We start from the raw sequence: 144,179 nt of genomic DNA, 5'->3' as shown, positions 1-144,179 counted from the left end.
TGACTAACATGTGATTAGACTTTGCCATGGCACACTTGCTGCAAGATTTAAAGACAGGAGAAAGGTAAAAATAAATTCTATTTGAAACTTAATCAGGCTGAAAAATACCCTGAAGAAAAAAGAGTTAAAAATAATCATTCTAAACTTGAGATTCTAGTTAGGTTCAGGTTGGGCAAGTATGGGAAGTGACCGTTAGTTCCACCTCACCTTTCAGAAACTACTGTATCTGTGAGCAGGGAAGTGATTGCAGCTTTCAACACAGATACGGCCACGGGTAGAGTTGCAGCGGTAGGGTTGCAGCACTTGCCGCGCCGGATACCCGGGTTCGACCCCGACTACGGGTGCTGTCTGTACGGAGTTTGTACATTCTCCCAATGACCGCATGGGTTTGCTCCGAGATCTTCGGTTTCCTCCCACACTGCAAAGACGTACAGGTATGTAGGTTAATTGGGTTGGTGTATGGGCAAAATGGCCCTTGTGCGTGTAGGACGGTGATAATGTGCAGGGATCGCTGGTAGGTGCAGACTTGGTAGGCCAAAGGGCCTGTTTCTGCGCTGTATATCTAAACTAAACGGAATTAAAATATTATTTAAATACATTCTATTGCAAGCATGTGTTTCTAGCTGAGGATTGGGGTTTTTGAAGGGAATTAGGCTAAGTACGAGGATGTTGCCAGAACCTGAGGGGCTGAGCTATTGAGAGAAGTTGGGCTGACCAAGACTATATTCCTTGGAGCACAGGAGGCCAAGGGGTGATCTTATAGAGGTGTATGAAATCATGCGGGGAATGGACATGCTGAATGCACAGAGTCTTTGACCTAGATTAGGAGAAGCAAAAACAAGAGGGCATATGCTTAACGTGAGAGGGGCAAGATTTAATACTAGTGGGAGAGACTGGGACCAGAGGGCACAGCCTCAGAATGAAAGGATGTACTTTTAGAAAGGAGATGAGGAGGAATTTCTTTAGCCAGAGGGTGGTGAATCTGGGATTCATTGGTGGTCAAGTCTTAGGTATTTTTAACGGGAGATTTAGAGGTACTTGATTAATAAGAGTGTCAAAGGTTACGGGGAGAATTCAGGAGAATGGGGTTCAGAGTGAAAGATAGATCTGCCATGATTGATGGCAGAGTAGACTCGTTGAGCCGAATAGCCTAAAGATACATGAACTTATGAATGTAAACCTAAGGGGCAACTTTTTCACTCAGAGGTTGGTGGGTATAAGGAACGACCTGCCAGAGGAGATAGTTACGGCAAATACTGTAACAACATTTAAAAGACATTTGGATAGGAAAGGTTTAGAGGAATAGGGGCCAATCGCGGGCAAATGGAATTAACGTTGATGAGACATCTTGGTCGGAATGGACAAGTTGAACTAAAGGGCCTTTTTCTGTGCTGTATGACTCTCTGTCTCTATGCAATGTTATCACTTTTCCCTGACAACGCAAATATCTGATGACACGTTGATCAACGCCTCCAGCTGCCAATCGACATACTAATTTGTGTTTTCTCAGCAAGAATGCAATTATGCCAGACAAGACGAACAAAAGTTTCTCTTTCCTTAACCTGCCTTCATGAGTATGTCAAATTGGCAAAGATCCAATATAAATCACGGCACTTTCCAGATTTAATCGCTCTCCAACAGTGAAAAAAGGTTAAAATTGAGTGACTTCAAACAATTTCTTAAATCACGTAACTTTATTGTTTCTTTGGTTATCTTTAGAGTACCAGCGGGGATTTTTTTACATGTTATTGCATTTGCATACACTGATAGGATTCTAAATTGATAGGACATTACTTGAATTTGAAACGTAATTTTGTTTTGGCAAATTAAATATTACAATTCTGCAAAAATAAAACAATTGCTCATTTCCAAGTCTTCAAAATTCACACTGCCTGCAACTGAGGTGAACCTAATTTATTCAATATTACAACAAACAGAAGAACAGAGCAGTTGAATAAAGATGCTAATAACCAGAATACGAGCTAGGATATATTAAAAAAAATGAGAAGTGGTGACTACTTTGAATCATATAGGGCAGCACGTTGGCGCAATGTTAGAGTTTCCGCCTTACAATGCTAGAGACCAAGGTTTGATCCTGACTACGGGTGCTGTCTGTGGAGAGTTTGCACGTTCTCCCTGTGACTGCGTGGTTTTTGCACGGGTGCTCCGGTTTCCTCCCAAACTCCAAAGACGTGCAGGTTTGTAGGTTAATTGGCTTCAGTAAAGTGGTAAATTGTCCCTAGTGTGTAGAATAGTGCTAGTGTATGAAGTTCGTTGTTTGACATGAACTTGATGGGCCGAAGGGCCTGTTTCCGTGCTGTATCTCTAAACTAAACTAAACTAAACTAAACTAGAAAAAAGTCCAGTTTTCAAAGTAAACCCTACAATTGAGAGAGCTTAAAAAGAAAGATTACCCCTACTTAATATTAAAAAATGCACTTTTTAGTTTCGCTGGCACTGTAAGGCAGCAACCATACCACTGCGCCACTGTGCCGCCCTTAAATGTGGAAATGAAATATTTTACTTAGATGAACGATTAAAATTATATGAATCAGATGTAGAAAAATGTTGGCTTGCCAGGAGATAATGAAGGCTGTGTGAACATAGAGTGGTGTTCAGGAATGAAACCTGAACAAATTCTGCATCTGGCACCTTCATTAAAGAATGTTACACGACACACGGGCGCTGTCCTGTGCGCGGCTGCCCTGCCAGCAGATGTCTGTCTTTTCACCGTTTTATTTTTATTTTTAGTTAGTTAAAGTGTTTTGTTTGGAGGTCTAGACTTTTTTGTGTGGGGGGTGGGGGGGCGGGGGGTGGGGGGAAAGGGGGAAAACTGCCTTTCAGGGTCCCTACCTGGTCGGAGAGGCAGCTTTTCTCTGGGCTGCAGCTACGACCCGTCCTCGCGGCCTACCAGCGGACCTGGAGCGGCGTTTCCTCTCGCGGACCGCCCAGAACCTCGGCTTCGGCGGTGGCACAGCGCTGGAGCGCTATCGTGGAGCGGGCTATGCCTTGCCTGGGTCGCCGCACTGGAGCTCCGGTGTGCTGAGGCCGCCGGGAACAACATCGCGGAGCTGCGGGACTGTGGAGCGGCCAGCTGCGGGCGGCGGCGCCGAACTTTACACCGGGAGCCTGGGATCTCGCGACGAGATCGCCGGTTGTGGAGCTCCATCCGGCGCGGCCTTGTCGGCTTCGGAAGCCGCGGCCTCCAGTACGGAGGCGGCCGTTCCAGGGTTCCCATGCCGCTGTGAGGACTCTCCCGACGCCGGAGCACCACCACCCGGCGAGAACGGCCAGGAACATCAGGCCTCCATAGAGGCAACTGTGGAGGCCTCAATAGGCCCGACTATGGGTGAACTGGGGTTGGGGACTGGACTTTGTGCCTTCCCTCATGGTGGGAGCCATTGTGGGGGGATGTTCTTTGTGTTTAAGACTCTCATTGGTGTTATGTCTGTATTCTTTTTTTGTGTGCTGCAAAATGGCAAAAAGCATTTCACTTCATTACACCTCGGTGTATGTGAATGTGACCAATAAAATACCTTTGAATACTTTAAATACCTGCAGGGGTTGTTAAAACATTTGTTCTGTATTTACTCCTGAAACAAGAGCTCATATTTTCCTCTTTAAGCGGTTAATTGCCCGTCTACATTTTTTATGTTCAAATCAAATGGTGGGATTGGCCAATGCTCCAGATGGTGACACTGCATTGTACAGAACATTAATGTTTCCATGAACCTGTCACAGCTAACTAAATTGAATAAAAGGAAAGCAAAACACCTGGTTTCCAAAAGAAATAGGTTCTGTGTGCATATTTTAAAGAAATGGTGTTAGAAGCTGTATGGAGCATGAAGAAAATGGTAATGAATGTTATACCGGAGACGGGGACACTATAACACAGGGACACAGAATTAACTCAAGGTTAGTTCCCTGTGCTATTTCAGCTTAGTTTAGATTAGTTTAGAGATACAGCATGGAAATAGACCCTTTGGCCCACCGAGTCCCTGCCGACCAGCGATCCTCACACACTTCCACTATCCTACACAAATTATACCAAGCCAATTAACCTACACACCTGTACGTCTTTGGAGTGTGGGAGGAAACCAAAGATCTCGGAGAAATCCCATGCAGGTCACGGGGAGAACGTGCAAACTCCGTACAGATGGACCTTTGACTTGGAAATAAATCGTTCCTTTGATCCCAACACGAGTGTGACATGAGCCATTGTTAACCGTCTAATATGTGCAAGTTTTACCAGTATCATAAGCAGACACATATCACAGCATGATGGCAGTGGTGAAAATGAAATTTGTGGATCAAATGGACGCTGTGGTGATTAGCAAAATGTTTTGAAAGGTCTTCAGGAATCAGTTTTTCATCGCTTATCGGCCAGACTCGCCAACTGGTTTAGTCGCGTGCATGAGATGGACTCTATGCAGGTCAGCACGCACACGCAGAGTGTAAATCAGTGCCGTGGTGGTCGATGGTTGGAAGAACGTGTTGTGTGAGACTGCTTGAAGATCGCGCATGCTGTGTGTTTCCAGGGACAGAAAGAAAGAAAAACATTTTTAAAAATTATGTTTTGCTTTTGAAAGTATTTTCGATATTATTAGACGCTATTAATGAATATTATGCAGTCGCGCGTTGGGCGTATAGATGAACGTGACATAATCTATTAAGAGCAATGGGATACGCTGATATTTCAGAATGGCGCAGGCCAAACCCTCTTACCACGTGGCTCCAGCACCCAATCTAAAGCTCAAAGAGAACCGGGTAGAAGATTGGAAAATGTTTAAACAGATGTATGAAAATAATGCAGTGATAGCAGAACTGGATAACAAGGAGAAACAGTATCAAAAAGCAGTATTCCTGCACACTGTTGGACCGGAAGGACTGCAAATCTTCAATATCCTGACGTTCGAAAGGGTAGCAGATGAGTCGGATGTGAAAGCCATCATTGACAAGATGTCTACCGGAGAGACAAATGAAATGTATGAATGATTCATTTTCAATAAACGGGGCCAGAAACCAGCTGAAAGCATTGACTCGTATGTGGCAGAGCTGAAAGAGCTTGCTAAGACATGCAAGTTCAGCGATTGCCTGAAAAAAGGCCTCGTCCTTGGTATTGCAGACCAGTCAACTAGGAAGACACTCCTTCAGAAGAGTAATCTGAAACTGCAGGAGACTGTGGACATATGCAGATCCTCGGAAGTACCAGCGACAAGAATGCAGGTCATCAGCGAAGAGCCAAGAATAGATAAGGTGGAATGATTCAAACCGAGGGAAAATAAGGTTTATTTTCCTTCGCAGAAGACGAATCAGGGACCAGTCAAGTGCAAGTTCTGTGCGAGGATGCACAAGCGCAGGAAGGAGGACTGCCCAGCATATGGGAAGGACTGCAACCAATCGGACGACAGAATCACTTTGCCTGCTGCTGCAAGCAGAAGAAGGAGAGCACGCAGAAACGGGATCTGCACAAGGTCGTAGAGTCATCTGACACACCGTCCATTTCCGATGCAGAGTTTGTGAGTTGCATTGAGGTCAATGCTGCCAGAAGCAAATCATCCTCTTCAGGCCTATTTGCTGTGATGCAGGTCGACCCAGAAGATATCACGTTTCAGGTTGACTCTGGTGGCAGTTAATGTGATTCCCATGGATCTTGCCCCCAACAAAGGAGACATTTGACGAGAGAAAATCATTTCAAGATGTACAATGGATCCAACCTAGTGGCAGAAGGTAGGACGAAAGTCATACTCCGGAACAAGATGAACAACAAGAAGTGCAGTGTTCACTTCATAGTGGCAAAGGAAGGCTGGCTCACACCGCTACTGAGTGGCAAACCTGCACAACAGATGAAACTCATCATGGTTCACTACGAGAACTTCAAGAGACTGAATGCTGTTAGCGAGGCTGACACATTACTCAAGAGCTACAAAGATGTTTTTGACGACAAAAGACCGGGAAGACTTCCAGGTAAGGTCAAGTTGGTAACGCAGACAGAGGGTGTGACCCCCATCACAGTGTTCTGCAAAGCCAGTACCTGTAGCCATGAAAGGGAAGGACAATAATGGTCTCATGAAGCTGGTCGAGCAGGACATCTTGACTCAAGTCGAAGAACCAACTGAGTGGTGCAGCAGGCTGGTCATTACAGAGAAAAAGGACAGCACAGAGTTGAGGTTCTGCTTAGATCCTAGACCCCTCATCAAAGTCCTACAAAGGGAGATCCACAGATTACCAGTCATAGAGGACGTACTCCCTGAGCTGTCCAAGGTGAAGGTTTTCTCCAAATTCGATCTGAATTCAGGATACGTTCACTGCGAACTAGATGAGGAGAGCAGTTTCCTAAGAACCATGAACACCCCCTTTGGGAGATATCGCTGGAAGAGGTTGCCATTTGGAGTGAAGGTAAGATCTTCCAGAAGAAGCTGCTACAAACCCTAGAAGGATTAAATGGAGTGGAATGTGTTGCAGACGACATCATCCTATTCGGAGTAGGAGACACCAGAGAAGATGCAGAAAGGAATCACGATGCGAGACTGGAAGATCTTCTTCAGCGATGCAGAGACACAGGCATCAAGTTGAACTGGAAGAAGTCGGTAGTGAAAACTAATATCACATTTCTAGGACATGTAGTTACAGATCGTGGCCTGAAACTGGACCCGAAGAAGATCCAAGCTATCCTAGAGATGCTCAACCTAACCAATCCAACAGAAATCCAAAAATTACAAGGCAGTGTAAACTACTTGACAAGATTCCTGCCAATATTGTCGGACACATTCGAACCTTTGAGGAGATTAACCCACAATGATGCAGAGTGCAAATGGTCATCTGAACATTACACCACAATGTCAAAGATCAAGGAGCTGTTGACAATGGCATACTACAAACCAGATGAACAGCTGACCATACAATGTGATGCAAGCAAGGCAGGTCTAGGTGCAACACTTCTGCAGAAAGGACATCCGCTGTCCTATGTGAGTTGAGCATTGATGTCAACCAAGCAGTGATATGCTCAGATTGAGAAGGAGGCACTAGCAATAGTGTTTGCCCTCGAGCGCTTTCATCAGTACACCTACGGACAGAGAGTGATCGTTGAGAGTGACCAAAAGCCATTGGGGGTCTTCATCAAAAGATCTCTGCATAAAGCACCAAGACGTCTTCAGGTCATGATGATGAGGATGCTACACTATGACCAAGATCAAATGGGTAAATGGAAAAGACATGCATCTAGCAGATATGCTCTCCCGAGCATACCTCCGGTACACCACAGGATCGACCAGATTCACTGATGTCAATGTAGTTGAGTCCTTGAGCATGGGAGAGGACAAGGTCAAATGCATCCAAGCCCATACCAGGGAAGACGAAACACTACAGACCATTTAGACAGTAACCCAACGTGGATGGCCAGATCACAAATCAGGTCCCAGAGGCAGCACAACTGTACTTCAACATCAGAGACGAGTTGAGTGTGCAAGACAGCCTAGTGTTCAGAGGAGAGAGATTTGTAATCCCTAACTCCACGCAAAGATATGAAGGAGACACTCCACACCTCTCACCTAGGAGTAGAAGGAACCCTCATACATGCTAGAGAGTGCATTTTCTGGCCCGGAATGAACTCTGATGTGAAGCAGTTAATTTCAACCTGTGAACCCTGCAGGAAGTACGAACAACAGAATCAGAAAGAAACTCTGATGGGAGAAAGTGGGAACTGATATGTTCAAACTTGAGGGAAAGCATTATTTAGTCACAGTTGACGATCTATCTAATTTCTGGGAAATAGACAGACCGTACGACCTGAGCAGCAGGACATTCATTGTGAAACTCAAGAACCACTTCGCAAGATATGGAATTCCCAGCACTGTGGTAAGTGACAACGGTACACAGTTCTCATCAGAGGACTTCGCCAAATTTGCCATGAAATGCGAATTTGACCACTACATACTTTCTCCAAGATATAGCCAAGCTAACGGCAAGGTAGAATCGGCAGTCAAGGCAGCTAAGCGAGTGCTGCAGAAAACCACTTACTCCAAGAAAGATGTCTACTTGGGAATACTGGAATTGTGCAACACCCCTGCACAAGGAGTGAACAGTAGTCCTGCACAAAGACTACATGGAAAGAGAACAGGAATGACACTTCCAACTACATCAAATCTCCTCAACTCGCGTGGTGCTGAGATACTCACTGAAGAGAGGAAAAAGATGAAGGATTTGCAAGGAAAGCAGTCAAAGATCTACAACCGACATGCCAAGGATCTGCCAATCCTGGAAGAAGGTGATGTCATAAGACTCAAACCTTATAAACTAGGTGATACCAGATGGCAGAGAGCAACAGTTCAGAAACGGCTGAATGAGAGATCATACGAAGACGAGTCAGAGTCAGGACTTCTAATCCGAAGTAATCGAGTGGATCTGAAGAAGACCGGAGAACTACCCCCACACATAACTCCAGAGAAACCACCAGGTGCGGCAAAAAATGAGAAACCTTTGCAACCTTTGCAACCTCAGCTGACACAGAAAAAAAAACCCAACAACATGCATCACCAGAAAAAGATGCAACTCGTGAAACCCATTACACAGAGAAAACTAAACAAAAACAAAAAGACACAAAAAATGAAATGATGCACAGAATGTACACACTGAAAAGAAAGACACTTCTGAAAGAAACACCATCACAAAGACTAGGGCAGGAAGAGTTGTCAGACCGCCACAAAGATACGGCAAGTATGTCAAGAAGTAAGGTGTTTTGTTGTGGTGTACATATGGTGCATACAAACTCAAAAGATATGAAGTACACATGTATGTTTTAAGTTTCTTTGTAAGTCAAACATTCCATGTGTTATTGAGATATTTGGGTGACTGGGTGTTAAAGTAAACATATTTGTAGACATATCTCGTGTAAAATATCTCGTATTTTAATCGATAAGTTGCATGCTTATGAGAAGAAAGCATTTGAACATTATTTTGTGTTATTGAAACAAGTCACAAGTATGGCTATGAGTTGAAATTGTGAAATAAGACAGAACAGTTGTTTTATTCAGTTAAGTTAAACCATATTGCTACTGTGTATTATTATGAAATGCCATAACACAAAAGATGAAACAGCGAAACCAAGTTGTATACAAGCATTCGAGGTCAGGATTTAATTATACAACCCATGATTACAAGATGCAGTAGATATTGGTTATGGGTCAAGTACATAATAGGTATTTTAAAGAGAAAAAATGATTTGTGAAAATATGACATATTTATGAAACAGATTGAATCGACAACTTGTTCATAAGCAACGGCGACATGCCAAGGTTTATTGTGGCATGGTGTATAAGTTGATACTTCTTGGTAAACACAGAGTATCAATGTGTTTAATTTTGCTTTGTTTTGGATTTTAGGAAATGTAATCCCAAAATGTCAAAAAGGAAAGGATGTGTCAATATCCATGTAATTTATGCATATGAGCTGTACTCATACTCACGCATATAATTATGTAAATCAGGTAAGTGACCTTTGAATTGGAAATAAATCGTTCCTGACTTTGATCCCAACACGAGTGTGACATGAGCCATTTTTCACCGTCCAATATGTAAAAGTTTTACCTATATCGTAAGCAGACACTTATCAAAACACACCCATAGTCTGAATCGAACCCGGGACCCGGGGCTCTGGCGCTGTAAGGCAGCAACTCTACCGTGGCGTCACTGTGCCGCCCTTAAATATGGAGATGAAAGTTTTTATCTGTGGAATTAATTTAATTGCGAACATAATGCCTACATTTTGTCTGTTTTTGATGTTCTAAAATATGACTGTGGTTTAGCAGTAATGCCAAATCAGGTTAAATAAAAAAATTGCACCATTGGCTGCAATCCTGTGTGAAACAGAATTATGGCTGTTTAAACAGCTCATAAACAAGCACTAAAAAGGGCTAAGCCAAATTGTTGGCTGGATCAACATTTAATTTTCTGCCTGACATTCGGAGAGACATTGCCGGATAGCAACAAAATACATTGTGGCTGGCACGGAGGACAAAGAGGTTGCAGATGAGGGGGATAGAGCTTCACTCAAGCCGGAGGGAAGGTCCACGAGTGAAATTATTTCACTAATGGGCCTGTCACACTTAGGCGATTTTTCAGGCGACTGTCAAGTTGCCGGCAGTCGCCTGAAAAACTGGCAACTGGAATCAGACGAACACACACACATCGCTTCCTTCACCAGCCTGTTATGCAGGCGGGGGACAGGGCAAGTATGGGACGCTCTGTCTGAGTGAAATTCACAAGGAGCAAAGCCAAGGTGATACAGACACACACCGCGATGAAAAGGAAGGTTAGCGCTGTAATTAAGATGGCTAAAGCACAGTGTACAGTAAGTCCTTTAAAAGAGGCAGAGAGAGGGAAGAGAGAGGGGGGAGAAGAGGAGAGAAGAAGTGGTGACAACTTTTAAGAAGCCAGAGATACACGGCTGTGAAGCTTGATGAACATTTAACATTACCGGTCAGTTATCCTTTCTTCTGAAAACTACCGCTTACGTTCTTTTTCCCAATGAGCCAATGAAATTCACTGGTCAGCACCGGCTACAACCTAGAAGAACCTAAGAGAACTTTCGACCTCCTGGCGACCCATCAGGACCTCCTGGCGACCCACCTATAGCACGAGTAATCTTGCTACTCTTCATGGCGTTTCATTATAGTCGCTGCTAATTTTTCAACATGTTCTCGGCGACCATAATGACCATAATGAGGCAGCGACTAGTTCCCAGAATGCGGGAACTCCTCACGACCATGAAGGCGACTCCCCGGCAATCAGCCGTGAACATGTGGAGACCTTATGGCGACTGCATAGTCTCCTGCAGTTGCCTGTGGGACAGGCCCATAAGTCCACCAGCTCACTGGAAGAAGACCATGGCATAGGGTGGTTCCAGTAATAAAATTCAGATTAGATTCAGATGAGTTCATTGCCATATACACTAGGTTGAAATGAAATAACTTGTATGTAAGAAGTAAAAGATATTTGGTCATAATAAATACACCATTAAATACAACGATCAATGCAATACAGCAAAATGGTGCAAGGATTCTTGTGCAATCTGAATTAGTACAAAAACCTCCAAAATGCAATAATGGATTAACCAAATGTGGTGGAGGTAAAAGTAAACGTAGGTGGCAGCACCTCTGGGAAAGAAGTGATAGGTTCAGGAATCATTTGTGTGTCACGCAGGTGGCGCGCAAAGATTTTGTGAATCCCAAAATCTTGGGGCACCGCACGCGAACGCGCGTCACTGCCTACGTCACCATGCAGCATGCACACGTAATGCATGCCATGCGCACGTAATGCATGCCATGCACGCATCACGTGCATCATGACGTGTAAATGATGTTGCGGTAAATGACGCGCAAATGACTCCCAAGTGGGACAGACCCTTTAGAGGCATTGGGGAAGAAGTTGCTCTTAAGTCTGGATGTCCAGGCTCTTCCCAGAATGTAGATGAGAGAAAGGGGAATGGCCAGGGTGGCAGGCCATCTCCGTGTTGAAAATCTCTTTACTTCAGAGCAATCCAGAAAGGAATGTAGTCATCACAAAATAAATGTCCTATATATCTGAACACAATGCTTTACGCCTACACAATGATCCTCTCAGGAAGTGCATTTTATTCAGAGATCTGAATTCCTTAAACAAGTGCCAACTTTTGATGTTACAGCACAGTAATTGAAACAGAGGTTTATTCATCCATATGTTAGAAATTATGCAGGTGAGACTACAAAGAATGGTGCAAGGGATTTGTATTCATTACCTTGGCTTCTCTGTTTGATTTAATGCGTATGCATTGTTGGTAACAACTGGATAAAGTCAGGCTCTAGATGTCCTTTGTTATTCTTCCTTTGGCATGTGGCGCTCTCTTTGACTTGCAAGCCTGTGCCACATCCCTTATCATATCTATACACTGTAAATAGACGATTGTAATCATGTATTGTCTTTCTGTTGACTGGTTAGCAGGCAACAAAAGCGTTTCACTGTACCTCAGTACACGTGACAATAAACTAAACTAAACTGGACATACAGCATATAGTGAAGTCTCTGCATCTGCTTAACTTGTTCTTCAGAAGCATATCTGACAGCAAAATCTAATCTCGAGGACACGAACTACTATCCCTTACTAAGGGTGCTGTCTGTACGGAGTTGTTACATTCTCCTGTGACCGCTTGCGTTTTCTCCGTGTGCTCCGGTTTCTTCCCACATTCCAAAGACATGCTAGTTTGTAGGTTAATTTGCTTCAGGAAAAATTGCCGCTAGTGTGAGGATTCGAAAGTGGGATGATATAGAACTAGTGTACGTGTGATTAATGGCCAGCATGAACTTGGTGGGCTGAAGGGCCTCTTTCCACATTGTATCTCCAAACATAGACATACCTACCAATCACCACTTGTATCTTCGGAGTCCACTACAGGCAGAGGTGTGTGAGATTCATAACTTTATTGATGTTTTAACAGATGTATTGCTTTAACTTTACACTGTTGAAGTGCTCTTTCCCCATCATTGATCTGTATCCTCAAAGCTTGCTTGTCCCATTACAACCTGACATTAAGGAAAGGTCAGGCATGCTAAGTCACTTCTCACTCAGGGAAACTTCCAGACAATTTCACAAACATAATTTCACCTGGAAATATTTGCCAAAATGGGTAAACCTGAATTTTGCACATCAATATCTGAAACAAAACAGATAATCTGTGACCTTCTTCTGATACTTCTGTTACCACAGAAATAGTAAGTAGTATCAAAGCATGTAATACAATATAAAATGATATGTATTCAGAATGTATTCTCCATGCCAAATCAGGAAAAAGAACATATTGCAAAATGATGAATGATAGAGATTTCATTGACACCTATTGATGGGTAATTTTCTGAACATTAAAGCACAAAGGTAATATTCCCATGTACTCCTGCAGCAGAATTTATTAAAGGAGGAAAGGTTGACTATAGAATTAACAGTTAACTTGAAAACCAACAAACGTTAAAAGTTCAACAGTTTTCCTTTACACAAAAGAAAATTACTCCAAAATAAATAAAAAGGATTAGATTTGGAATTGCAGGATGTACCTTTAGGAATTGACTGTAGAATGTGACATGAACTTTAATAATTTCTTCACCAACCGCAATTGTTAGTTGCATTGGTTGATAGCATCAAGGATACTTGGTGAGTGGTTCCACTTCTGTTAATGTTTTCAGTAGCCAAGGAGTCTGCAGAATCCCTTGGTGATACCACCGGGTGGCGCCACAATTGCTGCCTCGCCAACAGTCTGTCTTGTCCTTTTCTTTCTTTGTTGTTTTATAGTTTGTGTTAAATGTATGTTTTAATGCCCTTTAGCTTTGTTTTATGTATGGGGTGGGGGAGGGGGGGGGTGGAAACTTTTTTAAATCTCTTATCTCGACGGTGATGCAATTTTCTTCTGTATCGTATCTCCGTCCGCGCTAACATTAAGGAGATGGCGGCCTCTTGCTGGGGATCAACTTTGAAAGCTCCAACCGCGGGGGCCTGCAGACTTAACATCGTGGAGCTGGTGGTCCTTGTCAGGGATTGACCTTGTGAGGGACCGACTTTGGGAGCTCCAGGCCGCAGGAGTTTCGTCCACCCCAATCGCGGAAGCTTCGACTACTCCGACGTGGGGGCTTCAATCGCCCGCTGCGGGATACTCGATTAGAATTTATTCCCTTCCATTACAGTGAAGAATGTGGGAATCCGCTGTGGTGGATGTTTATGTTAACTTTTATGTAGTTGTGTGTCTTGTTGTTTAATCTCGTATGACTGTATGGTAAATCGAGTTGCATTGTACCTTAATTGGTACACGTGACAATGAAATACCTTTAAACCTTTGTAATATTCTAGGAAAGAAATGGAGAAATATTTATTGTGATAAGGGAAATCTGCAAATAAGGAATTTATAAGTAAGGACTGAAGAATAACAAACATATTGAACCATAAACTCAAAAACCATGAACAGTGAACATCTGCCGTAGGAAAAAAAGGAAGCAAAGTGCTGGAGTAACTCAGCGGCACAGGTAGCATCAATGGAAAACATGGATAGACAATGTGTCAGGTCAGGAGCCTTCTTCAGACTCCTGTCTTTGAGAAGTCATCAATATATATTCAAGAATCAAGAGTGTTTTATTGTCATATGTCCCAGATAGAATTCTTACTTGAAATTCAGAAGCAATAGTTATGTTTCAAATATCTATAAGATGGCATTATTAAATTAGTAGGCAGATTTTACTTCGGAGTCACGTGAGTGACTACGTGAAGAACCCGTCCAGCACGCATGCGCGACATGAGCGTTCACGCAGTGCAACAGCGACGAACGGGAGTACAGGCGCTCCCGCTACAAGCTTTAAAAAGACGGACCGTCAGGTAAGTACTTACTCTGAGGTCGTTATTGGAAAACTTTGTTTTGCTTTGTGCTCTCCAGACTGAGAAAATGAGCAAGGCACGACAAGGGAAAAAGACCGCCCCCCGTTCGACTCCAACAGAACAGGAGCATTCCATCAGTGGGGGGCGAGAGGTGGCACCTGGACCGCACACGCTGCGGTCCACAATCAGTGATACCGAGCCGATCCCAGTACCGCTAGCGCAGCCTGACCAACAGCCGCGGTCTGGAAGCAAATCAAAACGGAAAACTAACCGGCCGGTAATCACTGATGACTCTGACCAGGAAGACTCTCCACCCGAGAGCGGCAGAGGCAGCCGCATGAGCCGCATGGAAAGGCTCATGGAGCTGGAGCAGTCTCGCCAAGGGAGTTCAGGCACTCTCCCAGTGCCTTACAATGCACTGCCCACCGATACCCCCTCAGCCGAGGGCAGCATTGGCGACCAGGACGGTGCTGGTCAGGAACAGGGGTCACTGGCCGAAGATGTCGGGTACGCATGGGGTACAGGACCAGGAAGAGCTGCTGGGTGTGGTGAATCGCTACGTGGCTACACCACGAGCATGGCGGCCATTGCAGTCAAAATTGGCGGCCAGCATTGACTACCTGTCCTTCAAACCCCTACAAGAACAGGTAGTCAATGAGGCACTAGAACTATATTCACCTCCGGAAAACTGCATTTCGCTCAACGTACCGGCCGTCAACAACCAAATCTGGGGGTACGTTGGGCAGAGTATCTGAAACCAGGAACTGAAATTGCAGCGTATCCTCAAGCTCCTGACGTCAGCTATTACATCCTATGCTCGTTCCGTGGATGGGGTGGACATGGCCACCAACCAGCAAGACACTCTAGCTCTGCTGTGCAACACCCAATACGAAATAAACAACATCTGTAAGGAGATAAATAAGACCTGCCCTCAACCCCAAATTTGCAGGACTGTGCAAAACACCGGCCTCAGAGCCACAGATCCTGCTGTTTGGCAAGGACTTGTCCAAACAAGTAAAAGACCTCGAGGAAGAGTCCAAAGCATTCGGCCTCATGATGGCAGGCCCTGGAACGATCATACCCACACAACCCAGAAGGCAGTACCCCACCGCGTCCACCAGTCGACGTCAAACCCATGGGACTGGTGAAAGCTCGGGGTCCGCATACCATCCCCGAAAGCCTTTTTTAGGCCAGGGCCCAGAGAAGACCCCATGGAAAATGCGCCACCCCCAACCAGCAGTACATCCAGCAGCACAATGTTGGATGAAGAAACCGAAGAAAGGCACACACCCATAACTATTGAGGTAGGTGGGTCTGGTTCCTACCAGCATATGAAAAGTGGGGGAACTGTACTAACAGGGGGGAGATTATACCTGTTCATGGAAGCATGGAGGTCTATCACAAATGATAGTTATATACTTAACAGTATTCGTGGATATAAAATAGAATTCATCCAAGAAAACATGCCACCAGTTCAGCATGCACCCCAAAGGGTCTTTACCCTCTCAGTCAAAGAAAAACTAGAGAGTCAAGCAGAACTGGTGAGGTTACTCACAAAAGATATCATTGAGAAATCCAAACGTGAACCTTTGGAATTTGTCTCAAATATATTTACCAAAAACATAAAAGATGGTAGATGTCGCATCATCATTGACTTAACCTCAATAAATACCTTTGTTAAGTATATACATTTCAAAATGGAACCATTTGTAACTGCCAAACAGCTGATTTCCAAAGGATACTTTATGGCAAACATCGATTTAAAAGATGCCTACTATTCAGTACCCATTCAAAAGGATCATCGCAGATAACTGAAATTTACCTGGATGGGGCAACAATGGCAGTTTAAAGCGTTGCCTAATAGTTTAACATCAGCCCCAAGATATTAAAACCAGCCTTGGCAACATTAAGAAAACAGAGACATATTGTCATGGCATATCTTGATGATATTCTAATAGTAGGCAAAACCATGGAATTGGCTAAATCAGCTGTATTAGCTACCAAACAATTGTTTGAAACCCTGGGATTTGTCATACATCCAGATAAATCTAAGTTGACGCCATCCACAACTATGGACTATCTGGGATTCACAATGAACTCAGTCCACATGTCTGTAACATTGCCAAAAGATAAAGCAACAGAATTGGCACAGACATGTAACAATTTAATGGTTAGCGATCGACCAACCATCCGGCAAGTGGCAAGAGTAATTGGCAAAATAGTAGCAGCATTTCCAGCTACACAATTTGGACCTCTGCACTATCAAAACCTACAAAGGGCAAAAGAGCAGGCGTTAAAACGACATGCAGGTCACTTTGACCGAACCATGAAATTACCCATTGAAGCGATATCAGAGTTACAATGGTGGATAGAGAACATTTGGCATAGTTCCAGCCCTATCATCATCAATAACCCAACGTTAACTAGACAAAGAGATGCCAGTGCTCAAGGCTGGGGAGCAACTAATACCATATCCAGCACAGGTGGTAGATGGACTAACCTAGAATCATCTTTACTACAGACACTGGGCATAAATTATTTGGAAATGTTGGGGTGCGTTTTATGGTTTAAAAGCATATTCTACGAATATGCACCACTTGCATGTTCGTTTGCAGATTGATAATACCACGGTGATGGCCTATATTAACCATATGGGCGGAATAAAATCGATATCATGTGACAATTTGGTCAACACAATCTGGCAATGGTGTGTCGATAGACATATTTGGCTATCAGCAACTTACCTACCAGGTAAGCTAAATACAGTGGCAGACACCAGGTCACGCAAATTCAATGATAACACCGAATGGATGTTAAATCCTAAAGCATTTGCTAAAATTACAAAGCAATATGGCACACCAGATATTGATCTCTTTGCATCCAGACTAAATCACCAGGTACCAATGTATGTCGCTTGGGAACCAGACCCTGAGGCAGCAGCGATAGATGAATTCGCGCTGGACTGGGGAAAATATTTATTTTATGCCTTTTCCCCCTTCTGCCTCATCAGTCGGGTATTACGCAAAATACAGATGGACTCTGCTTCAGGTATTTTGATAGTACCCAACTGGCCTACACAGCCATGGTTCCCAGTGGTCCTCGACATGGTCATCGAAACCCCAATGACTTTTCCCAGTAGCCCAGACCTATTGACTCACCCGGTATCAGGCATAAGCCATCCATGCCATGATAAAATTAAACTACTGGGTTGCAGATTATGAAAAGACAACTGCTGGGCCTGGGATTGTCTGACAGGACCATCAACACGATGACAGCGTCCCACCGTATGTCCACAAGAAAACAATACCTATCGAGCATCAGGAAGTGGGAAAGATACTGCTCGAATATTGGAACTACATACTCATCTACAACCATAACCAATGTACTGGAGTTCCTGGCAGGCCTTCACCACAATGAAGGACTGAGCTACAGAGCCATCAATACTGCCAGAAGTGCTCTGTCAGCCTACTTAAATCAGGCACCAGGACAACAGGCCATAGAGTCTCACCCGATGGTGATCAAACTCATGAGAGGTATATTCAACTCCAATCCCCCTAGACCTAGGTACACCCAAATCTGGGATGTCAGTGTGGTCCTGACATACCTAAGGGGATGGTTACCAGCCAGGTCTCTCACCCTGGAAAATCTAACCCTGAAGACGGTCATGCTGATGTCACAAGTCTCAGCACAGAGAGTCCAGTCCCTCCACTTACTGCGATTGGACAACATGGTTATAACACCAGACCGTGTCTCATTCACCATTCAGGAGCTGGTAAAGCAGAGCAGGCCAGGAACATCAGGCCTAGTTATGGATTTCCGGGCATACCCACCTGAACCACGGTTATGTGTCATGACCCACTTACTAAATTACATCAACACAACAAGAGATCCCCGAGGGAGAGAAAAAGCCTTATGGGTCAGCCACAAGAAACCTCATGGTCGGGTGACGAGCCAAACTATCTCAAGATGGCTCAAGCAAGTACTGGGAGCTGATGGAGTAAATACTGATGTATATACATCTCACTCCACCCGAGCAGCATCCACATCGGCGGCTAAGAGGATGGACGTGCCAATGGACCACATCCTGGCTACAGCGGGGTGGTCCATGGAGAAAACGTTCCAAACGTTCTACAATAAGCCACTGGCAGAATCTGTATTGTTTGCAGAAAGAGTTTTAGAATCTGCAAATATATAATTTAAGCCCGGGAGAGCATTTTAATTTTTGTTATTGTTTAATAATACCATTATTGTTTTACAAACAGATTCATGGTTGATTACGATAACATACTTCCTCCCTTGAATGACTTCGGCAGCGAGTGAAGTATGAACTGTTACACGGTTTGAAATCACAGAGCTTTAAAATCTTCACGTAGTCACTCACGTGACTCCGAAGTAAAATAGTAAGATTAAACGAGAACTTACCAGTTCGAAGTTTGATCTGTATTTTATGAGGAGTTACAATGAGGGATTACGTGCCCCCCGCTCCTGCCCTCAATTATAGAGATCAACTGGTAACTTAGTTCTCCTTGTCTTTACTATGTTTATTTCAATTATTGTGTTTCCTGTGATTCCACACGGCTGCTTTGAAGTATGTCGCGCATGCGTGCTGGACGGGTTCTTCGAGTAATCCCTCATCATAATTCCTCATAAAATACAGATCAAACATCGAACTGGTAAGTTCTCGTTTAATCTTACTGGTTTAACCAGTGAATGAACCCATCATCATATCCAAAAGCACAGTTTAAAGTTCCATCTAATTAAAGGTAAATTACTAGTTGGGATCTGAATTAAATTAGAAATTTAAATATTACTGGGATTTATTTTTAATACCCTGGTGTTCAGTGCAAATGATATGGAAAAGATTGCTTCCAGCTGCCTCATCAAATTTGCATGCAAGTTGATCGTCAATGTTTTTATATTTTGTCGATGGTTCAGCAGAAAGTTGCCTGCGAGGTCCTCTTACGATACGGTATGATACGATACGATAGAACTTTATTCTTCCCTGGAGGGAAATTAGTCTGCCAACAGTCACAACACCCAACAAGGTACACGAAAACCTGTAATTAAAATTAAATTAAAAGTGAATAATAGTAAAAGACAAGCAAGTGTTGGCTGGCTGCCGTGTGCACAGCGCCATCACCGGAACGAACAAACAAATAAACAAACACACACACACTTATTTCCCAGACAGAGGATTCTGAACTAGAGCCCCCCATCCCCACACTGGGTCCCCCTTTGTTCTCCAACTGTCCCTCATGGCGGTCACCCCACGCCGGGTCCCCATTGTCTTCCCTGCCCCCCCCCCCCGCCCCCCCACATGCACATCGACCGCTGATCACGGGTTAATCGCGAGTCCCCACCGCCGCTGAGGCTTCTGCTGCCGCCGAGACTCTTGCTCCCGCTGAGGCTCCCGCAGTCGCCGAGGCTCCCATCGCCGCTGTCACTGAGGCTCCTTCGGCCCAGACAGGCCTTGCCGCCCAGCTTCTCCGCAGTCCCCTGGGAGGCCTGTGGGGCGACTGGGGTCTACAGGAGCGTGTTCCGGTTGGCGGCACGATTGTTGGTCAGCATGCTGCTGTCATATTGTAGATCACATCCCAGTATATCAGATATCTTTCTCTGCCATTGGACTCCCCACTGGTGGAGTTCAGCTGTACTAAGGGGTTCTATCTTATCTTTTTATCTTACGCCAGCCGAGGCCAGTGTATCTAAAACAACCCTCGTTCATTTGAACGGAATCACCATTAAGGATAGAAAGTGCCAGTGAAGATATATTTTTAAGCAATTAATGTCAATTATATGCATTTATTTAATTTTAGTTATATTTTAAAAAATTGGTAATTTATATATTTTTAATTAGTTGGAACCATTATTTAAATGTTTATTATCAGACACTTGGAAACAGATTACACCAGCATGAACAGCCCAGAGAAGGGTCCTCATGTGGTGGATCTTACATGTGGACCTTTGTGGGAAGACCACAGTACTGAGAAATGTGAGTTATTACATTTTGGGAAGACTAATATGGGCACCGTGATGGGAAGGGCTGTGGGAAGTGTTGTAGAGCAGAGGAATCTAGGAGTGCAGGTACATTGTTTGTTGAAAGTGGCACCATAGGAAGATAGGGTGGTCTGAATGGCCTTTGGCACATTGATCTTTATCAGACAGATTGCTGAATATAGAAGTTGGGTGGTCATGTTCAGATTCAGATTCAGATTCAATTTTAATTGTCATTGTCAGTGTACAGTACAGAGACAACAAAATGCATTTAGCATCTCCCTGGAAGAGCGACATAGCAAATGATTTGAATAAATAATAATAAGTGTCCGGGGGGGGGGGGGTGATTGGCAGTCACCAAGGTACGTTGTTGAGTAGAGTGACAGCCGCCGGGAAGAAGCTGTTCCTGGACCTGCTGGTTCGGCAACGGAGAGACCTGTAGCGCCTCCCGGATGGTAGGAGGGTAAACAGTCCATGGTTGGGGTGAGAGCAGTCCTTGGCGATGCTGAGCGCCCTCCGCAGACAACGCTTGCTTTGGACAGACTCAATGGAGGGGAGCGAGGAACCGGTGATGCGTTGGGCAATTTTCACCACCCTCTGCAATGCCTTCCGGACATACCATACTGTGATGCAGTTGGTAAGGATGCTCTCGATGGTGCAGCGGTGTTGCAGTTGTATAAGACATTGGTGAGGCCGCATTTGGAGTATTATATTCACTTCTGGGCACCATGTAGGAAGGATGTTGTCAAGCTGGAAAAGGTGCAAAGAAGATTTACGAAGATGCTGCCAGGACTCGAGGCCCTGAGCTAGAGTGAGAGGCTGAGCAGGCTCTATTCCTCAGAGCGCAGGAAGATGAGGGGTGATCTTATAGAGGTGTACAAAATCATGAGAGGAATAGATCGGGTAGACGCAGGGAAACTCTTGCCCAGAGTAATGGAATCAGAGGACATAGTTTAAGGTGAGGGGGGAAAGATTTAATAGGAACCTGAAGGTTAATGTGGTGGGTTAATGGAATGAGCAGCCAGAGGTGTTATTTGAGGAAGATATTATCCCAACGTTTAAGAAATATTTAGACAGGTACATGGATAGGATAAGTTTAGAGTGATATGAGCATAGCACAGGCAGGATGGGACTAGTGTAGATGGGGCATGTTGGCTGATGTGTGCAAGTTGTGCTGAAGGGCCTGTTTCCACGCTATGATTCTATTATGAGTACTTTGGCCCATGAAAGGTTAATGCAATCACTGGAGAACAAGCACAAGCGGAAGCTGTGCAGTCCAATAAATATTACTGAAACAGTTGATCGAGCTCCACCTGTGTAACAGGAACTTAATATATTTGGCTGACCCAGCACGCGGTTTTTGTATCGGCAAATATGAAGGCCTCAAGGCGCTGCGGCTCCGCACTTTCGGTTTCAGTCGCCGCAATCGCGCTGCCCGCCTTCTCCATATGGAGAGCCTCGGTGATCATAAGCAGTCTGCCCTGTGGATGGCCACCAGCTCTGCCTGCTTTTTAAACAGGCTTTCCTGGAGCAGATGCCCGATGACATCCACCTGCTCCTCGCTGGTTCGGATTTTGCCGACCCCCTGCAGCTCGCTGAAAGGACGGATGAGCTGTGGCTCGCCAAGCAGCAGCTCGGTGGATCCATTAGCCAGGTATTCACAGGGACGACCAGCCCTCTACTGCCATCGAGGCACCGCAGCCGCCCGCCGGAGACCGCGGTAAGCGGCAGTGGTGTAACTAACACCGACGCTGGGGTTCAGAGGCTCGTCGATGCTGCGCCCCCTGATCATTTCCGGTAAATGCCTCGGCCGATCGCCAGTAGAGGCTATCGCGGTCGGCCAAAATCATCGTCTCAACGTCCGGGATCGCTGTTCTGGGCTTCGCTTCCTCGTTGATGCCGGGGCTGTGCTGAGCATCCTCCCCCCGACTGGACTCATCACCCGTGCAGGTAAGCATGGCCCCGTCCTGACCGCCATCAACAGTAGCCACATTCGCACTTACGGCACTCGGACTCTTTCGCTCATTCTCGACTCCCACCCGTACTTGTGGACTTTCATCGTCATGGATGTTTCCCAGCAGTTACTGGGCGCCGATTTCCTGCGGGCTTTCTCGTTAATGGTGGACGTGCGGCGCCGGCGCCTCGTGCCTCCGGAGTCCCCTAAGCCCACGGACCCTTTTAGCCTGCAGCTGGGATCGGTGGCAGATGGGGACGGGCTATATACCTCCCTACTCGCTGAATTCCCGGAACTTCTGACCCCCCGTTTTTGTGCAGCTGCTCTTAAGCACGGGGTGGTACATCACATCCCTACTGCCGGTCCCCCACTGCATGCACGGGCGAGCAAGTTCCCGCCCGACAAGCTGTGGATCGCGAAGGAGGAGTTCCGCCAAATGGAGGTCATGGGGATTGTGCAGCGCTCTGACAGCCCATGGGCATCCCCGTTGCACATGGTCCCCTAATCATCTGGGGGGTGGAGACCGTGTGGGGATTACCAACGGCTGAACGCTGTCACGACAACGGACCGCTACCCGCTCCCGCATATTCAGGACTTTACGGCCCACCTGGAGAGTGCTACCTTCCTTTCCAAGGTGAACCTGGTGCGCGCCTACCTCCAGATTCCCGTCCACCCCGATGATGTGCCCAATACCGCTATCATCACCCCATTCGGTCTTTTTGAATGGCTGCACATGCCGTTTGGTTTAATGAACGCTGTGCAGGCTTTTCCGCAGCTCATGGATATGGTGGGTTGCCAGCCGTTCCCACCAGGAACACTGCGCGCACCTACGGGTGTTGTTCCAGTGGCTTCAGGATCACGGGCTTGTAATCGATTTCCTGCCTGGGGCACCACGTCACCTCACAGGGTGCCGCCCCGCTGCCCACTGAGGTGCCAATTCGGCAGTTCCCTCGGCCGCTCACTGTCAAGGGGCTGCAGGAGTTTGTCGGCATGGTAAATTTTTATTACCGCTTCGTGCCAGCAGTGGCCCTATTTATGCAGCCTTTGTTTCAGTGCCTAGCCGGGACTTCATGTGGGATGATGAGGCCGCGGCTGCTTTCGACAGAGTGAAGGAGGAGTTTGCCAAGGCCACCATGCTGGTGCACCCGTGAGCTGCTGCCCCAACCTCCCTCACCATGGACGCCTCAGATACGGCTGTCGGTGGGGTTCTGGAGCAGTTCATCGCCGGCCGCTTGCATTTTTCATCCGTCACCTGCAATCCCCGGAACGAAGCTACAGCGCTTTCGACCGGGAGCTCCTGGCCCTTTATTTGGTTGTCCTCCATTTCCATTATTTCCTCGAGGGACCACAAGCCCCTGACGTTCGTCTTTACCAAGGTGTCCGACCCCTGGTCAGCTCGGCAACAACAGCACTTCATGTCGGAATTCACCACCGACGTTCAGCATGTGGTGGGCAAGCTGAACCTGGTCGCAGATGCCATGTCTCATCCTGCGGTCCTGACTGTGGTGCCTGTGGACCCCGGTGTGGATTATTCGGGGCTGTCAGCCGTGCAACGCGAGGGTGGCGAAATGGACGTTTACTGGGCGGCTGCCTTGGGGTTGACGTTGGCTGATGTCCCTTTCGGTCTGGCTGGTGTGTCGGTCCTCTGCGATGTGTCCACCGGGAGACCACACCCTATCGTCCCCATGGGTTGGCAGCGACGTGTTTTCGATGCTATGGCACATCCTTCTGGCACATCCTTCCATCCGGGCAACTACTGCGTTGGTGGTGGACAAGTTTGTCTGACAGACCCTTCATAAGCATGTTACGCCCTGGGCCATGGCCTGTATTCCCTGCCAGACGTCGAAGATCCAGCAGCATGTGCGGGCGCCAGTGTATGATTTTGTGGTTCCCTCCTGCCATTTACAGCACGTTCATGTCAATTTGGTGTGACCGCTGCCGCCGTCTTACGGTGCTACCCTCCTGCTGACTGTCGTGAGGTGGCCAGTGGCAATTCCACTTGCTGACACCTCCGCCGCGTCTTGTGCTCGAGCTCTCGTGTCCCACTGAATTTTTCATTTTGGCGTGCCTGCGGACATCTCCACTGACCGGGAGGCTCAGTTTACTTCAGTTTTGTGGTCGGCATTGGTGCAAATGTATGGGGCGGAGCTACATCACACCACGGCCTATCGCCCTCAGGCCAACGGGTTGGTGAGGCGCTTCCATCGGCATTTGACGTCGGCACTGAAGACACGGCTCACAGGCCTGGACTGGGTCGGCCAGTTGCCTTGGGTGTTGCTGGGTATTGAAGGCGGATTTGGACACTTCGTCCGCTGAACTCCTGTACGGCTCCCCGCTGCGGGTACCTGGGGATTTCCTTCCTGCAGCTCGAGGGCAGCAGGAGCCCACTTCGTCTGTGTTGGCGAATATCCGGAGAAAGTGGGCAGCCTGGCTCCTATCCTATCCCGACCTCTCGGCATGGGACGGCTCCGGTATATGTACCGCCGGAGCTTAAGAACTGTTTATTTGTGTTTCACCGTAGGGACTCACACCGGACTCCGCTGCAGCGGACTTATGAAGGTCCTTTCCGGGTGTTGCGCCCCAGCATCGCAACTTTTCTTTTGGATGTCGGGGGTCGGGGAGGAGATCGTTTTGGACGCTTGTCTCAAGCCCGCCCACGTGGATATTGATAGCCCAGTTGTGGTGGCTCAATCCCGGCGTAGAGGTTGTCCACTGGTTGTCCCAGTTGCTGGTTCTGTTCCACCGGTTCTGCTTGTACTGCCGGTTGTGCCCCTCGTTTCCACTCAGTCCGGTCGTCTCATTCGCGGCCTCCCACTCGGTTCCTTACCTCGGGGTCTGGGGGGCGTCCTGTAACGGCACCTAGTGGTGGCTTGGGGGAATGCGAACCCTCGCTATTGGCTGGCTCCATCGCGTGGTCGCAGGTGTGTTTTCGCGGGCTTTTGGTTCCTTAGTTGATCGAGCTCCACCGGTGTAACAGGACCTTAAATATATATTCTGACCCAACACGCAGTTTTAGTATACTTCTTTTGTTTGTCGTTTACAAATAAAGATTTATTTTACTCAACCTGCTCATCTCGCCAAAGGAGTCACTTTAATGGGAAATAGTAGAGATTTTAACACAGTTAACTATAATGAAATGTGCACTGGTAAAAAAGACAAGCACAGTAAAACATTTACTTTTCTTCCAAAATAAAGGAAATTCAATGACCTGTTACCATTAATTGGTAATGTTGCAGAATCATTGTACAATTTCTTCCAAGATTTTAAATATAACACATTTTAGTCAGTGGAAAATAACTGATTAATCACAATAAACTTGTATTTATTGCACCTTCAGTAAAGTCACCAATGTAACCGGCATAAATGTCATAAAGTTAATGCCATGTTTTAGATAAATAAGTTCACACAACTTTCTGCTTTCTCTTCATTGCCCACTTAAACCATAGAAACATTTCTTGTTGCAGTCTTAGACCCTTATAATGCCCACAATAAGAATAAAAATCATATTCACATGTGCAACATTATGTCCTTTTAAAAGAAATGTAATAAACCCATGGAAACTACCAGCCATCTGCAAGTATTAAATTATACACCAGTTAATGATTTACATGTGTGATTTTATATAATTAACATAATTATTCGATATTTACAAATACATGTCTTAAACTTAACTGACCATTTTACTCCTTTTAAATGTTATTTCCACCCCCAAAGCTTAATTTAACGTCTCTGTGATTTCCAGAGACACTGTAAATCCGATAAGATTACATCTCCTAAAAACTGCACAGCTATCTAAATCCATCTCCTAGACTAGTTGTTAGCTCAATTATGCTTAACCATTAATGCATTCTTTAAATATCTTCCAAACATTGTCAGCAATTTTCATATAATAGAGACTAATAACAGTTATTAACTTTATTAACAATGACAGCAGTTACAATTACACAGTGTGTTCAGAATATTATTAAATCCCATAAACCCACCAGGATCATTATGCTGATTCTACCTTAAAGTTCCGCATGGGCGGTACAGTGGCGCAGCAGTAGAGTTGCCGTGCTTACAGCGCTTGCAGCCCGGGAGACCCGGGTTCGATCCTTACCACGGGTGCTGTCTGTACGGAGTTTGTATGTTCTCCCGTCCGAGGTCTTTAGTTTCACCCCACATTCCAAAGACGTACAGGTTTGTAGGTAAATTGGCTTGGTATAAGTGTAAATTGTCTCTAGAGTGTGTAGGATAGTGTTAATGTGCGGGGATCGCTGGTCGGTGTAGACTCATATAACCATATAACCATATAACAATTACAGCACGGAAACAGGCCATCTCGAACCTTCTAGTCCGTGCCGAACACATAATCTCCCCTAGTCCCATATACCTGCGCTCAGACCATAACCCTCCATTCCTTTCCCATCCATATAACTATCCAATTTATTTTTAAATTATAAAAACGAACCTGCCTCCACCACCTTCACTGGAAGCTCATTCCACACAGCTACCACTATCTGAGTAAAGAAGTTCCCCCTCATGTTACCCCTAAACTTCAGTCCCTTAATTCTCAAGTCATGTCCCCTTGTTTGAACCTTCCCTACTCTCAGTGGGAAAAGCTTTTCCACGTCAACTCTGTCTATCCCTCTCATCATTTTAAAAACCTCTACCAAGTCCCCCCTTAACCTTCTGCGCTCCAAAGAATAAAGCCCTAACTTGTGCAACCTTTCTCTGTAACTTAGTTGCTGAAAATCCAGGCAACATTCTAGTAAATCTCCTCTGTACTCTCTCTATTTTGTTGACATCCTTCCTATAATTAGGCGACCAAAATTGTACACTCGGTGGGACTGTTTCTAGAACCACAGTTTAAGATTAAGGGATAGGCCATCCATTTAGGACTGAGATGAGGAAAACTTTTTCACCTGGAGAGTTGTGAATCTGTGGAATTCTCTGTCACAGAAGGCAGTGGAGGCCAATTCACTGGATGTTTTTAAGAAAGAGTTAGATAAGGGCCTGTACCACTTACTCAACATTTTCAGCGACTGCCGGCACCCGTCATAGGTCGCCGAAAAATTTCCACACGGTGAAAATTCAACGCCGACCAGAAAGACACTACGATTCTTTGTGTGACTAGGAGACCTCGCACGACCGTACAGGCAATCCCTGGCAACATGTCGCGGGTGTCGCGGGGAGTCACCAGCGGGTTGCCTGTATGGTCATAAGAGGTCGTCAGAGGTCGCCTGTATGGTCGTGAGACATCTCCTTGTCACCCAAAGAGTCGTAGCGTCTTTCTGGTTGCAGGTGAATTTTCAACATGTTGAAAATTTTCGGCGGCCTATGACGGGAGCCGGCTGTCACCGAAAAGGTCATGTAAGTGGGACAGGACCTTTAGGGCTAACGGAATCGGGGGATAAGGGGATTAAGCAGGAACGGGGTGCTGATTTAGGATGATCAGCCATGATCATATTGAATGGCAGTGCTGGCTCGAAGGGCCAAAGGGCTGAAAGGCCTACTCCTGCACCTATTTTCTATATTTCAATGTTACTGCGCTGTATCTCTAAATTATAAGCTAAACATCTGTTTGTTTGTGGTTGCACTATGACTTGCATTTTGACTCCCTTAAAGGGCTTTCTCACGGTGCGACCTGACGCAAGACTTAACAAGAGTTTATCATCGTGGGAACCTCCTGCGATAACAGTACAGCATTCGTAGACCACCGAGGACCTCCGTGGCGCTAACGGCAGGTAGTCGTGTAACTTTGTACGGTCGGGAGAAAATTCAAACATTTTTTAATTTCTCCAAGAGTGACTTGAGCACTTTTTGGTGAGCATTGCAACATTGTATGAACGCAGATGCCAGTGCGATATCCGTGCGATATCCGTAATGACTCTTGCGGGTACCGTGGGAACTCCTGTGAACGGTAAACCCGGAAGCTTGACAGAGGGGACATAAGGTGAGTAAAAAAGGTGGTCTCAATATCGCCAATGGACCATGTGTTCATCGAGGACGTCCCACCTAATTGTCATTGTTTGAGAATCTTTTTCACAGTAAGACTTGCAGAGATGCCTCTCAGAAAAGCGCAAAGAAAGAGGTCAAAGAAAGTCCGAAAGTTTTTAGCCATGCAGGTAAATGAGGAGGAGACTCAGCAAGAGGGACAGGTGGAGAGGCAAGAGGAGATGCCAGAGATACCACTGCCTGTGGGGTCCTTGGAGCAGGGAGAGGGTGATCAAGGTGGATTTGAGATTGCCTCCCCAGTAGCTGTTGCCTCCCCAATAGCCTCAGCAGACGATAAGAAAGTTGTAAGATAGACTTTTATAAGAATCGCCTGAGGCCAAGTAGCGGAGGGTGATTGCTATGCGCAACCCTGGTTCCAGTGCCTTTCTCATTACAGTGTCAGTCTTCTTCAGCAGAGGTCCCAAATTATTCTTTAACTCATTAAAGAGCTCGGGTGAAATTCTGACAAAGTTTTTGAATGCACTTTTATCCTCTTCGCACAGCACATTAAGCAGTTGCTCATATTGTCCAAATTGAGGTCTCCATTGAAACATGGGCTTAACCCAGTGAGACTTCCTCTTAATTCTCTTTTTAATTAATCTCACCCTTCTGCCTTCACGCAAGCGTTTTCGATGCACATGTTGCGCTAATGTATACAGCGCGTCAATGAAAATAACAACCAGCCTGTACTCGAACCAACTTTGTATAGGCATGTCTGCAAATGAGCCAATTCTACGAACGGAGGATATTTATATAGTGTGTGAAAAAAAGTGACATCATTTGTGCCACGTGATTAACTACACTACAGTCCACGATGTTCATTCACGATTAACGGGAAAGATCGGGTGACGGACAAGTCACTCGCACAAATGACAGAATTGCCAAGTACCGTGGGAACTCTTTATCTACCCCCCGTTATATCATGCGGAACTCGTGCTGGACCACGACCACTTCACTCTGGTGACATCTTGCGTCAGGTCGCACCGTGAGAACCGGCCAAAAGGCACTGGGCTATTCTCTTTCTCTGTGTTCCTGTTCGTTATTAAGAAATTACTTTGGATCCTCTGTCTAAATTGTTTCCAATGCTCAGAATGTGGCCATACATATCTTCAGCCTCCTGAAACATCTGGTGTATTTTAGCTACACTGCACTAATCTGACATCAGTAAGCCCAGGCCGAGCAAAACATCACTTCGAGGATCTTCTGAGCTTTTAAATTGTCTCCACATTGTAATACCTTCCTCCCTCAAGGCATTTATCACAATCTGATCTTGATTCACACCACTCAATCAATTTGTAAACAACAGAAGCCCCGTAGACATCAAATTCTATCCCAGAATGTGGTCAGTCTTTATCCAGCACAACATCATCATCTGACTTGAAATGATCTGATTACAGCACATGCATCAGATCTCTTGCTTTCCATCTTATCTGTAAGTCCTTGCACAGCTGCTATCCTGGCACTCTTATATCTCACACTGTCCAAACGGATTACAGGCTCCCTCTCTGAACTGCTTGCTGTTGAGGAACATTAATATTCCCAGTGCTCCGAGAATGGCAAATCACTTTTCAAATGTTACTCTGAACAAGGGTTGCTCATAATAGACTGTCCTTCGCTTGGAATATCTCACGCAGTCTATTATTTTGGCTCGCTTGATGTTTCGGTCCAGATTTCTTTTGTTCCCATTGGCATTTCAAGATTTGAGAAGAAATGTCTTCACTCAGTGTGTGGTGCACCCTCTGCTTTTCTCGACTCATAAAGGCTCTGGAGGCTAATGTCTGGGTATTTTCAACACAGCAATCTCTACAATCAAGAGACATACAGCTGGTATAGGATAAAAATTGTTACTGGAACAAAACAGTGCCCAAGAGCCTAATGGCCTTTCACACAGAGGGGAACTAAGGCTGTGAAAATGCCTCTTTGTTCCTATGTTAGGTTAGAACTGGCATGGAATCCGAAACGCCACACTGAGCTGAACTTTATAAGGCAAAGACTTACGGCAATACCAAAATGATTTCCTCTGCTCATCCCTGGAGTAAAATGGAGTTGTAGATCTGGTTCGGAGATCCCTGGTAGTCTGTGGTCAGGGACGTTCAGGATGGGAGTGAAAAGGTCCAGTCTTGGGCATGGCCACACCCTCTAGGGTCAGGCTGGTGCATTGGCTGGAATGGCGGGTGCTGTGAGTATTTGTGATTAGCTTCCAAGGTATGTAGGGTCAGGATCATGACTGGATCAAGCAGGTAGGATTGTGATCGGGGAAGAAAAGTTTGAAGGTCCCTAGGGATACCAACCACAATGGGCAGAGGAGACAAAAGGAACTGTAGATGCTGGAATCTTGAGCAACACAAGGTGCTGGAGTAACAGCAGATCTGCAGGTTAGCGGGAAACATGTTCCCGATGTTGTGGGAGTCCAGAACCAGGGTCAACAGTTTAAGAATAAGGGGTAAGCCATTTAGAACTGAGATGAGGAAAAACTTTTTCACACAGAGAGTTGTGAATTTGTGGAATTCTCTGCCGCAGAAGGCAGTGGAGGCCGATTCACTGGATGTTTTCAAAAGAGAGTTAGATGGAGCTCTTGGGGCAAGCTGAGAAGGGAGAAGGCAGGAACGGTGTACTGATTGTGGATGATCAGCCATAATCACATTGAATGGTGGTGCTGGCTCGAAGGGCCAAATAACCTGCTCCTGCACCTGTTGTCTATGTGTCTGTGTCTACGACTGAAGAAGGGTCCTGACTTGAAATGTCGCCTATCCATTCCCTCCACAGATGCTGCCTCACCCGTTGAGTTATTCCAGCATGGTGTTTTGCAGAATGGGTAGAATTTTTGGTTGAAGTACCAACCTAGAACCAGATCTTATGATGGGACTGAGCAGCTCGGGCAAGTCCCCTTTGAGTAACGATGCAGTTAGTTGTTTCTGCATGGTGACGGTACATGCCAATGGTATTTATTGAATCGATTACTCTCGTTCCATTAGAACCTAATGCATTAATTAATGTCACAATGCATTAATGCTTCACATGCACGGAGGACTTGGAGCAGATACTTCACTGCGGCCGACAATGAGTTCTGCAAGAAACTTCTATCACATTGTGCACACAAATTATTTTCTAGGACATGGAGTTTTATAAAACAAAACTCTGTAAGTATGAAGTCGAATGGGTTAAATACTGATTTGAAATCACTCGATATTTGTAAATCTATGAAAAATTATCCTCTCTGGGCGATACAGTGGCACAGTGGTAAAGTTGTTGCCTTACAGTGCCAGAGTGGGGTTGATCCTGACTGCGGATGCTGTCTTTATGGAGTTTATCTGTTCTCCCCATGACTGCATGGGTTTTCTCTGGGTGATCTGGTTTCCTCCCACACTCCAAAGACGTACAGGTTGGCAGGTTAATTGGCCTCTGTAAATTATACATTTTCCCTAGTGTGGTGCTAGTGTATGAGGTGATTGCTGTCACTGTGGACTCGATGAGCTGAAGGGCCCGTTTCCACGCTGTATCTCTGAAGTCTAAAGTCTAAAGTTCTGAGGGCCATGACAGTGAACCTTTGCAAATCTGCTCCATTTCTGAATGAATAATAAAACAACCAGGGATGTTGATGAAATACCCGAGGCAGGGTTGGGACAGTGGCAGTGGTGGGGAGGGTGCTCGAGGTGAAAGAAAGGTCATGAACGGTAGTAATAACAATAGTGAAAAGTCAATGATAACTCATCTAGATAACATAACTATGTGTTATGGATCTTCTGCTCCTTCAAGCATACAAGGAGGTACATGGCCCTTAAAATGATCATTTTCAGGCTTGTACTACTGCTTATTGGTTGACTAATAGTTTAAAAAATCTACCTTTGATCCGTTTGTCACCACCTTAGGAAATGGAGATGTGTTAGTGATTCTTTAGCTATGGTATCAAACTTATTTCTTCCATTACACCATTTGCATAGTCATACCAAGAGCTTATATTTAGAATGTAATACTTCGATTCATTACTACACTCTACTTAAGATGACTGCCAAGGTGACACTCAATTACCTAGATGCTCAGCCTGCACACCCTATGAATAATATTGATCTCCTCCATAAATCTTATTTTCCCCAGACAATTTAGTATCAACAGCAGACTTAGACATTCTGCTCACCATGGCTTCTTAGAGGTTGTTAATAAATATAAATAGCAGAGGTTCCAGGTCTAATCCCTATGGGAATCTAGCAGTCACAACTATCCAGCTTGAACTATTTCCACTTAGAACTATTCTCTGCTTTTATTATCAAGCCAATTTTCTATCCAATTTCCCCCTTCACTCTTGATTCATCAGCTTTCGTGTTTACTATAAATCTTTTGTGAGCAAACTTCTTTAATCTGGTGAGGCATATCCAAACTCTGCACACTTAGTGAGAGATATAAATCGTTGTCTGTTGGCTTCAGGTACAGACACAAAACTGTGGTTGAGCTGCAGCACTGTGATCTGCTCCATTTGTGGTAGAGCCGGGTTCCTGAGCAAATCGTGAAAAGTAGTGGGGATTAACTGCACCCAGAGTGAAACATCTGACCCCAGAGATCAATTGTTTCCATGCTTATCACATTGGAAGTAGTCACAAAATGCTGGAGTAACTCAGTGGGACAGACAGTATCTCTGGATAGAAGCTAATGGGTGACGTTCCGGGTTAAGACCCTTCTTCAGACTAGAAACGTCCCGAAACGTCACCCATTCGTTCTATCCAGAGATGCTGCCGACTCATCTGGTTAGTTCCTGGAAAGTTACTGAATTACTGGGTTAATCCAACATTTTGTGTCTATCTATGGTGTAAACCAGCATCTGCAGTTCCTTCCTACAGATTGAAAGTAGTGTTCTCCCAGTGTAATGACCATCTTTGCCCACCTCAGTAAAATGAGATTACCTCATCATTCCTTCTGTTTTTATTTGCACCCTTTATTCATATAACAAATACATAGTTCCGAGACATGTATGCTATTTCAGCATTTAATTTGGCCTGATGCTTCCTATATGTAAGAAGATTGTAATGCCCAAAGTTAGAAGGTATTGTTCCTCATGCTTACAATAGATATTCCTGGAACAGTGTAGATCGAAGATTGACACTGATTATTCATCCATAGCAACGTTAGCAGTAATTTGGTATGGGTGAATTGGTTCCTGCACGTCTTTATATTATATAAGTCAAGTCAAGTTTATTTGTCACATACACATACAAGATGTGCAATGAAATGAAAGTGGCAATGCCTGCGGATTGTGCAAAAAACTACAGAACAGAATCAGTATTTACATATTAGAAAAAAAAACAGCAATTTTAAAAAGACACAACACAACAGTAAGTTGGTACAGTAAATTAGTCTCTGGTGAGATAAAAGTTTTCAGTCCGAATGGCCTGAGGGAAGAAACTCCGTCTCATCCTCTCTGTTTTCACAGCATGACAGCAGAGGCGTTTGCCTGACTGTAGCAGCTGGAACAGTCCATTGCTGGGGTGGTAGGGGCCCCCCATAATTTTGCTGGCTCTGGATCTACACCTTCTGATGTATAGTTCCTGCAGGGGATCGAGTGTAGTTCCCATAGTGCATTCGGCTGAATGTACCACTCTCTGCAGAGCCTTCTTGTCCTGGGCAGAGCAGTTCCCAAACCAGATTGTGATGTTGCCGGACAAGATGCTTTCTACAGCCCCTGAGTAGAAGCACTGAAGGATCCTCAGAGAGACTCTGAATTTCCTCAGCTGCCTGAGGTGGTAAAGGCATTGCCTTACCTTACTCACCAGTGCGGCAGCGTGTGATGTCCATGACACTGATTATATGTTAGTGGGACTTTATTAAAATCTGATCATTTTGTAAACTTCTAAACGATGCAATGCACAATATTTCTATAACGAGGGTCAATGCAGTCAACTTAATTTATTGAATAATCGTCGAGTCTATGTCCAGTCTGCTTGGATCAGGATCTGTCCCAGGTTTAGTGGGGAGTGGAAGGACGTATGTATTTTCCTTACATGAAAGAAGAGGGAATTAGAACAAAGGATCAAATTTGACAGCACCAAATATTTCAGATTTTAGTGGTGGTTGTTAAATAGTCTTATATTTCTAAATATTGATTATGTTTTCCTTTACAAATGAAGATGTACAACTTAAGATGTATGTTTACCAACCTATTACTGTAATTATTTTGAAATATAGTTTAACTCTGACTAAATACATTTGCTTTGGAGTTTTTCCAATTGTTTTGCCTTTCTGGGATTTTAATGTCGCTGCCAATGGGAGGCAAGCACTTGAATTGCCAAGGCATTGAAGGCTGTGGGCCAAGTGCTACTGAATGGGATAAGATGGATAATTGAAGGTTGGCATAGACATGATGGGCAAAGATTGGTATGGACACATGAGCCTCGTGACTCTGCTGCATGACTCTATTTACTGTTTATCTCAGGGACAGCAATTCCACAAATTAGTCAATAATTTCTTACTACACTTTCCCAAACTTGATTTCTTCATTTTATTTACTTGGCTTCCAGATGACCCATACATTTGAAGCAGCTCCATTTATTCCACTCTCTTTAGTAGCTTTTCATCGAAAAGCAATTTCAGTCAAAGTCGATAAAAGATTGTCTGATAAGTTTATCATGAAGAATTTTCCAAGCTTGGAAATTCACAATCAATCTATGAGTACAAGGACACAGTCTGTGTCGTACACTGCTTTGACTAGACTGCATCTTAGATATCATCCAAGATTGTATATCTTTTCTGGTTCAAGTTCAGCTGAATCCACCACTTAAACCTCAGGGGATTCTACAATGACCTATTTCTTGTGTTACATGCAAAGATACTGTTGGTCAACACTAAGCCTTGGACAATTTAGAGCTGAAAAAATATGTCCATTGCTGTCCATCGTTTTTCTCAATCCCAGGTCATACCAGCCTTTGCTTTACACTTTTGCTGGTCCAACTACACTGCTAAACCTTGTCAAATCCGTGGGTGATGGCATGACGTATGCATGAAAATTATGATCTGATACCTTGCACATAAGTATTGCAGTATTGTATGACTAAATACTTCCACATTGTTTATTTACCTATTACAACACAGAAGGAGGCCTTTCATATATATATCTGATATATCTGACCGGGCCCAGGAGATGTATCTAGCTTCATATGCCTTAGGACATCCAGCCCCTCCTCAACCATAATATGGACTGTCCTCAAAACATTTCCATTAACTGTCCCAAGTTCCCTTGTCTTCATATCTTTCTCTATGGTTAAAACAGACGATAAATACCCATTGAGGACCTTGGCCATTTCCTACGGCTTCATGCATAGATCTCCGCTTTGGATTCTGAGGGTTTCTATACTCTATTTAGTTATCCTCTTTATTTTAATGTACTTGTAAAATCTCTTTAGATTCTCCTTAATCCTATCTGAGAGAGCCATTTCCTAGTTCCTTTATGTCCCCCTGATTTCCTTCTTAAATATATGAAAATATACTGTGCATCATACAAACGCATGAACACATACACGCTTGTTTGGACACTCAGCCTCTCCCCCTCCTCCCCTGACCCAAGTCTGCTGCTTTGTTCAATGAATCACAGTTAAGATGATTGTAACTTCATTTTCCAATTTACTCGTAATGTGGGTAACCTTTCACCCACTTCCTTAACAAGAATCAATCTAACCATGCCTTCAAATATTTAGTCTGCTTCCATTACTCTTTGAGAACAAGCATTCATGATCTGAGAGAGAACAATCATCTTAATGGGAGCCATGCTATTTTATCAAAGCTTTGTAAGGATTGATGATGCCACTGTGCTCTGCCAGTGGTATAGAGGGATCTTGGGAACCAAGTCCATAGCTTTCCGAAAGTAGCTATATAAGTAGATAGAGTTGTAAGGAAGATGTATGGAGTGCTTGCCTTCATTGATCAGGGGATTGAAGATAAGATTCAGGAAGCCACGTTGCAGTTTTTGGAGTTGAGAAGGGTCTTGAGCTTTGAGCTTTGAGCTTGAGCTTTTATTGACATAATTTCACTTTTATTCCAATTTATTCTATAACCTGAAAAGGCACCAAATTGTTCTATAAGGTTTAACACATTTCGGATACTAACTTGGGAGTTGGTGATGTATAAAAGTATATCGTCTGCATATAACAAAATCTTGTTATTGGTATGTTTAGTGTTATATCCATGAATACCCGAATGTACTCTAATGCTCTCTGCGAGAGGTTCTATGGCTAAGGCAAATAACATTGGTGAAAGGGCGCATCCTTGTCTATTACCCCTGGATAAATGAAATTTAGGTGAAAGAATTTAGTTTGTCAGTATTTTGGCTGTCGGATTATTATATAACAGCTTCACCCATGAAATGAAATTTTCTCCTAATTTGAATTTTTCCAACACTGTAAAGAGATAGGCCCATTCCACTTGGTCAAAAGCTTTTTCTGTGTCTAGGGAAATAATTGTTAAATCTTCGTTTATCATTCTGTGTGAGTAAATTATATTAAACACACGCCTCAATTTATAAAACGAATGTCGCTTAAGTATAAACCTAGTTTGATCTGAGTGTATTAATTAACTAATATACAGACTGAGTCTGCTTGCTTGGCTAATATCTTCTGATCTGTATTTAAAAGAGCTATTGCCCTATATGATCCAGGCTCTTCAAGGTTTTTGTCTTTTTTAGGTATCAGTGTAATGGTTGATTCAGCAAGGGTTTGTGGTAAGGTCTGTTCTTTAAAAGAGTGAATATAAAGGGCTCGTAAACGTGGGGAAATTGAATCATTGAATTTTTTGTAAAATTCAGTAATAAACCCATCCGGACCTGCCGTTTTCCCACTTTTCAGTGATTTAATAGTCTCTTCAATGTCTTTTATTGTTATCTCAGCACCTAATTCTTCTCGTTCCTCCTCATTAAGGGATGGGAGGTTGCAATTTTCAAGAATATTTTAAATCTTTGCAGGGTCGGCTGTTATTTTTTGATTATAGTTTTTGATAGAATTTTAAGAATCTTTCATTAATATATTTGGGGAGTGTAAGAAACTCTCCTTTTTCTGATCTAATTTTTTGAATAGAATGATCTTTCTCCATTTTTCTGAGTTGGCGTGCAAGAAATTTGTGTGCTTTGTCACCAAATTCAAAGTATTTTTGCTTAGTATATTGAAATATCTTAATAACTTTTGCAGAGAGGATCTGATTTAATTTAAATTTTAATACGGCTATCTTATTATGTTTTGCAGTAGTTGAATCGATCGCATTTTCTAAGTCAAGCTGTTTAATCTGTTTTTCTAATTCCGATTGTTCCGTCCTGTTTTTCTTATTTTGAAAAGCTTGGTATGAGATAATGCAGTCTCTGATAGAGGCCTTGAAAGATTCCCACAATAATGTTGCAGAGATACCGGGTGTATCGTTTGGCTCAAAGAATATTTTCATCTGTAGCTTCAGATAGTCACAACAACTTGGCTCAGTTAGTATTTGTGAGTTGAATCTCCAGAACGCATTTTTATTGTACATTCCTTCTAATTTTAAGGAGAAGGTTAATGGACAGTAGTCAGAAATTATGTTACTATGGTATTTGGGATTATAGGTAAAAGGGATAAGTTTTGCATCCACCAGAAAATAATCAATTCGTGTATACGTTTTGTGAACACCTGGATAAAAAGAGTATTCTCTTCCGGATGGGTTGGCAATCCTCCATACATCGGTTATGTTTGTATTATTTATGTAGGTATTTAAAAGTTTACTGGATTTTGATTTTGAAGTATTTTTCCTTTGCTGTGAAGATTTATCCAAATATTGATCTAGTACACAATTTAGGTCTCCTCCAATTATCAGATTCTGAATTGTAGGTTATCGAAATTATGAGCATAAATGTTCACCACAGTCTGTGGGGTTGAGTGTAGTTCCCTGGATATTATAATGTACCTAACTTCCTTATCGGCTATAGTGGATTTGTGTTTAAATGGTATACCTTTGCGAATTAGGATTGCAGTTCCTCTTGCTTTGGAAGAAAAAGTAGAATGATATAATTGACCAATCCAGCTACCCTTCAGCCTGTTATGAGCTCCATTTTTGAGATGCATCTCCTGCAAAAATATTATTAATAGATTTTAAATGGGCTAGTACCTTGCCCCTTTTAATTGGCTCGTTAATGCCCCTAACGTTCCAACTACAAAATTTAATTCCTCCAATTTTCCTAGCAGTGTCTTCTTGCGTTTTAAAGCTTCATGGTTTCCTTTGATTCAAATGGTTCAACACAATATTTGAAATGATTCTTTTAGTTGCTGGGTGGGTGAGCCCTATCCCATTTCCCCCTATCCCCTGGAGATGTCTCCCAGAACAAAAGTGCATTAATAAGAATAGTTAGGCTATTTAGTCGAAAAGATAGAAAGTGAAAAAGAAAAACAATGGAAATTGCAGCATAAAGAAATGCTGCTAGTGAATACCACCCACTGGTGGAGTGGTTCATGATAACCTCCATAGATGATGTTGATAACAAGTAACTCCGCTCCTTAAGGAGTTAATAAACACTAAGCAGAACAGATCACAAAAATATATAAATCCGTCAAGGGATCAGCATTCCCAAGAGGTTGAGTATCTTATTGTACTCTAATTAAGTAGTTAATTATTGGATAATTAGACTAATATATGGTACTTATTAGATAACTTTCTAATAGTACTGTGTTAAGCTATTAACCGATTCAAAGTCGGTGAACCTATGGCAACTTGTTGAATACAAATGAAGTTTACATAGACAAAGCACCCTCTATCTCTTTCCCTCCCTCTCTGCCTCCCTCTGCCTCCCACAACCTTTCCAACGCATTCCGATTCAATCTCTAAACTTCCCCAAAACTTACCAAAACTTGCTCAACACTTCCCAACACTTGCCCAACCCGTCTCTCTCTCTTTCCCTCTCCCTGCCCCTCTCGCTTTCCCCCATCCCTCCCTGCTCTCCCAAAGCTTTCCACAACTTCCTCTAACTAGCTCTCACTTACATTAACTCTCTCTGGCACTCCCTCGTTCCCTCTCCCTCCCTCTCCTGATCTCTCTCTACTACTCTACCCTTACCCCTCCCCTTCTCTACCTTACTCCCTCTCTATCTGTCACTCGATCCTCTCAAGTTCTCTGTTTGACGTATTAACCGACTCTGTGACGGCAACTTTATAACAACGAATTAATTATAAGCACAACATAAATGCATACAATATAGATGAATTATAAACACGGTATAAACCCTAACCCTAATTATAACCACAGTATAACTGGATACAGCATAACTGCATAAGTGAATTAAAGACACAGTATGAATTCAGTGTAAATACAGTGTAACTCTCTTGGTTGGCATCACGACATAAACTTGGTAGCACAGTTACTTATCCTTGACGGAACCCGCAGTGTCTTGGGCAAATTTGAATGCTTTATCCGGATCGGTGAAGAGGTATTCAGTCGCATTATATGTAACTCGCAGTTTGGCTGGATAAAGTAGACTGAATCTGAGATCTGGTATGTCCCTCAGAATGGCTCTTGACTTGGTAAAGAGTGCTCTTTTCTTGACGACTTCGGCTGGATAGTCTCTGAAGATTCATATGTTTTCCTCTTCAAAGGTTAGGTTTCTGTTGTTGGCAACTTTCTTCATGATGTCTTCTAAAACATAGCAGTGATTTACCTTCAGCTGCCTTGGTTGAGGTGTGAGTCCTGGCCGGGCTCTCAGAGCTCTGCACGCCCGGTCCAGTTTAAGTTTTTCATCCAGACTAAGTGCATCTTGTAGTACTTGAGCCGCAAAATCTCAAAGGTTTTTACTATGTTCCTTTCCTTCTTTCACACCAACAGTCCTTAGGTTCTGGCGTTTAGAACGCATTTCCAAATCAAGACATTTTTCAGTTCACTTTGGCAAGTAGCCCAGAAATACGCTCCAGTTCAGTCATCAGCCTGTGTGTAGTCTGAGCATTTTCAGCAGTAGCAGATTCCAATTCCCGAATAGCTTCACTTTGTTTTTTTGAAGTAGCAAGAATACGGCTCCAACTTACTGCTGATATCAGTTTCGAGCCTGTGAATTTCCCCCATCACAGAGGAATTCACCTCCTCTATGTGTGCATCTATCTTATCGATCTTATGACAGATTTCTGCTCTCCCAGCTGTAATTTCCGACTTTACAACCGCAAGTTACTCACCCAATAAAGCTTTGATATCTTCCACCAGAGGTTGTCTTGCTGCTTTCTCTGTGGGGTGCTCCATACTCGAAGTCGAGGCTTCTTCAGGGCCTTCCTTTCTTTCTGCAGGGCGTTTCTTCCGTGGTACTTTAGGTACTTTAGGCAATCTACCGGTCATTTAAAATACCAATGTCGATTTATGATGACGTCACTTACGCGACATTGAGCGTCTGCTGGTAAGCGATTTTTCTGGATTTCTGCGATTTTCGGCTGTTGTCCAGGTTTTAGCGGAGCGGTACTAAATGGCGCACATAGTGCCACCAAAAATTTTGAGAGGAATAAGTAGGGTAGACAGTCAAAACCTTTCCCACATGATGGAAATGTCAAATAGTTGAGGGCACAGGTTTATGGTGAGAGGGGCAAAGTTTAAAGAGGATGTGGGGTGCACATTTTTTACATAGAGAGTGATGTCTGTAATTCACTGCCAGGAGTAGTGGTGGAAGCAGGTATGGTAGTGGGATTTAAGAGGTTTTTAGATAGGTATGCTAATAGGCAAAGAATGGAGGGGTATGAATCACATGTAGGCAGACAAGATGAGTTTAATTGGGCATCATGATCAGCACAACGATCATGATCTATGTTGTATTGCACAAAAATATTACTCCGGTAGTAAATTACACCACTCTGTGAGGTTCTTGAAGGCTATGAGACCCCATCAGATTATCAACTCTCTGAAATGGCTGCTTAAAAGCAGTTCAAATGGCACTTGTAATTTGCTTAGTCAATCCAAATAAGACTCAGTGTTATTGAGCATTCCAGTAATAACTAATTGGATATCTGACTTACCTATCCTTCAACACCCAAAAACAAAAGCATTTCACTGTACCTCGGTACACGTGACAATAAACTAAATTAAACTGAAACTGAAACATCCAATGCACTTCTGCAGAAATATTAGTCCTAAGTTTTACCAGTTTCTGTGGTGCATCTTTGCAGTGTAAATTTCTACTTCCAATTTCTGTTTCACAGTTACATTTTAGAGGATGTTTCCACTAGTGGAAGAGTCTAGGACCAGAGGTCATAACCTCCGAAATAAAGGACGTTCCTTTTGGAAGGAGATGAGGAGGAATTTCTTTAGTCAGAGGGTGGTGAATATGTGGAATTCATTGCCAGATAAGTCTGTGGAGGCCAGGCCAATGGATATTTTTAAGAGATGGATAGATTCTTGATTAGTACGGGTGTCAGAGGTTATGGGAAGAAGGCAGAAGAATGGGTTGAAGAAGGAGAGATAGATCAGCCATGATTGAATGGCAGAGGAGACTTGATGGGCTGAATGGCCTAATTCTGCTCCTATGACATGTACTTATGAACATTTTGTGTGTGGAGTTATCCTTTTCACATTCTGTCACAGCTCCTTGTGCGAGGACAATTATTAAAACTTGCTCAACTTAATTCCTCTGCGTTTTTGAACCAATACCAATTTGTTATTTTTTCAACTACCAAATAACAAACTGCTATGGTCTGTTGGGGCAATTGAACAAGTTACAGAGTTGGAAGAGGAGCATGACATAACAAAGTAATGAAGTACATGAATTGGAAGACCATAAATTTAATTAATTTAACTGACAAGGGGAATCAGTTTGAATGCTAAATTCACCAAAGCACAAGAAACACAACCACTTTGGTCGCTGATATTCAGGCATTAATTTAGTCTATAAAATCATTAAATATATATGTTCTTGATGCTGAAGGCACTTTTGAAAAACTGCACCATGGGCATTTTGTGTATCCATCAGGGTACTTTTAAGATTTTGTGAATGCTGAGTCCAATTCTATCTTTGGCACTATAGACTGAAATAATGTCCTTAATCAGCCATTCTATATTTGGAAGACCGTGACCTAAATGAAGAATACAGATATCTCTGCTCTACTGACATAATTGGGAGTGGAATTGGTCCAATTCCTGTCGCATGTGACTGAGGGGGCGCTGCTCTGGCAGCAGCCATGTCATGCAGCTCGTCAGTTTTTCAACTTTAAAAAAAAATGTTTTAGTATGTTTTAAAGTGTGTATTTAATGTTTCTTCGTGTGTTTTGTGTGGGGGGTGGTGTGGGGGGGTAAGGGGGAAACCGCTTTGGTCGCCTCCTCCACGGAGAGGCGAGTTTTTCCAGGTCGCCTCCCCCGTGGCCTAACATCAAGGATCGGGCGGCCTTTCCCGGAGACGCGCCCGGGACTTCAGCGGCGGGCGCAGCGTAAACTCTCGGCGTGGAGCGGGCGACCCTCGCTGGGGCTCGCTGGAGGGGAGCGCTCCGTTTCGCTGGCCCGGGGCAGCCGGCAGCCTGAAGTCGCAGCCTGAAGCCGCGGTCTGCAGAGCTCCAGCTGGTGCGGCGTCTACAGCCCGGGATCTCACGTTGGGGACCCGGGGGAAGAAGAAGCCATCACTGCCGGCCCGCGGCCGACTTCTACCGCGGGGCCGGCATGGACTTACCATCACCCCTGGAGGGGAGCTTCGACCGCCGGCCCTGCAGTCTACGGTGCTTCTGGCTGCAGCGGGGACTTAAATCTTGACCGCCGGTCTGCGGCCTACAACAACTTAAAGCCGCGGTCTCCGGTAAGGAAGAGCCAATCCTGGACTGACTCTGGACTCTGGTCCTGACCACGGGGGGGAAATGGAGGAGGACTGGCCAAATTTTGTGCCTTCCACCACAGTGATGAATGCTGTGGTGGATGTTTGTGTTACAGTTTTATTGTGGTAGTGTGTTCTTTATTATTGTATCGCTGCAGACAACCCACATTTCCACCAGCCTGGCTGTGTGGCAATAAATTATATCTAATCTAATCGAATCTAATGTGACCATTGTCTCAAATTACTAGCCTTTTCTGTACCACAAATATAATCTCTTTCAAGGGAAGGCAGCCTCGCCAACGGTCTATCTGTCTTTTCGTCTTTTTTGTTATTTTTAGTGTGTGTTTGTGTTAATGTACTCTGGTTTGTTTTATGTGAGGGGTGAGGGTTCAGGGGAAACCTTTTTCTCAATCTCTGCGGCCTAACATCATAGAGCTGTAGGCCCTGCTCAAGACTGACTTTGAGCCCCACTGTGGGGCCGTGGATTTGCCTGGGATCGACACTCCAGCCGTAGCCTGCGGATGTCACCATCGAGGAGATTGCAGTCTCGGGTAGAGGCTGATGTTGGGAAGCTCCAAAGTCGCAAGAGGATGGACTAGCCCCGACCCGGGATCCGATCGCCCGGCGCGGGGAGCTGAGATCCTCCCGATGCGGGAGCTTGATCATCCCGATGCGGAGGGCCTGACCGCTTCTTGGCAGGAGCCAAGATCGCCATGACAATGGAAGGCTCAAGCCCCCCGACCGTGGGAGAACAAAGTATGGAAGAGATTGAACTTTTTCTTTTTGCCTTCCATCACAGTGAGGAATGTGGAGGAGTCACTGTGGTGGATGTTTATGTTAAAATGTATTTTATGTGTTTTTTGCTTTTATTTGTATGACTGTAGGGTGTCAAATTCCTCGTATGTTGCTTGGCTAATATGATTATGATAATTATGATTATGGAAGGAAGATTGAGCCCCATAGGTGCAATAGTCTAGGTAGAAGAATTGCTGCCTCCTAGCTCCAGCAACATTGGATCAATCCTGACTTTTTGTGCTGTTTGTAGCTTGCACGTTCTCCCTGTGACTGCACAGATTTTGCTCCAGATGCTCTGTTTTCCCCAACCTTTTAAATACATGTTGTTTGGTAGGTTAATTGCCAGTGAAAATTACTCCTGGTACATTGGTGGGTGGTAGGATTAACAAGAAGTTGATAGAAATGTGTGGAGAATATAGTGCATGGAAAAATAGTGGGTTAACCATATTTGATAGGAAGTAACTGCAGATGCTGGTTTACACCGAAGATAGACTCAAAATGCTGGAGTAACTCCCGAGTCGGGCAGCAGCTCTGGAGAAAAAGAATAGATGATGTTTCGGGTCAGAACCCTTCTTCAGACTCAAGAAGAAGTCTGAAAGTTTCCAACCTGAAACATCACTTATGCTTTTCTCCAGAGGTGCTTCCTAACCTGCTGAGTGACTCCAGCATTTTGAATCTATCCTCAGGCTAACCACATTTGTTTATGAGCCAGCATACCCCTGAGAGGTCAATATGGTCTCTTTATCTGTGGATGGCAGTATAGACTTAGGGATGTTCTGCACGGGGATAGGCTCTTCGGCACACCCACCATTGATCACCCTTTCAGACTGCTGCTATGTTATCTCACTTTCTCATCCAATTCCTACACACTACAGGCAATTTTCAGAGGCCATTTAACCTACAAACTCATGAGTCTTTGCAAGGGAACCCACACAGTCACAGGGAAACTGCGCAAACTCCACACAGACAGCACCTGGTCAGGATCGAACCCGGGTCTCTGGCATTGTGAGGCAGCGGCTCTAGCAGTTGTGCCACTGTGCTGTCCCCCTGCCACTGTGTAAGAGGTACAACATTTTCACTATATACTCAAACACTGCTTCTCGAACCAAAAGTACTATATTTCCTATTTCTATTCCTTATATCAATGATCTTTTTGGATTTGCTGAGTATAATTGCCAAAGCAATTGTAATTTCCATTATGAATCCAGGTTGCTATTATTCAGACTATTTGCACAAAGAACTGACAGAGACATCAGAGAGAATGCAGTTCCAATGAATCAGCCGAGATTATATTCAAACCTAGCAACCAAATGGTGAAGGAAATAATTTCCAGTCTTTGCTACCCATAGCAAAATTGTAAAGGACAAATTTCCATTTAATTCTAAACAATGCAAAGGAAGCATTTCTCTAATAGTCCTTTTTTTTTTAACGTAACTTGGTAAATTCAGCAAGCAAGAGAGCCAATTCAACGTATTAGCATTACAATTTCAGCAAACATCACATTAGCCTTCATAAAATCTTGAAAGAGCAGAAATAGATTACACAACAATTTACTACTACTAAACCAGCAATAGTCTACTAAATGTGTAAAATAAAGAAGAAAAATCAGACAGTGAAGTTCAACAGTGTCAGGATATATATAACTAGTTAATTTTCTTTGTGACTTCAATTATCATCACCTTGAGTTGCTGGAGGAAGACATTTGATAAATGTACTACCTTCAAAAGAAATAGAAGTATAATTGCAATAAGGCTGTTACTCTAAATAGGTTATCCACTAATAGGAGTGCCAATTATATTTGCCCCAGAGATAAAATTAAACTGAACTTAATACTTTCTCATATACATAGAGGTCTTTAAAAAAATATCTTGCATTAATTGAATTATTCCTCACTGGCAATGAAACACAATGTTTAAGTCTTTGTTAGCCTGCATTGAAGCTCTCCCCGTTGAAATGAAAAACATACAAGTAATATTAGAAGTATGCCTGAGCCTTTACTGGTATACTGAAATGTAGATGTAGATGGATCCAAATCTCAGAACAATGTATAAAAGAACATATGAAAAAAAGACAACAAAGTGTTTATTTTTCAATATACCCCCCCCCCCCCCCTCCAAATAGGGTAACAGGAACGAGGGAGCATTGGTTTAAGTTAAGAAGTTGAGAAGGGAAACATTTAATAGGAACCTGAGGGGCACCATTTTCACTCAGAGGTGGTAGGTACATGCAACGAGCTGCCAGAGAAAGTAGTTTAGTTTAGTTTAGTTTAGAAATGCAGCACAGAAACAGGCCCTTCAGTCTGCACAACCAGTGATCCCCTCACACTAACACTAGGCACAATTTACAATTATACCAAGCCGATTAACTTGCAAACCTGTGCATCTTTAGAATGTGGGAGGAAACTGGAGATCCCACAGAAAACCCACACAGGTCACGGGAAGAACGTACAGAACTCTGTACAGACAAGCACTCTTAGTCAGGATCAAACCTGGGTGTCTGACTCTGCAAGGCAGCAACTCTACTGCTGCGCCACCGTGCCGCTCTGTTGTTGAGGTAGGTACAATAGCAACATTTAAAACACATTTGGACAGGTACATAGATAAGAAAGATTTAGACTTGATATGGTCCAAAGATGGGCAAATGGGACTATCTTAGATGAGGCATGTTGGTTGATGCATTTTGAAGAGATAATTGCAAACTACCATTATCTTCAAACTATTACATTTTTCGAAGTTATTTCAATAATCCAATACATTTGTACCACACATTATTCTGTTAAAGTAGCTGTTTTAATAATGATTTCAATCTTTAATAAGGCATGACTAAAACTATACTTATAGAGATTACTTCCTCAATCTTCAATGTAGATAGTGCTTCAATGATATTGACAGTACAAGAACTGACTAAAAAGTGGGTGGTACAGTTGTGAATGGTGGAGTTGTTGCCATACAGCACCAGAGACACAGGTTCAATCCTGTCTCTGGGTGCTGTCTGTATGGAGTTTCTACGTTCTCCCTGGGACTACATGGGCTTTCTCCGGATGTTCTGATTTGCTCCCACCCTCCAAATATGTGCAGTATTGTAGGTTAATTGGTTTCTGTAAATTATAAATTGTCCCTCGTAAGTAGATAGTGCAAGTGTATGTGGTTACTGCTGGTCGGCACGGACTCGGTGGCCTGAAGTGTCTGTTTCCACGCTGTATCTCTAAAGGCTGAAGATGTAATATGTAATAATATAGTACTCCTGATATTCTTCTCCGAACTTCATCGCTATACTTTTTAATCTTTAACCTGTATATTTATATAACTTGCTTTTAAATGTACCTTTGATATTTGCTTCAGCTATTCATTCTGGTGGTATGTTCCACACTCTAACCACTCTCTGAGGAGGGAAGTTTCATGTAATTTCATTGAATTGTTAATTATGGAAATAAGCACTAAAATAGCAAAATAAAGTGATGTGTGAATGTATAGAAATGTTTCCATTGTGTCACATGTTCAGGGTATGCTATAACGAATTTCAACCCACTTACATTGTATTATAATGTACCAAAATCAACATTATTTTTACTAGACCAAATATAATGCTCCAGAATTTGTTGCCAGTGGTAAAGATAAGGCTCGAAAGAAAAGGATCTAACAATCTTCGAGATGAGAGCTTCTTCTTTTCCAAAGCTTGCTCATATCTTTATTACCATTTTGTTAAGCAGTGTTTAGTTTAGTTTAGTTTAGAGTTTAGTTTAGAGATAAGCAGGCCCTTTGGCCCATTGAGTCCACGCATACCAGTGACCCCAGCACACTAACACTATCCTACACACACTAGGGCCAATTTTACCAAGCCAATTAGCCTACAAACCTGTACGTCTTTGGAGTGTGGGAGGAAACCGGAGCTCCTGGAGAAAACCCATGCAGGTCACGGGAAAAACATCCATACAAACTCCATACAGACAGCACCCTTGGTCAGGATTGAACCAGGGTGTCTGGAGCTGTAAGGCAGCAACTCCAACGCTGCTGCACCATGCCATGCTAACCTGTGGTTATGGCTTAGTATACCATTAACAACAAAATCGCATAACCTCATTGTAATTTTACTTAAAACTTTAGTGAAATCAGTTTGTATGATGGAGCTGAGAAATTTGTGTCGTAAAGATGTAATTATTTAAATCCAAGACATTTCAGGTTGGTTAAGTTAGTGAAAGCTACAAGCAGAACAGCTAACAAACTAATCAACATTAAATGTATAAAATAACATCTTCACCCACTTACTAAGTATTATCAATTAACGAGATCATGAATTCCTGCAAAGAAACATCACAAGGTGCTGGAGTAACTCAGCGGGTCAGACTATTCATGTTCTCCAGAGATGCTGGCTGACCTGCTGAGTTTCTTGTGTTTCTATGAATACTCACAAGTTCGATACTGGTTTATTTCTTCTTGTTGGTAATATAACTGTATTGGCTTTTGAAAGTTCCCTATATTTGGATTCATCTTAAATCTAACTAATCGGCAATTCTTTTTCCGTTACTTAACATGAGGCTAAAATAAGTTGTTCTGCAGACACAAGAGACCTGGTAGCATTGTATCTGGGAAGTGAACATTAGTGGGGAAATGAAAAGAGCAAATGCAGAGCGAGATAGGAGGAGACTCAACAGGAGAACACACTTGTATGATCTTTAAGAAGCAATTTTCTTCACTGGCCTTTAGTAATGATAAATGTATGAAACATCTTCACAGAAGAGGTGGGAGTGAAATCTATCAAGCAATATAGCTGCAACTGCAATTACAAAAAGGAAAGGGCTACAGTATGTGCAGATATCAAGATGACCTTGCTTTAAACTCCATCATGGTGGCAGCTCTGGATGTAAGCTATATCCGTGAAGGAAGGAACAGCAGATGCTGGTTTAAACTGAAGATAGACACAAAAAGCTGGAGTAACTCAGCGGGACAGGTAGCATAATTAGAGTGAAGGAACGGGTGATGTTTCGGGATGAGAAAGTGTCTCGACCCGAAACGTCACCCATTCCTTCTCTCCAGAGATGCTACCTGTCCCGCTGAGATACTCCAGCTTTTTGGTCCATCTTCTGTTTGCTATATCCTGTGGGTTCAGGTGCACTACTGCACATGGAAGATCACTGAATGAAGCATGCAAAACATAGACGTCGTTTTCTGTTGCCACACATAAGCGGTAAAACAAACACAAGATTTTGCAAGGATTATCAGCTTTCCCATGCAGCCTCTTCAAAATGTGGTCTAAGTTATCAACAGATAATAGAGCTGATGCCTCAGACCCAGGTTCATTCCTGATCTTGGGTGTTGCCCGTGTAGAGTTTGCACATTCTCCCTGTGACCAAATGAGTTTCCTTTGGGTGCTATGGTTTCCACCCACATCCCAAGGATGTGCAGGTTTGTAGATTAATTTGACTCTGTAAGATCGCCATGGTATAGGTAATAGATACATAGAAACATAGAAACATAGAAAATATGTGCACGAGTAGGCCATTCGGCCCTTCGAGCCTGCACCGCCATTCAATATGATCATGGCTGATCATCCAACTCAGTATCCTGTACCTGCCTTCTCTCCATACCCCCTGATCCCTTTAGCCACAAGGGCCACATCTAACTCTCTCTTAAATATAGCCAATGAACTGGCCTCAACTACCTTCTGTGGCAGAGAGTTCCAGAGACTCACCACTCTCTGTGTGAAAAATGTTTTTCTCATCTCGGTCCTAAAGGATTTCCCCTTTATCCTTAAACTGTGACACCTTGTCCTGGACTTCCCCAACATCGGGAACACTCTTCCTGCGTCTAGCCTGTCCAACCCCTTAAGAATTTTGTAAGTCTCTATAAGATCCCCCCTCAATCTTCTAAATTCTAGCGAGTACAAGCCGAGTCTACCCAGTCTTTCTTCATATGAAAGTCCTGACATCCCAGGAATCAGTCTGGTGAACCTTCTCTGTACTCCCTCTAAGGCAAGAATGTCTTTCCTCCGATTTGGAGACCAAAACTGTACACAATACTCCAGGTGTGGTCTCACCAATACCCTGTACAATTGCAGTAGAACCTTTCTGCTCCTATACTCAAATCCTTTTGGATGTGAAAGTGGGATAACATAGAACTAGTGTGAATGTGTGAACAATCATCGGCATGGACTCGGCGGAATGAAGGGCCTGTTTCCATGCTGTATTTTTCAATCAAGGGATTACAGTCCTTTAAAGTGGCCACAGGAAAGTTATCTCTACTGCCGTGACACTGTGCTGCCTAATATAATTAAAAATTAAAACTGAAAATGTGTTAAAATTCTACTATTATTTAAAAACATAAGTATAGAGTGAAATAAAGAACTATAAACCAAATCAAAACTAACCTTCCTCATTTAATGAAAGGGGGAGACACCACCAAAGTCATTGAAGGTCTCCACCTCAAGGTGAGAAAATTGGGTGCACTGTGTAGCCAGACTTTCATCCCTGTTATTGCATGAATTACTAGTAAGCGCAGCAATGAGGAGTCAAGTCAGATGCCCTGGTATCTGCCGATTTCCAATATTTACATGAGGATGAACACTGGATGTATCTCACTCCTTTCCCTGACTCGCCTCTCCCCGCCAACAAAGTATATTAGTAAAATTAAACGAGAACTTACCAGTTCGAAGTTTGATCGTTATTTTATGAGGAGTACGTTGAAGGAATACGTGAAGAACCCCGCCAGGACGCATGCGTGTCATTCTTCAAAGCAGCGGTGTGAAATCACAGATAACTGTAATGACTGAATATAGTAAGATTAGAGAAGAAATACCAGTTGAGTATATGATCATGGGTGGGAGCGGAGGGCACGTATTCCCTCAACGTACTCCTCATAAAATAACGATCAAACTTCGAACTGGTAAGTTCTCGTTTAATCTTACTATTTTACTTTGGAGTCACGTGAGTGACTATGTGAAGATTTCAAAGCTCTGTGATTTCATGCCATGGAAACGAGTCCATGCATCACATCTGCCTTAATGACTGTGGGAGGAATTGTGTCAACATAATTTAGACATGAATCCGACATTGAAATCCATGAAACATTTATTAACATCAAATTATAGCCCCTATTTATGGGGTAAATTAAATGACAGAACTTAAAATTGTTTCTGCAAACGTTCCAGGTTTAATGACTGGTTTATGATAAAATAGTTGGAATGTTTTTTCCCCTGACCATCCTGCTGTCTTGAGGATTTGGTCCATTGGTACATCCAACTGCATAGCTGCCGATGTAGCTGCTGCCCTGGTGGGATGAGATTTTAAAATATTAGTATCTACCCCAGTCTGTGTTAGAACCTGTTTCAGCCATCTTGAGATGGTCCGGACCGTCACTTTTGTGTGTGGTTGCTTGTGGCTGATTAAAAGTGCCTTCTCATTGCCTCTGATGATTTCCGTGTTCTCCATGTATAACAACAAATGTCTTACTATACAGAGACGATCATCTATTGGGTAAGACCTAAATTCTATATTGAGGCCTGCTGCCATTCGGTGTCTGTTCTGCTTAACTAATTCATAAATATGAAACGTAATATTTCCAGATGAAGAAGTCATGTTGTCCAGTCTTAATTCATGTAACGACTGTACCCTTTGTGCCGTGACCAAAGCCATTAGCATGACTGTTTTCAGTGTCAGTCTATGTAGGGACAGAGCTGTTGCTGGAGACCAATTCCTTAGCATCGTCAGGACAATACTCACATCCCATATTTGAGAGTACCTGGTTCTTGGGGGATTGGTATTAGAAATTCCCCTCATAAGTTTTGTTACCAGGGGGTGAGTCCCAACAGAATGACGCTCTGTTCCTTGCCATAGATAAGTTGATAGGGCACTTCTGGCGCAGTTGATGGCACTATAACTGAGCCCCTCATCATAATGGAGGCCTGCCAGGAATTCCAGAACAGACGGGATGTTCATTGATCTGTAGGTGATGCTGTTTCTGTGACAATACATCTCCCATTTCCTGATATAGACCAGATACTGTTTTTTGGTGGACTGTCTGTGGGCCGCCGAAATTATGTTCACTGTTCGGTCTGTCAGTCCCAGCTGTAGTAGAGGTATTTATAGACTCTACAAATTAATAAATTCATATAGTTATGACATGGGTGGCTATCCCTTGTTACGGGATGAACCAATAAATCTGGTCTATTCGGGATGGTGATACATGGTTCTAATACCATGTTGAGTATCACAGGGAACCATGGTTGAGTAGGCCAATTGGGTACTACCAAAATACCAGACGCAGTCTTGCTGTATTTTCCTTAATACCCGACTGATGAGGCAGAAAGGAGGGAATGCATAAATAAACAATTTCCCCCAATGCAGCAAAAATGCATTAGTCGCCGCTGCCCCAGGGTCTGGTTCCCACGAAACATAGTTTGATAACTGGTGATTAAGTCTGGATGCGAATAGATCGATATCTGGTGTTCCATACCGTGCCGTAATATCAGCAAATACTTTTTTATTCAACATCCATTCGGTGTTTTCATTAAATTTACGTGACCTGGTGTCTGCCACTAAATTTAGTTTACCTGGTAGGTAAGTAGCTGATATCCAAATATGTCTCTGGATACACCATTGCCAAATTGTATTAGCCAGATTGTCACATGATGTCGATTTGTTTCCACCCATGTGGTTGATATATGCTACCACGGTGGTATTGTCAATCTGTAGTCTAACATGCTGGTGATATAACCCAGAACAATAAGACTTTAGGGCATGGAATGCACCCAACATTTCCAGGTAGTTTATGCCCAGTGTTTGTAATAATGATGCTTCCTGTGCAGTCCATCTACCTCCACAGCTGGAGATGGAATTGGTGGCACCCCAACCAAGTTCACTGGCATCAGTTTGTAGCACCATAGAAGGGTTGCTGATAATGATTGGATTGAAACAAAGCCGAATGTTATCTTTCCACCATTTTAGTTCCATTATAGCTTTGATTGGTAGCTTCATTGGTCTGTCAAAATGACCAGCATTAATTTTGAGTGCTCGTATTTTTGCTCTCTGTAAATTTTGGTAATGTAAAGGTCCGAATTGTGTGGCTGGAAAAGCAGCCACCATTTTGCCAATTACTTTTGCTACCAATCTGATGGACGGTTTACTGATGTCAATGAGGTTATTGCAAGCCTCTATTAAGTCTATAGCCTTTCCCTTTGGCAAAGTCACCGACATGTGAACTGAGTCAATGGTGAACCCCAAATAGTCCATAGTAGTGGCAGGCGTTAATTTAGATTTAACTAGATGGATAATAAACCCCAGTTTTTCAAATAACTGTTTTGTGGCTGTTACGGTTTGTTTGGCCAATTCCAAAGTTTTGCCCACAATAAGTATGTCATCTAGAAATGCCATGACCATGTGTTTTTGTTTCCGTAGAAACGCTAGGGCTGGTTTCAAAATGTTTGTGAGCAGCCTGGGGGCTGATGTTAAACCATTTGGCAGTGCTCTATACTGCCACCTCTGTCCCATCCAGTTGAATTTTAAGTAACATCTGTGGGCACCTTGTATAGGCACTGAATAGCAAGCATCTTTTAAATCAATGCTAGCCATGAAGTAACCTTTCGAATTCAATTGTTTTGCAGTAGCAAAGGTTTCCATTTTTAAATGAATATATTGTACAAATGTATTCAATTTGGTCAAATCTATGATGATGCGACAACCACAATCTTTTTTGCTTTTGGTAAAGATATTGGACACGAATTCTAGCGATTCATGTTGGGATTTTTCAATTACCCCTTTTGCGTAAAGCCGTTCCAGTTCAGCATGCGCTTCTGATTTAATTTACCTGAAAGTACAAACATTCGGTTCGGTACATGCTGAACTGGAGGGCTGTATTTGTGTATAAATTCTATGGTATATCCCTGGATACTGCTTAAAATATAAGTGTTGGTAGTTAACATACTCCATGCATCCAGAAAGAAGTGTAATCTCCCCCCAACCTCCATGCTCCCTGCAATTTGTAGGGAACCAGACCCACCTACCTCCATAGTTACCAGTGGCAGGTTTACTTCTTTTTGTAAATCCTTCGTTGACGTTGAGGTGCCATGTCTGGGTTTGTGGTTGGGTTGGTGTTGGAGGTTTGCGTATTTTCCAAAAATGCCGGCCTGGGCCATGGCCTGAAAAAGACTCATGTTCGGTGTACCGGACCTTTGAGCTTTCACCAGTTTGTCTTGTTCTACTGGTGGGTGCGTAAGGGTGCTGTTTATGGCCATAGTAGGTTTTTGATGAAGTCGCTTTTATGAGCCCCAGGGTTTTTGCCTCCTCATCGAGCTCCTTGACTTGCTTCGATAGGTTACCTCCAAATAGTAAAATTGGTGGATTTACGTTTCCAGGTTTGCACAGACCTGCGAATTTTGGGTTTAGAGCAGGTCGGATGGCACTCTTCCTGATGCTGTTTATTTCATATTGTGTGTTGCAAAGCAGTGCCAGTGCATCCTGTTGGTCCTGCGACATGTCCTTCTCATCTACTGTGTGGGCGAAAGCTGTTATTCCCGCTGTTAAGAGCTTTAGTACCTTTTGGAGTTTGACATCCATGCCTCTAACTCCTGCTCCGATATGTTTCCATATGCAATTATTTACAACAGGAACATTCAGGGATATACAGTTACCCGGTGCCAAGTGTCTTGCCGTGGTGTCCAATACAGCCTGCTCCTGTAGCTGGTTAAAGGACATATAATCTATACTGGCAGCTAGTTTTTGTTCCAGGTTTTGGCCAGTCTGGTCTGGCTGTATGAAGTTGGACACCATGTCCAGTAGATTTTCATGTTCCTGCACCCCTTGCACACTTGATTTCTCTTCTGCAAACCCCTCTTCAGGATCAGCCCAGAACTGACCCCCAGTACTCCCCTCTGACGAGGGAGATGCACTGTGCAGCCCTACAAGAGGTGCTGCTGTGGGTTTAACATAGTGCCCACAGTGACTAGACTCCATCTCCTGGAGCCTGTCATGTTGGAGCAACTGCTCCACACACTGCTACATCCGGGTCCAGCGCTCACGGTCGCTGGCCGCTCGCGGCTGCTCTAAATCGGACACATCTGAGTCAACGACTTTGTTGGTTTTTTGTTTTGCCTTACCGCCCAGCCGCGGAGTGGATCTGGCCGGTGCGGAGGCGAAGTCGGGCACAGCTGTTCCCATTATGGGTGATTCATGTGCCGCTGGCCGCTGCTGGCTGCCCGCAACTCCGCGGTCCTCCCCCACCAGCTTTGTCGCAGCCCTCGTTGTTTTCTTGGACTTGTCCATTGACTCCCCACCTGTAAATCAGTATGGGAACAACACAAAAGACCGCAGAGTATCTCTTACCTGCAGGTTCCAGCTTTTAAAACTGCCGCTGCAGGGGAACGTCGTTCCACCCCGCCTGACTGTTTCGCAATGCGTGTAGCGATATGACACGCATGCGCCCTGGCGGGGTTCTTCACGTAGTCACTCACGTGACTCCGAAGTAAAATCCAGCTCATAACACTGAAATGACCTATTTTCTATAAGCAAGTTGCCCACCCAACACCTCATCCATCAAAACCTGCAATAGACTCGTAAGTACATGGGCTTGAGGATTGGTTGAATTGACTGAAAGTTACATTATGGAAATAGGCCTTATGGCACACCTTGTCCCTACTGACTGTCAGTCACCCTTTAATACTAGTTCTATGTTATCCCACTTTGTCATCTATGCTTACACATTCTGTACAAAGTTTGTATGATCACCCTTTGACCGCATAGGTTTTCTCCAGTGCTCTGGTTTCCTCCCACATTTGAAAGACATACAAGTTTGTAGGTTAAATGTGTAGGAAGGAACTGCAGATGCTGGTTCAAACCGAAGATAGGGTCTCGACCCGAAATGTCACCCATTCCTTTACTCCAGAGATACTGCCTGTCCCGCTGAGTTACTCCAGCATTTTGTGTCTATCCATGTTTGTAGGTTAAATGGCTTTGTAAATTGTCCCATGGTTACGGGTGATCACTGGTTGGCGTGGACTTGATGGGCTGTTTTTCTAATTTCAACTAAATTAAACTAAGCTAACCATTCAGGGCAAATTTCAGAAGTCGATTAACTTACAAACCCATATGTCTTTAGGAAATGGGAGGAAACTGGAGCATCGGGTGGAAACCCACGCGGGCACATGGATAACATGCAAATTCCACAAAAACAGGATTGAGCCCAGGCCTCTGGTGCAGTCCGGCAGCAACTCGATCAACTGTGCCACTGTACCACACTGGAGAGTTTGCTCACTGTTTTAGAGGTTCTGTATTTTGACATAGCCCCATTCTCCACCTTTTATTAGTTAGAATGCAGCCATTGTTTTCAGGACATTAGATGAAATGAATTTTTTTAATTCCCTATCAAAGTTGGAGTTACATTAACGGTTTACAATTCTCTGTGCTGCTTGTGGAAAATTTTATCTTTTGTGTTAGTTTTCTTGATTTAGCTGAAGATCAACGTTCCCTGAAAAAAAAAGCTATTCTGGGGGATTATGCATAATACTCAGTATATACAGGCACACAGCAGCAATATGCACCACCAATTACCTGTGAATGTATTGTGAGATTAAAAGATCAAGCACAATTCTGGATTTGGCCTCGCATATTATGGGCTAGATTTACCAATTTGTCCTTGTTATTAGCCTTCATTGATTCTACGTGATGTCCTGGTTGTCGGCTTCAATTACGTTTCACGGTTGAACTCCCTTGTCTTGGTGAGCTTGGTATTGGGAGCTTGCCATATGAGTTTTCTGGCAAATGAATGTAAGAAGCTCCAAAAGGACGCTGAGTAAATTAAATGGGGGCATCCCCTCCAAGATAGGTAGCTGAACAAGAAGGAAAATTGTTAGCAGTATTTCGAAAGCTTGCTAATTTATTTGGTGCATATTTTAGCTTCTGCAAAGATACTCAGAAATTCACACAAAGGGTGGTGGGTGTATGGAACTGTTAGTCCTGGCTAAATTGGAGTTTCCATAACATTAAAATTGAGTAAGGGCTTCTGCACTGCTAGGCCATTTTGGTCAAGCTAAATGTGCCTTTGCAGAACTGAGACAAGCTGCTGAATGGTGCCAGTTTGTCTGTGGCCCAAATAGGAGCTGTAGAAAAAGAATGGGACATCTGCAGAGTCTTACAATAAGGTGTAAATTGCATGGAACTGATTGGGTCAATGCAAACCAGATATACATAGTGTAAATAATGTTGCGAAGCCTTATTTGGATAGTTTTTGATTGGTTGAAATGTTAAGCTTTGTCTGAATCCCAAGGCACATGTTGCATTATTCATCTATGTTAACTTCCATCTCAAAGCCTTGCCAGATACAATGTATTAGTTACTATATTATTGGGAACTGTCTATCATGAACTGTGTTAATCGATATAGAGACCACCACCGTATGGTTCGGCCCCTCACGGTTCGGGTACCTATAAAAGGTAGCTCCCACAAGGTCCGATGTCGATCTTCTGGAAGAACACTTTGGACTGCGTGACCTTTTGGAGTGTCTCTGCTTGCACGAGGCTAGAAGGGCTTGGCCAAGCAGATACAAGGATCGAACCATGGTGGTTAGGTATTGTATAGGGGAACTGTTGTGTATTATCCAAAATAAAGTTTAGTTGCTCAAGTGTTTGATTCAGTATTTTATTGACTGAAACTAGACTGGGGGAGCTTAGAATGAGCAATTTACAGAATGAGCTGCTGGAGGAGATAGTTGAGGCAGCTATTACCGTGATGTTTAACAAACATTTAGATGGACACATGGATAGCTCAGGTTTGGAGGGATATGGGCCAAAGTCAGGATGGTGGAAATAGTTGACCATATTGGGCCAAAGGGTCGTTTCCACGCTGTAAGACTCTATGACTCAATGGCTCAATGACTCAATGTGCTTGGCCATTCTGCGAGAGGCAGGAAATAAAGATGTAACAAAATAATAACTTAATTATTAGGAGTATGCCATAAGGTTCTTTATGCCTGCTGTGCCACTTATCAAGATATAGACATTTAGACTTTAGTTACAGTTACAAGTTAAAAGTTACAGCATAGAAACAGGCCTTTCAACCCACCGAGCCCACGTCGACCAGCGATCACCCCATACACTGACACAATCCTACAAACTAGGGACAATTTTTTTTTTCAAAAGCATATTAACCTACAAACCTGTACCTCTTAGGAGTGTGGGTGGAAACCAGAGCACCCGGAGAAAACCCATGTGGTAATAGGGAGGACGTATAAACTCCATACAGTCAGCACCTATGGTCAGGATTGAACCAGGGAATCTGGCGCTGTAAGGCAGCAAATCTACCGCTGCGCCACTATGCCGTTCCTCATGGCTGATCTTCTAACTTAGTGCCAGTATTTTCCCCGGATCATTTGATTCTACTAATGTCCAGAAATTTATTGATCCCCTGTCTGAAATAAACAGCTGCCTGAAATAGAGATTTCCAAAGATTCAACACCCTCTTAGTGTGGACATTTATCCTCAACTTAGTGCTAAGCTGTCTATATCTTATTCTCAGACTGTGTCCCTTGCCCAAGACTCCCAGTTAGGGAGCCTCTCTGCATCTAGCCTAAAAGATCATTAACAATTCTCGAGATTTCATTAACAGGATTGTAAAGGCTTGGCGGTCCACAATGATGGTGAAGTTCATGTCATAATGATAGGAGCAGAATTAGGTCTTTCGGCCCATCAAGTCTACTCCGCCATTCAATCATGGCTGATCTAGCTCTCCCTCTTAACCCCATTCTCCTGCCTTCTCCCCATAACCTCTGGCACCCAGTGTGGGTCCATTTTGTGCTCCATGTTTCCTCTGTTGAGACCACCCATCACAGAACATAACATTATTACATGCTTCTGTTTTCTGAGTATTCTGTTCCATTCTGGTCATGGAAAATAAAAGAGAAAAGTTTAAGTGCTGTGCACAACAAAAGGCTCAGAATTGATTTCTAGTGCTACAGCAAGGAGATATTAGGAAGGATTTTTAACATTAATACAATGATCTTCTTTCAGAGGGCAACCTATGAAATGAAAATTCAGACAAAACTGTACAGGGTAAAATCCTACAATCATTTAAGAAACACTCGATGGCTCAAAATAGAACGTATCAGGTCATTGTGGACTGAGACCCAAGAGTTGCACTTACCACCATCCTTACCTGCAGTTAGTTTACATCTTTGGTGTTGTTTCAATTTTTGTATTCTGTTTTGTACAAATCCTCTCAAGATTAGAAAAATATATATTTACATTGATGAATTAAATATTAAGAAGTAATATGAGGCTGTATTTGCTGGATTGTTAGATTTTATCCGTGGAATAGTGTTGAATTGGAGAAGTCAATTGGAATGCAATGAGTCAAAAATTAGTGCTGTGAAAACTATTTCTTTCAATTTTGATCACAGATGCCTTTTTGACCAGTGTTGTTAAGATACTTCCAAAGGAGAAATCAGATGAATAAAAATCATGATTGGCAAAATCAGTAAACCACTTCCATAACGTTGGGCTCTTTTGAAAGCAGCACATTTTGATGAACGACAGACCATCCCAACCCTGAGTATTTATAAAGGCTGGATGGATAAAGTGGCATAAAGCTAGATGAGCTTACATTTAGGCGAGCATGAACTTAGAGCCTGAAAGTACTCAGCAGGTCAGGCAGCATTATGTGGAGAGAGAGACAGTTAATGTTTCAAGCAGACTGAGCGTCAGTAACTAACACACCTTCACCACCCTCTTTCAGCAGGGCAAACTTTTTACACCGGGTATGGCGGGTGCCTAGAACGCATGTTGGGGTGGTGGGGGAAAGATGGCAGGGGAGTCAGATATGATTTAAGAGGCTTTTAGACATTCTAGCTCGAAGGGCCGAATGGCCTACTCCTGCACCTATTGTCTATTGTCTATTGTCTATTGTCACATGGATATGCAGGGAATAGAGGGATATGGGGAGTGGAACCTTCACTTGGTCCACCCTGTTTCGACGAATGCAATCAACCTGGCATGTACAAACAGAAGATCAAACAGAACAAGTTGTCTTACAACTTTAGGCTGTGCATGCCATATGCAAGATGAAATGGGATATGGCAGGCAGGCAGATTAATTAATTTACCTTTGCATGATATTCAGCAAAGACATTTTGGGCTGAAAAAGCCTTTTCCCATGATGTGCTTTCCGAAATTCTATGGTACCAGCCCCTTTTATATCACTGTCTCACTCGGTCTCCATCCTACTGAAGACATTCTCTTAGTTGCTTACATTCGTCACCTTCTCTGCAATTAAATGCATGCTTGTTTTCTCATTTTCTTGCCCGAAAACTGGGCATGGGCATGAAACACTTTTCTGTTTCCATCCCCTGATCTTCTGAGTATCACTCATATTTTCTGTTATTTCAGCTCGTCAGCAACAATTATATTTTGCTCTTCTAATAAATGAACTGCAGAGAATCAGTTGGTTTACCTGAGAGATGAAGGCATTGATCTTCAAGATTCTGGTTGATCAAACCACCAGGCTTAGCCTGCAATAAGCCCCTCTCACTGGGCTCAGTTGACTTTTATATCTTACGAGAGTATGTTTGGAAATAAAACTGCAGATGATGGAAATCTTAAAATAAAATAAAACATGCTGGAAGTAGTCAATGGATTAGGCAGATCCTACAGAAAGAGAACCAACAGTAATATTTCAGTGCTGAAGAACTCATACAGAGAGTTTGCAGGCACTATCGCAATATTTAATAAACATTTCGACAGGTATATGGATAGGACTGGTTTAGAGGGATATGGGGCAAACACAGGCTGGTGGGACTAGTGTTGATGGGACGTGTTGGTTGCAGCAAGTTGTGCTGCAGCAAGTAAGAATTTATTTGTCCTATCTGGGACACATGACAATAAAACTCTCTTGACCCTTGACTGTTTCTACACTAAATAACTCCATGACTATGGGTGAGTCTGTCTAAATATGTATCCGTTCATGTAGTGGTCAATAGATTGCAGTGGAAGTCCATTCCTTTGGCCAGGGAGGATTTGGCTGATCTGATGCTATGTCACACTTCTAGACCACTGAATGGGCCATTAGCATTTCAAAAAGAATACCTTCATCCTGTTGAAGGCTTAGTTTAGTTTAGAAATACAGCACGAAAAAAAAGGCCCTTTGGACCACCGAGTGCACACCAACCTGCGATCCCTGCATACCAACACTATCCTACACACACTAGGACCAATGTACGTTTATACCAAGCCAAATAATCTACAAACCTGTATATCTTTGGAGCGTGGGAGGAAACCGAAGATCTCTGAGAAAACCCATGCAGGTCACGTGGAGAACGTACGAACTCTGTACAGACAGCACCTGTAGTCAGGATTGAACCCGGGTCTCTGGCGCTGTAAGGCAGCAACTCTACCTCTGCACCGGCGTGCCATCAAATGGCTATTACTGTGAAATGGCTACATTGATGATCTGATGTTGAAGAGTTTCAGGCTATCTGTTATTCTGAATAATTGCTAAATGGTTTTCATTCAAATAAGACTTTGATATTAGCATTTCCAGGAGATGGCTGACCAGGTTCTGACTTTGCAGGGGCATGGTTGCTACCTGCTGTGCCATTTGCAAATCTCATTAACAGCTTTACCCCGGGGGCTCAGCAGACAGGAAAGTCAGTGAGTTTTTTGAAATCTAGATGTTGCTCTGTGTTCTAATAATAAAGGAAACATTAGTTTGAGGTTCACAGTACAAGTACAATTTGGAGCATTACAAGATTGTGCAGGAAAATGAAATTCAGGGCATATGCATGAGATCAGATGATGATTCTGATGCCCAGAGCAACAGACTTTGTTGCTTCTAACTCCATTAGTTTGCTTATCTCACCGCAGCCATCTCCACTTTCTACTCTTCCTATCGTCGTCTTTCCTTCAGATCTGCATTTTCTCCCACTCCCATTCTCCCCCTAAATCATCATGCATCACCAGCTCAGTGATGTCTCCTTCTCCAACCACCAGAAATCTCCATCCCATTGCCAAGCTCAATTTCTCCTTCTGGTCCCACCTCCTTCCAGTCTACTGATTACACTGTGTGTCAGGCAGGAGCTGAAGGAAAAGTTTCTAAGACACCCAGGACTTTCCATATAAAGGCCACCTCAAAAGCTTCCTGATATTTTCTCATGAACTTCTCCACTGCATCTCCCCTCTTTAGGAACAATGACAAGATTATATTATTTTTCTGACTGCTCTGTGGTACAATGGAAAATTTGCACAAAGGCCACCCTGGAAAGACTCGTCTCAGCAGTTGTAAAACTATACTCTGCACCCTGTTGCCTTTCTCGTTTTGCACTACCCATTGTTCTTGTGCATGGTTTGATTGTAATCATGTATGGATAATTTACCTTGATAGCATGAAAAACAGTGCCTCTGTACACGTGACAATAATAAATGAATGTCAATAGTCCTTCAATAGCTCTTCTATTCTCCTCCTTTGACAGCTGGTTCTATCTATACTATTACTAAAAGTCTCATCTTGACCACTTTCTATCTATGTTTTAAATACATTTTAGAAAAAACGCTACCGTGTATCACTATGAATTTTTCACCATCTTACTCAGCGTTCTCCTCTCCTCCAAGCGCCCCAAGGTTTGTTCCGACCGGTGAAATAATAAAAAAAATTATGAATGTTTAAAAAATCGTGAGATCAGCAGATTGGTCTTCCCGCCTGTCAGTCACCATGATGAAGGTAACACCCCTTCCGGGGGGGAGGGTGGAGAATAAAGCCCCGGAGGCCGTACATGAGTCAGTCACCCCGGAAGACCGTGAGTGAGAGTTGAGTAGAGAACTGAGAGTCTACGCCGTGAGTGAACTGAATTGTTGGTCTGCACTGTGGTTGCTAGAACTGAATTATTGGTCTGCACTATGCTTGCTTGAAGTGAATTGTTGGTCAGCACTGTGCTTGCTTGAACTGAATTGTTCGTCTGCATTGTGCTTGCTTGAACTGAATTCTTAGTCTGCACTGTGCTTGCTTGAACTGAATTGTTGGTCTGGACTGTGCTTAGTCCAACGGTCCCGCTCACTCCGGAGGTCCCGCTCAGTGGAGAGGTTGTGCTAATTCTGGAAGTCCCACTCACTGCAGAGGTCCGGGGAGTAGATTCAAGAGAGTTTTACTGTCATACATATGGTGTGTGTGTGTGTGTGTGCACGGGTGCGTGTGCGTGTGTGTGTGTGTGTGTGTGTGTGTGTGTGTGTGTGTGTGTGTGTGTGAGATGGAGGGTGTCTGTTTGGCTGTGATTGTGTGTGTGGTGTGTGTGTGGGATGGAAGGTGTCTGTGTGGCTGTGAATGTGTGCGTGTGTGAGTGTGTGAGATGGAGGGTGTCTGTGTGTGTGTGTGTGGCTGTGTGTGTGTGATAGAGTGTGTGTGTGTGGGTGTGTGTGAGTGAGACGGAGGGTGTCTGTCTGTGTGGCTGAGAGTGTGTGTGATGGATTGTGCGTGTGTGTGAGATGAAGGGTGTGTGTGTGGGTGCGAGTGTATGTGTGTGATGAAGGGTCTCTCTCTCATCCCTCTGGTACATTTGGAGGAGGAGCCATCTTGGGGAACGGCTGCTAACCAGCCGCCGTCCGTTTAATCCATTTTTTTCCAGTTTTTAGTAAGTCTTGTCTTTCGTTTGTAGGAGAAATGGACTTCTTAATGTGGGGGGAAGGAGGTAATCTTACTTCTAGGTCCCTATCTGGTCGGTGAGGCAGCTTTTTCTCCGGGCTGCCCGTCGACCCGTCCTCGTGGCCTACCTGCGGGGACCGCCCAGCACCTCGGCTTCGGTGGCGGCACAGCGCTGGAGCGCTATCGTGGTGCGGAGCGGGCGATGCCTTGCCTAGGTCGCCGCGCTGGATTGACGCGCTGGAGCTCCGGTGAGATGTGACCGCCGAGATCAACACATCCAGGCTGCGGGTCTGCGGAGCGGAGCGGGCGGTGCCGTCTTTAACATCGGGAGCCTGGGAGCTCCAACCCGGTGCGTCCCTGTAGGCTTCGGAAGCCGACAATCCCCTGCTAGGAAGTGGCCAGTGGTAACCATTGTGGGGGGATGATTTTTCTGTGTGTAGTTACTATGTTAGTCTGTGTCCAAGATGGCTGTCGGAAGAGAGAGTGGGCGCTGGCGCGCTTTAGCTGCTGCTGCTCTCTCTTCACATTGTGTTTTTTGATTTTTTTTGATTTTGTGTCTTTGGAGCGATTTCTATTTTTAAATTGTATATTGATGATGTCCTTATTATTTATTTTTCTCCGACTATAGGTTTTTTTCTCTTCTGTTAATCTTTGTAAGGTGTCCTTGAGATTTGAAAGGCGCCCGAAAATAAAATTTATTATTATTATTATTATTATTATTAAGGGTGTATGGGATGGAGAGTGTGTGTGTGTTATGGAGGGTGTGTGTGTGAGCCCACCAGCCGTGACTGAACTGCCAGCCCACCGGCCGTGAGTGAGTGAACTGACAACCCACCAGCCCTGATTGAGTGAACTGCCAGCCCACATGAAGCCATTCATTTCGGCCCCACAAGGCCACTATTAGACCAGAAACCAGTCCCTTTTGCTCAAAATGCTCGTATTAGCCCAGGAAGAGCATGTTGGCCCAAAAGGCCCGTGCCAGGCTAGGAAAAGTAGAGAAAAGGTGCCTTTCACTGAGATTTCACTCAGATTCTTTTAAAAGGATCCTTTCAGCCCATCAGTCCTGTACTAGCCCAGGAGGAGTCCCTTCGGCCTATCAGTAAGTATTACCCCATAAGTATTATACCTCACCCCAGTATGTTTCTCCCTCCCTTCATTGGCTCCCTGTGAGATCCAGGCCAGGATAGAATTTCCTTCTTCATTGGTGTGATCTGTACAAAAAGATGAAAAATGTCTAAAATTGATTCTCGAACATCTCCCTCTTCTCTCTCACACTCTCACCTGTTTTTGGCAGTATTTCTGGCAGTGTCTGAGCTGCCAGCCCACCAGCCCTGAGTGACTGATCTGCCAGCCCACCAGCCCTGAGTGACTGAGCTGCCAGCCCACCATCCCTGAGTAAATGATCTGCCAGCCCACCAGCCTTGAGTCACTGAGCTGCCAGCCCACCAGGCCTGGGTGACTGAGCTGCCAGCCCACCAGCCCTCAGTGACTGATCTGCCAGCCCACCAGGCCTGAGTGACTGAGCTGCCAGCCCACCAGGCCTGAGTGACTGAGCTGCCAGCCCACCAGGCCTGAGTGACTGAGCCAACAGCCCACCAGGCCTGAGTGACTGAGCTGCCAGCCCAAGAATTCATTTGGCCCATAATTTCCATACTAGCCCTTCAGCACACACCCATACTAGCGCTCCAGAAACCCCCACTGACCACCAATATTGGAATTGGTGAAGATGTGGAATATTGCGTTGGGAGACCAGCCCTCCTGTGTGAACATGAGACCCAATGGGTCTCACTTAGTATAGTATCATGTAGAATTATGGACAATCTCCATCACTGGAGCAACAATGCATTTAAAAATACCTCCATTGCTTAATGCAAATTGGTTCTAATGTCTGGCTATACCAATCAACAAAAAGGAAATGCAGATCTCCTTTTGCAGAAACAAATATTTCTCTTAGTAATCAAAAGAGAGTTCAATTTCTACAACACTGAATGCACTTTCAAAAGTAATCTGCCGGAGGAACTCAGCGGACCAAGCAGGACTCTGAAGGATAAGGGATAGCAGGCATTTTGTGTCAAGATCAAGGTCTGGCCTGCATCAAACGTCACCCATCCCTTATCCAAGTGCTGTTTGATCCACTGAGTTCCTCCAGTAGTTTGTTTGTTTTCTGGATTCCAGTATTTGCACTCTCATGTGTTTCCACTGAATATGATTTGATGTGTTTTTGTTTGGGTATTTACGGAATTTTTAATGTTATTTAGTTATCCAGTTAATCCAGAACCGGACAATGTCTCCCCCTCTACCCTCAAGCTTTGTACCGAACAACTGGCACCGGTCTACTCAGACATTTTCATCCAGTCCCTGCAAACCTACACTGTCCCTGCCTGCTTCAAAGTCTCCACTATTGTCCCTGTACCCAAAATGACATTGATTACTGGTCTTGATGACTACAGGTCTGTCGCACTGACCTCTGTAGTCATGAAGCCACTTGAAAGACTTGTGCTGGCCCAGCTGAAAAATATCACAATATACCACTTGTGCTGGACCATCTGCAGTTTGCATACCAGGCAATAGATCAGTAGAGGATGCAGTCAACCAAGGCCTGCACTTCATCCTCCAGTACCTAGACCACCAGTGGACCTATGCAAGGATTTTATTTGTGGATTTTAGCTCTGCTTTCAACACCGTTGTGCCAGAGCTACTACACTCCAAACTCTCCCAGTTGACTGTGCCTGAACCCCTCTGTCAGTGGATCACCAACTTCCTGACAGACATGAAGCAGCATGTGATGCTGGGAAAGCGCATCTCGGATCCGCAGACCCTCAGCAAAGGAGCACCGCAAGGCTGTGAACTCCCCCCTCTTCTTTACTCTCTCTACACCAATGACAGCACCTCCACACACTCCTCTGTCATTCTTCTCAACCCTAATTGGACTAATCCAGGGTTGGTAGAGTCTGTCCTCACCTTCTCCATCATGGTCTGGTTTGGCTCAGCCACCAAGCATAAGATCCGGAGGCTGCAGATAATCGTTCGATCAGCTGAGAAGGTTATTGGCTGCAACCCTCCCCCCATTGACGAACTGTACACTGCAAGGGCCAGGAAGCGAGCTGGTAAGATAATCTCTGAGCCCTCTCACCCTGGCCACAAACTCTTTGAGTCACTTCCCTCTGGATGGTGAATCCAGACCATCAAATGCCACAGCCAGCCATAAAAACAGCTTTTCTTCCATGACCAATGCTAATTTAAATGCTCTATGTCCAGTTGTGATGCCTTTAGCTTCCATGGGTTTGTAAATCCCTTTGTAAATCTCTCTGTCCCTCTTTCTTGCAAGCTGCACCTTAAATCAAGGTCTTGACTAAACCTTCAGCTGTCTGTTTCTACAGAGCTTAAGCACCAGTAAAAAGATTGAGATGCTCCTGTGTAGCATTTCAGAATGTTTCTTGTAATACTTAAGGCACTGTACAAATAGAATTTATTTTCTTTCATTTGTTTGATAATCAGCAGTTTCAATAAATAAACATTTGTGCGGATTTTAATTGATGACTAACAAGATAGCAGTTACTGCAAGCCACTTGTAAAGTTCTTAATTCTTAATTCAATCACCTGCCCATTGAAATAAATTGTTGTCAAATATTCAGTAAGTAACTACTTTGCTTTCCCAGCAATGAACTAATGATTAGATAAATATAAGTAAAGAACGTATGCTCTGATTTGATATGAGTTAGTAGCTGTAGACTTAAACCCCTAGAGTATCTGTCAACGTGTCTCACTATTCCTATTAATAAAAGGAGAATCCTTTGGTGTGGTGGCTCCACTTGCTTTTGATTTCCATTTTGTCTGAAATGGAAATAGTCTGCAGCATGTTCAAACGGGAGCTGATTAAATTACGAACTTCATTTCATTTTATCAGCTTGAAATGTTGCGATTCGGTTCTGCTTATAGCTTGGTTGCTTATAAAATCTGTGGTTCAAGTGGTGAGATGCACTGATCATTAGCTGTAAGGGTATAACATAAAGAAATCTTGTTCATTTGAAAGAGGCGGTTTGAGAATTAATGTTTGTAATTGGCTTTATAACAAAACCAATGACATAAAATTTGTCTGAAATGAGTTTTTATGTATTCTGACATTATTTTTCCGAGCTCAAAGGAGAAAGTTACTGTCATTCATGAAAATAAAATTATCAGAATAAACAGCTTAAAAGTTAAGAGAGCTTCTACTTTGTTCAACAATGCAACATCTGCTAGAGCACTACTGCACAGGAACAGGCTGACGTCAGTGCTGAACATTATGACAAATTAAACTAACCCATATCCCTCCTATCCCTAAATATTCATGTACATATTCAAAAGCCTTTTTTAACATTACCATTGTATCTGCATCCACCACAAGCCCTGCTAGCATGTTCCAGACATCTACCACTCTGTTTAAAAAACTTGCCCTGCACATGTCTATATTTATAAAACTCTAATCTTGTATGTGGATGTGTGTGTGTGTGTGTGTGTGTGTGTGTGTGTGTGTGTGTTTATTTGTTTGTGTGTTGTCACATCTTCGTGAAAAAATGACGCGGTAACGGTAAGTTTTTTTACATATTCCGGTAGAGATTTTTCCCCTGCAGTGCAAAATCGCCATATCTGAAAATGTCATGCTTTATTTCTCGAGATTACTGAAAATGTTCAAAAATCTGAAAAAACGTTGAATTTAAATACCACTACCTTTAGCTGATAACGTCATAATGGGTCTGCTCCGTGCGCCCTTCTTCCACGCGCTGCGAGTGACGTACCACCCCTCCCCCCCCGACCACTCTCCCCCCCCCCCCTCTCGGTTATTCAAAAGACTCGGTTGGCTCGCTTGACTGGCTCGCTCAGCTGGTTCGCTCGACTGGCTTGCTCGGCTGGCTCGGCTCGTCGGCTGGTTTGCTCAGCTCACTCGGAGCCCTTCTTTCAGGCGTTACGAGTGATGTCACCCCTCCCCCCCCCCCCCCCGACTGCTCCCCCCCTGCCTGTTATTCAAAAGACTCAGCTGGCTCGCTTGACTGGCTCGCTCGACTGCTCGGCTTTGCTCGGCTGATCGGCTCGGCTGGTCGGCTCAGCTCAGCTGCTTGGCTTGGCTTGCCTCAGCTCGGCCTAGGTCCAGTCCTCGGCTTGGGCCAGGCCTCCCCTCCCCCTCTCTCCCCCTCTCTCTCTCCCCTTCTCTCTTTCGACCCCCCCTCTCTCTCTCCACCTTCTCTCTCCCCACCCATCTCTCCCCTTTCTCTCTCCCCAACCCATCTCTCTCCCTTCTCTCTCCCCACACCTCTCTCACCACCCTCTCTCCCCTCCCTCCCCCCCTCTTTCCCCCACAACACAGTTCTTTAAGGGCATGGACTACAGCTCTTTCAATACCATTATCCCATCCAACATCTCAAAAATCATGGAACTTTGAGTTAGCACTCACCTCTGAAATGGATCCATGACTTCCAGAACAGCAAGACCACAATCAGTGAGAATAGGTCATAAATCATTCTCTACGATCATCTTTAGCACTGGTTCCCTCATTCCCAGCCCACTTCTATACTCCTTATACACTTATGACTGCAGCCAAATATAATTCCAACTAAATTTACAAATTTGCAGACAATTTGCAGTGGGCCGGATATCAAGTAATGACGAGTTGGAGTACAGGAAGTAGAAAGTAAAACTCCCAACTTGGTGCCGTCACCAACCTCTCCCTCAATGTCAGCATGACAAAGGAGATTGCTATTGACTTCAGGAAGCGAAGGGGACACAAAACCTGGTATATATTGATGGAACCAAAGTAGAAAAGTTTGGGAACAGCTTCATCCAAGACCGCCAGTAAATTGCAGAGTGTTGTGGATCCAGTCCAGTCCATCACGCAAACCAACCTCCCTTCTATTGACTCCATCTGCACTTCATGCTGCTTTGGCAAGGCCAGCAGCATAATCAAGAACCAGTCTCATCTGTTCTTCCTCTGCCTGAAGGTATTATTGTGTTCCTGTGAATCCTTGCAATTCTCAGCATGATTTCCACCAAATAAACCAGTTTTGGTTCAATTACACGTGTTCTTACATTCTCTGTTGCAATGTTGTGATAATCCAGTGTTAAAGGGCATTTTAAGATTCTGGGGGAAACCTTGCATTTTGATGCTATTATCAATGGATGATAGCTTCTTATACAGAGTGGTGCATGTTTTCACTACTGAATCAAAACTGAGATTTTTCTTTTATATTTATAGGTTCATGAGGAGAGAAAAACTTAATAGGAACCTGAGGAGTAACTTTTTCACAAAGTTGAGTGTATGGAATGAGGCAGGTAGTATCACAATGTTTAAGAACCATTTGGACTGGTACATGGAACGAATAGGTTTTTAGAGGGATATGGGCCAAATGCAGGTAGGTGGGACTAGTGTAGATGGGACATGTTGGTCGGTGTGGGCAAGTTGGGCCGAGGGGCCTGTTTCCACACTGTCTGAATCAATGGGAACTACACTCCCCCCCCCCCCCCCCCCCCCACTGCAGGACCTATACACCAGGAGCTGCAGATCCAGAGCCAGCAAGATCATGAAGGACCACTACCACCTCAGCAACAGACTGTTCCAGCTGCTACAGTCAGGCAAGCGCCTCCGCTGTCATGCTGCAAAAACAGAGAGGATGAGACAGTTTCTTCCCACAGGCCATCAGGACTGTAAACTCTGATCTCACCAGGGCATAATTACTGTTGCGTTTTTTTTTTAATGTGAATACTGGTTCTGTTCTGTTGTTCTGTTGTCTTGCACAATCCCACAGGCATTGCAACTTTCATTTCACTGTACATCTTGTATGTGGATGTGACAAATACATTTGACTTGACTTGACTCTATTTGAATATATTGAATTTGTCATAATGATAATCCAACTAACCTCCAATTCCATTAAATGTCATGATGGAGCGAAGCATTTTAGCTGTAGGAGCTATAGTTCAACTTCTGCATGACCTTGTTTCACAGGAAATGAGGTAATGTCTGGATTAAAAACCCACTGACAAATAGTTGAAGAAAATTCTCAATAGATTTGTTTCTCTATGGCCACAGGATCACATCTCACCCTCACCATGTTATAGCTAACTCATCATTATGCTTCCTTCAAAAGGTTAAAATTGCACCCAAATTATTCAGCTTCTTGTTATTCTGGGAATTTCTCAGTTAATGTTCTGCAAAATTGCTTGCTAATGGCAGATCTCCAAGATTTTGATGGTTCATACTGTAACTTCTAAAACATGAACTTGACACTCTGCATGCTTGTTGGATAATTGGCACCTGGAGAGCTGTATTTAGTTTGGATTTTCCCCTGCTTAATGAACAACATACTAGTCTTGCAAAGTGTCAAGTGGAAAGATATAAAAAGAACACCTTACCTCTGCCCCTCAGTATGGCAGCACAGTGTTGTACTAGTAGAGCTGCTGCCTTTCAGTGTCAGAGAACCGGGTTTGATCCTTATTGTGGGTGCTGTCTGCCCAGTTTGTACGTTCTCCCCGTGACCTGCGTGGGTTTTCTACACGAATCTTGGTTTCCTCACACACCCCAAAGATGTACAGGTTTGCAGGTTAATTGGCTTGGTATAAATGTAAATTGTCCCTCGTGTGTTTAGGATAGTGTTAGTGTGCAGGGATAGCTGGTCGGTGTCGACTTGGTGGACCGAAGAGCCTGTTTCCCTTCTGTATCTTTAAACTAAATTAAACATCAAGAAACTCAAAATGGCGATCTGACCATTTTCATTTGTAGCTGCTTTGACGGCCTTCTCAAACGTGTCGTTTTATTTCACAGTGTGAATAGAGCGTGGCTTGGTTGAAAATAGAATGGATATGTGATTCCATTGGTCTGAAATCACACGGGGCTGGTTTTAACTTGGCAACATTGTCATTAACGAGATAGCACTGACCCCAGAATGGGGTTCATGTTATTCCGCCCCAATAACGTTGATGGTCCCATGGTCTGAGTGAAAAAAGAACCATTGTGTTTCATATTCGCTTCATTACCTATTTCTGTTTATATTTCTGCAACATTCAATCCTCCTAACTGCTTTTGTTAGTGATTCTATTTCACATGTGGACTATACTTTGGGTTATAGTTCTAATTTTATCCCAGCCTTTCTGCAGATTCCAAATGTTGCACTTTTGCTTGGAAACAAGTTTGAAATTTGACTATTTAAGTTACTGTATATCTATATTACTGTCATACTGATTGTGGATGATCAGCCATGATCACATTGATTGGCGGAGCTGGCTCAAAGGGCCGAATGGCCTACTCCTGCACTCCTATTGTCTATTGTCTATAATTTCATAAAGCTTCCTACTGCCTCTGTTTCTACAAAACTTTCTTATTAGTTCAGTGTGTTAAGTATCATCCCATTTTTGTCCTCTTTCATTCTTCTCTTGAAGTTACATTGCCTGAAATTTCATACAATGTTCAAATGCTTTTTTTGGTTTATTTGTTGTGCAATATAAAAATGCTCGAATTGTCGTCCAGCACCCTTTGAAGTGCATCAAAGAACCTGTGTTTTAATTCCATTTCATCACAATGGAACGTAGGCATTAAATGAACAGCCTCAAACCCTTGCCTGTTTCTTATCGGTACAATTAATTGAGAAACCCTTTCACATTTTTATTTCAACTTGTTTCCCTATGTAATTTTCACTGATGCCTCACTACTGCGCCTTAAATTGCCACTTAATTCCTTTCAATCTCTGATATCTGCTACATAACTCGGTTTCACTGGAAAATCTAATATTAGAGCATTCTCCTGGTTAAATCATCTATGACCAGTAAAACATCAAGCAGAGATCAGTGTGTGGTAGAAATGGTTACATTTGCAGAAGAAAAAAAGGATTGGCTTAAGGTTAGACAATAGGAATAAATTCATTTTTACTGAACAGAATCACGAATCACCTGTCCCTATACTTCCTCCCTCGACTTTGTCCAGGGAACCTGACAGTCCTTTCAGGTCAGACAGAGGTTCATTTTCACCTCTTCCAACTTCATCTACTGTATCCACTGTTCCAGATGTGGACTCAAATACAATGGCGTGACCAAGCGCAGACTGGGTAATCATTTTGCTGAACACCTTTGCTCAGTCCGCCTTGGCCTACGTGAACTCCTTGGTGCCAAACACTTTAACTCCCCTTCCCATTCCCATACTGACCCTTCTGTCCTAGGCCTCTTCCATTGTCAGAGTGAGGCCAAATGCAAATTGGAAGAACAGCACCTCATATTTTGCTTGGGCAGCTTACACCCCAGCCGTATTAATATTAATTTCTGGAACTTCAAGTACACCTTGCATCCCCTTTCTCTCTATCCCTCCATCACCCCAGTCAACGTACCAGTTTCACTGTCATTCTGTTGAGTTTCACTGTCAGTATAACTCGTTATTGAAAAGCACTCATGTTTCATGAAGAAAATCATTTAGGTATCCAGAACAATAGTACCTGTAGTGCCATCTAATGTTTCATACCATTTTTTATCTTTTGGGGTGAAACCGTTTGCCAACAGTACAAATACTTAGCCCAGACCAAAGCTTTTCAGTCTGATATACCTGTGGTCTGGCAAACCACTGATAATAAATCAAAAGTAAAAATACTTTTCATGCTGAATAGTGAATTGGAGAATATGAGCTTGGCAGGAGGTGAAAAATTATACATTATCAGTAAACAGGCTCCAATCTACCACCTTTCATGTTTAATAATCGCACATAGGATTGTAAACCAGCAACTTCCTTTGTTCTGGGAAGGGTGAGTTTTAATTTCATAAAGCCAATTACATTACATGGAACAAAAACAGGGCAGCATTAGAACAGGCCTTTTGGCCCTCAATGTCCATGCCAAACATGATGCCAAGTTAAACTTATCTCCTCTGCCTGCACATGATCTATATCCCTCCATTTTTTCCATATTCAAGTGCCGATCTAAAAGCCTCTTAAATGCCACTATTGTGTCTGCTTCTACCACCATCTCCAACAGCACCTTCTGGACACCAACACTCTGTGCAAAATATTTGCATTGCAAGTCTCCTCTTTGGCATTCTGACAACTCTATGTCCTCTAGCCCTTTACATTTCCACCCTGGGATTAAGGTTCTGACTATTTTCTTATCTTTGCTTCACATATTTTCATAAACTTCTATCAGGTCTCTGATGTTCCAGAGAAAAACAATTTAAGTTTGTCCAATCGCTCCCTATAATTGCTCAATTACATCATGAATTTTGCAATTTAACAACATGACCATGGTGCTATTTATATACAAGGTGGGTTATTTCACTACCTGTAAGTGTATGCAATGAACATAAGAATTTTTAGTGGTAGATCATATGGTTCTTTAAAGGTGCTCCACCATACACCAAGGTCATAACTGATCTTCTAACTCAGAACTATTTTTCTGCATTATTCCATATACTTTGATTGCCTTAATATCCAGAAATGTATGTCTCTCTTTGGAATGAACTAAATGACTGGGGCTAAACACGAAAACCTGGAGGAACCCAGCAGAAGAAGGGTCTCGACCCGAAACGTCACCCATTCCTTTTCTCCAGAAATGCTGCCTGTCCCGTAGAGTTACTCCAGCAAGTCATTTGGCACTCCATGCCCAAGCCTGCTATTGGACACCCATTAATTAATTAGTAGCCTTCTGTGCCTTGATGATTTATGTGCTCATCTAAACACTTTTTAAATGCTCTCAGTGACTCTGCTCCCTCAGGCAGTGTGTTCTACGTACTCACCTTTCTCTGGTAAAAGTGATCGCTCTCAGATACCCTCTAAATTTCTTACACCTCTTTTATCCATAAGTAAGAATTCAAGTACACCATGTGAGAATCTTATGGTTCACTGAGATCACCTCTCATTCTTCAATACATCATGAATGGAAGCCTACTTTACGTAGTCTCTCCTCATATGCAAACCGGCTATTCAAGGAATACAGAAACAAGGAACTGCAGATGCTGGTGTACAGGCCAGACTGTTCATGTTAGAATGAAGGACAAGGCTGACAGAGTTAGGGGACCCTGATTGATGAGAGATATTGAGGCTCCAGTGAAAGAGAAAATGGAGATGTATGTCAAGTTTGGCCAACTGGAATCAATCAAATGCCTTGGGGAATATAAGGGATGAAGGAGTACACTTAAGCATGAAATCAGGAGGGCTGAAAGAGGATATGAGACAGCCTGGTAGATAAGGCAATGGAGAATCTCAAGAGATAATACAAGTATATTAAGAACAAAATGATAACTAGGATAGATAAGAGATTAATGTGGCTGTTTACATGAGGAGCCAGTGGCAATGTGCAAGGTTTTGAATTAATAATTAATAATTCAAATTAATAATTCCTACTTGTTTACTGTGGAGAAGGTCATGGATGCTTAAGAATTCAGAGAAGAGAATTGTGATAGCTTGAAGTTTATGTACATTACAAAAGAGGAGGTATTGGCTATAAAGTACAGAGAGGTAAATAAGTTCTTGGGTATTTGACCAAGTACATGCTAGAACATACACAAAAGTGCTGGAGAAACTCAGCGGGGGCAGCAGCATCTATGGAGCGAAGGAAATAGGCAACGTTTCGGGCCAAAACCCTTCTTCAGACTGATGGGGAGTGGGGGGGGAGAAGAAAGGAAAAAGGAGGAGGAGGAGCCCGAGGGCTAAGGGAGAGATAGGAAGGGGAGGAGACAGCAAGGGCTAACAAAATTGGAAGAATTCAATGTTCATGTCCCCACGATGAAGACTCCCCAAGCGGAATATGAGGTGCTGTTCCTCCAATTTCCGGTGCTGCTCGCTCTGGCCATGGAGGAGACCCAGGACAGAGAGGTCGGATATGGAATGTGAGGGGGAGTTGAAGTGCTGAGCCACCGGGAGGTCAGGTTGGTTAATGCGGACCGAGCGGAGGTGTTCGGCGAAACGATCGCCAAGCCTCCGCTTGGTCTCACCGATGTAGATCAACTGACATCTAGAGCAGCGGATACAATAGATGAGGTTGGAGGAGATGCAGGTGAACCTCTGTCGCACCTGGAACGACTGCTTGGATCCTTGAATGGAGTCGAGGGGGGAGGTAAAGCGACAAATGTAGCATCTCTTGCGGTTGCAAGGGAAAGTGCCCGGGGAGGGGGTGGTACGAGAGGGAAGGGAAGATTTGACAAGGGAGTTATGGAGGGAGCGGTCTTTGTGGAAAGCAGAGATGGGGCGAGTGGAGGGGTCACGTTGGAGGTGGCGAAACTGACAGAGGATTACTTGTTGTACGTGACGGTTATGGGCACACGCATGGGCCCCAGCTACGCCTGCCTCTTTGTCGAGAATGTCGAACAATGCTTGTTCAAGACGTACCAGGGCGCCATCCCCGACCTCTACCTCCGCTACATCGACGACTGTTTGGTGCCACCTCCTGCACCCATACATAACTGACTGATTTCATCCGCTTCACCACTAACTTCCATCCGGCACTCAAATACACCCGGACCATCTCCGATACTTCCCTACCATTCCTTGACCCACACTATCTCCATCACAGGTGTTAGACTTCTGACCGACATCCACTATAAACCCACTGACTCCCATGGCTATCTGGACTACACTTCTTCCCACCCTGATTCCTGTAAGGACTCCATCCCCTACTCCCAATTCCTCCGTCTATGCCGTTTCTGCTCCCAGGATGAGGCGTTCCACACGAGGGCATCTGAAATGTCCTCATTCTTCAGGGAACGGGGGTTCCCCTCCCCCACCATAGATGAGGCTCGCACCAGGGTCTATTCCATACCCCGCAACACTGCTCTCTCTCCCCATCCCCCCACTCGCAACAAGGGCAGAGTACCCTTGGTCCTCACCTTTCACCCCACTAGCCGTCACATACAACAAGTAATCCTCCGTCAGTTTCACCACTTCCAATGTGACCCCACCACTCACCACATATTCCCATCTCCCCCCCATGTCTGCTTTCCGCAAAGACCGCTCCCTCCGTAACTCCCTTGTCAATTCTTCCCTCCCCTCCCGTACCATCCTCTCCCCGGGCACTTTCCCTTGCAACCGCAAGAGATGCTACACTTGTCGCTTTACCCCCTCCCATTCCGAATCCGACCTCCCTGTCCTGGGCCTCCTCCATGGCCAGAGTGAGCACCACCAGAAATTGGAGGAGCAGCACCTCATATTCCGCTTGGGCAGTCTGCACCCTAGCGGCATAAACATTGAATTCTCCAATTTCCAGTAGCCCTTGCTGTCTCCTCCCCTTCTCAGCTCTTCCTCAGCCCTCGGGCTCTTCCTCTGCCTTTTTCCTTTCTTCTCCCCGCCCAGCCCCCCTCCCCCTACATCAGTCTGAAGAAGGGTTTTGGCCTGAAACGTTGCCCATTTCCTTCACTCCATAGATGCTGCTGCACCCGCTGAGTTTCTCCAGCATTTTTGTCTACCTTTGATTTTCCAGCATCTGCATTTCCTTCTTAAACAGAAAGACAGAACCTTTCATCCTGGGTACAAGTGTCAAGGACTAGAGGGCATAGCTTAAAGGTGAAAGGGAAACTGTTTGAGCTTATGTTTTTTACACAGAGTGTGATGGGTGTCTGGAACACATTGCCAATTCATGTTCATAAGTCATTGGAGTGAAATTAGGCCAATTGGCCAATCAAGTTTACTCCGCCATTCAATTATAGGTGATCTATCATTCCCTCTGAACCTCATTCTCCTGCCTTCTCTCCATACCCTTTAACACCTGTACAAGTCAATAATCTGTCAATCTCCGCTTTAAAAATACCCAATGACTTGGTGGTGGAGGCAGGCACAATAGTGACATTTAAGAGCTGTTTAGATAGGCACATGGATATGGAAAGAATGGAGTCATGTGCAGGCAAAGGAGACTAGTTTAACCTGGCATCATATTCAGCACGGACATTGTGAACTGCTGCACCCATTCATCCTGCTCTGCTGGAGATATTAAACCACTTTCAGCATTAATTTTTTATACATGGCACAATCCTTCTGCTTCCACTGCCCTTGGCAATCTTCAGTCACACCTTGTTGATGCATGAACCCTGCAGCAGGAAAGGCATTGACCCTGCAATCATTGTCTCAGCATCTTGTTCAGGGAGACATCAATAAATGTGGCACAGCCTTTTTGAATTCCTGAACTTCATCCGATCCATTCAGACTTCAGACTTTATACTTTACACTTTAGAGTTTTAGCTTTAAAACAGGCCCTTTGGCTCACGGAGTCCGTGCCGACCAGCGACCACCCCATACACTTGCACTATCCCACACCCTCGGGAGAATTTACAATTTTTACCGAAGCCAATTAGCCTACAAACCTGCGCCTTTGGAATGTGGATGGAAACAGGAGCACCACAGGGAGAACGTATAAACTTCATACATACAGCACCCGTAGCTAGGATTGAACCCAGGTCGCTGGTGCTGTAAGACAGTAACTCTACCACTGCACCACCGCGCTGCCCCCTATGGTATTGTATCTGCTGTTGTGTTTCCTAACCCAAATTCTGTCCAAATCCTGGAACATTTGGGGTGTGTTTTTACACAAGCTTGTGTTCAAATCAGGCCCATCAGTGTTTAACATGTCCGGTTTTATTAGTTGGTTGTTAAGTCTGGATACAAAATGGCATCGCACCAGTTTGATTAGAAAATGCTAATTGCAGTTACCCTCTGGGTTGGCCACCTCATTGCTTAACCTTCAATCCCATCTATCCCATCATGCTACTCCAGCACACTGAGAAACTAAAATCTATTTATGCAATGTGTTTCTACTCCTGTGATCCATAATCAACCTTTTTTACACTTACATTGAAGCTACACTTAAAACTACGGTACTTTAGCTTATTATTGTTGCTTGTACGTGGGAAACCTGTGACAGTTTGTGAATTGCAATGCCAATTGCTTGGCGCATTTGAGTGGTTTCCACATTAAATATTGATTAACAGTCCATTCCTGTTTCCTATACAAATCTATATAGTGATCTTAACATATTTTATTTTACTGTGCATATCATTTTAATTCAGCATGAAGCTAACCAGATAAAGATAGGTAAAGCACAATAGAAAGAGAAAAGTGAGTTTAAGTGGCATTAATTACAGACTTTTCAATACCGGACCTTAATTGGAGTTGTTCTTGACATTACATTAAGGAAGCAATTTAAGTAATGTCCTTTGTGTGAGTAAATATTGAGTACAAAAATCCTGCTAATTGCTAAGTGCATTAAATCATGTTGGAGGCTTAATTTGAATGGGATGAAAACAGGAGATTGAGAGGAAGAAAGTACGATGATAACACATTGCCACCTGATGTCACGTCACCAGCTCAGATACCGAAATTCAGAAGACAGCATGGAAGTGGAATCTGCAAGAGGCTGTAGTTGGCCTCAGCCCAGGACAGCTGAAGAGGAGAGTGCATGTGCCAGCATGCCAGATGATATTGCAGTCAACTCCTGGGGGGAAGGACTATGCGGACATTGATGGGGCAGCTACAGTAGAAGGCTGACGGGTATGCCCAATGAAATACACATGTGCGTTTGGGAAACTTGACAGAAATATCATTTTGGCATAGAACTTTATACAGAGATTGCACCCAGTCTGTGTATAGATTGGCAACATCTCTCACACAGATGTAGACCCAGCCAGGGCGCGATGTTTGAAGGTTAATGTTGCAGCTTCCATTGCAAGACAAGTTGCAGCCACCTGCTTCAATCTATCTAAGATACGGAACAGTAGCTGATAATTTAAACCTAATGAGCAAAGGTACTTTATTTATGAAATAACATATATTGCGCAAAGCAGCATTTCTTACAGGGGTGTTTAGTTTAGTTTATTAGAGTCATAGAGTCATAGAGTGATACAGTGAGGAAACAGGCCCTCCGGCCCAACTTGCCCACACTGACCAACATGTCCCAGTTGCACTAGTCCCACCTGCCTGCATATCCCTCCAAACCTGTCCTATCCATGTACCTGTCTAACTGCTTCTTAAACATTGGGATAGTCCCAGCCTCAACTACCTCCTCTGGCAGCTTGTTCCGTAAGCAAAAAACACACTTTGTGTGAAAAAGTTACCCTTCAGATTCCTATTAAATCTTTCCCCTTCACCTTAAACCCATGACCTCTGGTCCTCAAATTCACCTACTCTGGGCAAGAGACTCTGTGCATCTATCTGATCTATTCCTCTCATGGTTTAATGCACCTCTGATCCCCCGGCCTCATACTCACTTCATCCTGACACCTCATCCTCTTGCGCACCAAGGAATAGAGTCCCAGCCTACTCAACCTCTGCCTATAGCACAGACACTCTGGTACTGGCAACATCCTCATAAATCTTCTCTGTACCCTTTCCAGCTTGACAACATCTTTCCTATAACATGGTGCCCAGAACTGAACATAATACTCTAAATGCATCTGCAACAACGTCGTATAGAACTGCATCATGACCTCCTCGTCTGTACCGAGGTACAGTGAAAAGCTTTTGTTGCATGCTGAGTAGCTTCTTGAAACTTTGACAGAGCTAGACATCACAATGAAACAAGGTATTAGTAACAATGAGAGCACAATTAAATTGTATGTTGCTCTTCTTCAGGTGGTGCTAATTCATGATTATACTATTACGTATCCGATGTCTTTGAGGATGCAATGGCACTGTTGTCTGCAGTCATGCAAGGTCAGCTTATAGTCATGAAAGATCAGTTTTGGGCACCGTGTTATAGTAAAGATGTTGTCAAGCTGGAAAGAGTGCAGAGAAGATTTACGAGGATGTTGCCAGGACACGATGGTTATAGGGAGAGGTTGTGTAGGCTGGGACTCTATTCCTTGGAACACAGGAGGATGAGGGGTGCTCTTATAAAGGTGTGTAAAATCATGATAGGAATAGATCGGGCAGACGCACAGTTTCTTGCCCAAAGTAGGGGAATCAAGAACCAGAGGACATAGGTTTAAGGTGAGGGGGATAAGATTTAATAGGAATCTGAGGGGTAATATTTTCATGCAAAGGGTGGTGGGCATATTAAACGAGCTGCTGGAGGAGGTAGTTGAGGCAGGTACTATAGCACCGTTTAAGAAAAATGTAGATATGTACATGGATAGTATATGGTTAGATGTATATATGTCAAACACAGGCAAGTGGGACAAATGTAGCTGGGATATGTTGGTGAGTGAGAGCAAGGTGGGCCGATGGGCCCGTTTCCACACCGTACGACTTTATGACTCGATCACACTGCACCCAGCATAATATGGAAGTAGAGTCCAAAAAACTTTTGCAGGCTATTACATAAGACTTTCAGCAGTTTACTGGGGAAACTGAGAGATGGATCCAAGGGCTGGGGCAGTAGTTTTAGGATTAGGATCATGACTTTTTGCTCTATTTTAGGAGGTTAACCAGTCCTAATCCTTTCACTACTTGTTGCTTCCTTTCACTACTTGTTGCTCCCTGTCATAATTTATTGCAGTCCACAATCAAACCATCTAAAGCAGTTATAGTTATCTCTAACGACGTGAGGATTTTCCGCCACTGAAAATCACCAGCTTTCCACCAGAGATCCCACCCTTGGATTATTATTGCAAAGGTGGAGCAGAATAGGCAGGACACAAAGAGGATGCACAGGGGACCATCTAGATTACTTCCAGCCTTCCTCTTCCTCCTGTTCCTTCGTCTCCAATTCATCAGCTGCTTTCCATATGGATAGTGACAAGGTCTCTACTTTAAAGATTGCATACAGGTCATCACAGGCTTTGGCATTACTTTGTTGAATGTTGCAGGAAGCCTCCAGAGCACAGCAATGATGGTGTTTCAATGGAGCAACAATTTCTGTAGATATACACAAAATGATGGAGTAATTCAGCGGGTCAGGCAGTGCTGGTGCCGGCTCTGATATGTTCTGAACCATTTCATATCTCTAGTTTCCCTCTCCCCTGACACTCAGACTGAAGAAGGGTCTCTTATTCCTTTGTCTCCAGGGATGCTGCCTGACCCACCAGCATTTTACTCCGGAACTTTGTGTCTATCTTCGGTGTGAACCGGCATCTGCAGTCCCTTTGTAAATAATTTGTGAATTGTATTTTGTGTGTCAGCATGGCTTTCAGTGGAAGCATGGCTTGTACATACCTGAAAGCTGTGCACTTAATTCACGTACTTCTTGTCCCTCAGTGGTCATCTATAGAATTTTTTAATGGTTTCTCCAAGATAACCTGACAGGTTTTGCCTCCCCCAGGAGATCACGAGGTTCTTGGGGTGGAGAGGGGTGATAGCGGTATAAAGGGGAGGGTAGTGTCTTGTGTTCTGTGTCTTGTGTCTACTGTTTGTGGGTAAGTGTGTCTGTTTAGTGTTCAGCCATGAGCGAATGGCAGTGCGGGCTCGACGGACCTGGTGGTCTACTCTCGCACCTACTTTCTATGTTTCTATGTTTCTATGTACCAGAGTCATCATAACCACAGCCATGATGCAGGGCCTGATCCACTGCTAATGAACACACACCAACTACATACAGTTCCACCACCGATTTTCTGGCAACTGGTGGTCGGTCCTTAAATCTGGCCAAAATCACAAGAATGCACTTGAAACCCCCCCGCACCCCAGATGTCCACTTGAAAATGTGGCAGCTAGGCCAAGGGAGGTGGCCGACCTCAAACTCATTGGTACTTCTGCAATGATAGGCGGGTCGAATTTGCCCCCTGCGGTCAGAGCTCTGGAACTCCGCCCCGGCCGGAGCTGGTAAATCCGTTCCCATAGTTGTTTTCCGAGGCTGACTTTGCGGGCCGGTCTCTTGGCCCCACGGTGGCCTAAGCAGACTCTTCTGGTACCGTTGGACTCCTCTTGGTGGCCATGAACTCCATTGGTCAGGCAAAACAAATAATCCAGAAAGGCTCTGGAACCAAGAGTGTCAGAAATTCGGTGGTGGACCCGTACGAAAAGGACCCTTAATGTCAGGTTGACCTTCAATTCCTGTGGAGAATATCTGTGTAGTTGCTGCCTGTAATTTGGAGAATCTACATTTGTGGTGAAGCCATGCATTTTTCTGCCTCATGCTTACTGGTAAGAGAGTATGATAGAAAAACATTTAAGTAAATCCACAAGTTTTTTAAAGGAATAATATATTCAGCTGGTTAAAGGAAACAGGTGGATATACCATACTTAGATTCACGTATACATTTGATCAGGGGCATCTTCGAAAGACAGCACATCAAATAAATGTTTGTGGTGCAGCAGAGGCCATATTGTCATGGATAGGACATTGGCTGGCCAACAGGAAACAGTAGACATACACTCCACACATGCTAACAATATGGCCCAGATAAAACACAGAACATGCATGCACTACAGATGTGATTTTGGATCCCAGAGGACACTCTTACCTGTTATACACAAAGACACTCATACCGGCTTACAATTTTTGAATTATGTTTTTTTTTACAAGGTGGACATTCGCTTAAAAATATTTGGCTGGAGTACGTCCTTGTGGTTTGACAGATCGTACATTAGAGACATTCTCTGCCTTTAACTCTCAATCCATCGGTAACTAATTCTGAAACCTTTGCTCTGTGCAATTTAGCCGAGGAAACCCATGAATGATCAAGGTCAGGGGCTGCATCTATTTTAAAAAAAACACACACTTGATTGATTTTGATAAATGTTGCCTCTTTACAATTCACTGCACTATCCCCTTTTCCTCGCTGGTAAGATTGCACTGCGGGACTTGTTACTACAATAATCTTTACCCAGAGCACTCTTTGGAATTGTTGATGCTCTTCACAGGTCAGAGAAGGTTCCTTCAGCTTTATATACCTTTGGGGCAACTGTATTTTTCACACCATTAAAATAATTTTGTAGTGCTTACTGCAGCATTCTTAACTTGATTGTCGAGCTTTGGTTTCTGTCCCTCAAGTCATGATTTGATAACACATCTATCATATTCTTCTGAAAGTATTCTAAATCATTAAACAATCAATTTTACAATGGTTCACTTAAATTTGGCTTAACATAGAAACATAGAAACATAGAAAAAAGGTGCAGGAGTAGGCCATTTGGCCCTTCGAGCCTGCACCGCCAATCAATATGATCATGGCTGATCATCCAACTCACTATCCTGTACCTGCCTTCTCTCCATACCCCCTGATCCCTTTAGCCACAAGGGCCACATCTAACTCCCTCTTAAATATAGCCAATGAACTGGCCTCAACTACCTTCTGTGGCAGAGAATTCCACAGATTCACCACTCTCTGTGTGAAAAATGTATTTTCTCATCTCGGTCCTAAAAGACTTCCCCCTTATCCTTAAACTGTGACCCCGTGTTCTGGACTTCCCCAACATCGGGAACAATCTTCCTGCATCTAGCCTGTCCAACCCATTAAGAATTTTGTAAGTTTCTATAAGATCCTCCCTCAACCTTCTAAATTCTAGCGAGTACAAGCCAAATCTATCCAGTCTTTCTTCATATGAAAGTCCTGTCATCCCAGGAATCAGTCTGGTGAACCTTCTCTGTACTCCCTCTATGGCAAGAATGTATTTCCTCAGATTGGGAGACCAAAACTGTACACAATACTCCAGGTGTGGTCTCACCAAGGCCCTGTACAACTGCAGTAGAACCTCCCTGCTCCGATACGCAAATCATTGTGTTATGAATGCTAACATACCATTCGCTTTCTTCACTGCCTGCTGCACCTGCATGCCTACTTTCAATAACTGGTGTACCATGACACCCAGGTCTCGTTGCATCTCCCCTTTTCCTAATCGGCCACCATTCAGATAATAGTCTACTTTCCTGTTCTTGCCACCAAAGTGGATAACCTCACATTTATCCACATTATACTGCATCTGCCATGCATTTGCCCACTCACCCAACCTATCCAAATCACCTTGCAGCCTCCTAGCATCCTCCTCACAGCTAAAACTGCCCCCCAGCTTCGTGTTCTCCGCAAACTTGGAGATGTTACATTCAATTCCCTCGTCCAAATCATTAATTTATATTGTAAATAGCTGGGGTCCCAGCACTGAGCCTTGCGGTACCCCACTAGTCACTGCCAGCCATTCTGAAAAGGTCCTGTTTACTCCTGCTCTTTGCTTCCTGTCTGCCAGCCAGTTCTCTATCCACATCAATACTGAACCCCCTATACTGTGTGCTTTAAGATTGCATACTAATCTCTTTTGTTGGACCTTGTCAAAAGCCTTCTGAAAGTCCAGATATAACACATCCACCGGTTTTCCCTTATCCACTCTACTAGTTACATCCTCGAAAAATTCTGTAAGATTCGTCAGACATGATTTACCTTTCATAAATCCATGCTGACTTTGTCCAATGATTTCACCACTTTCCAAATGTGCTGCTATCCCATCTTTAATAACTGACTCTAGCAGTTTCCCCACTACCGATGTTAGACTAACTGTCTGTAATTCCCCGTTTTCTCTCTCCCTCCCTTTTTAAAAAAGTGTGGTTACATTAGCTACCCTCCAATCCTCAGGAACTACTCCAAAATCTAAAGAGTTTTGAAAAATTATCAATAATGCATCCACTATTTCTGGGGCTACTTCCTTAAGTACTCTGGGATGCAGCTTATCTGGCCCTGGGGATTTATCGGCCTTTAATGCATTCAATTTACCTAACACCACTTCCCGGCTAACCTGGATTTTACTCAGTTCCTCCATCTCATTTGACCCCCGGTCCCCTGATATTTCCGGCAGATTATTTATGTCTTCCTTAGTGAAGGCAGAACCAAAGTAGTTATTCAATTGGTCTGCCATGTCCTTGTTCCCCATGATCAATTCTCCTGTTTCTGACTGCAAGGGACCTACATTTGCTTTAACTAATCTTTTTATCTTCTCGTTTCTATAAAAACTTTTAGTTTTCTTTCATAATTTATTTTCCCTTTCCTAATTAAGCCCTTTGTCCTCCTCTGCTGGACTCCCAGTCCTCTGGTAGGCTGCTTTTTCTGGCAAATTTGTATGCTTCATCTTTTGTTTTGATACAATCCCTGATTTCCCTTGTTATCCACGGATGCATTACCTTCCCTGGTTTATTCTTTTGCCAAACAGGGATGAACAATTTTGTAGTTCATCCATGCAGTCTTTAAATGCCTTCCATTGCATATCCACCGTCAACCCTTTATGAATCAATTGCCAGTCTATCTTGGCCAATTCACATCTCATACCCTCAAAGTTACCTTTCTTTAAGTTCAGAACCCTTGTTTCTGAATTAACTATGTCACTCTCCATCCTAATGAAGAACTCAACCATATTATGGTCACTCTTGCCCAAGGGGCCACACACAACAAGACTGCTGACTAACCCTTCCTCATTACTCCATACCCAGTCTAGAACAGCCTGCTCTCTCGTTGGTTACTCTACATGTTGGTTTAGAAAACTATCCCGCATACATTCCAAGAAATCATCTTCCTCAGCACCCCTGCCAATTTGATTCAGCCAATCTATATGTAAATTGAAGTCACCCATTATAACTATTTTACCTTTGTTGCACGCATTTCGAATTTCCTATTTGATGCGATCCGCAACTCCGCTACTACTGTTAGGTGGCCTGTACACAACTCCCACTAGCGTTTTCTGCCCCTTAGTGTTTCGCAGCTCTACCCATATCGATTCCACATCCTCCAAGCTAATGTTCTTCCTTTCTATTGCGTTAATCTCCTCTCTAACCAACAACGCTACCCCACCTCCTTTTCCTTTCTGTCTATCCCTCCTGAATATTGATTATCCCTGTATGTTCAGCTCCCAGCCTTGGTCACCCTGGAGCCATGTCTCCATGATCCCAACTATATCATATTCATTAACAACTATCTGCACGTTCAACTCATCCACCTTATTACGAATGCTCCTTGTACAGGTGCACAACCTTTTATCCGGAGTTCCGGAAACCGAAAAGCTCCGAAAACCGGACATCTTTTCCAGGATGTCGTCTGCCCACCAAAGCTCGCGTTTGGCGCCAAACTTGACCCGAAACGACCCACGGTCAACCCAGGTCTGTACTACTGTAGCGGCTGCCTCCTCCCCGGAGACCGGGGAGACACTTAAACATCTGTAAATCATTGCTTAAATGTTAGTCAGTTAGTTTGGAGGGCTTTTATGTGAAGGGGGGGGGGGGATGAAGGGGGAAACTTTAATTCTTAGTCCCCTACCTGGTCGGAGGTGGGGAGCGGGCAATGCCTTACTGGGTCGCCGTGCAGTAAGCTCCGGAGCGCTGTGGCCGCCGACTCCCAACATCGCGGAGCTGTGGCTGCGGGCGTCCGGCCGCGGGCGGCGCCGGTTGTAGCTCCGACCCCGGTAACTCTACCCCTGGCTGCGCGGCGCTCCAAATCCAGCGTGGCCCGCGGTTGGACGCCCGCAGCCCCAGCCACGCGATGTTGTGTGTCGGCTGCCACAGCGCCCCGGAGCTTACCGCACTGCGACCCGGTAAGGCATTGCCCGCTCCCCGCTGGTATCCCAGTGCTGCGACGCCACCGACTCCCAACATCGCGGAGCTGGGGCTGCGGGCGTCCGGCCGCGGGCGGCGCTGGATTTGGAGCGCCGCGCAGCCGGGAGTAGAGTTGCCGGGGTCGGAGCTACAACCGGCGCCGCCCGCGGCCGGACGCCCGCAGCCCCAGCTCCGCGATGTTGGGAGTCGGATTTACATTGATTCACCGGTCTACGGGGAGGAGGCAGCCGCTCCATACTTTTCAAGCCGCCCGCGCTACCTACCTAATCTACGCCAAAAATCTTCCATTTGGAAATCCGAAAAATTCCGAAATCCGAGAAGTGTCTGGTCCCAAGGCTTTCGGATAAAAGGTTGTGCACCTGTATTGAGACACAAAGCCTTCAGGCTTGTTTTTACAACACTCTTACCCCTTATACAATTATGTTGAAAAGTGGCCCTTTTTGATTTTTGCCATGGATTTGTCTGCCTGCCACTTTTACTTTTCACCTTGCTACCTATTGCTTCTACCCTTATTTTACATCCCCCTGCCACATTAGTTTAAATCCTCCCCGACAGCACTAGGAAACACCCCCCCTGGCCATTGGCTCCATTCCAGCCCAGGTGTAGACCGTCCTGTTTGTACTGGTCCCACCTCCCCCAGAACTGGCTCCAATGCCCTAGAAATTTAAATCCCTCCCCCTTGCACCATTTTTCAAGTCACGTATTCATCTGCAATATCCTCCTATTTCTACTCTCACTAGCACATGGCACTGGTAGTAATCCAGAGATTATTACCTTTGAGGTCCTACTTTTAAATTTATCTCCTAGCTCCCTAAATTCGCTTTGTAGGACCTCATCCCATTATTTACCTATATCGTTGGTGCCAATGTGCACCACAACAACTGGCTGTGCACCCTCCCCCTCCAGAATGTTCTGCAACCGCTCAGTGACATCCTGACCTTGCACCAGGGAGGCAACATACCATCCTGGAGGTACACAAAATTGCTGGGGAAACTCAGCGGGTGCAGCAGCATCTATGGAGCGAAGGAAATAGGCGACGTTTCGGGCCGAAACCCTTCTTCAGACTTCTACCATCCTGGAGTCTCGTTTGCGGCTGCAGAAATGCCTATCTATTCCCCTTACAATTGAATCCCCTATTACTACAGCCTTTCCACTCTTTTTCCTCCCCTCCTGTGCCACAGAGCCACCTACGGTGCCATGAACTTTGCTGCTGCTGCCTTCCCCTGATGAGCCATCTCCCCCAACAGTATCCAAAATGGTATATCTGTTTAGGAGGGAGATGACCGCAGGGGACTCCTGCACTACCTGCCTACTGCTACGCTGGCTAATGGCCACCCGTTCCCTTTCTGTCCGCTTAACTTTTACCTGCGGTGTGGCCAACTCGCTGTACGTGCTATTCACGACTTTCTCAGCATCGTGGATGCTCCAGTATAAATCCAACCGCAGCTCCAACCATTCAATGCGGTCTGCCAGGAACTGCAGCTGGACACACTTCCTGCACACGTAGTCACCAGGGACACCGACAATATCCCTGATCTCCCACATGTGATCTCTCAATTTTTTCAAAAATTCTCAATTAATACAATAACAAGGCTATTCTGAAATTTAAATAAACGTTGCTCCTTTCTCAAGTGCCTAAGCTGAACCGGCGAAAGTAACATCAAATAACTGATTTGTTATATCAAGCACCACAGAAGAAGACAATTTGATCCATTGTATGTGTGCCAGTTCTTTATAATGAATGACTTATTAGCTTTTCACTACTGCCCTGGCAATTTTTACCTTTACACTTCAATGTTCATTGCTTTATTGAATCTTCCCATTGAATATATTTCTGTCATTGTTTTAAACTGTATGTTTACATATCTTTGAGTCAGTGCAGGTACCTCCCATTATAGCACATCAAAGCAAAGCAATGCAGATACTCAAAATATGAAATTATCAAGTCATGCGCAGTTGACAAGTTTATTGTCATGTGCACTAGTACATGTACAATGAAAGTCTTGCTTGAAGCATTATCACACGCTTATGAGACTCAGACTACACACAGAACATAATCATACATCAATTGTACAGCAATTATACAGGACATTGAAAAGCGAACAAGAGCATGCAAAAGCAAGATGTGTGCAAACACACAGTAGAAACGTTGATGGTGGTGAAAGACGTGGACCAGAGTGTTCTGTTGCTGCAGTATAATTGGAATAATGCTGGTTTGTTCAAGAACCTGATGGTTTTAGGAAAGAAGCTGTTCCTAAACCCCTTGGTGTGGGACTTCAGATTTCTCACAGTAGGAGTGAGAAGATGGCATTGCCCAGAGGGTGGGTGCCGTCTTCTTGGGGCAGCACCTCACGTAGATGCTTTCTATGGTGAGGAGGCCTGTGATGTACCAGCATAGGTGGAGACAGAACAAATGTTGGGTTGATGATATTTCATTGAGTTCTGATCCTGAATAATATTGCTTAAAGACCATATTCCATTCAGATTATTTTCAGAGAGTCATAGAATTACACAGATCAGGAATAGCCATTTGTCCAAGCGGACTATCGTACCTACTGGTACTTTGCGCTTATCCCACTAAGCCTTTGCGGTTCAAGTGTGCATCTAGATACCTCTTAAATACTGTGAGAGTATCTGGCTCCACTACACACTCTGGCAGTGCACTCCAGACTCCAACCACACTCTTCCCCAGATCATCTCTGAACCTTTTATTGTCTATCCTATGCTTGTATCTTCTATTTTTAGATACCTGTGCAATGGGGAAACATTTTCACCCTATCAATACCCTTCAAAACTTATGAAGGGTATTGATAGGAATAAGTCCATGGCGGTTAGAGAGGTGAACCAGTGTGTTCACCTCACCTCCTTCACCTGCCCCTCTCTGAGGAAAACTAACCCAGCTTATCCAGCCTCTCCTAATGACTGCAAATTTCACCCTGGGCAACATTTCTCAAGACTCAAAGGTGGTAGAACCGCTACCTCACAACACCAATGACCTGGGCTCGTTCCTGACCTGACATAGGGTGATGATTGTGTGGAGTTTACACACTATCCCTGTGGCCATATGGGTTTCTTCCAGGTGCTCCAGTTTCCTCCCATGTCCCAAAGACACACGCAGTATTGTAGGTACATTGGCCTTTGTAAAATTGCCAAAAATGTGTAGGAAGTAGGTGACAAAGTCGGATTACATAGAACGTGTTCAAGAACGGGTTGGCATAGACTCGATAGGTCATTATCTCTGTTCACACTCTCATAGGTCATCCGGGCTGCGGGTTTGCGGAGCGGAGAGGCGGCGTGCGGAGAGACGGCGTGCGTAGAGGCGGCAAGGCGGCAGTGAGGAGAGCGGGGCGCCGACTTTTTCATCTGGAGCCTAGGAGCGCCAAACCGGCGCGGCCTTGTCGGCTTCGGCAGCCACGGGCTCCAACCAAGAAGCGGCCGTTCCAGGTGGCCCAGCCGCCGAAAGGACTCTCCCGACGCCGGGGCAAGACCACCCGGTGAGAACGGCCAGGGACATCGGGCCTCCGTAGAGGCAACTGCGGTGGCCCCAATAGGCCTGACTTTGGGGTGAACATGGGGTGGGGACTGGACATTGTGCCTTCCTCCACAGTGCTATCCACTGTGGGGGGATGATTTTTTTTTTGTCTAACTGTAGTCTTGTAGGTCTGTGTCCAAGATGGCTGCCGTGAAGGGAGAGTGGACGCTGGCACAATTTGGTTGCCGCTGCTCTCTCTTCACACTGTGTTTTTGATTTTCTGTTTTTGGATTGAATTCTGTTTTTAATTTGTGTCATTGTGATGTCTTTAATTACTTGTTTTACTCCGATTATATGTTCTTATTCCGATTACTATGTAAGGTGTCCTTGAGATTTTGTATGAAAGGCGCCCATTAAATATAAAATTTATTATTATTATGCTGTATCTCTAAACTAAACTCTCAAGGATGTTGATGTCAGGACTTTGGGAATTTATGTCAAGGTATTATTCTTACTTTTTCAAATATCTTTATTTTCACTGTCCCCTTGATTCTCCAGTATTTCTGGAATCATTTCTTCCGTCTTTTGTGATTTAGGGCTCTTAGTGCTCCTGTCAACCTCAAAATTCTTTCAAATAGAACTTGGTAATCATTAAGTAGGGTCATCAAACTGGGTTTTGAACCAGCACCCTCCACCACCATTTTATAGTCTTATACAATGTGGCACCATTGTATTATGATTTTCACATCTTCATTCAGATCATGTTTATTTATCCTAAACTCAGCAGGCCAGACATCATCTCTGGCGAACATGAATAGATGACGATTCGGGTTTGGGACATTTCTTCAGACCTCCCCCCCCCCCGGCCCCCCAACAATTAGTCTATAGAAGGGTGCTAACCCAAAACATCACCTATCTATGTTCTCCAGAGATGCTGCCTGACATGCTGAGTTACTCCAGCACTTAGTGTTTTTATTTGGATTATGGCTCGGTTTCACAAGGGAAATGTTAAATGAGAGTTTGGTGAGAGGATTCTATTTTATACCAGCAAGAGTGCAATAAAGAAAGATTGCCCATAAAAAAGGTAATAAACAACAGAAGGTACGTTGATATATTGTTCATTGGGTGTATTTAACTAAAAAGAACATTCCTTTGAATTACTAGAGCCTGTTTTATTTTCCTCTCAGCCTCCATAATCTAGCTTTGAAAATGTTCATGAATTATTCTTTTTGTTAAAGTAAAGATCACATGATAATCAAAATATATTCCAAATGGCTAGACAGGAAACTTAGTGTATTGCGTAGAAAGCTTGAAGATTTGCACCTGTTCATTTCAATACAAAGTAAAATCTGGTCTAAATCATCATTGTATTCAATTTTTGCTTATTTCTTGACATGTAAATTAGATTAACATTGATGCCATCTGCCTTTTACTACTCTCGATGATTTTCTGAGCTGATGAACTAAAGTAAAAAGTGATTAACACAGAATAAATTGCGGTTAAGAGGCATAAACAATAATATCCACCTGCAGAAACTCTCCTTACCTTACATACAAGGGACCGCTACAGGTGCGCTGTGTTAAAAGATAGACACATCTGGATTGTAGGGTGTTTTATTGAACAATTAATTGGTGCCTCAATCCTGATACCGTAATCGTGCTTTGGTTCTTAATAGACTTAACAAATTAAAAAATAATTTTCAGTATGTTTTCTTAGCTGAAGTTTATTTTACATAATTACAAGTAGAATCACTAGACTTATTTAATTTGTGATGCCGATTATGTCATAGATGCTTTTTCCTGTTTAACATTTTGTATGGTTAATTATGTCAAATCTTTGCTTCAGAATTTGGGTGAAAAATTTAATAAACAGATTAAATTGCACGAGGCTGAGTGTGTATACCCAATGTTGCCAGCTCTAATATTACTAATGTCTCATCTGATAATGGAGATGAGCTGCTTGCATTTCTGCTGCTGTTTATTAGCTGTTCATTTATTCATGGGGGAAAGTAACTGGGAGGTGGATATTTGTTTCACAGCTCCAGTGGTTTAAGAGCAACAGGGCTTTAATTATAACATTGGTCAGCATTTGCACTCAGGTTTTTGATAATATTTTACAATCATTTGTCATGTTATTGATTCTTTAAGGGGGAGGATGCAGATCAGTTTCACTCATGTTATGAGTCATGCTTTGGTAGCTATGCCCCCTTGCTTTTACATTAATCCTCCCTGCCTGTTCCCTTTTAGAATTAGAGAGACATGCAAGTATGAAGTCATATTTGCGATGTTGTAAATAAAGTCTTTGGACCTTTATCATGGTGTAAAGCTTCAGTTATTTACAACAGCCGAAACACAGCAGTTTCCAAGCAGCCAGCGAAGGAGCAAGGGATTCACATGGAACACTGGTGTAGAGTGCTGCCATTGAAACCAATTGCCAGGAGGTGTGAGCCACTATTAGTCATATTAGTTACACATTCAAACATAGCCCTGCACAAATGCTTAAGAATCATCATACCTTAGAGCACACTGGATAATAAAGACCATAAGACATATCAGCATTATTAGACCATTCCGCCCAAGTCTGCCATTCGACCGTGACTGATCTATTTTTCCTTCTCAACCACATTCTCCTGTCTTCTTCCCATAATATTTGACACCCTTACTAATCAAAAGCCTATTAATCTCCAATTTAAAAATACCCAATGACTTGGCCTCCACAGTGTCTGTGGCAATGAATTCCACAAATTTACCATCCTCTGGCTAAATAAATTCCTCCTCATCTCCGTTCTAAAGGTATGTCCTTTTATTCTGAGGCTGTGAATACAGTCTTCGGGCTCTTGTGAATACAGTCTTCAGGCTCCAGCGAGTACGGTCTTCAGGCTCCTGTGTACAGGAGCCTGAAGACTGTAATGTCCAGGCTCAGGAACAGCTACCTCCCCACAGCAATCAGGCTATTTAACACAACGAATAAGCTCTGAACTGCAAAAGACTATATTATTATTTGTTATTTGCACTATATTTGTTATTTATTGAACTTTTACTTTTTTTCCCGTCATATACAATGTTTACATATTCACATATTCTGTTGTGCTGCAGCAAGTAAGAATTTCATTGGCCCGTCCGGGACATATGACAATAAACACTCTTGACGAACTCTGGTCCTGGACTCTCCCACTATGAGAAACATCCTCTCCACATCCACTCTATCCAGGCCTTTCATTGTCTGGTATGTTACAAGGAGATGAGCCCCCCCCCCCCCCCCCCCCACTTCCCCCTGCCAGTGAGTACAGGCCCTGAACCTTCAAACACTCCTCATATGCTAATCCAATTATCCCCAGAATCATTCTTGTAAACTTCTTCTGGACCATCTCCAATGCCAGCACATCTCTCCTGACAATATTACAAATGTGACATGAGCTGCACCTTATAAAGCGTTGAGAAGTCAGTTATTTTATGGAAAATCAGGAAGCCATAGTCCAGGGTTTTCACCTGCAGCTCGGCTTTAGTCACAGGGAAAATGATGAAACAGAGGAGGACAACTTATGCCTGTCTTCTACAGCAGCATGTCCAAACACTAATTCTGATGGTATCACCTTTGGCAGCCTGAAATTACCCTGGTTTGTAAACACTCCAACTTGCTGTGACTGAGGGAAATCATACATTCCCTATCATTGCATTCCTCTTGTTACAATAAATGAGGCATCACATTTGGATCTTCTCGGGTGAAAGATGCCCATTATTTACTTAAGATGGGAGTAACACGCTGAGACTTTCTTTAGTGGAAATACCTGCGCATCTCTGATGCTTTACTTGCTACTACCTCTCCTCGTTTTCTCAAAGGCTGTGTGAGAAACACAGTACAGAATACATGTTTTTGCCAAAATAAATGACAAGGGCCTGTCCCACTGAGGCGACTTTTTAGGAAGTGCAGGAGACTGCGCTCGCTTCATTATCACCACATGGTCGCCACATGCTCACTGGTGTCTCTGGTGAGTGTCCTTCATGGTTGTGAGGAGTTCACACATTCTGGGAACTAGTCGCAGTCTAAGTATGGTCGCTGCAAATTTTTCAACATGTTGAACATTTTTCTGCGACCAAAAATTGGTTGCCATGGAGAAAATCGATAATCCTGTAGTCGTAGGTGCAGTTGCAGTGGGGTCACCATGTAGTTATGGGTAGTCGAGGTAGTCGTGGTTAGTTTTAGTTAATTGCCTTTGCTGACCGGGCATTTTCATTAGCTCATTGGGGAAAAAAAATGTAAGCACGAGTTTTCAGAACCAAAGATAACTGACCGGTAATGTTAAATGCCCGCCAAACTTCACAGCTGTGTATCTCTGGCTTATTAAAAGTTGTCTAGCTTCTTAAAAATTTCTCCACTCCTTCTACCCCCTTCTCCCACCCCCCATTCTCCCCCCCCCCCCCTTCTCCCCTCCCCCCTCCACCAATCTTTTAAAGGACTTACCGTACACTGCGCTAGCCGTCTTAACCTTCCTGTTCGTTAAGGTGTGTGTCTGTAACACCTTGGCTTATGATATGAATCTGCTCTTGTCTCATGCCAATTCTGAGGTGAAGTTCACTTTATCAACTGATGGGGCTTACTTACACATCACAATTGTATGAAGAAGAGTCTCGACCCAAAACGTCACCCATTCCTTCTATCCAGAGATACTGCCTGTCCCGCTGAGTTACTCCAGCATTTTGTGTCTATCTTCAATGCAAACCAGCATCTGCAGTTCCGTCCTACAAAATAGTATCCCTCAGTTACTTCACTAGCTAGTCAGGATGACGAAAAGTTAGTTGAACTATCATAACGATTGTTGAACCTCAGGCAAATGTCGAGACAAAGTTGTCTTGAGCTCATCCGACGCATTCATTAAAATGAGATATCACACAATCAATTTTCCATTTCTTTACAATTGCTGCTGCATATAACTGCAGCATGTTAAGCTATTCATTTAGCTCTGACAAGTCACCCAGGTACCCATTGTTAACATTATTCCAAATGTTCTTAATTTAATTAGGTGTTTAAATTAAATACGACAAAGTGTTTGACTTATCCCCTAACATTATAACAATGAACTACAGAATATCTCTATTATTATTACTCAAGTAAACCAGTCAAGTACAACATTTTTTTAAAGTACTCAAATGGAAATGTTTTCAGAGATGTGTTATATAAATTTTGAATTAACTTGAAGTCCTAATATCAGAATTTGTTCAGTTCAGTTCATTCTATTTATATGAAATAATCATACAATCAATGTAATTATTCTTTCAAAGGCATCTCCTCCTAATTTATCCCGTGCATTATTTTTCTTCGAGGTGAACATTTCTCTGTTCACTCTTCCATTTATTTGTATCCTTTTCCTAGTATTGCTCACCATTGATCAACATTGCAAGAACTGCTTTGTCTGGCCTTTCCTTGCAATGAGTCAACCCAAATGGACACTGCATGGATGGTGTGGGAAAGTTATGTCCTCTTATTTATTTGGAACATTCTTCAAAATGTGCCTGTCATGTTTTGCCAGATAATGCTTTGCACTATACTGAATAACCTGATCTGAGGTAATACTTGGTTTGAACAAATAAAATTAGTTTCTTAAAGGTTCGTTGTGGTGGGGAATTGGTAAAATCCCTAGATAGGACAATGGTCAGTAATGCAAGCAAATCCGTTAAATACTGTGTTTAAAAAGACTGGGAATCCCCAACTAATTTCACAGTTCTCAGAATTCGCTTCGAAGAGGCACTCTACAAACTCTCTTTCTTGGGGTCCTTAACCAACCTGATTTTCCCAGTTTACCTGCAAATTGAAATCCCCCATCACCACAGTGGCATTACCTTTGTTACATACCAGTTTTAACTCCTGCTGCAACTTACACCCTACATCCGGGCTACTATTTGTAGATAACACCAATTAGTGTCTTCTTGCCTTTACAATTCCTCAACTCAATCCACAGTGACTCTATCTCATCAGTCCCTATGTCTTCCCTCACAAGGGACTGAATTCCATCCCTCACCAGCTGAGCTACCCCCCCTCCTCTGCCCACTGCCTGTCCTTTCTATAGGATGTATAACCCTGAATATTAAGTTCCCAGGCCCGATCCTCCTGCAGCCACGTCAGTAATCTCCATAATGTCATATCTACCAACCTCTAACTGAGCCTCAAGCTCATCTACTTTACTTCTTATACTTCGTGCATTCATATACAATACTTTTAATTCCTTACGCATCTCACCTTTCACATCGATCCCTATTACACTTGGCCATACTCTCCTATCCCTTTGTGAGCTTTCTTTCCCGTTAATTCTGGGGTCATTAATTATCCCTTTACTCTCTTTCCCTTTAACTCCCGTCCTTGACTATCCCATTTGACACCCCTCCCCCTTATTTAGTTTAAAACCACCCGTGTAGCAGTGGCGTGCAGTGGGTGGAGGTGGGTGGGTGTTGGGTGGAGGTCGATACCTTTGTATGGAGTGTTGATAAACAAAGTTTCATTTACCAATGAAGGCATTTTCAGAACAGCTTGGAGTTTGCAACAATTGGAAACTATTCTAAACTGTTGATGTGCATCTGGTTACAAAGAAAGATGTTTCTCTATTTCATGGCAACAAAATGGTAGAACCATTAGAGTCTCTGCCTCATGGCACCAAAGACGTGGATTCAATCCGGACCTTATTGCTGTTTGCTGTTTGTGTGGTGTTTGCATGTTATCCCAATGAATGCATGGATTTCCTCCCGCATTCCAATGGAGTCCAGGTTGGTGAGTTATCTGGTTACTGTAACTTGTCCCCAATGTGATGGAAAATTTGAGGGGAATGGATGAGAATGTGGTAGAATGAAAAGTTGTGATTAATGTAGGATTAGACAATTTTTTGATTGATATTGGTGCAGACTAAATCGGCTGAAATAACCATTTCCGTGTGGTGTCTCTTACCATAACCCCACAACTAAAATCACTTTATGCAAAGAGAGTTCTGCATATTTATTCCCCCAGTCAGAGTAATTTTCAACTTGATCAGTGGCCTGGTTGCCAATCACATACACTCTGCGGAATCTGCCCAGTACATGTTGTACTGAAATCAATAGATTGACATTGAGTAGGTTCTTACATTGTTACCAGCTACATAATGTTCTGTGTGGATAACGTTGTCCCTGAGGAGGCTGTACATTGTTTTCCCAACAACAAGCCCTGGGTCACCAGTGACATAAAGGCCCTTCTCAACCAGAAGAAGAGGGTCTTCAGGAATGGTGACAGGGAGTTAGTGAAACGGGTGCAGAAAGACATGAAGGTGAGACAGAGACAGGGCAAGGACGACTACAGGAGGAAGCTGGAGCTGAAAATTCAGCAGAACTTCATGAGGGATGTGTGGAGTGGTTTGAAGAGCATTACAGGCTGCAAGAAGACCGGTAGCCCAGTGAGGGAAAGCAATCAGGACTGGGCCAAAAAGCTAAACATGTTTTTTAATAGATTTGATGGTGGGGCCTCTGCCCAGCCTACCCCTTGCTTCCTGAAAGATTCTCCTCCTCAATCCCCCTGGTCCATTTCCTCTGCCCTAGTCAACAACTTTGTTGAGTGGTATGGGCTGGATCACCTGCAGCACAACACCGACAAGACTAAAGAGTTAGTGGTGGACTTTAGGCAGAGAGGAACACCCCTGTCCCTGTCTCCATCAATGGTGTGGATGTGCAGTTTACCAGGGAGCGCAAATACCTTGGAGTTTACCTGGACAGTAAACTAGATTGGTCCAGGAACACTGAGGCCCTGTACATGAAAGGGGCAGAGGCGACTGTACTTTTTGAGAAGGCTCCGGTCCTTCAATGTCTTCAGTAAGATGCTGCAGATGTTCTACCAATCGGTGGTAGCTAGTGCCATCTGCTATGCTGCTGCTGTGTGCTGGCGAACCAGGGTGAAGGTTGGATTCCAACAGAATCAACAAACTCATTAGGAAGGCTGGCTCCATCCTGGGGGCGGAGTTAGATTTGTGGGAGGTGGTCTTGGAGGGGAGGATGCTCCTCAAATTGCAGAGCATCTTGGGCAATACAGCTCACCCCCTCCATGACACACTGGTCAACCTAAGGAGTACCTTCAGCAACAGACTGGTTCCACCACGATGCAGTACAGAATGCCAAAGGAGTTCCTCCTTCCCTGTGGCTATCAAACTGTACATCTCCTCTACCTCCCCACTCCATCTTCCCCCGCAATCTTTGCACATCGCCAATCCTTTCCACTTGTTACTTTCATTTCATGGTTTATGTAATTTGTGTTTTATGACTGTTGGCAGACCAAATTTCCCTACTGCGATAAATAAAGTTCTATCGTAAAACCAGTAAATTCTGTTGGGTTATTGCACAGGTAACGAAGGCAAAACTTACCAAAAATATCACATATTCTTGCTTGCCTCTATGTTTACTTCGGTCTGCTACCTTGAAACCTGTTATATGGTAAGATGAGTGTGTTGTATTCTAAAGTTCATTTCACTGTGACTAAAGAATATAGAATACATTTTAGAGGTTGCATACAACATGTTGTAACAACACTGAAGCATACTTCATTCTACCAACCAAGTACTGTAACTTTTTTTTTGCAAAGAAATACACTTAAAATTTGTCAAAGTGTGTTTTTTAAGAGGCACACCATCATTTCCTTGGTGGTTCATTAAAGTAAAGCTGCATGAAAACAGCCCGCAGATTTCACTGACATCTTCTTTGAGTTTGCCTGCTCTCTCAAACACAATTGAAAAGGGTTGGAGTTGATGGAGAGAGATAGGCAAGACAACTCACTCCTATTCTGTTGGGACGACAGATGGCACAATGGGCTAAGTGTTCGGCTGGCAACCGGAAGGTAGCCGGTTCGAATCCCGCTTGGAGTGCATACTGTCGTTGTGTCCTTGGGCAAGACACTTCACCCACCTTTGCCTGTGTGTGAATGTGTGTGAATGTGTGTGAGTGATTGGTGGTGGTCGGAGGGGCCGTAGGCGCAGAATGGCAGCCACGCTTCCGTCAGTCTGCCCCAGGGCAGCTGTGGCTACAGAAGTAGCTTACCACCACCGAGTGTGACTGAGGAGTGAATGAATAATGCGATGTAAAGCGCCTTGAGTATTAGAAAGGCGCTATATAAATCCCATCCATTATTATTATTATTATTCTTCACTGGACTTCCAAGGAAACCGCCGACATCAAAATGTGTAGGAAGGAACTGGAGATGTTGGTTTAAACTGAAGATAGACACAAAAAACTGGAATAACTGTGGGGGTCAGAGAGTCTGAAGATGGGTCTCGACACAAAACGTAACCTATTCCTTTTCTCCAGAAATGCTGTCTGACCGGCTGAGTTAATCCAGCATTTTGTGTCTAACTCTGACATCAAAACCTTCATTCTACCATTCTGTTGATATTCCAACCCCAAATATACCTATTTATAAAATAATTGATTTTATTTTATTTTAATCACATTTCTGATTCAGTTCAAATCAAATGAACACACTGTCATTAATACACATTAACTAGTTATTAGTTTGTTTACAATGTCTGCCAACATCATGGCTGTCTATCTTCCATCAATCATTTGATGAAGGAGAGATGTGAGGATGTAGGTATAATTTATGCAATCACATTCTTAAGATTGCTGCAAGCAGGTACTTGTCTCTTTGAAATTTGAAAAGGAAGATTCAAAGTTTATGAGTGTACTGCAATCAATTAGATGCAATGAATGTTTTCCCATGGGAAGAATGAAAGCCTGGATATTTACAACACCGTGATTGACAAGTGTCTGTGATGGGAAGGAAGCCCAGAAATGTAATTACATAGAATTGGCTGAATTCATTTCAGAAATAATTTTCCACCAAGGAGTGGAAACTAACAGAATTGCAAAAATGTTAGCTCAGAAGGAGGTCTCTTGTCCTTCTCTGGTGTTCATCTAGGCTCCCTCTACTGATTGTGCAGGAAGGAACTGCAGACGCTGGTTTGCACTGAAGATAAACACAAAATGCTGGAGTAACTCTGCGAGTCAGGCAGCATCTCTGGAGAAAAGGAACAGGTAATGTTTCAGGTCAAGACTCTTCTTCAGATTGACAGTCAGGGGGGAGGGAAGCTGGAGATATACAAAGGTACAAAGAACGTCTGAAGAACGGTTTCGGCCCAAAACGTTGCCTATTTCCTTTGTTCCATAGATGCTGCTGCACCCGCTGAGTTTCTCCAGTTCCTTCTTAAATACCTTTTCATGCCTCTAGTTCCCCTTTCCCCTGACTCTCAGTCTGAAGAAGGGTCTCAACCTGAAACGTCACCTATTAGTTTTCTCCCGAGATGCTGCCTGATCCGCTGAGTTACGCCAACATTTTGTGTCTATCGCCTCTACTGATTTTTGCCTTTTTGCAATATCTATATAATCCAGAGAAAATAAACTGTAACAATGTAATAATGACAAGAATGAAAAACTAACCAAGATATAACAGAAATAGGAAATAGATATTTCTAACTTAATACCAAGAAACTTAATACACCGAATAATAGGCTTAATCATTCACCAATTGGCCTGGGGGCCTGTGCTAGACTAGAGGCCTGTGACAAGTGGTGTGCTTCAGAGTACAGTGCTGGGCCCATTGCTATTTGTCATCTGTATCCATGATTTGGATGAGAAGGTACAAGGCATGATTAGTAAGTTTCCAGATGATACATAAGTGGGTTGTATTGTAGATAGTGAAATGGTTGCCAAACATTGCAGCAGGATCTTGTTTGATTGGCCAGGGCGGCTGAGGAATGGAATGTAATCAGACAAATGTGAAGTGTTGCTTTTTGGGAAGTCTAACCAGGGCAGGGTCTACACAGTGTATAGCGGGGCTCTGGGGAGTGTTCCAGAGCAGAGGGATCTAGGAGTGCAGGAACATAGATCCTTGAAAGTGATATCAGAGGTACTGCAGAAAAGGTGGTCAAGAAGGATATTGGCACATTGCCCTTCATTAGTCAGAGTATTGAGTATAAAAGTTGACATGTCATGTTACAGATGTAGAAAACATTGAAGAGATGAAATTTAGAGTTCAGTTTTGGTTACCCTATTATAGAAAATATGTTGTTAAACTGGAAAGGGTGCAAACAAAGATTTACAAGGATGTTGCCAGGACTCGAGGGCCTGAGCTGTAGGATGAGCAGGCTAGTGCTTTATTCCTTGGAGCACAGGAGAATGAGGGGTGATCTTATAGAGGTGTATCATGAGAGGAATAGCTTGGGTAAATGCACAGAGTCTTTTACCCAATGTAAGAAAATCATGAAACAGAGGACATACTGTAGATAAGTTAAGGTGAGGGGAAAAGAATTAAAAGCAACCTGAGGGGCAACATTTTTTCATAAAGGGTGTAGGTATATGGGACTAGCTGCCAGAGGAGGTAGTTGAGGAGTTAGTTGGCTATCTCCTGCACCCATGCAGAAGTCACTGACTTCATCCATTTCACCACCAATTTCCATCCGGCACTCAAATTCACCTGGACCATTTCCAAAATCTCCCTAGTGTTCCTTGATCTCACCATCTCCATCGCAGGTAACAGACTACTGACCGACATCTACTACAAACCCAATGACTCCCACAGCTACCTTGACTGAACATCTTCCCACCCTGCTCCCTGTAAGGACGCTATCTCCTACTGCCAATTTCTCCGTCTACGCTGCATCTGCAACCAAGATGAGCTGTTCCAGACCAGGGCATCGGAGATGTCCTTATTCTTCAGGAAACGTGGGTTCCTCTCTTCTATTATAGATGAGGCTCTCACCGGGGTCTCCTCGATATCCCGCAGCTCTGCTCTCATTCCCCATCCCCCTACTCGTAACAAGGACAGAGCCCCCCTTGTCCTCACCTTACACCCTACCAGCCTGTGCATACAAAATATAATCCTCTGACACTTTCACCACCTCCAGCGAGATCCTACCACTGGCCACATCTTCCCATCTCCTCCCCTTTCTGCTTTCCATAGAGACCGTTCCCCTCCATAACTCCCTGGTCAATTAGTCCCTTCCCACCTAGACCACCTCGTCCCCTGGTACATTCCCCTGCAACCGCAGGAAATGCTACACCTGTTGCTTTACCTCTCCCCTCTCGACTCCATGCAAGGACCCAAACAGGTGTGGCAGAGGTTCAGCTGCTCCTCCTCCAACCTCATCTGCTGCATCTGCTGTCGTAGGTCTCACCTTCTCTCCATCGGCGAGACCAAACGTAGGCTTGGCGACCGCATCGCCCAACACCTCCGCCCAGTCCGTACTAACCAACCTGATCTCCCAGTTGCCCAGCACTTCAACTCCCCCTCCCATTCTGAATCTGACCTTTCTGTCCTGGGCCTCTTCCATTGCCAGAGTGAGGCCCAGCGTAAATAATAGGATGAACAACACCTCATGTTTCGCTTGGGTAGTTTCCACCACAGCTGTATGAACATCCACTTCTCTAATTTCAGATAGTCCTTGCTTTCTCCCTCTTTCCCCTCCCCCATCCCAGCTCTCCCACATAGCCTACTGTCTCCGCCTCTTCCTTTCTTTTTCCCAACCCCACCCCACTCCCTCGACAACAGTCTCGACCGGAACGTCGCCTACTCCTTTTCTCCATAGATGCTGCCTCACCCACTGAGTTTCTCCAGCATTTTTTGTCTACTTAGGTAGTTGAGGAAGGTTCTATCACAACAATTAAAACATATTTGGACAGATGCATGGTTACGATAGGTTTAGAAAGATATGGGCTAAATGCAGGCAGGTGGGACTCGTGTAGATGGGGCTTGTTGGGGCATGAGCAAGTTGTGCCGAAGGGCCTGATTCCATGCTGTATAACTTTAAATGCGCATATAAAACCAGCAAAACAAAATTGCAATGAGAACTATCAATCAGTGCCATGGGGATTGAACTTGTAACCCTGTGTTGTGCATGTACCATTGCTTCATCATGCATTGCTGCAATTTCAATATACTGTAGCCTGAAGGTCAGATCATTGCACACTACCACAAGACATTTTCAATTATCCATAATATCTGCAGGCACACAGTCCTCAATGGGAACCTGAGTTACAATCACAGCGTTACAGTCATCAGCCATCAGAAACAGACCTGTTTAAAACATTTCCAGATTGTAAATAGTGTGATGAATGTGTAGAAGAATGATTCCCAGAACAACTCTGAAGAGTTGATTTCTTAAGTCGATGATAGAAATCTACCTTGAGTAAAAGCACAGTCCAGGTATTTCTAGGATATCATTAAATTCATGTCTAAATTATGGTGGCCTATCAAGTGGATTGCTTAATGCAGCATTCAGGTATATGATGCAAATCAATTTCAATTAATTTTTTTCCACAGTTTTAGAGGCCTATTAACACAATAGCACACAAATAACTAAATATACAAGAATCAATAACACAATACATTAATATTCTGGAATATTTGGTAATCAGACCATAATATTGCAAAAACCAAAGACGTTAATGCAATAAATCTTCAGTAGATCATAGTTGCTCAGGTAGTGTAAAGGGCCTGTCCCACTTTCTCGAGTTATTCACAAATTCTCCCGAGCTTTCAAACTTGCTGAATATTCGTAACGAGTCCGTAGGAGGCCGTAGGAATCCGTAGCTATACAGTGGTGGCTCGTTATGCCAGCTGTAGGTACTTGGGACATCAGGTAAGTCATGACGAAAAATGTCCATGAGTAAAAAAATAGCCCCGAGTACCCACGACTGGCATAACGAGCCGCTACAATATATCCACGGACTCCTACGGCCTCCTACGGACTTGTTACGAACATTCTGCGAGTTTGAAAACTCGGGAGAATTCATGAATAACTCAGGAGATTTTGTGAATAACTCGGGAAAGTGGGACAGGCCCTTTAGTGTTTTGCAGTCTTCGATTGCTGGGAAGAAGCTGTTTGTGAACCTGGAGGTCATGCTTTTCAGGCTCTTGTATGTGCTTCCTGATGGTAGAAATGAGGTGTGAGCGTGGCCAGGGTGATGTGAGTCTTTAATGATATTAGCTGCCTTTTTTAAGCAGATCCTCCTGTAGATAGTTTTGGTGGTGACGAGGTCAGTACGTGTGATGGACCAAACAATGTCCACCATTTTCTGCAGCATCCTGAGTTCCTGGGCATTCGAGTTACTGAAGCAGACTTTGAAACAACAGTCAGTATGCTCTCTGCCGTTCACTTGTACAATTTGATATTCAGTGACATATCAAATCACTTCTGTCTTTCAGGAAAGTCTAGGAGTTATTGAGCTTTTATGTAAGTACATCAATGTGCTGGGCCCCGATCTTCAGAGAAATAGATGCCCAGGAACTTGAATCTGTTAATTATCTCCACCGATTTCCTAAGTCTCATTCAACCAGCAGAAGCAAATTCTTCTTCAGGGAATTTTACAAGGCTTAATATCTAATTCTCCCAAAGGTTTCCTTTGTCACTTACTCCACCCATCACCCAATCAAATTCTCCTCACCAGTATCTACCTATCATTTTCCAGGATAGATATAAAATGCTGTAGTAACTGAGCAGGACAGGCAGCATCTATGGAGAGAAGGAATGGCAGGATTTGTCCCTCACCCACCTCTCTTTTCCAGCTTTCTCCCCACTACTACTATCAACCTAAGGAAGGGTCCCGACCCAAAATGTCACATGTCTCTTCCCTCCACAGATGCTACCTGATGAATTGAGTTCCTCCAGCACTTTCTGCATTTACCATGCCCTGCCTTGCTGGACCAGACTCCATCCTGCAGGATCTGGTTCTCAAATGCCAGAGAATGTAAAGTGAAAGTCTTTGTGAGGATAGTGAACAATAGCTTGTGTTTTATCACACATTCCAGAATCTTGAACCGGCGTTACTTTGAACAAAATGCTCATTGGTGCCTGGACTATTGCACCATTAATTATTCATGGCGGCCAGTCAATTTATATAACAATTGCATTCTGAAGATTGCAAATGACATGTTTGAAGTCGCTCGAGCAATGAATTAAAATCGATTTGGGGCGACACAGTGGCACAGTTAGTGGAGCTTCTGCCTCACGGTGTCAGAAATCCAGGCTCGATCCTAACCTTGAGGGCTGTGTCAGTGGAGTGTCCATGTTCTCCCAATAACAGTGTGGGTTTCCCCAGCATGCTCCAGTTTACGCCACTTCTCAAAGACGTATGGGTGGTACCCGAACATGGCGCCGAGAAGCCAGAGCAAAGAAGTGGAAGCCAAATAACCGAATGGAAACAAAGCCAAAATGCAAACTAACCAAAAGGGCGGGGTGCCTAAAAGCCAACTAACCGAAAGGCTGCATCGCTGAAAAGCAAACTCACTGAATGGCTGCTCTGCCGAAATGCCACCTACCCGAAAGCCGGCGCCGCCTACAAGCCAACGGACCAACTGCCGCTCAACAGAAAATTCAAATAATGGACATGACGTTGCTGGGAGGCGAGACTTGTCAGCGATTTGTCCAGACCACCGCGTCCAACACAACACTGTGGAGGGATGAACATTGTCCCACACATCCGCTCCACCCAACCCACAGCCCACGGAGGGTGGTCGTGGGAGAGTGGGGGCTGTCCCGAGGGAAGCGCAACTTCAGCTGCTTACAATCTGGTGCTTGGGTTCAGATTGTCCAGTCACCTATGGTTTGTGTGCGAAATGACTCACATGCTCCCCTCTCCCCCTTCCATCTCCCCTTCTCTCTCCCTCCCTTCTCGCTCCCCCCTCTCTCCCCCCTCTCTCTCCCTTCTCCCTCTCTCCCCCTTCTCTCTCTCCCCTCCCCTCTCTCTCCCTTCTCTCACTCCCCTTTCTCTCTCTCCTCCTCTCCCCTCTCTCCCTACCTTCTCTCTCTCCCCTTCTCTCTTTCTCTCCCCTCTTCTCTCTCCCCCCTATCTCACTCTCTGCCCTCTCTCTTCCTTTTCTCTCTCCTTTTCTCTCTCCCCTTCTCTCTCTCCTCCTCTCTCTCCCACTCTCTCCCCTTCTCTCTTCCATTCTCTCGTTCTCCCCCCTCTTCTCTCCGTCGGCCTCCTCATCTCCCCCTGGGCCCCTGCCTCTACCCACATCATCTCAGGTCCCTTCAACTCTCACCCCTAAAAGGGTATCTCTCTGTTCTCTAGGGGGCTCTCCTCTCCCCCTCTTCTCCCCCCTCTCTCTTCTCCTCTCTCTCTCTCGCTCCCCCCCTCTCTCTCCTCCTCTCTCTCCCCTCTCTCTCTCCCCCTCTCCCCTTCTCTCTTTCTATCCCCTCTTCTCACTCTCCCCTCTCTCCTCCTCTTTCCCCCTCTTCTCTTTCCCCCTCTCTCTTCCTTCTTTCTCTCTCCCCTTCTCTATTTCACTCCCTTCTTCTCTCTCCCCTCTCTCCCTTCTCTCTCTCCTCCTCTCTCTCTCCCCTCCTCCTCTCTTCCCCTTCTCTCTCCCTTCTATCTCCCCTTCTCTCTTTCTCTCCCCTCTTCTCTCTCTCCCCCCTCTCTCTCCCCCACTCTCTACCTTCTCTCTCTCCCCCTTCTCTCTCTTCTCCTCTCTCACCCTCTTCATTTGCATTCAGTTATTTGGCGTTTTGACTTTGTTTCCATTCTGTTGTTTGGCTTCCACTTCTTTGCTTTGGCTTCTCATCTATCGGCGCCACGTCCACACACGGTATGGGTTGGTAGTGCGTTGGTGAGGGGTAGAACCTGGGGTGGGGGGGGGTTTATTTATTTTTATTTTTTATTTTAATATAAGTAAGTACAATACAGTGGTACCTTTTTACAGGTTCCCAAAATTATGTTAACATAATACATTCTCTGTACAACTTTTTATTTTATTTTTTAAAAGAGAGAAATAAGAAAGAAAGAGATAGTAAAGAATAGAGGAAAGTCTAGTGTGTGTGAATAAAAAGGAGGAAAAAGAGATAGTGAGGAAAAGAAATGAGCAAGAAATGAAAGCAGGAGAGAGATAATCAAATCGCCGCAAGGAGATGAGTTTTTATATTATTGATCATCTTTCACCCATACCTAAAACCTTTATTTTTTATGATACTGTTGCCCCACATGAATCCAAGAAATCAATAAATGGAGACCAACTCGTTAAGAATTGGTCGTGTTTATCTATTAGGAGGAGTCTCATTTCTTCCAGGTGTGCTGTGTCCAACATATTACTAATCCACATTTTAAGCGTCTAGTTTTGGAATAATATAATCTGTGTAGTATTTTAAATTGAATTAAATTGTGTCTAGCATTAATCGAACATTTATGTATATATCAAATACTTTTCCCATGTTTCTTTCGAAATTTTTATCGTTAGTTCTTTTTCCCAGTCTTCTCTAATTGCCTCTGTTGATGGTAATCCTCTATTTAAAATACTGTTATATAGGTATGATATTACTTTTTGTGAGTCTGCCTCTTCCAGTGGATTTAAAATTATACTTTGAAATCTTTCTATATATTTCTTCATAAAATCACATATCTGTAAATATTTAAAATATTGGTTGTTATTCAGTTTAAATTTAAATTTTAATTGTTGAAATGATAACAGATTTCCCATTTCATACATGTCGCCTACCTTTTTAATTCCCAATCTTTCCCATTGTCTGTATGTTTTATCCATAAGAAATGGTTTGAATACCGGATTATTCACTATTGGTGTTAGCACTGATAGGTTTCTCAATTTTAGAGTTAATTTTATTTGTTTCCAGATTCATATTGTATTATGTATAATTATATTCTTCTTATATAATGTGTTGTTCAATTTTATCGGGGAGAAGAGGATCACTCCTAAATCGTACGGAGAACAATCCTCTTTCTCCATTCTTATCCATTCCATCTGTTGAGAAGAACTGTCCAACCAGTAAATTATATTCTTAATATACACTGCCCAATAGTAATACAAAAATTAGGAAGTGCAAGTCCCCCAACCTCTTTGGGTTTACACAAATGATTTCTTTTAATTCTATGTACTTTATAGTCCCAGTTGATGAGTATGTAGGGAGAATTAAAAAATTGATGTGTGAATGGATGTTCAATGGTTAACACGTGCTTAGCGGGCTGAAGGACCCTTTTCTGCCCAACCGCTTGCTATGACTGTCTGACACTATGTGTTTCATAGTGATCCTGTTGTTTCAAGTGAACATTGGCTAATGGTGAAAACCCGTCTGTGATTTCCCATCTCTTAATTTGAAATAGTCCGGGAATAATTGTGGAAAATGAGAAACTCATCCTGAAATGGTTGGTGTGACATATGGCTAGTAATAATACTTGCGGTTTTGTCAGAGCAGAAGACATTTTATTCACAGGCTGCTTGTGTGTTATCCATGTTTAATATTTTCTGTTGTTGCATGAATTATAAATGTCTGTATTTAAATGTACCAATAGCAGAATAGATTAAGATAGATAACATGCTAACAGCTGGTGACTGGATTGTCTTGTCTTCTGCAAATGTTTGAAATTAGAATATAATCCATCATCGTGACGGCGGTCTACATCTCACTCCAGGCAAACGTGCATCTAGCATCGGAGAAGCTGCACGCCATGGTCAACAAACACCAGAAGGCATACCTTGACATCTTTCCAGTTATAACCAGGGACATCAACAAAGCCAGCCTGTGGAAATCACTTCCTAACTACCACCAACACTTGTCCTGCAGCAACAGAATATCAAAGACCCTCAACCATTGCTATTCCACCATCAGAGATGCCTCAAGCTCCATTTCCCGCCCTCACTTCGGGACATCTGACCATTCAGCTGTGCTGCTTCTTCCTGCATACAGGCAGTGACTGAAGAGCGCATCCCCAGTGGTGAGGACTGCATAGAGCTGGTCAAGGAAGGCAGAGGAACAACTGCCTTCTTGTGCTTGCAAGTGCTCAAGGACTTGGCAACTAACCTACATGCAAACAGCACAGTTGTTACCGACTTCATAAGGAAATGTGCAGGGGAGTATGTTCCCATGAAAACCATTTGTATTCCCCAACCAGAAACCTTGGATGAGCCAGGAGGTCAGTACCAGTTCTTGGGCATTCAAGTCTGGCGACGCAGAGTCATACAAGAAGTCCAGAAATGACCTTGATAAGGTCATCAAAAATGTTCTAAAGGGACTTCCGCTCCAAACTGGAGGATAAGGTGGATGTTGGCAGCTGTGGCAGGGTTTGCATGCCATCACTTCCCTCAAGGCAAAATCAGAAGACAGCTCAAGCGACAGTGAAGCATCGACCTCAGATAAGCTCAATGCGTGCTACGCACGCTTTGATAAGAAGAACACTGATGTGCCTTCCTGCTCCCCCATACACCATGTGATGGTATCACAGTCACAGTCAATGAGGCCGACATCAGAAGATCCTTCAGGAGGGTGAACCCTCTAAAAGCATCTGGACCTTATGGCATACCTGGTCTTGTTCTTAAAACCTGTGTATTGCTGGCCAGTCAGCCAGTCGGGCCAGTGGGCCAGTTGCTGTGCTGTTCTACCCTTCTATCTTCCAGGTGAGTGATAGAATTCAGTAGAAGCTCAGATTTGACGTAGCCATGCCTTCAGAACGTAGAAGTCAAGATACATAACTCTATGGGAAAAATTATTTATGAGCAATGGATGAAATATTTATTTGGGTTAGAATAAATGTAATTGAGTATCGAATAAAATGTATTGCATAAATGTATTGTATAAATAATGTGCACTGCCTTGTACAATGTTCAAGACTTTTTAAGTGATTATCTTGTGATGGTGCTCATAGATTGATGAGAGATATGCAGATAGTTCTGTGATTTGAACTATGTGTATAAGGATATGGCTATCTGGTGAGTATAAAATTAGACAAGACCAGCCATGACATTTGTGAATGGCAGAGCAGATTTAAGGGGCTCCACGAACCAATTATCACTTTAATGAGTTTATGATGTGGTTTGCTGCTACAATTCTGCTGTTCATAAGTTTGCAAGTCATAGGAGTAGAATTAGACCATTCGACCCTTCGAGTCTACTCTGCATTCAATCATGGCTGATCTATCTTTCAACCCCATTCTCCTGCCTTCTTGCCATAACCCTTTGCAGTGCAATATTCAATCCAAATTGTATTGAAACCAAACAATATTAACAACAAAACAATTATGTGGCTTTATGGTTCATATTGCTTTTTCTGACATTATAGAACAAACTAGACTTACACAATGCATTAATTAGTTTGGAGATCTTAACTTTATGACGATATATTTTACACATTCTATCTAAATGGACCTGCTTTTCTTTCATGTTATTAATTACATATTTTAGTTCAAGTAATCCAATGCCTGCCACGAGCATTAATTAAGTTACTTAGCGAGGCCTACGATTCCTATCACAATATGGAAAAGCACAATAAATCTCTGCAAGAGATAGATATGCTATCACTTGGAAAATATTATTTAGATCAATGTGAAACTGGTGTCAAAAAAGGTCATGATTCGACTCATACTTTCTGGTCTTATTGAAATATAGACACATCAACAGCAATTGCATTTTAAACAACTCTGAACTTACTCAGAATATGTTATGAACTCTTGTTGCTCAGAGCTAGCAATTGGCTTTCATATACATATCCCATGTGACATCTCAAATTAGTTAAGTGCCACATCCCAAATGTTTTCAGGAAGATTTACTTTGGAATAACTCAGTATTTTCTGATTCTATTGGCTTCCTACATTTATCACCTTTAGTTATTTTCTTCTAGTTTCACTGTCTGATTAAACAGTAAGGGTATGTCATGTCTTGTGTTAACGAGTCCTTTTTAAAAGCAACAACTATATAACATAATAAATTCCGCTTTGTCGGTCAGAATATGTATAATTCAGGTAATGTCACCCCCTGAATAATATTACACAACCATTCTAGATTCCTCTTCTTAATATATTATTCACACCTGTGATTATGCAAGGTTTCTAGCAAGGCATGAATACATTAATTCAGCTCAATATTGATTTTGTTTAATTTAGCAGCAACCAGCCAACAGTCGCTTGTTTTTTATTTTTATTTTCACTTTAAATTTCAAGTTTTTGTGTACCTTGTAGGTTGTGACTGTCGTCAGACCAATTTCCCTCTGGGGATGAATAATGCTTTATCGTATCGTATTGTATCATTGACACAGTGTGGATCACCAGCCTTCGGCCAACTGACTCCACACTGACCAGCGATCCCCGCACACTAACACTATGCTACACACACTAGGGACAATTTACATTTATACCAAGCCAATTAACCTATAAACCTGTACATCTTTGGAGTGTGGGGGGAGAATACCGAAGATCTCGGTGAAAACCCACACAGGTCACGGGGAGAATGTAAAAACTCTGCACAGACAGCACTCGTAGTCAGGATTGAACTCGGGTCCCTGGCGTTGTAAGATAGCAACTCTACCGCAGCACCTCTGTGCCGCCCATAATTTCCCTTTGATTATTGTTCCAATAGCTTCAATTCATTGCCAATTAAATCTTTAGTTTTCTATCATTGTCCATATGCATTATTTTCTTGCTCTTTCAGTATTAATACAGATATGGGAAAGTATTAACTCAACACAGGGTTGATAACATTTGATATTTTAAACAGAGAATACAGGTCGACCACTAATAAAAATAGCCTCATGGCTCTAAATGATTTGAGAGGTTTTCCAGCATGTTTATTTATATTTCATGATAAAAATGTAGCATCCATTAACAAAATAATCATATTACATATGAACAGAAATTTGTAACTTCCATATGGCGTAAATGGCACTCTCAATGGGCTTAATCCTTATCTCCATATTTTATGCTCTGGACCATGTTTCACCAGAGATGTTCACACAAAGAAGTTATGTCTCATGGGTCGATCAGCAAGTCTCCACCACAAGCTGGCAATTGTGCACAAATCTGCCCTAATAACATTACCAGCGGCTTTGGCAAAAGACACAGCTTGAGGATGTCATCGTGTTCAATGGCTTTTAAATATTCCTGATATTCAGCAAAAATTACTCAAATTGAAAATAAAACAATTCCTTCAAAAGAATTGCAAATGTATAAAGCAACAAGAATTACAAGAATATGAAAGTAATTAAAATATTAATCTAAACAAAATAATAACATAAACCTCACTTTTTCCTTTGCTTTCCAATTTGTATCCTAGAATCTTGGTTGGTAACGGCAAGTTGGGCCGAAGGACCTGCCCCCTTGCTGTTTGACTCCATGAATTTATGAGTACGACATATACCTCGCTGTACTTGTGTACATGATAATAAACTTGACGTAACTTGAACTAGCATGTAGAAGAGGAGTTATAGAAAGAAGGGCTACAGACAAAATTAGCACAGAAATTGAATTGCTTTGAGTTCCTGTTGGTCTTTAGACTCTACATTGTCAGTAAATATCTGGAAGCTTCACGCTGTTTTTGACCTGTTTCACTTCAAGCTGCTGAGCTCCATTGACTCTCTTGTGAACAGTTAGCCACGGTCAATATAGCTTCAGCCCACTGAATTAATCCCAAATAATTATCATAAATCAAATCAGAAAATACAGTAAATATCAGGTCATGTGGCACCTCCAGAGAGAAAAAGGGTTAACATACCCTTTCCAAAATGTATTACAATCTTTTTGACATTAAAGTAGCCTTTTACTGACTCTCAATAATACAATGCTAAATGTAAATTGTACAATTCACATGTCAGAAGTGACAGTTCCAGAAACTAGACTGAACTGCACATATCGAGAAATGTCTGCCACATTTATTCTACACTAAAAGGTCTTTATGTATGGAGCTGTCAATCAATCACACTTCATACTTGAAAGTGGAAGGAGATATTTGCATTCCATGGTGCTAAACAAGTCATTGTTACCAAGATTTGTTAATGCAGTTTAACAACTTTATTTTTCTTCAGAACTTCCCTGGAGCTAAGCACTCTTGGTAGTTGAGCAACTTCTAATTAAATTGCAATGCAAATTACATTGACACTTGTCAGCAACTGAAACCATTCATATGTCTGATGAGTTGTCTCAACTTTTACAAATAAAATATGCATTCCTAAAGGACATATTTGTTTGGCACCCAGAACAAACATCCTGTCTAATATATAGGTCATAGAAATTAGATCCAATCTCCAAATATTGTGCCTACATGGACATTCTGAAGGAAAATCATTTCATCTTAAAGCCACTTCTCTTCAAAATCTATATCATTAAAAGTATCATCTTGACCCACGTCCTGACTGCGCTGTATATTGATTTTAGAAAAAACGCTACCATATGATTTTTGGCCATTTTACTCATTCGCTGAGCAGGCCCCGAGGATTTTTCCCATCTATGAAAAATAAAAAAGTTATGAGTGTTTAAAAAATCTTGAGATCCTCTCGCCTGTCAATCACCGCGATTAAGTTAACGCCCCTTCCGGGAGGGGGGGGGAGGGGGAAGGACTATAAACCCCAGATGCCTGAACACGACTCAGTCACTCTGCAAGATCACCAGAGAGAGGCCACGACTCTCATTCTAGGCTGTGAATCAACTGAACTGTGAGCCTGCAATGTGCTTGCAATAAATGATTTGTTAGCCCTTAATGAAAATGACATTTGTAGTTTGGCCAGCCCTGTGCTTGAAACTGCAATGGCAATGGAAGTGAAGTGAAAATGCAATCAGCGGTTTGGCTTGGCCTGCCCTGTGCTTGAAACTGCAATGGCAATGGAAGTGAAGTGAAAATGCAATGAGCAGTTTGGCTTGGCCTGCCCTGTACTTGAAACCGCAATGGCAATGGAAGTGAAGTGAAAATGCAATGAGCAGTTTGGCTTGGCCTGCCCTGTGCTTGAAACTGCAATGGCAATGGAAGTGAAGTGAAAATGCAATGAGCTCTTTGGCTTGGCCTGCCCTGTGCTAGAAACTGCAATGGCAATGGAAGTGAAGTGAAAATGCAATCAGCTGTTTGGCTTGGCCTGCCCTGTGCTTGAAACTGCAATGGCAATGGAAGTGAAGTGAAAATGCAATGAGCAGTTTGGCTTGGCCTGCCCTGTACTTGAAACCGCAATGGCAATGGAAGTGAAATGAAAATGCAATCAGCTGTTTGGCTTGGCCCGCCCTGTGCTTGAAACTGCAATGGCAATGGGAGTGAAATGAAAATGCAATCAGCTGTTCGGCCTGTCTTGTGCTTGAAACTGCAATGGCAATGGAAGTGAAATGAAAATGCAATCAGCTGTTCGGCCTGCCCTGGACTTAAAACTGCAATGGCAATGGAAATGAAATGAAAATGCAATAAGGTATTCAGCCTGTCCTGTGCTTGAAACTGCAATTGAATTGGAAATGAAATGAAAATGCAATCTGTTTGGCCTGCCCTGTGCTTGAAATGAAATGGAAATTAAAAGAAATTAGTTGTTTGGCCTGCCTGAAACCACTCATTTTGGCTCACAAGGCCCCTATTAGCCGAGAAACCAGTCCCTTTTACCCAAAATGCCCATATTAGCCCAGGAAGAACATTTTGGCCCTAAAGGCCCGTGCCAGGCCAGGAAAAGTCCAGAAAAGATGCCTTTCACTGAGATTTCACTCAGATTTTTTTAAAGAGCCCCTTCAGCCCATCAGGCCTGTAATTGCACAAGAGGAATCCCTTCGGCCCATCAGTAAGTATTTCCCCTTCATGCTGTGATCTACAGAAAAAGATGAAAAATGTCTAAAATTGATTCTCTACCCTCTCCCCCTTCTCCCTCACATAGTCTCTCACCTATTTTGGGCAGAATTTCTAGCAGTTTCTGAGCTGCCAGCCCACCAGGCCTGAGTGACTGAGTTGCCAGCTCACCAGGCCTGAGTGACTGAGCTGCCACCCTACCAGGCCTGAGTGACTGAGCTGTCAGCCCAATAATCCATTTGGCCCACAATGTCCATACTAGCCCTTTGGAAACCAGTCCCTTCGGCCCACAACACCCATACTAGTGCTCCAGAAAGCCCCCCGCAACCCCCCCCCCCCCCCCCACTGGCCACCAATATTGGAATTGGTGGAGGGGTGGAATATTGCATTGGGGTACCAGCCCTCCCGTGTGAACATGGGACCCAATGGATCCCACTTAGTCTAGTACTAGATAAAAGCCTCCAAAATGATTACAATCATCAATCATAGATCCATAGGAAATTGTATTTAAACATTCATCTGTAAAATAAATTTGCTCTTTGCAAGCAGTTGGCTTGGTATTCAGTGCTTGGCCAGAGTTTGACTTATTACAGCAAAAATATTTTCTATCATAATATGGCAAATTTCATAGAACTGTTAGATTCAGAGCAGATGTTGTTGATATTCATTGCCCAGACAGTAAACCTCCAGCAAAAGTTGCCACATAGCCTATAGAAGGGGCAGGTTGATTTTAGTTGAAAGGCTTGTGCCATTACTAGCTGAGATCAGCTAAGCAACAAAGACTTCGTTTTTATTTGATGCGTATTATCCTATTGTTTACTTGGAAGAAGCTCAAATTCAGTTTTGGGTTTGGTATGGTTTGGCATTGTTTAATAATATTGTCATATGTCCAGGGATACAGTGAAAGATCTTGTTTTGTGTTCAATCTGGGCAAATCATACAAATCACACATGAGTACAATCATACCACACATGAGCATAATGGTGGTAAGATGCTGGTGCATTCTGCAGTAGTGCTGAATTTCAGGAATATTTTAGCAGAGGTTTTAATGGCTCTGGTAAATCCATATATTGAATGGTTAGAAACAAGATGAACTTTCTTAAAGGCCTTTACTCATGGGCATTTACAGTATAGAATATCAATTATGTGAATCTGCCTCAGAAATAATATGAAACTGTGAATTTAGACAATTATTTAAAGTTTATCAATCATTCAATTCAATCAAAAGTACATCTCCAATTTGTTATTTCCACGTTCCTTACTTTATTATCTGAAGAGCCAGAGGTTATCATTCTCTTGCTATCTTTCTTGGTTCCACATATATTCATAAGGTCATAAATAAGTGATAGGAACAGAATTAGGCCATTCGGCCCATCAAGTCTACTCCGCCATTTAATCATGGCTGATCTATCTCTCCGTCCCAACCCCATTCTCCTGCCTTCTCCCCATAACCTCTGACAGCCATACCAATCTAATTCATTTATATTCCTTCTGTGTGAGATTTGTTAACTGCCATTTATCTGAATGGCATATGACTGAATTAGCTGCCATTTTGAAAGTAATCAATTCTCATACATGTTAAAAATGCTCCATTGGATGTGTCAATGTGGAACCAACACTTGTTGAAATATACTGTATATCTTTTATCAACTCACTGAATTCACCAATTTCTGCACATATATAAATGAGACCAGAATTTACATTCTTATCTTGAAAATAACACAAACTCTAATCTGATTACATACATTAATTTGTACAGCATTCACCAATTAAATAAGTAGGACAATTATGGGAGGACTTTCATATGAAGAAAGACTGGATAGACTGGTTTGTACTCGCTAGAATTTAGAAGATTGAGGGGGGATCTTATAGAAACTTACAAAATTCTTAAGGGGTTTGACAGGCTAGATGCAGGAAGATTGTTCCCGATGTTGGGGAAGTCCAGAACAAGGGGTCACAGTTTAAGGATAAGGGGGAAATCTTTTAGGACCGAGATGAGGAAAACATTTTTCACACAGAGAGTGGTGAATCTCTGGAATTCTCTGCCACAGAAGGAAGTTGAGGCCAGTTCATTGGCAATATTTAAGAGGGAGTTAGTTGTGGCCCTTGTGGCTAAAGGGACCAGGGGGCATGGAGAGAAGGCAGGTACAGGATACTGAGTTGGATGATCAGCCATGATCATATTGAATGGCGGTGCAGGCTCGAAGGGCCGAATGGCCTACTGCTGCACCTATTTTCTATGTTTCTATGACAAGATGTTGATAAGACTTTGGGGCAGCACAGTGGTGCAACGACAGATCTGCTGTCTTACTGCGCCAGAGATCTGGGTTCAATCCTGACTACAGGTGCTGTCTGTACAGAGTGTACATTCTCACTGTGACCACATGGGTTTTCGCCGGGTACTCCAGTTTCCTCTCACACCCTAAAGATGTACAGAATTGTAGGTTATTTGGCTTCTATAAATTGTAAATTGTGCCTACTGTGTGGAATATGCTAGTGTACAGGGTGATCACTGGTCAGAGTGGACTTGGTAGGTTGAAGGGCCTATTTCCATGTTGTATCTCCAAAGTAAAGTAAAGTGCTGAAGTAAAGATTTCAAGAAAGCTAAGATTCAAGAGTGTTTAACTGTCATATGTACTTTAATTAGTAAATTTGTTCCTTTGTAATGCGGGCATACATTTGCAACTTGCATTGTATCATCAATTCTCATGAGTAGCAGCCTGTGGATGGGAAGTTCTACCTTCTTTCGAAAAACATTGACTTTATCTCTGATGAAATGCCATAGAGAGAGAGGGGGGTGCAGCATGGAAATAGGCCCTCAGGCCCACTGATCCTGTGCCAACCATCAACAACTAATTTGCACTAATCCTACATTAATCTGATTTCTTATGATATTCTCATGAACTCCCCACTGATTATACCAGTCATCTCCACAGTTGGGAAATTTTACAGTGGCCAATTCATCTACCCATAGATCTTTGAAATATTGCAGGAACCGAAAGCACCTGGAGAAAATCCCATGCAATCACAGAAAAAGTGCAAACTCCACACAAGTAGCAACCCAGATCAGGACGGAACCAAGGTCTCTGGTGTTGTGAGGCAGCAGCTCTACTAGCAGTGCCTCAATGCTGCCAAACTGGCAAGTGATTGAGTTTCTTCACTTGATCGAGTTAAAATAGAAAGATTAAACGAGAACTTACCGTTTGAAGTTTGATCTATATTTTATGAGAAGTTGAAGTGAGGGACTACGTGAAGAGCCCGCCAGCCCGCATGCACGTCAATCTTCAGAGCAACTATATGAAACCACAGACCACTTGCACAAACTTAAACAATAGAAAGATTGATAACCATTGATTTACCGAATTATCTTTATGAGATTCAGGGTTGGGAGTGGAGAGCGCGTAGTCCCTCACTTCAACTTCTCATAAAATAAAGATCAAATTTGAAACGGTAATTTCTCGTTTAATCTTTCTATTTTATATCGACGTCACGTGAGTGACTATGTGAAGCCTTCAAAGCTCTGTGGTTTCATGCAGTAAATCAATCTGTGTGTGAAACACTTAAACAGATAAACCATAAATGGTAGAAAAGACATTAACAACATGATGCTAACTTGCATACATGGCCATTGCCTTTAATCGGACCACAGTCCCAATTGGCTTTGAGTTAGACAATAACTCATGCAACACTATTCAGAATTCTATCAGCAATCATCCAGGCATATTCAACCAAATGTTATAACTTCTGAAAGAGCACTATGTAAGCCTCCTGCTGGTGCAAGAAGATGATCAAATGGGAATATGCATTCTATTGGCTGCTAATGAGCCAGTCCCCTTGGAAAAGTGAGGCATGAATTCACACCCGCTATTAGCTGCTTACACTCTATTCATGTTGAGATGGTCTGCACCAGCAATCTCTTGAGAAAACTATTAAATAACAATGAAGAAACTTTCCTTCATCTCATAGGTACTAGCAAGCTCAGTGTACCTGTATACATAATAACACCCCCAATCTCCGATCTGGTGGGTATGCTGTCAACTCCAAATTGTACCCAACCGTGCCCGTTTTGCTTTATGAGATCATTCCCATAACAAGCTACCCTCATGTCAGTTATGACCCAGAGACCGAGCTGGAGATTGAGTAAAGGCTGTGTTCTTTGTGCTGAAATCAGTTGCTAAAAGCATAATCAACTTAAAAGATACTGCTCCCATTACTGCTCCCAAAACACCAGATATATCTGTGCCTCTCGTGTATAGATATGGAAAAGTATGCTTCAAGATCGATTGAGGCCATAAATCCTCTGAATCAGCTAAATTGCTGAAAGACAATTATCCATCTTAAACTGGGTAACCAAACACATGATCAGACTAGCCAAATCCTAACCTGATTTGGCATACTCCACTTTTCTGCAACCTTGAGAAATATCAGAAATATACCCCTCTTGTTCTTGGGCAGACTACTCATCCTTTGTGAGATGACTCTGTTTCCACTTGGATAACCATCGTTTCCTCTATTGACCATATGGACGGAAATTTTGGCTTCTCATGCCGTGGAAGACGCATTTATCTATTTATTTATTTAATTAATTATTTCGCTCAGAACATATAATCAGATACTTATGACTAGAGCTGAAGCACAACATCCACTTGATGTGGGAATACGAGTTCCCTGTCAACTCTTCACTGTCTGAGTCACCACGAATCCTCAGCCTCCCTCCTCAGAGTGGAAAATAGCATAATGCAACCCTGAACCAGGAATTGCTCCACAGTCCTCTGACTGAAACCACTTGTCGCAGTCACCAGTGTGTGCAACACACTCTCTTCGACCAGCCACTCAATCAGGAATTCTGGTATTGAGAGCCTACAGATTATTATATATATATTTTCTATTCATAACATGAACCTGCAGGTCAGATGTAAAATGCTACATGCCAGACCGGTTTTCTGCTGGTAGCTATCTATCCCGGAGAGGATGGCAATGATGTTTCCAACAAACTGGCAATTCTATTAGGTGAGCTGAATGAATTAAGCATGTGTTGAGGGAAACCTCAAACTAACTCACTCTACTGAGCAGCCTGATAACCTCAATCACAGATGTTGAGGCAGTGCTTCCCTGGTCAATATGTTCCATATGGCCATCCAGTTCCGAGATGGTCTACCCTGAACCAGGGTAGCCAAGCTGTTCCTACTTGGAACTTACAGAGGTTGCTATGCAAGGCATCCTTTCAATGTCTCTGCATCAACATGCTCTTCTCCAGAGACAGTGCAAGGTACTAGAGACCATGCTGCCAATAAATAATAAATAAATAAATAATCAAACCCGGGGCGACAGACTGCTCCATTTCTGAGTTTTACGGAGGTTAGTAAAGAGACCTTACCTGCCAGCGTCTCTGAGCCCAGGTCGACCTGCTTGTTGGAGCTTCAGCGAAGTTCCATTGCAGACCATGTCTGACCACATCTTCAACACCACACTTGCCAAACAACTCGTTTCCGGAGCTCAAAAGCGATATTGCTGTGCAAGGCACGCCTGCCAGCATTTCTGAGCCCAATGGGACAGACTACTTCTTCGGCCTACAGCCTCTTTAGAGCCTTGCAGGAGCTTTACTGTGCAGGTCATGCTACCAAATAATAATAATAATAATAATAATAATAATAATAATAATAATAATAATAATAATAATAATAATAATAATAATAATAATAATAATAATAATAATAATAATAATAATAATAATAATAATAAAAAACTTTATTGATCCCCCCAGGGAATTTCAGTTATTCCCAGCCTGGTTTGACAGGCCGCTCCTTCGACCCCTTCTGCTCCTTCGGAGCCTTAGTGGAGCTCACTGAACAGGCCGTGCCTGCCATAATGCCGAGCCTGCCTCGACAGGCTACTCCTGCGGTTTTCTGCCTTTTTTGAAGCCTTTGCTGGAGCTGACTGTGCAGATCGCGCTGCCAGTTTCTCCCAGCCTGGATGGGCAGGCTGCTCCTTTGGCCAGCAGCTCCTTCGGAGCCTCAGCGGGGCTCACTGGACTGGTCACGCCTGCCATTACTGCAAGCCTGGTTCAACAAGCTGTTCTTGCGGGGCCAGCTAGTGACTCCCGACTGCTCCTTTCCGGAGCTTCAATGGCACTTCCTGCCCCTTGAATACAGGGTTAAAACCCATCAGAATACTGGAGCTTTACCCACATAGGATGGTACTCCACCCCCGCAGCCGCCTTAAATTCCCCCTGCAAGTCTTCAACTTGCTACATAAGTCCTCTCTGAAGAGATACTATGCAGGCTGTATGTTACTGGCCCTGTAAAAACGAGCCATTTTGGGAATTATCTCATGCCTTATAACATTTTTGCGAAGGCAATAGCCCCAACTGTGTATTTTTGAGAAGTGATAATGCACTTCCGAGAGTTGAGACCCATCTACTGACTTGCAAAAGGCCGCAATGACTCCTGTGAGCAGTTTTTGGACTTGCTAACATAATTATTTGCCTACATATCATCCCTGAGATATCCCAACTGATGAAATTGACGTATGGAACATCCAAAGATCTGGCAGTTATCTGGACTAGCATATTTCCCCGATACTCTTAGCCAGATCTTCCTCCAGTGAATCTCCTATCCCCAAAGGGATGGCAAATATGTGACAAGAGCCGGTAGCTCCTACATATGATTAAAATGAAGCATATCCCCCATTAGTTCAGGGGATTTGATTTGCTTATCGATATCCACATAGTTGGAGTCATCTATGTAATAATCTCCAACACTCCCCTCTTCTGAGCGGGAAATATTATAACGCACCCCTGAACCAGGTGTTGCTTCCACAGGCATCTGACTAGCACAGCCTGTAAGTGTCTCCTGAGCCAGGAGCACATTTCCTTTTTCCATTTTATTTATTTATTTATTCATCCATTTATTTTCTCTTTATTTATTGGTTTGTTTGTTTGTTATTTATTTTTTACTCACCAGACAGGCTGCGCCTGCTAGTGACTCCGAGCCCTTGCTCCCTTCTGGAGCCTCTACGGAGTTTCTTAGGGGAGGAATATAACGCAATCCTGAACCAGGTGTTGCTTCCTCAGGCCTCTGGCTAGCTCCCTTTCGGAGCTCCAACAAAGGTGTCTAGACAGGCCTCGCCTGTCAGATGCTCCGAACAGCCGCCTGCTCCCGTGGAGCCCCAATCTTCCATGGCAGTTGCTGTCCCGGCCGAGCCGGCAGCCGCCATTTTTAGCCGCCAGCTCCTTTACGGAGCCTCCACGGCGGTCGCTGTTCCAGCCGAGCCGTCAGCCGAAAATTAAACCGGCAGCTCCGTACGGAGCCTCCACAGCGTCAGCTGCACAAGCTGTGCCAGCTCCTATTTTCGGAGCAGCGGACCGTTCCTGAAACAAAAATTTCCCTTACCTGCCAGAGCAGTTTCAAACTGCTCCGATTCTCGAGCCATGCGTCGACGTATTGACGCGCATGCGGGCTGGCGGGCTATTCATGTAGTCACTCACGTGACTTCGACATAAAATCACACATACTCTCATTCCTGTTTTTATACTGCATTACTCCATGTAGTGTTTTTAAAGTTTCAATTATTATACTGCTAAACATCTTGCAAAATCTGCTATTGTTAATCTTAATTGGAATGTTTAATCTCTCTGAATCATTGCACGCCTAAACATATTATTTAAACTCTTCACATTCAAATGGGTGGTTTCAACCTGCAACAAAGTTTTATAAGGTTTCCTGGAAAGTCATCTTAGGTCACATGTTTCTGCTGTTGCAATCCTGTGATATGCGTAGGAAGGAACAGCAGATGCTGGTTTTCACCGAAGATAGACACTAAATGCTGGCAGACTGTCTGAAGACTGTCTGAAACGTCACCCATTCCCTCTATCCAGAGATGCTGCCTGTCCCGCTGAGATATCCAGATATAGCAGGCAGTGAAGAAAGCGAATGGCATGTTGGCCTTCATAACAAGCGGAGTTGAGTATAGGAGCAAAGAGGTCCTCCTGCAGTTGTACAGGACACTAGTGAGATCACTCCTGGAGTATTGTGTGCAGCTTTTGGGCTCCAAACTTGACGAAGGATATTCTTGCTCTTGAGGGAGGGCAGCGTCGGTTCACAAGGTTAATTCCCGGGATGGTGGGACTGTCATATGTTGATAGATTGGAGTGGCTGGGCTTGTATACTCTGGAATTTAGAAGGATGAGAGGGAATCTTATTGAAACATATAAAATTATTAAAGGTTTGGAGACACTAGTGGCAGGAAACATGTTCCCAATGTTGGGGGAGTCCAGAAACAGGGGCCATAGTTTAAGAATAAGTGGTCAGCCATTTAGAAAAAAATGTTTTCACACAGAGAGTTGTGAATGTGTGGAATTCTCTGCCTCAGAGGGCGGTGGAGGTTGGTTATCGAGCTGTTTTCAAGAGAGAGTTAGCTAGAGCTCTTAGGGATAGCGGGGTTAAGGGATATGGAGAGGGCAGGAATGGGGTACTGATTGTGGATGATCAGCCATGATCACATTGAATGGCTGTGCTGGCTCTAAGGGCCGAATGCCCTACTCCTGCACTTACTATCTATTGTCTATTGTCATATTGTGGAAATACTGAGCATGTCATTCTGAGCACCGAACAATAATATTTGAGCTCAGCCATAAGCAAGCACATCCAGGTTAAGGTCATTTCCCTGTTTTGTGGTAAATCTTTGATGGTTTCCAACAGGGCTTTGGTGTGAAGATTAAAGGCAACATATATGACAAAATAATTCCCCTGATTAACTTTTTTTATTTATAGATGCATATGACGATGGACATTGAGTTTAGTGATGAACAATGACTGATCTTAAATACTTTATCGACTCATTTAGAAAGATTCCATAACTAAAAAGGAAGGCCATTTCTTGCAAAGGTCTCACAGGCTTCATTCAACCAGCAGGTAAATTGAATTTAGACACAAAATGCTGGAGTAACTCAGTGGGACTGACAGCATCTCTGGACCTTGAAGAAGGGTCTCGACCCGAAACATCACCCATTCCTTCTCTCCAGAGATGCTGCCTGTTACTCAGCATTTTGCGTCTATCTTCAGTGTAAACCAGCATCTGCAGCTCCTTCCTACACACAGTAAATTGGGTTTGTCAGCCTTCAATAAAATCCACATTCTCAATTTAAGTTTTTACTCTAAAACAGCAGATGCTTCCTGATTTGTTGAGTATTTCCAGTATTGTCAGTTTTTATTATTTTTACTCCTCATCTTTCCTACTGTCTAAATTTATAACAATAATGCAGTAAAATTATGTAATAACAAGAAATAAACGGCATCTATACAGGCAAACAGCATCTATACAGGAAATTATTGTTGACTTCAGGAAGAACAGAGGGGGCAGACATACCCCCATCCATATAAACGGGACTGAGGTGGAGCGCGTCTCCAACTACAAATTCCTCGGGGTACACATCTCGGAGGATCTGTCCTGGTCCCACAACACCTCCAAGCTGATCAAAAAGGCACAGCAGCGCCTTTACTTCCTGAGGAGGCTCAAGAAAGCTCACCTGTCCCCCCAGATCCTGACCAACTTTTACCGCTGTACCATCGAAAGCATCCTGACCACCTGCTTCACGGTATGGTACAGCAGTTGCACCGTAGCAGACAGGAAGGCACTACAACGGGTGGTGAAAACCGCTCAGTACATCATCGGTGCCCCGCTCCCTGCCATGGATGCCCTCCACCGAAAATGGTGTCTGAGACGGGCCGGGAAGATCATCAAAGACCCCTCCCACCCTAACCATGGACTGTTTGCCCTCCTCCCATCAGGGAGGCAGTACAGGAGCCTCAGGTCTTGTACTAGTAGGATGAGGACCAGCTTCTACAACAACACTATCACATTGCTGAACTCGGAGTCCCGCCGATAGATTTCTCCAGTCTCTCCGTCCACATTGTTTGCTTATTCTGTATTTTTATTTCTATATTGCACTATTACTATGGACTGACGCTAAACTGCATTTCGATACCATACTTGTATCTGTGCAATGACAATAAAGTTGAATTGAATTGAATTGAATTGAATTTGGCCCACAGGAGACACAAGTAGCTACATATGGTGGGCACATGGAATTCTGGTACAATGGCACAGCTAGTAGAAATGCTGTCTCACAATGCCAGAGACTATGTTTACATATTCTGTTGTGCTCCTGTAAGTATGAATTTCATTGTTCTATCTGGGACATATTACAATAAAACTCTTTTGACTCTTGACCTGGGCTCGATCCGAACTTCGGGTGCTGTTTGGAAGCAGTTTGCACATTCTCGTTGTGACCATGTGGGTTTCCTCCAAGTGCTCAAGTTTCCTCCCACGCCAAGACATGCAGTTTTGTAGGCAAATTTGTAAATCCTGGCTAAAATCTTGCAGTAATAGCACCAAAATTTAGTAAAGGACATGTACCATTTTGGTCAAGTCTGATGTACTCTGCAGAAATAAGACAAGCTGCTGAATGGTGCCAGCAAGTATGGGGCCCAGATGAGTGTTGCAGAAAATAAATGAGACATCTGCAGAGTTCTTACAATGAAGTGTAAAATGCATAGAGTTGATTGGATTAATACAACAACATTGTAAATAGTGTAAATAATGTTGCAAGACAGTTATTCTGTTATTTGTTGATTGATTGGAATGTTAAGCCCTGTCTGGTTTGTTTGAATCCCAGAGTACATGTTACATTATTCATTTGTGTTGGCTTCCTTCTGATAGCCTCTTCCAGATACAATGTATGTAAGGTTTCGTTATTGGGTTGGGGAACTGTCAATTATGTATTGATGTGATTAATATGTTTGATTGGATGTATTATGTATTGATGTGATTAATATGTTTGATTGGATGTAAAATATACCACCCCTATGTAGTTCGGCCCCTCAAGGTTTGTGAACCTATAAAAGGTGGCTCCATCTTAGATCAGTGTCGATCTTCCGGAAAAGCGCTTGGGACTGCGTGACCTTTTGGAATGTCTCTGCTTGCATGAGGCTGAAGGGCTTGGCCAAGCAGATACAAGGATTGAACCTGCAGTGGTTTAGGTATCGTAGAGGGGAATTTGCTGTTCAATCTAAAAATAAAGTTTAGTTGTTCCAGTGCTTGACTCAGTGCTTTTTTGACTGAACTAGCCTGGGGGGTAAGCTTAGAAGATCATATTTACAAATCGGTCCTTTGTAAAGTGTCCCTATTATGTAGGAAGTGGGATAACATCGAACTGGTGTGAACGGGTGACCGATGGTCGGCAGGGACTTGCTGGACCAAAGGGCCTGTTACAATGCTGCATCACTAAACTAAACTAAAAGCAGATGCTGGAATATTGAGCAAAACATGAAGTGACTTAACGAGTCAGGTAACTTCTTTGGAGGGAATGCATAGGTGGATAATAGATTGAAATCCACTAGTAGGAGAGTCTAAGACTAGAGGTCATAGACTCAGAATTAAAGCACGTTCCTTCAGGAAGGAGATGAGGAGGAATTTCTTTAGTCAGATGGTGGTGAATCTGCAGAATTCTTTGCCACAGAAGTCGTCAATGGATATTTTTAAGGCAGAGAAATAGATTCTTGATTAGTGCGGGTATCAGGAGTTTTGGGGAGAAGGCAGGAGAATGGGGCTAGGAGAGAGAGATAGATCAGCCATGATTGAATAGTGGAGTAACTTGATGGGCCGAATGGCCTAATTCTGCTCCTATCTCTTATGACCTTATGACCTTGTAGGTGACATTTCGAGTCGGGATCCTTCTTTAGATTGATTTTAGCAAGATTTCACTTGCCGGGCTTTATCCTGCACCAACACTTTTCCAGCTTTCTCCTCACTTCTGCAATCAGTCTGAAGAAGGGTCCCAATGCAACACCTCACCTATCTATGTCCTCCAGAGACACTGCCTGACTTACTGAGTTATTCCAGCACTGCATTTTGCCTTTTGCCCACAGTCCTCACTGGCTATCAAACATTTATTTACATGAAAGTTACACTAATCCCACTTATTTCCCCACATTCCCATCAGATCCCCCAGGTCCCCATACTCATGTACATGCCAAGGGGTATTGTACATCTTCGAGATGTCATTGGAATGACATTAGCACACCCAGAGGTAACCCTTAGCCTTGCAGGGAGAGCATGCAAACTCCACACTGAATGCACTGCAGATAGCATTATACCACTGGAACAGTGATGCGGCAGATCTACTAGCAGCACCACAGCCCTGTTCCAAAAGTTCATACATTGTCTTGTAAATAAACTCATCCTTTTTGAAATATATATTTAGATGTATTCAGTGCATTCAAAAAACTTTAACTATAAAGAGTTTACCTGCAGTATGATATAGATGCCATGAAAATGATCTTTGCACTCTTTCACATGCAGCAGGCAATATATAAAATGTATGATCATTTTCAATTTACCTTTAATCATGGAAGCTCATTAGCCATACAAGCGTGAATATTCCACTAAAAATTCATTTCCTATTCAAGGCCAAAATTTGCTGATGAGGAATAATTGGTTCAGTTATTTGGTTCAGCTGCTCTACTTTTAATAAAAAATATACATATTGTGAATGTATTGAAACCACATTACAGGAGGTAATGATTCTATTTACCATCAAAGGGCCTCATTATCAGAGAATCTTTACCCCTGAGTGATGACTCTAGCTGCAATGATTTAAGCAGCAGACATTGCAGTTTATGTTGATGGAAACTGCACTCTCAACCAATATATAATGCATTTTTTTAATTATCAACTTTTAATATACTTCAAATGTTTGAAACATCACTGAGCTATGAAGGCTGTTTATTGTACCTTTTTAAAAATATAATATTTAAATGATTTCTCACCCACTACTACTTCTGGTGCACTTTCTAACTGAGGAGGAAGGAAAGAAACATGAAATTCAAATCTGCTGTTGAAGGATATAACCCGAAAGTCTTGAAAATATTTTCCATTTCAGTTGCAGCTGGGAATTTAAGGGGATGTTTTATGGAAAGAGAGCAGTAGATATATGGAACTTATCACCAGAGACATTTTGACAAACATTTAAATAAGCAAGGCGCAGAAGTATATGGACCTAATGTGCACAAATGAATGATATAGATGGGCAATAAGGTTGGCATGAATGCGATGGGTTGAAGGGCCTGTTTCTGCAGTATATCTTTGTGACCCCATGAATGATTTTAAGGTCAAACAACATTTATTTGGTAATTATTATCCTTGTAATGCTCAAAAGTCAGGAATTTTTTGAGCTATACGTGGGTGCCATTTTCTAGAATGCCACTTTGTAGGCATTTACTCATGTGGACTTTATATTGAATATCTTGAGCCTTCAACACAATGCATACATTATTCTATGCTTGTACTTGGAAGGAGACAAGTAACTACAGACTCTCATGTGTAGGAAGCAACTGTAGATTTTGATTTATACCAAAGATAGACATAAAATGCTGGTGTAACTCAACGGCTCAGGTAGCATCTCTGCAGATAAAGAATCTGTGGCGTTTTGGTTTGGTGTGTGGTGTGTGTGTGGGTGGGATGGGAAGGGATATAAACTGGAGGTGAGAAATGTCCAGATCAAATTGGTGGCAGCAACAGATGACCTGAGGAAGGGTGGGGCCCATAATGGTCCATTGTTGGCTGGGGAAGATGTGATGACAAGAGGGATACAGTAAAATGATGTGAAGAGTGGAATTGGTAGGATGACCAGGGTGGGGGAATTGGGGGGGGGGGGTGAGTGGGGAAGGGGTTTGCTGGAGTTACTTGCCGCTCTGCCGAAAAGTCAAATGACGGACCTGACTTCGCCGGGGGGCCGGGATTTGTCAGCGATTGTTCCAGACCCCCGCGTCCATCACATCACTGGCTGGTGGTGACAGCAGCGTGCGGGTCATTTTTCCACACAAGCCATTATTTGACTTTTCGGCAGAGCGGCATTCGGTTAGTTGGCTTGTAGGCGACGCAGCCTTTTGGTTAGGTGGCGTTTCGGCAGAGTGACCATTCAGTGAGTTTGCTTTTAGGCGACGCAGCCTTTCGGTTAGTTGGCTTTTCGGCATCCCGCCCTTTCGGTTCGTTGGCGTTTCGGCTTTGTATGCTTTCGGTTCATTGGCGTTTCGGCTTCATATGCTTTCGGTTATTTGGCGTTTCAGCTTTGTTTCCATTCAGCTATTTGGCTATGACTTCTTTGCTTCGGCTTCTCATCCTTCTACGCCACGTCCGCACATGCATAGTTCGTTCTTCCTTTACAAGTCACCCTTCCAGTCTGACAGCAGGAGATGCAACATTTGTCCACTTGCCTCATCCCTACCAACTATCCAGTGCCACAAACATTTATTCCTGGTGAAGCAGCGAAACAGAGGAATCCACGTCATGAGCATAGGCACAGTCATCTATATTTTGCACTTATAATGCAGTTTCCTCTCAACTGAGGAAAACAAACAGAGAGTGTGTGACTGCTTTCTAGAGAAACTCTAATCAGTACACAAGGGGGAGCTTTCAACTGCCAATAACTTTAATTGTCAATATTACTCTAATCTCTTTGTCCATGGCCTCCAGCACCATTCCCACTCAATTCAACGTAAACTCTGGCAACAACACCTCACCTTCCAACGAGGCATGTTAAGGGCCTGTCCCACTTTCACAACCTAATTCACAACCTCTGCCGAGTTTGCCCTTGACTCATACTCGCAGCATGCTCATCACGAGGTCGTAGGAGATCATAGGTAGGTCGTAGCAGGCCGTGATGCTAGTCATAGGTACTCGTGGCATCAAGTAGGTCGGGGCGTTTTTCTAGCATGCTGAAAAATGTCCACGAGTAAAAAAGGTCGTGAATTAGGTCGTGAAAGTGGGAGAGGCCCTTTACAGCCTTCCAGGCTCAGCACTGAATTCAATGACTGGAGATAATCAATGAACCCAGTCTTGGTTGAGTTGAGTTTAGTTTATTGTCACATGTACTGAGGTACAATGAAAAGCTTTTATTGCGTGCTAACCAGTCAGTGGAAAAACAATACGTGATTACAATCAAGCCTTTCACAGTGTGCAGATACACGATAAAGGGAATAATGTGATTAACTTTGTAACTTGTATCAGACATCAACAGGTTAGCTTCCCTTCTCTATGCTTATTGTGAATTCAGACCAGTTCTTTTCTCTTATCTTCATCTATACCTAATTATGCATTGTTTTTCACTAATTTCTTCTCTGTCTAGTTCACAACCAAAAAAAAAAAGAAAATTTGGAAATATTTTCCCACTAGATCAGACAATATTTGTGGAAAGAGAAACTGTTAATGTTTCCGGTTGAGGATCGTACGTCACCATCATATTTGACATTCAATCCCTTTTACTTTTCACCCTATCTTCCTTTGTTGTTCCCTCTACTCTCCAGTATCTCTGCAAAACCTTTTCCATTACCCCTAAGTTTTATTCTAACTATAGGGTAGCACCCAGAAACATAAGAAAATGTGAACTATTGGTAGAACTCAATGGGTCAGGTAACATCTGTGGGGGCATATATGATGAATTACGTTTTGCATCAAGACGTAATTACGTTTTGCATCAACATCAGGACTGAGAGCGCGGAGTGAAGATAGCCAGTATATAGAAGTGAGAGGAACGGGTGAGAAACAGTAGGCGATAGGTCGAACGAGGGCGAGATGATAAGAAGATGGAGCCAAAGGGATGGGAGAGGCCTGAGACTCTAACGAGTGTTTCCAACATTTCATGTTTTATTACGTGCCAATCCCCAATTACTCATGAGTAATTGCCTGCTTGAATTGCTACACTGTTTGCATTGAATTTACTTGAAAAGTTTGGTAAGCTGGTGCAGGGCTTTGACCACTGCCAGTTGAAGAACAGCAATAACTTTTCAAGCCAAAATAATGAGCGATTAAATCACTAAAAGATGAATTTTCAGATGGCAATATCAGCAGCTTTAAACTCCTGTCTCGCGGTGCGAGTCGACCCATGAGTGACCCCGAGTTTAAAACAAATTAAACTCGTGGTAATCACGTACAATTAACGTAGCGGGAACGTCGGAACTCATGGACGCAACTTAGCGACTCGTGGCGCTAACGGCAGGTACCCGGGAAATTTTAACTCTTGAAAAATTTTAAACATATTTAAAGATTTCCACGAGTCAAATTTACTCTTGAAGTTAAAATTTGAAACATTGTAAGAACATTGTAAGAACGTAGTGGCCCGTGAGTTTACCATAGTGACTCTTGAGTCTACCGTGGGTTTGGCCTGAGTGCCAGAAGTGAAATGTTGAAGATTAGTCAGAGCTTAATGGAAAATGAATGAATGGATGGATGGATAGGGGTCTGAAATTAACTTGGATACTTTCGATGGGAGAGAGCCGCCGATGAAGCTGAAGGTACTGAGCGAAGATGGGGGCTCAAGCATTGATGGGAAGGGTTAACACCGGGCGAGACGCATGAAAAGTGACCATACTGAGAGAATTCTCACGTATATGAAGCAGAGAGAAACGTGAGTTCTACATAGATTATGTTTGATCCAGCGAGGAGACATTTCTTCAGATAATGATTTGACAATGTGAGGTGACATTATAAGCCATGGGATATAGACACAAAATGCTGGAGTAACTCAGCGGGGCAGACAGCATCTCTGGAGAAAAGGAATTGGTGACGTTTAGGGTCGAGACCCTTCTTCAGACTAGTTTTGTGCTGTGCTGTTGCCGTATCTCTGGGGAGAAGTAGTGGGTCTCGACCCAAAACGTCACCCATTCCTTCTCTCCAGAGATGCTGCCTGACCCGCTGAGTTACTCCAGCATTCTGTGTCCATCTTCGCTGGCGAGGAACCGTGCGTGCCCTTTGCAAGTTTTCGCTCTCGAACACAGATAGCAGCGGATTATTACGGGAAGAAACTCGCGTTCATGCCGCACGACGTGTTTGACCACCTGCCCCCGCTACTCAAGGAGCTTTTGCTGAGCGATAACCAGCTGTGGAGTTTCAACTGGGGCAGGCTTTACCTGCTAGGCTGGTTGGAGCTGCTGGACCTCAGTAGCAACCTGTTTACCGCGGTGCCTCGCATGCTATCCAACTGCACCCAGACCCTGCGTCTTCAACCTCACCCGCAACCAGATCTCCAAGCTGACCAAGGACTTCCTGCGGGACGTGACCTCTCTGCAGTACCTGGATCTCAGCTACAACAACCTGAAGACCATCCAGGCCTCCAGTTTCCCGGACAGCGCCATCAAACACCTTCGGGAGCTGCGGCTAAGCGGCAACCACTTTCTCTGCACCTGCGATGCCAGGTGGTTCATGTGGTGGATCAATCAGACCACAGTCTACATCCCTCGCCTGGTCACTGATGTCACCTGCACCTCCCCCAAAGCCCACCGTGGCCACGGCATCGTCATGGTGGACCTGCACTCCTGCGAGTTGGGCTACCTGGCCATTGGCCTCTACACTTTCTCCACCTTGAACACCTTCTTGCTCCTTTATTTGATACTTAAAACAGGCCTTCATTCAAGGTGGTGCAGCTGCCTGACAGCGAATGCAGCGTCGGAGACCCAGGTTCGATCCCGACTACGGGTGCTGTCTGTACTGAGTTTGTAAGTTCTCCCCGTGACCTGCGTGAGTTTTCTCCGAGATCCCCCCACACTCCAAAGACGTACAGATTTGTAGGTTAATTGGCTTGGTGAATGTAAAAATGTCCATAGTGGGTGTAGGAAGGTGTTAGTGTGCGGGGATCGCTGGTCGGCGCGGACTCGGTGGTCCGAAGGGCCTATTTCCTCTCTGTATCTCTAAACTAAACCACCAGGGGAGAACACTGGACCTTCTTGGTCAGTTTATTATTTTACACTTATATACATTACACAGATCACGGAGTGTGAAATCAAGCTGGCAAGCCGAGGTCATGCAAGAAACGGAGGAAAACGGGAGACGATTTTATTCAGCAACTCCGTTCTGGCAGAACATCTATCCTGTGTTAAGAAACCTAACTTTCAGGGGATTTAAATCTTGAGTTCAACTTCTACCTGAATTTAATCGATTTACAAAAGCTTTGAAGTTCTCCCTGCAGTCCGTTTCTTAAACATCTTTACGTTTTGCGCTTTTTTTGACAGCCAAGTACTTTAAATGCCATTTATTGCATTGTAGCAATGATAGGCAATGATTTGATAAAAGCGATTAATTACACGACAGGAGAAGCATGCGGCTACATAATAGACACGGAGAAGCTGATCATCGGGGAAGTTCTGTCCATGGTCATGGGAGGCTTTTTATAGTTAAAAAAAACTGCATGACATTTTTATCCATGTGATGATTCTTCCACACGTCGGTAGTCGTTGTTGGCTCAAGAGTAACTCAGGAGAGGAACTTGGTACATCGCAGAAATGAGAAGTAAACGGCAAACTTAGACATACACGTGGGAACTCGTTTAAACTCGTGTACATAAACTTGGAATCTCGTAGACAACCACGAGTTTGATTTTTTCTTTCACTCGGTATCACTTGTGGGTGGACTCGCACCGTGAGACAGGGGATTTAGAAGCTTAGACAGCAGCTTTTCTTGCCCTTCTGTTTGATAGAAGTCTCTGCTTCGGTGTTTAGTTTTGAAAAAAACCTCGGTGGTTAGCAATAGAGTACATTGTGAATGGCTAGCACCACAGCTACCCGTGGCAGATCTCTGCAAGAAACTCCTTTTTTCTTAGTCAGTGTAATGGCAAATTTCCAATTCTTCCAGTGTCCAACTTTTCGTTGCCATTACTACACAGGTAAGTAGGAGTGATCTTATGCAGACCATATAGAACAGATTTTCCAGTCATTTATTCCTGTTTAATTGGTTCTTTATTGAAGTAGTGGTACAGACAAAGAGATGAACTTACCAGGTACTCCTTATTTTGCATAAAAGTTGTAAAGCCTGTTCTCCTGGTCTGATGAGAACTGTATTCACTCCACCCCTTTGCCTGGTCTGATCACTCCCTGTCCACAATGCCCATATGTATCTGTCCCTCTGTGCATCTAATGACCGCACCCCAAGTGTCCAAAATAATACTGCAAGATATATCTAGACAAAATAATATAATATGCCAACAGTAGCTAGCCGAAACATAAATGGCTCCTTCAGTCAGGTTGATGTCATAGATCTACCCCTTTTGGCTTAGAGATACATTGTGAAAACCGGCACTTTGACCCACTGAGTCTATGCCGACTATCAATCACCTGTTCACGCTAGTTCTATCTTATCCCACTTTCTCATCCACTTCCTACACACTCGGGGGGTGGGAGGGGGGGGGATTTTACACAGGCCAATTAATCTACAAAAATGCACATCTTTGGAATGTGGGAGGAAACTGGAACACCCAGAGAAAATCCATGCAGTCACAGTGAGAACATTCAAACTCCACACAGACAGAAGCCTAAGTCAGGATCAAACTCAGGTCTCTGGCGAAACAGCAGCTCTACCGGTTGCCCTACTGTGCCGCCCTGAAGAGAAACAAAATGGAGATTGGCTTTTCTATTAAGAACTTTCTTTCTTTTGCCTCCATCTTCCAGTGCTAGGCCCTTTTCCCCCCTGTTCCAGGTTAAGAGTTGACCCAAGAGATATGTGTCTGGCAGAAAGCTCTCTATGGTCGTCAAATGTACTTCAGTGGCAGTACTTTCTCATGCATTTCGAATGTTCCCAAGGCGTCGACATTTACCGTCTGTAGCGGTGAACTGCGGAAGGTTCAAAGATCCCGACCACGGGTGAACAAAGGAGGAAGATAACTGAACTTTATTGCCTTCCATCACAGTGAGGAATGTTGATTCCACTGTGGTGGATGTTTATGTTATTTTTTTTTATGTGTGTATTGTGTTCTTTTCACTTAGTACGGCTGTATGGTAACTTAAATTTCACTTTATCTTAATCGGTTAAGTGACAATAAATGCGAACTTGAACTTGAACTTGAAAATGTGACCATGGGATGTTTTACTGGATGAAAAGTGCTATATAAATATAAGTTGTTGTTGCTGTTGCTTTTGGACTGCCTCATCATTATTAGTCGTTTCATTTAAACTATGCATGATCAGTCGCAGAACTATTGGTGTACTTAACATTTACCTGGTTCTTGACGTCAACAACTGGACAACTCTCACCTTTCACTTTCCACATATTATATTGCATTAGATGCCATCATTGTCTACACGCCAACCCACAGACCATTTCCTTCTAATAAAATAAATGGTTGGTCGTTGAGATGAATAGAGGATTGATACCTGTACAGGATATGGCTGGTGCAATGATGGGGAATTTTAATTATTAAAGTGAAAAGTTACATTTACTAATATAGAAACTAGAAAATACGTTCATTTTCACCAGAATACCAATTGGCATCAAAATTTGCTTCTCCGTAGACCACTCATCAATTATATAACTTTTTTTTTAAATTTCAAGTTTTAAAAATAATATATAAATACACATTTATCTAATTTGGCATTGCTTGTGTCATGATTATGATATGTTTAGACCAATAGTTAAAACTTTGGTTATATATTTCATTATGTAGGTGGGAAATCATTTTTAAAACTGTATAAAACATTTTTTTGTATATAGCAAAGGAAGGTTTTTTTATGGAACTTATCCAGTTTTCACAAATCATTGCCAGCAGACCTCTTGAAGCTCTGTGTTTCCTTTTGCATTTTACTGGCAGGTTTCCAATACTTTTTTTTCTCTCTGTATAACTTCAAGAGTGGAAATTCCTCAAGAAATATGTGGAAGGACTGAAACATATTTCAATAGAGCAAGCAGTTATACTTGGCTGGGACTAAAATATCTCATTAGCTAACAAGTGCTGGTTTGGCAGGCCTGGTGCTTCTCCAGGGAGCGTGTACAGATCGTGGCTGTTAGGCTTCAATTGTCTGCAGTGATTTGGAGGCTGCATTTATACACTTGCCATTGGTGTGGGACAGGTAGCTACAGAATCGACTCCAGCTTTGCAGATTCTGAATTATAATTCCTGGTTCTGCACTGAATTCTCAAGCCAAGACATTGCTCCGTGCTGCAATTAATGTGCATGTGCTGGCTTCAGCTGATAAGCAACATTTTAGGCGGGTGCGCAAAGTCTCCAGGCTAAAGAGATGAAAACATCAGAAGAAAGTATTTTTCAGTTTTCTTAACAGACCATTGATGGGAATAATATGTGCCTGAGCATTTAAAGTCACCCACCATGACAGGGTTTCAGCATTCTGGGCCACTGGTTTGATATCAAATATTGGATTCAGAGATGGCTTGTCTTTTCATGGTGGTAAATTGCAATCTCGGGCCTTTAAACTCCTTTTTTTTTCTCTTGCAACTAGTCAATTTCCCCTTTAAAAATAAAAGCATAAATTGTCCAGGCTATATCTGTGAAGAATGAGAAAAGTTAATCAGTCTCTGTTTCTTTTTCAGACATACAGAATCCTTGCTATTTTGCAGTTGTGCCTCGATTCTCCATCAGGGCACTATGAAAACAAATTACAGACCTTTAAGCGGTTAGGTGGAACTCCTGTCCACCATAGAATGGTGGCAAAATACAATTGAGTGCCATAACTGGTTAAGGGTGCAGGTGCCAGTATCCTAAAAATATTGCAGAAGCGATCTATCAGAGGATTCAAATGATCCCACGAGGATTTGTAAGCACGGCCGCTCAAGCCATGTTGAATCCCACATGGGATGGAGCTCTCGAGTCCAAGCAAACGTTGTGCTTCATTTTTCAGACTTAGATCAAGGCTCAAGGTCAGGGTTATGCTGCAATTTTAGTGAAAAGTTTTGCAGTGGTGCACTGATCAAAATAACACTCCTCTAAAGTTACAGATATTCAAAAAGTTACAGTATGACTTTCAATGCCCCTATTACCTAATCTATCAGTTGGACAGCAGGATGTACACATTTACTTACAATTTTGTTTTGGCGACTGGTCCATCATCTTCTCTCTCTTATCTCCGTTAACATATCTTTGGTTGCTTAATCTATTGTAATTCAAACAGATATCATGCACCAACAACAGATGAGAAACAGAGTTCATGTTTCAGGTCAGAGAACTTTCATCAGAACAGATTTCAGATTTCCAGCATTTTATTATGAGCTTACTGTCTATTGGGAAGAAATTTCAGAAGGGCGTGTTATGGGCAAGTCGCACATTCGCGATTTTTCAGGTGACTGCCGACGACTGTCAAGTTGCCGGCAATCGCCTGAAAAACTGGCAACTGGAACGCCGACTGTCAGAGTGGAACACACACACATCGCTTCCTTCACCAGCCCATTATGCAGGCGGGGGACAGGGCAAGCGGGGGAAGCATGTCTGAGTGAAATTCACACGGTGCAAAGCCAAGGTGATACAGACATACACCGCGATGAACAGAAAGGTTGGCGCTGTAATTAAGATGGCTAAAACACAGTGTACGGTAAGTTCTTTAAAAGAGGGGGGGTGAGGGGGGGAGAGAGGGGAGGGAGAAGGGGGTGAAGGGGGGAGAAGGAGTGGAGACAACTTTTAAAAAGCCAGAGTTACACGGCTGTGAAACTCGGCAGACATTTAACATTACCGGTCGGTTATCCTTGGTTCTGAAATCTTCTGCTTACGTTTGTTTTCCCAATGAGCCAATGAAATTCACCGGTCAGCACCGGCCACAACCTACGAGAACCTACGAGAACCTGCGACCTCCTGGCAACCCACTAGGACCTCCTGGCGACCCACCTATGGCACGAGAATTCTCATTACTCTCCATGGCAGCTTCATTCTAGGCGCCACTAATTTTTCAACATGTTGAAAAATTCTCGGCGACCATTATGTGGCCGCGACTAGTTCCCAGAATGCAGGAACTCCTCACGACCATGAAGGCGACTCCCTGGCAACCACCCGCGAACATGTGGCGACCATGTGGCAACCATGTGGCGACTGCATATTCTCCTGCAGTCACCTAAACAGTCGCCTAAGTGGGACAGGCCCATTAGCAGAGGAAAGTATGAAAATAATGTCAAACTAATTAGACCAAAATATGTTCAAAATACGTAGCATAATTTGATTCTCAAAGTTGCTGAAAGGCCATTTAGTTGGTATCAGTTACATATTCCCGTTGTTCAATAACTTTCTTCTTGGAGATTAATTCATAAGACCATAAGTCATAGGAGCAGAATTAGTCCATTCAGCCCATCGAATCTGCTCTGCCCTTTGACTCATGGCTGATCTATTTCTCCCTCGCAAATACATTCTCCTTTCTTTGCCCTGTAACCTTTAATGTCCTTACTATTAATCTCCACTTTAAAAATAGCCAATGATTTGGCCTCCACAGCCGACTGTGGCAATGAAGTCCACAAATTTTACTTCGGAGTCATGTGAGTGACTACGTGAAGAACCCTGCCAGGACGCAAGCGTGTCATATCGCTTTCACGCTTGTGAAACGACAGGCGGGGTGGAGCGTTCCCCCGCAGCGGTAAGTTTGAAACCGCGACCTGCAGGTAAGTGATTTGCTCTGCGGGAGTTTTTTGTTCCCCGCGCTGTTTTACACAGGGGGGAAGCTGGACAAAATAGTGTCCACAAGTGCTGCGAGTGAAGCTGGCTGGGGAGGACCGCGAAGTTGCGGGAGCCAGCAGCAGCTAAAGGCACAAGCACCGTAAATGGGAAACTGCTGTGCCGACTTTTGGTCCCTCGCCGGCCAGAACACCACGGCCGGGCGGGAGACTATTCAGAATGGGGCCGTCGACTTTGACAAGTCGAAACGGCAGGAGGCGGGGTGGAACGACGTTCCCCCATAGCGACAGTTTAAACCTGGACCTGCAAGTAAGTGAAACTGCGGTCTTTATTCTTCCCATACTGTTTCACAGGTGGGGAAACATGGAGAGCTGTGCAAACAACGGCAGGCGGCACAGGAATCACCCGTAAGGGAACAGCTGTGCCTGACTTTGCTCCCGCACCGGCCAGATTAAACACCGTGGCTGGGCGGGAGACTATACAGAATGGAGCCGTTGGCTTTGACAAGTCAAAACGGTAGGAGGAGGGTTGGAAGGACGTTCCCCATAACGGCAAGTTTTAAGCCTGATAAGTGCAGGTAAGTGATACTGCGGTCTTTATTGTACCCATACTATTCTACAGGTGGGGAAACATGCACAAGGCAAAGAAGTCGACCAGAGCTGCGACAATGCTGGCGGAGGAAAACCGCGGAGTTGCGGACGCCAGTAGCGGCCGACGGCACAGGAATCACCCATAAGGGAATAGCTGTGCCCGACTTCGCTCCCGCACCACCCAGATTAAACACTGCGTCTGGGCGGGAAGGCAAGAAGAAAACCAAAAGAGTCTTTGACTGATGAGTCCGACTTTGAGCAGCCGCGAGCGGCCGGCGACTGTGAGCGCTGGAGCCAGTTGGAGCGGCTTATGGAGCAAAAGCTCCAACATGACAGACTCCGGGAGATGGAGTCTAGTCACAGTGGGGATATAAAAAACATCCACAGCAGCACCTTACGTAGGGCTGCACAGTGCATCTCCCTCGTCAGAGGGGAGTACTGGGGGGGTCAATTCTGGGCTGACCCTGAAGAGGGGTTTGACGAACAAAACTACAAGTGTGCAGGGGGTGCAGGAAGACTGGAACGGGAGTCAGAAGGCAGGATGTTTAGCTAAGACGCTGTGGCATTATTCTGCAATACGGAGTATGAGATTAATAGTCTCAGGAGAACGCCATCCGCCCAGCTTTAAACCCTGAGTTTGCAGAGCTGTGCAGACCTGGAGGGATTAAACCATCAATATTACTACTTGGGGGAAACCTGTCAAAACAGGTAAAATAGCTCAATAAGGAGGCCAATACCCTGGGGCTCATAAAGGCGGCAACAGGCAGGATCTCCTACACACGACAACAGCACCTCCACGCACCCACCAGCAGGAAGACACACAGAAGCTGGTGAAAGCTCAAAGGCCGGGTTACAGGATAGAGGTCTTTTAGGCCTGGCCCAGACCGGCCTTCCTGGAAGACGTGCAACCCCAAATCCCAAATCCAAAAACCGACGACACAACCTCTATGGCGACTGCAAGGAAGAAAACAAAAAACAGGAGATGTAAATAACACAAATTGGTGTGTAGATTACATTTTCTTGGGAAGCATGGAGTGCAATAACTACTAACACTTATTTTCTACCTAATGTTCAGAGATATACAATTGAATTTGTGCAAAAGATTTCCCGGTTCAGCATGTACCGAACTGAATGTTCGTGCCTTCACGATAAGGAAAACTGGAAGCGCATGCTGAACTGGAGAGGCTAGATGCTAGGGAATCTTGGGGAATCCCAACACGACTCTTTGGAATTCGTGTCAATATCTTTACCATATAATCAAATAACCATATAACAATTACAGCTCGGAAATAGGCCATCTCGGCCCTACAAGTCCGTGCCGAACAATTATTTTCCCTTAGTCCCACCTGACTACACTCATACCATAACCCTCCATTCCCTTCTCATCCATATGCCTATCCAATTTATTTTTAAATGATACCATCGAACCTGCCTCCACCACTTCCACTGGAAGCTCATTCCACACCGCTACCACTCTCTGAGTAAAGAAGTTCCCCCTCATGTTACCCCTAAACTTCTGTCCCTTAATTCAGAAGTCATGTCCTCTTGTTTGAATCTTCCCTATTCTCGGAAAACAAAAAGATGTGGTTACCAATCATTCAGGTCTGACAAACCTGAATACATTGTGCAGTAAATTCATTCGAAATTGGAAACCTTTGTTACTGCCAAACAATTGATTCCATAGGCTACTTTATGAATTGCATCCATTAAAAGATGCTTACTATACGGTGCCTATGTGGAGGATTAAAGACGTTATTAATTCTAAGCTAACACCTTCCACCACTAAGGACTACTTGGGGTTCACCTTTGACTTAGTCTACATGTGGGTAACTTATCAAAGGAAGGTACAGACTTAACTGAGGCCAACAACCTCATTGACATCAGTAAACCACCTATTCGACTGGTAGCAAGGGTAATTGGCAATACTGTGGCCTTTCCAGCCACACTGTTTGACCTTTGTATTACCAATTATTACAAGGACAAAGGTATAAGCACTTAAAATCAATACTGGTCATGTGTAGAGACCAATGAGGCTACCAATCTAAGCAATCATGGAATTACAATGATAGGGGAAATATTGGGCATTGTTCAAACCCTATCATTGTCAGCAACCATTGAGTGGTGCTACAAATTGATGCCAGTGTTCATGGTTGGCGTGTTACTAACCCCATCTCTAGTTGTGGATATAGATGGGATGCACAAGAAGCATCATTGCTTCAGGTACATGTCATAAACTACTTGGAAATGTTGGGTGCGTTCTATGGACTAAAATCATACTGTTCAGAAATGCATCACCTGCATGTTAGACTACAGATTGATAACACCACCATGGTGACATATACTAACTACATGGGTAGAATCAAATCGGTATCATGTGATAATCCGGCTAACACAATTTGGCAATGGTGTATTCAGAAAAACATTTGAATATCAGCTAGTTACCTACCAGGTAACCTCAAATTTAGTGGCAGACACCAGGTCACGCAAATTCATGACAAACATCGAATGGATGTTGGACCGCAAAGTGTTTGCTGCTATTGTAGCATGATATGAAACACCAGAGATTGATCTATTGCATCTCGGCTTAATCACCAGTTGCCTATCTGTGTTTCTTGGGAATCAGACTGGGGCATCAGCGATGGATGCCTTCTCGCTGCATTGGGGGGGGGGGGGGGATTGTTCTTTCTATGCATTCCCTCCTTTCTGCCTCATCAGTCGGGTATTACGCAAAATACAACTAAACATGGCTCTCCGTTCCGAAATAACCAGATTGTTGGTTCATCCCGTAACGGGGGGGGGGGGGGGGAGTCATCTCTACCATAATAGGACAAATGTGTTCGTCAGCAGAATCTTAAGTAACCATTTCCGGACCTGAGACTAACGAACCGAACAATGAACATATACAGCGGCTCACAGGCAAAGAAACTATATCGGATCCACATCAGGAAGTGGGAAATATTGTTCTAGGAACAACATCACTATTGTACGACGAACAAAACGTCTGTTCTGGAATTCCTGGCAGGCCTCCATTATGATGAGGGGCTCAGTTACAGTGCCATTAACTGCGTCAGAAGTGCCCTTTCTGCATATCTATGGTGAGGATCAGAGCGTCATTCTGTTGGGACTCACCCCCTGGTAACCAAACTTATGAGGGGAATTTTTTAATATCAATCCCCAAGAACCAGGTACTCTCAAATATGGGATGTGAGTATTGTCCTAACGTTGCTAAGGAACTAGTCTCCAGCAACAGCTCTGTCCCTGCAAAAACTGACGCATAAAACAGTCATGCTGATGGCTTTGGTCACAGCACAAAGGGTACAGTCTTTACATAAGTTAAGGCTGGACAATATGACTTCTTCAACAAGAAATATAACTTTTCATGTTCACGAATTAGTCAAACAGAACAGACCGGGACCATCAGGCCTCAAAATAGAATTTAGGACTTACCCTATAGATGATCATCTCTGTATAATAAGACATTCATTGTTATATATGGAGAACACCAAAAACATCAGAGGCTACGAGATGGCACTACTAATCAGCCACAAGCAACCCCACAAAAAAGTGTCGGTTCAAACTATTTCCAGATGGCTAAAACAGGTTTTAACAACAGCTGGAGTGGATACTAACATATTCAAATCTCATTCCACCAGGGCTGCAGCTACATCGGCAGCTATGGAGTTGGACGTACCGAATGGACCAAATCCTGGAGACAGCAGGATGGTCAAAGGAAAAAACGTTCCAACAATTCTACCATATACCAGTGGTTAAACCTGGAACTTTTGCAGAATCAATTTTAAGTTCTGTAATATGATTCACCCCATGAAATTGGGGCTATAATTTGTTGTTAATAACTTTATCATGGATTTCAATGTCGGATTCATGTTTAAACATGTTAACACAATTCCTCCCTTAGTCAATTAAGGCAGATGTGATGCATGGACTCGTTTCCACGGCATGAAATCACAGAGCTTTGAAATCTTCACGTAGTTACCAATGCATTGTAAGCTATTCAAACGGGGATTCCCATCCCTTTCCGCTTTCTGCAAACACCTTTCCCTTTGCAACTCTGTGGTTCACTCATCCTTCATTCCCATCCAAACAGTCCCTGTAGGAGATGTATCACCTGCCCCTACACATTTCTCACCTCTATCTAGGAGACTCCAGCAGCTCTTCCAGGTCAGACAGTTTCACATGTATTTCTTCAAACTTCATCCACTGCATTTAGTAATATGGTCTCCTTTACAGCGGCGAGACCAACATAGACTAGGCAATCATTTTTCCAAACACTTGACTGCACTTACTAAACACTTGACCTCTGACTGAACGTTTCAGGCACAGATCACTCTCTCTGTAAAATAACTTGACCTACAAATTCCTTTTAAACTTTGTCCTTTCCCTTCAAAACAGTGTGCTCCAGTCTTTGATATTTTAACTCCTGGAAAAATCTTTTGACAACCTATCTATGCCCCCATTATGTTATATTCTTGTATCAGGTTTCCCTTCAGCATCTGACCCTTCAGAGAAAATTATCCAAGTTTGTCTAACTTCTCCTTAAAGCTAAGACCCATTAATCCATTCAGCATTTTGATAAATCATCTCTGCAAATCCTCAACATCCTTCCTGTTATGGGGTGACCTGAACTGTGGACATACTGCAAATGTTGGCCTCATGAAATTACTAGGACTTCCAGACTCCTATCTCAATGCTGAATCAATTAAGGCAAGTATACCATACACTTTCTTTAAACAAAGAATATCACTGTGACATGTGACAATAAACTATCATTCATTCATTCATTCATTCATTCATTCATTCATTCATTCATTCATTCATTCATTCATTCATTCATTCTTTCTTTCATACTTGTGTTGCCACCTTCAAGGACTTCTGGACTTGGAACCCAAGATCACTGTGTCCATTCAACCTCTCAAACACCTCACACTTCCTCAGATTAAACTCCATCTGCCTTTTCTCTGCCCATTTCTGTCGCTGATATATATCCCTTCCTCCTATCCACAATTCGATCAATTTAGGTGTAGCCTGTAAACTTACTTACCAACCCGTCTGCATATAGGTTCAAATAATTTACATATATCTCACAGAAGTTCTCAATTTACTTCTCAATGTCTTTTGTGAAAGATGACATTAAAAGTGTCACAGTTCAGTTACTTTTGTCATTCTGCATTTTCATAGGTGGAATTCTCAACAGACAGCACAGTTATAATCATAGGGACAGATGGTGAAGTCTGATACAATTTCTACTCCATCTCTTCACTATCTTTTAGCCACATCATGTTATCCTTCACAAATCCTCAGGGCAGTTTA

Source organism: Amblyraja radiata, chromosome 1 (assembly GCF_010909765.2).
Source record: "Amblyraja radiata isolate CabotCenter1 chromosome 1, sAmbRad1.1.pri, whole genome shotgun sequence".
NCBI lineage: Eukaryota > Metazoa > Chordata > Chondrichthyes > Rajiformes > Rajidae > Amblyraja > Amblyraja radiata.
The sequence above is the reverse complement of the archived record's forward strand: the minus strand, read 5'-3'. Positions refer to the sequence as shown.